The sequence below is a fragment of the Corvus hawaiiensis genome, chromosome 6 (assembly GCF_020740725.1).
Source record: "Corvus hawaiiensis isolate bCorHaw1 chromosome 6, bCorHaw1.pri.cur, whole genome shotgun sequence".
NCBI classification, from domain to species: Eukaryota; Metazoa; Chordata; class Aves; order Passeriformes; family Corvidae; genus Corvus; species Corvus hawaiiensis.
In genome coordinates, this window is record NC_063218.1 from 44,963,280 (window position 1) to 45,069,009 (window position 105,730).

The 105,730-nt window shown below is 41.7% G+C and overlaps 1 protein-coding gene across 2 annotated transcripts; it reads left to right on the forward strand.

The window, feature by feature from the left end:
• The first annotated feature begins 3,882 nt into the window (after window positions 1-3,882).
• Window positions 3,883-93,820, forward strand: SLC1A2 (solute carrier family 1 member 2). Of its 2 annotated transcripts, XM_048308025.1 has the most exons (12): window positions 3,883-4,357; window positions 57,452-57,591; window positions 58,756-58,908; window positions 59,522-59,772; window positions 63,232-63,391; window positions 66,407-66,533; window positions 68,995-69,228; window positions 71,526-71,720; window positions 75,339-75,473; window positions 81,023-81,254; window positions 83,734-83,795; window positions 84,706-84,770. In XM_048308025.1, the coding sequence occupies exons 1-11, from the start codon at window positions 4,341-4,343 to the stop codon at window positions 83,758-83,760; spliced, it is 1,671 nt and encodes a 556-aa protein (XP_048163982.1). In that variant the 5' UTR covers window positions 3,883-4,340; the 3' UTR covers window positions 83,761-83,795; window positions 84,706-84,770. The 2 variants fall into 2 exon arrangements, with proteins under 2 accessions (XP_048163982.1, XP_048163981.1); XM_048308024.1 differs by lacking the exon at window positions 83,734-83,795 and having other exon boundaries at window positions 3,886-4,357; window positions 84,706-93,820.
• The last annotated feature ends 11,910 nt before the right edge of the window (window positions 93,821-105,730 follow it).

The window sequence follows — 105,730 nt, forward strand, 5'->3', positions numbered from 1 at the left end:
CACCTTGTATTCTAAAGAGATGAAAACACAAACCAGATTTTAAGTACACTTTTTCCAAGTGGGTTATTTCAAAGAATGACTAAAATCTCAGGAAAACTTTCAGTTTCCATTAGTTCCCATACATTTGTGGTAAAACTACTCCTCTGTAGCTCTTCAGGGTGAAGAATAATGTCCAGGTCTCACACTTAGCAGGTGCTTTTTTTGAACTGAGGCTGAACTGTTTGACATCAAAGGGTAATGTTGTCCAGGGAGACACCGGGGTGTCCTCATGGTCCTTAGTCACTGCTCTTTCACTAAACCATTCTCTCTTCTCTATTCAGTCATGGCTAAAAATTAGGGATTCATCCTATAAAAGTTGGGGAGGAGAGACAGTAATGACTGTCTTCCATCAAAAATGATTTCTTGATAAGTCATATATGACACCCTGGAATTTTTAGGACCTTCAAATTACTGCAGTGCCCAAACAAGCTTACAGCAGTAGTTAGATGTGAAGGCTGGGAATCTGATGAAAAGATTTAGTGCTCTTACAAAGAAGCACTCAGAACCTGCAGTTGTGTTTCTCCTATTGCATGGCTATGGGAACTCTAAGTTAGCAAGTCTGATTTCAGCTCTGATTCTCTGATGCTGTAAAATCTCATTAAGAGTTTCTACCCACTCTTGAATCTAAAAACTGCTGCTAAAAGGACTATTAGTATTGGACATCATTCCATGTAATTTATTTTTTATTTCCTTGGCAGAAATACTTATTGTGTTTTGCTTTTGCACTTTTCTTGTTTTCACTGGCGATAGGACCACATGATGTTGCTTAAATCAAAAAGTTTAAGGGCTACAATCAAAGTATATTGCTTCTCTTTATCTTTTTTGTCTGTCTTCTCCTGCCAGGAGATTATGCTTGGCCGAAAAACTGCATGGCAACAACAGCAACAAAAATCCTGAATTAAATGTGAAAAACATTATGTGTTTCATTCCTCTGCCGGCAGGAACACATGCCAATGAATGTGTGGTACTCCCCTGCTGACAGAATGGGTTAGAGGAAATTAGGTGTCAGTTTTGGAGAAGCACAAACTTGCAGAAAGTCAGCATGTGTTTCTTCCTAACACTAATGACAAAGAACGAAATGAGAAAGCCCTTTCATGATTACATTAAATGAGAGTTTCTACACTCTAAATAATTATTGTATTATTTAATGGTAAACAGAAATCATAAAGACCTGTGAGCTGGTTGTCTTCTCAGTTATGACACCATGACTGCATTGCTTTCCATAGCATTATTGCTCTCCACTGTTACAACCGAGAGAGACAAGGTCCTAAAAGCTTTTCTCCCTTTAGGATTTGCCCAGTCCAAACAGATCTGCAAAAGTCTGTTTTAATTCCAGCTTTAGACTTCACTCTTCTCCTTTTACTAAAGATCAACCATATTTTAGTATTTACTGATCCTCTAACTGCTCCTCAGTGTTGATTCCCATCCCCATTTGGCTTCAAATCACTCACAGACCTGGCAATGAATAGCTGAAAGTTTCTGGGCTTGGACAGCAACAATATAGCTGTTCACTGGCTGTATATCACACAAAAGTACATTCTTGAACAGAAACTTGTAGGAATTCATGGAATTAAAATCTCAGGAGGTTGCTATAGCTGTGTATGCACAGCACTATTCAACTCCTTCATTCTACAGTCATGACGCTCTTCAAAGAAAGCAGAAGCAAGAAAATAGCCAGACACCTCTCAACCCCAGGACTCAGATTTTAGCACATTCCTTTACAGAAGGAGGATGAGGTTGCAGCATTTACTTCTATTTCTGGACCTCAATCATGTTTGAATCCTTGATTCAAATCTGGCTATCTCTAAATGCCGACATAGTGTTTTATTTCTCAGGTTGTATGACGTACCTATTCACATGTATAAGTGAGCAGTCCTATCAATATATTCAAGCACCTGTACCACATCTAGTATTCCCAGGAATTAAAAGCCAGCTTGTCCATCCTTTCTGTCAGGCTTATCCACAGCAGTTTCATGTTCACAGATGGAGCAGAACTATGCAGGAGTTAGCATCTAATGCCAATAACAAGGAAAAAATAGGGATAAATCTTTGAAAAAAAGCAACCTGTGACCTGGAATTGCTAATCCCTTAGATAGCTTGGCTCTATTTTTAAGATGTAGAACTATTTCAAACATGTCTTTCTAAACAGGTGAGGATCTGTGCCATCTGTTGGAGAAAGGGTGTGAAATAGCACAAGATGGATAGCAGCTCATTTTCCCTCCAAGGAAAAAGAGCTGTGCATTCTGGAAAGGCCATAAGGATATTGCTATGGAAAGAGGAGAGCAAAACACTCTGCATTCTTATTCACTCCAATGAGTGTATGTTTTTCCTTTGTATGTCTTTGGGGCTGCACCATACTTCCAAAAGCCAGGGTGCTTAGCTGAAAAATAGCACTGAAAGGAAATTGACATATTGAAATAGAAGCTCTTTTTAGGCACCCTCAGTGACTCTCACAGAATTGCCCTTGTAAATGGTTTCCATTGAAAATCTACGTCCATGGTAAGAGTAAAAAAAAAAAAAAAAAAAAAAAAAAAAAAAAAAAAAAAAAAAAAAAAAAAAAAAGTGTGCATTTGATTAGGACTGGGGATTGCGTGATAGGCTGCATCCTGCCATTTTTTAAGGGCAAGTAACTGGAATTATCTTGGTCGCAGGAAAAGCATCCCGGGGGAGTGGGAGTGGTGCGGAGGGTCAGACAGGCTTGCTCAGCTGTGCAACCCCTGCAGCCTCCCAGCTCCTTATCGTGTTAGGGGGCTTCCGCATGGCTGCTGGCTTTCTGTGCCACCTCCTCGGTGCAGAGGGAACGAGCTGTGGCAGAAATGTTTGTTCCCTGTGAAACAGGACATCAGGTTGGTCAGACTTGGATGGAAAGACAGCACTGAGGTTGGCGGGCAGAGCCTCAGCCGAGGGAAACGGGAGCGAAGGTGTGTGGCAGTGTCTGGGCGTGACACGCGTGTTCTGTGCCCCCGCACCTGAGTGCGCGTACTGAACAGGACAAAAGCTTCCTGCCCTACGCTGCAAAAATGTCCCGGGCAGCCCCCGGGCCCGGGTCCGCCGGGCCGCGGCCACGCACGGCGCCCACGCCGTGGTGGGGCGGGGCGGCGCTGCGGGGCGAGGCGGCGGCGGGCGGCGCAGGTAGGGGCGCGGGGCGGGCGCGGGCGAGGCGTGGGGAGAGGCTGCGGCCACGGGCGGGACGGCGGCGGCTTCCCGGGGCCGCGGCGGTGCGGGGCCGGGCCGGGCCGGGCCTGCGGGGCGGCCGGCGGCAGGTGGGGCCCGGGCGCGGCGCCGCGCGCACCTCCCGGCAGGGGGCAGCACCGCCCCGCGCCGCACCCTGCGCGTCCCTGCGGGCGGGGGCTCCGCTCGCCGCGGCCCCTCGGTCCCGCTGCGGCCGTCAGCGAGCCCCGGCCGTCCCGGTGGGACAGCGCGGCGCGAACAAGGGCTGAGCGGGCCGGGCCTCCCGGGAGCCCGCTGCCGCCTCGGCGCGGCGAGGCAGGTGCCGCGGCTGCGGCGGCACAGCCCCTCGGCAGGGCTGCGGCACTCCGCTGCCGCCCGAGCGCCGGCCCGCTCGCCGGGGCACGTGCGGGTGTGAGGCGGCAGCCGGACACGAGCGGGGCTGTGTGTGTATGTGTGTGTGTGTCTGTGGGATCGCGCCTTCCCGCGGCTCCCGGCCGGCTCCCCCGAGTCCCGAGCCTGCCCCGGGAGGCGGTGGCGGCCGCGGCGAACGGGGCAGGTCGCGGTCGGCGGCGCCCGGCCCTCCCCCTGCGAGGGGCTCGCCGCCCCCCCCGCTGCTGCCAAGGAGCTGTTGGGGGGGATTTATAGGAGTAACAACGGCTCGTGATGTCAGCCCGTGCCTAAAATAGAGAGGGATTGACTGCAAATCCACGGCTCGAGGGCTAAACCTTCCAATCCAGCCTCAGCCAGCGCCGCGCCGATGTGAAGTCGCCCCCCAGCTCTCGCACACAGCCGCGCAGACACGCACACGCTCCCCGCGGCGAGGGGAGGGCGCCGGGGATCGCAGCCCAGGTGCCAGCGCCTCCTCGCCCCGCCGGCCACTGCTGGGCGGCCGCGGCGCAGCAGCGCCGGTTCCCGGAGCACCGAGAGCCTGCTCTGGGACGGCGGGGTGGGGGAGAGCCGAGGAGCGGAGCTGCCGGATCCTCGCCCTGCGGAGCCCCCAGGATTACAAGGAATTGCGTGCTCCTTCCCAGACGTGAGCGAGGGTTATACCAAAGAGCCAACCTCCTTCGCGCCCTGCTGTCCAAATTAATCCCTTGGACCTTTGAGAAGACAGGGGGTTTTTCGGAACCATGGCATCGACAGAAGGGTGAGGGGGACCATCTCTTGGGTGGGAGGAACGGGAGGATGGGGGAGATGCCCGGCATTGTTCTTTTGGTAACAGAGTTTCCTGTCATCTGCTTCATTGTTGATCCTTGCCCCTCGCCATTCCCTAACAGAATAATTAGGGAGCGAGAGGAAACGAGAACCAGACGATCCACATATAGAAAAGAGCGAGGGAAAAAATTTCAAATATGAACCACTGAAAAGGTCTTGGTTTTCCTCCCATCACTTCTTTATTTAACCCCTGGGGGGCAGATCAAGCTTAAACCACCTGCCTGAAAGAAGAGTACAAATGAATGGCTCACTCAAAAAGGAGGGTGAAGCTTCTTCCTAAATATAATAGTAGTAATAATAATAATAATAATTAATATTATAATTTCAAAAATAATCAAAAACTTGTCCCCCCCAGCCATCCCTTCAAAAGGCAACAAACAAATCCAACTTCTTGAGGAGTTGTGCAATTTTGCAGTTCTGTGCCAAATGCGTTAAAGTTCTAGCAAGAGAAATGCTGGGAAGGGCAAAGGGTTCTACAGGAGGCTTTAAAGAAAAGCAAACACAGTACAGCTCTGGTAGCGTCCCTTGGAAGAAAACCGTTGTCCCTACAACAGTTGTCCCTACAACTCCTGCCAGGACTGCAGGAGTCGCCCACTTCATCGCTCTGAAGAGGCAGAGGGCTTGTTCAGTTTACAGACTTGCAGGTAGTAGGAAAGAAAAGAAAAGAATTCCTTGATCTCTGCTTGCCCTCTTGTAACACTACCTAGTATTAGACTGCGTTTAGTGTGAGCCTCCCCTTTATCCCTGGATGTTGTCATGTTGTATCAGCATGATCTGCTCAGGATAGGACTCTCTAAGGACAGAGTGCAAAAGGAAGCTCTGTTTATATTGCCTTTGTGTCTCTCAGGCTAAAAGACTTGCTGAGCTGATTTAAATAACCCAACACATGTCTGGGAGGATGTGCACACAAGTGTCCCATTACCTGGTCAGAAGAAGAAACTGGCTGGCTGTGCAGTGGCCCCCAGCAGTTGGCTTGGGAGGAATGGAAAGTTAGAAAGTATTGGTTTGGGTTGCTTTGGAAAAAGGACAATCCCCCAGTTGATCAGAGGACAAATCTGTGAGGCTCTTCTGGCTTTTCTCAGGACTGTGACAGAAGTCATTAATTTATCATTTGGTATTGCCTTGCCTTTTCAGGGGCTTTCTGCACTGAATTTGTACATTTTTGTTTTGGTGGCAGCCCAACAGTTTAATCTGCCCTATGTAGCATTTCCTCTGACAATGAAATCACTTAACTAGATACTGTCAACAAATGATCAGAGCCATGAGGAAGAAGCTCAGAGATGGAAGAACCAGCCTAGGGTTGCAGCTCTGTCCCTTCTGTATCCTTGGATTATCCCCACTATCACTCTCTTCTGGATGGTGCGGTCATCTACTGTTTGTATTCCCACCTGAGGTGGCTGTGCTTGTTTTGGACCAGTGGTGGAAGGTGGAATCAGTTGTACAAGAGTTTAATAAGGGGTGGCTGTGTTAGAGAGATCTGTCAACTTCAGAAGAAAGGAGGTTTTAAATGTGTGTATAACGAGAAGTGCTTTTAGAAGAATTTGACTGAATAGGCAGGCTATGAAAGATCAGAGTGCCAAAACCAGAAAGGCTTCAGTAGATGCATGCTTTTGTTTTCCTTATGGAACAGAGCTAAATTGTCAGGGTGAGAAAAGAAACGAGTTTAGGCCTTGTTTTCAAACCTTGTAGGAAATTGGAAATTTACCTAGACTAAGACAAACTGAAACAGTTGTTTGATATGATTCAGTTAGTGGTCTGTGACAGCTGAAGGAGGTGTGGAAAAAGAAGTTGAGTGGGAAGGATTTCAATTGTCAATCCGTATTTACCAGTAAGAACCTCTTCCAAAGCTGAATTCTCATCTTTCTCTCCCCTCAAGTGAAAAGCTGAGTGTAGAGATTAGCTTTCACTCTGGCATAAAGGTCAGCAAACTGAGGCACCAAAAGGATCATCATGGAAAGTGAATATTGACTGGACCTTGTTCAAGAAATGCTTTCCACCAGCACTGGCACAATGTGAGAATGGTAGCAGAAACACTGCTCTGCTTGCGGCAATGGGCACTATCTCAGGCACACACAGGTACATGGAGAAGGACCTACTGGTGGTGGGAACAGAGGGATACACTCCAGATCAATATCTAGTTGCTCGTGGGATGTTCAGCTAAATATGTTAGTTGAGACCAGGAGTATATAAAGATTTTATTTTGTGGTGACAAAACTGCTCCAACTACAGTCATTTTTGTAGTGACATATTACTCTTCTAACAGGAAAGCTTATGTAAAATCTCCAAAGTGAGGATGTCAGGTGTGTGACAAGGTATTTAATGAACAAAAGGCCCTGAGATATACACACAGAGGAAGGTAAATCTGTGTTCCATTGTTAAGAAGTAGTGGTCACTTACAGCCAGGATTTGCTATGGCAGATTTCCTTGCCTGTGCCTTTCCAGTCATTATTTTCCTTTTCTTTCAATGTCTTATTTGGTTAAGCTTATCCACGTATGGAAATTTGCTGAACAAATCTTTCTGTTCCAAGAGGATGGTCAACAATGGGGAACTTTGGTTGGAAGAAAATGAGAAAGGAAGTGTTTAACAACACGGCAAAATCAGACCCATGTGTCCTCTGGGTCTACCTTACTGTAGTACCATTTAGGGGGATTTTGGTTTACGCTGTCTGTAGCTTGAAGTTTTAGTCTTTCTTTCACAAAATCCCCTGATACATCTCAATACTAAGATGCATTTTTGGTGTTTAGCTGGTGCTGAAAATGGAAAATAGCCTGTTCAAGGAGGAAGGGCTAGCACCAAGTATGGATACAGTGCAAGGTTTCTTGTTTTCATGTTCCGTTTAAACATCCTCAGCTGACCATGACTGCAGGTGGGATGCTCCTGGGAGACCTGACCTTCTCATCTGTGCTGGCATCGCCTTTCATGAGTCCTTAGTGGGGTTCAAAGATCCCAGGACATGAGTTCATACCCACAGACTATGGTGTCTGGTGTAGGGCTCAGTACGTGGTGGGTTGATCTATGGAGATTTACCAAAGCAGAGCATTTCAGCATTTCCTTTGCTTTTACAGGGTCTTGATAGGACCTAAAGGTTACATAAGATTGACTGATCAGTTGATACCCATGCTTGCCTTCAGACCTTTGACCACAAAGTCCTTGCTTCACATGGTGTTATTATTGCTCTTATCTTTCTCTTTAGTCTTACTAAAGGAAAAGAATAGAGTACCTTGATACTGTTCTGTTTTGTTGTTCTTGTAGTTAAAAAAAAAAAAAAACAACCTTCCAGAGTGCTGATTTAGATACTCTAAAAATCTGGAGATGTGTTAGTATTTTGTATGCCTCTAAAGAGTGGGAGTTTCAGGTGTGAAGTTTGGATTAGGGTCTGCTCCTTCAGGAATATAGCCACTAGGAGACACTATCACTGCATCTATAGAAGCAACTTAACCAGAGGTAGAGCAGGTGTGTGAGCTGGGAGCTCAGCCCTCTGGCAGGTCAGCCTCAGAGCAGCCCCGTGCCTTTGGCTGGGCAGCCCTCTCTCAGTCCAGGGGGATGGTTAGGGAGTCAGCGTGGGCCAGTGGCCATTCCCAGTGGGCAGTTTGTTGTGATCACCATATTTTGCAGAGGTTCTTAATACTGATGTGGGCTCTTCTACTTCCGTTGGTCTCAGTTCTGAAGAGCCGTCCCAGGGAAGGTTTATGAAAAGCACAGAGATGTCACCCGTTCAAATTTGTGAACAGTTAACAGCCACTTTTGTGTGTCTGTGTGTGTGTGTGTGTGTGTGTATGCACCCTGCTACAAAATAAATCAGTGAAGTGGAAGAGCATGAAACATTACTGTGTTTGAATAGACAGAAGTCTGGGTGATTGCTTAGCGTCGTGGTTTGATTAGTGAAATAGTGCTTCTCAGTTCTGTGTGCACTTAATATAAATGGTGTTTGTGTAATATGAAATGGCACAAATGCAGTGCTCATATTCTGTTCAGCGTAGCAGATAAACTGCATGGTCAGTACGGAGATCCCTGCCTTGGTATTTGACTTTACCAATATCTCACTTAGAAGGAAAGAAACAAACAAAAAAACTTCATCCGAGGTCCATTCCTCCTCTCCAAACTTGGTTGTTTTTACATTCTTCTATAGATACTCTTATGTTCATCTCAAGTTGCTCAAGTTGTTTCTGGAACGGCAGTTCCATCATCAGGAGTACTGTTTGCCTGTGCGAGGAGATCACCAAACAATAAAAGTTTTGTCCAGACTAGAGAGCATATGATTTGATTTCTCCAAAATTAGCCATAGCTGTGGAACTCCCATAGGTTTTATACTAGCTGTAGACAGATGCTTATTAGTCAACATAAGTTGACACAAGAGGCACAAATAATAAATACCTTACTGACATAAAGCTCTGTGAATACAAGTTAACCTGTCAACATTTTTTGAACAAATTTGAACATTAAGAATTAATTTACTACACAGGATTATTTTTTTAAGTCATGCAGCCGTGATGGTTTTGGATCTTGAAGCAGGAGTCATAAGCCATTTGCTGCATTGTCAAGACAAAGCCTGAAAGGGAGATTGCCAGCATGTATTATTCACCTAGCCTGGAGACAACATGACACACCTAGGTGAGTCAGGAACACTAACTTGGCGTTTCATCGTAGGGTTCAGGCACCTACATAGGCGAGTGGGTTTTCAGGATCTGCCACAATATGTACAACAAGCACACCCACGCATTTCTTGTCATCTGAGTTCTTATTCTGTAATTTACCCACAAAATTCCTCTACATGGAAACTTGAGGAATTATTCTGGCACAAATATTTAGATACTTCAGAGGATGAAATTTCCCAAGCGCTCTCACTGTTATTTTTATGCAGGATTTGATGAGCACCAGCATAGGATGGAGATGTTTTACCCTATGCTCTTTCTTAGACATTTTGTGGGACAGATGGAATGAATGTAGCTTGGTAATTAGTCATATCAGCTGTGGCTCTGACCTCATTTCACTGTTGTCAATTGCAAATCTCTCATCAATTTCAGTAAAAGACACTTAGGCTTTGCAGAAGATAACTCATGATCCTGAAATGACACGATAGTTCTCATGGCCCCAACCTTCAGTCTGGCCTTGAGATACGCTTTCAAAAAGAAGTTTTTGCCTAGACAGTAACTCCATTTTTAGCCATATTCAGATCATTTTATAGACAGACAGGGATTAATATGTTTCCTATAAAGTCTACAGGTACTTATTTATTCTGAACTTTTTGGAAATAGCAGATTAGAGTATTGGCTTAGATATATGAAGCCTGAAGAGAGATTGTGCTTCCTTAAAAAATGACTAAAGTCTTCAAAAACCATGTCTTACCATAGGTTTCTGTGAGATAAATACATATGTACAGCCTTCTCTGTTGACATACATGTAGATGTTTGTGTATAATGCACTAAGAAGTCAGCATACAAAGCAGTACTGTATTGCTGTACTAGCAAATTATTGCATTTAATTTTCTCTTCATTTTCCTGTTTCCCCTTGATCTACAGGCTGTCCCAATGAAGACTGCTAATAACTGTAAATTTGTGAGCAGTGGGTCACAGTTTTTCAGCTTAAAAAGACTGACATTAAAACTCTGTCCTCTTTCACCTGTGTGGCAGTATGGTTGGCATGTGGGTTCCTTCTTGGTGTAGGTGACAGTGGGAATGCTGGGACTCTGTGTGGAAGGACATGGATCCCACACTAACTTGAGCCTGCAGCACTGGGCTGTCTGTGCAGAGTTGTCTCCATACCGAAGCAGTCTGTGCATGTGAGGGGTGTGGGGCGAAGGCGCAGTGCTAACAAGTGGCCCTTCATCTTCAGTGCTTTTTCATGTAATACCTTTCCATTTTCTGTGTGATTTAATTCTCTTCTCCAGCAGAATGTGTTACAATGCCTGCTATTTTGAGCAATTAATTGTATGGTTTCTTGAAAACACTGGCTGGATCTGTCAAATCCATCATCTCTGTAATCGTCCATCCACTAATAAAACTCCTCTCTTGCCAACTCAGTACGTTTCACCCAATTTTAGCCTCCAGCTTGTTACTTTAAAATGCTATTACCAGAGGCATACAAGCAATAAAAATAAGTGTGCTTTTATAGGTTTAATCCTACTTCTGTATTAATTTAAAGGCTCTCAGTGTGCCTAAAGTTTTAAGACAATTAACCACAATACATGTTTCGGTGCTTAGGAAAGAAAACAGACTAAGTTCAAAGCTCATAATATTTTCTAACTTTTATCGTCAACATATTTGATCCTGCATAAGCAATTCCAAATTGGGGATCCTTACAAGGAAGAACAAAAAGAGAACCAAAGCATAAAAGAATGAAGGAATACGCCTGCTAATTACAGGCATCTTTAGGAAAGCAGTGTGGAATTCAAGAAAATGCAGTATTTCAGGTTCACTGCTGTGTCTGAGAAATCAGATTAATTGAAGTGTTTTAAAGAAAAGAAGATAGAATGAGATTTTAAAAACAAAAAACATTTAGTTTTTACTTTTCAAAAATAAATTCTTAGTTTCAGCTTCAATTTAGAAGACTAAAATGGTGGGACCTCCAATACAAAGGAAAAGATTTCACTCTGTTTTAAGGAAACATTTCAAGTAGACTAAGACAATATTTGTCTTTTTTCGTGTTTTGCAAGGTGCCAGCAATCTGCTCTTAGAGAGTTGTAGAGAGCTATAAAGTCCCCCATCAGCCTCCTGTTCTCCAGGCTGCATAAAAAGGCACATCTGATTCTGTCTTCAGCTGGTTCAGTGGTGTTGTTTCCAAAATTTCCAGGAAGTTTTGAGCCTTTTTTATTCTGTCAATATCACATCCTGCTAGTATATTTTGCAGTGTTGATTTTCATAACTCCAGTTTTGCAGTGTTGGTCTTTAATACTGGTAACCAGAGTGAGGCATAGGGGCTGCCTGCCTGCCTGATTGCTCAGTGAGCAGGATACCTCTGCCACTACCAAAGTCAAGGTCCTTGAGCCCCATCCATGAATTGAGCTTTTTCTTATTCTCTGATAGCTCACTATCAACTGCATCCCCTATAAGAGGATAATGGATAGCACCTCTAAAGTAGGTATTTTGGGGCAAGCTTAAATTTAGGCTCCATCTCTTTGGCATATTGAGAATAATCAGAGATGTATCCAAGTGTAAAATCTGCGTGCGTGAGAAGGTGGAAAGTTTGGTACTAGAACACTTGCGAAGATTAAAAGTAAAATGTGCATTCAAACTGATACTTGTCAAAGGAGTAAATGCATTAATTTATCCCAGGGAAGACAGGTAAATGGATCTAAGGGGAGTTACATCACCTGCTAGTTCCCCTTTCTGGGTGAATCAAGTTAGTCTCAGCCCTACTGCCAAATTTGTGCTTCACATCTGGGAACGACTGCACTTCTGATTGACTTGTGGCCTCCTCAAGCCATACCATGTGGTTTCCAGATGGTGGACTTCATCTCCCTTGAGGCAGGAACCCCTGGTGTTTTGCTTTCCAACTGTTCATTTTACTTTCTGTACTGTCATTTACCCAGTCGCTGAATTAAGTTTGGATCTGGGAGATTTGCTCTCTCGCAGGGACAATGACAGAGATCACTGCTAAACAAGTCACATGCACTACTGAGCTTCTGACACTGCACATCATTCACAAAGGCTGTCTCGCAGGTGCAGAGAACAAACCTGCTTGTTCCTACTCCTTTGGACAAGTGTGTCTGATGCAGCACCCTCTTAGAGGGATTGACAAACACTTCTGGTACATGTTTCCAATCTGGAGAGCAACGTGATCAGAGACCAGTTTAGATCCTGAAGGTGGTGCAACTGTATTAGTCCAGTATTGTGTCCAAGCTAATGACAACCTCTTAGTCCAGCTAATTATCTTGAGTGCAGGAGAGCACACAGGCAGACACAGGTACCCTTTAGGGCCAGCATTTGTGGATTTAACAAACCACCAACCGTCTGGGACCACGGTTTCCTTAGTTGAAAAACTGGCTACACATACATAACATGTAGCTGGGGATACGAGAGTGAACTAGAGGCTCTTCAGGGGGCCCTTCCAACTTTAACTGTTCTGAGATTCAGTGCATGACAAGTACACAGTAAACAGCCATCTCCATGTAGTCTCTTCATATCCCAGTTCTTGGATGTGGCTGTGATGCCCTGTACTGCTGGCACACCATCCTGTAATGTACTCATCCACGTTACTGATTTTTCATGAGATTGGCTTCAAGCTATGTATACATGAATAATAATCCAGCCCAGTCGAGGTAGCCGGACCTGCTAAGTCCACACTGTGTTGGTTACTATCTGAAGAGCCTTAAGTGTGCTTCTACAGTGCATTTCCTGGTGTGGCTTAATCCAAATGTAATTCAGCTCTGCAGCATGAACCAGAGCACAGCAGGTCGGCATGTTCAGGAAGTTCACTCCAGAAGTTCACTTTGGACTAAACTGCTAATACAAGTTTACACTCAGTTGATCACTGATATGCCTCAGGTAAGTGTTCCCCGCTGGGCAGGTTCCTGGCAGGCTCTCATCATCTTCTGGCTGCTGATGTGCCTGCTGGCAGCACTGCTCCCTCTGTGGCCATGAGCTGAGGTCCTGCCATGGCCTTCAAGTCACTTGGCTGTTTAAGTCACTAATGAGCAGTACTTGGCATGCTCGCCACAAGCAGCACGGACTCCTGAGAGGCAAACGTGGCTGGAGGTAAACCGTGGTCTCCAATCACACGGAATGTGGAGCTTCTGTTGCAAATTCATGCCAAGTGTGCGGAGGGGTCTGGGCTCCATACAATGGCACAGGCAGCATCTCAAGTATACATGGTTTAGTATACTTCCTTTGAGGCAGAAAGCTCTCTCATTAATTAAGCATCTGGTCTTTATCTGTGTAAGACCTACTTTTGCTGCGGTAACTGAGAAAAGATTTGTCCCAAAAAACGCACGTGTATATAAACACGTCATCCACATACATGCATGCATATGGGAATCCATTAACACCTGGTTGCTATTTATATCACAGAATTTAGGTCAGGTAGTGAAAAACAGATCAGAATCCCTCATCCGACATTTTAGGAGGACTTAGAACAGGCATATTGCAGTGTCCCATGCTGGAAACTGCCAGGAAATATTATTTCTATTGACATAAAAAGTGCCAGAGGAACCTTCACAGCTACATAGGGCAAAAACATACAAAACCTTTCTGTAATACCAGAGCACCTTAGTAGGAAGCCTTCTGCTGCTTCCAGGATTAGCTGTTGCTTTTGTTCCTGCTTTCGTTCCAGTCCCATTTGCAGGCTTATGTTCCCTGGTGGTCTGCTGAAGGGGATTCCCAATAACCCTTTCCTGGGGGAACCTGGGGAGGATCTTCTGAAAGATACTGTAATGGGCTTAAAGTTAAGGGCAGAAGGGCCTCACAGCAGTCACCATCTCTTCAAGTGAGTTGCTGGAGTGCCTTGAGGAGGACATTCCTGTCACCTTTTCTGGTAACGGGTTTGTGTCACACGGTGGCACCCTTGCAAACCAAATAACGCTTGAACTCCCACTGCAGCCTCTCTCAGGGAGGCCTAGAGGGTCTTCACTCTCACTTGGTAACTGAGGCTTCAGTGTCTTTTGGATGTTGATCCCCTAATTGTGTCTGGCTTGAAATCAGTCAATAGGTGGAAGGACTGCGCAGCAGAAAACAGATAAAACCCACAGGGACTGTGGTTGTGTAAGCTCCATTTTTTTTTGGTAGTCTGGCAGTAGACACAAGATCATAGTACAAAGGGGAAAATCCCAATACGTTGGTTGGTAATTATCATGATTATTTTTGTCAAGACACTTCTTTTTTTCCTCAATAATATTTAAGAATGATAATGTTACTATCAGTTGCAATTAAAGATTTTGTGAAACATAAAACAAGAATATATGTAGCTAAATTCACACTGAAGGAATCCTGTTCTGGCCACCTGGATTCTTAACAGCGTCCTGGCTTTGATGGAGGTATTGTGTTACCAAGTGCTCTTAAATACTTATGTTATTTTGCTTTTCCACAAAGGATGTACACTGTTGATTCTAGGTATTTCAGTTTTGCAGTTGTCCTCTGCATCTTAGGAGATCAATCCACTTGAGATCTTCCCTTTTGTCCTTGTACTGACAGTGTCCAAAAGCCAGGGCTGGGGGTCAGAGCCCAGCTGTGTGTTGTGTTATGTACATTTACAGTAGAAACACAGGTATCTGTCTGCTCTGGACAACTTCCGCTCTCTTACAGAGCTCTAGAAAGCTGCTGCAGTGAAGGTATGGCAGTGTTTATTGCCAGAACCTCTTTGTGTGATGCATTCTTATGGCTAAAAAAGGACACCTTCAGTTGTTATGGCTCTTTGATGTAGGGGCCATGGTGATGGCATGAGTAAGGTGGAATCCAAAACCAACTCAATTTGTAGGTGTTATTTATTCACTAACTGACAGATAAATGTTTCTAATTCAAAATATCAGTGGTTAGTTAATTTGTATGTATTGTCCAAATCAGGAGAAAAGAATGCATTTTTATGTCTTGAGGGAGTAGTAAAGATGTAATCTTAGAAAATCTCGAATGCCCATGTCTTTATTTCTGTCCATTTTAAACTTGCTCCCAAAATATCCTGTGAAGCCAGCATATGTGGCCCCTAACAATAAAACCACAAAGATGAATAATATTTAATTTGTGAAGTTTTCCCATGCGTCTGATCACTCAGTCTGGGTTTGCCCTTTGTTTTGATAAGTACAAATGATTTTCTGCTGTATGTCATGCTATTCAACCTGCATATGACACTTGTTCATTGCTTAGACTCTTGACAAATTGATGGAATGAAAGTGTAGGATTGATACAATGAACTTGAAAAAGTGTTAAGTGACAGTTTAATTCCACTGGGTGGTAACAGTTCATAATATTTTCTATTCAGGTTCTGCATTGAAAGTACAAAATCACTGTGATGTCTGAATCAGTGTAAGAGCCATCATATCCTTCCTCCTTGTGCAAATACAGGAGGATTTAAGCAGTCAGCACATGTCTGAGATTGCTAGGCTGCTCGTGACAGCCATAGCCTGCTGAGTGCTGGAGATGATGAGAAGAAACAGCTAGAGCTCTCACATCAAAGCCACTGGCTTTACTTCTGCAAAGGGGAAACTAAACACCGTCATTTGGAAGCTGGTCAGTGCTGATGAAAGGACCCTGGCAGAATGGGGCATGGGTTGGACAGGCACATCAAACATCAAACTGAAGCTGCAGAAACAGCACTTGGTACCTGGAGGTCAGATGTGGCTGCAAGGCTGAGAACTGAAAAGAGGGGCACAAATTAATTACCATCTTGTACCTGTGTGTTAATGTCTGTTAATTGCCCTGGGTTACTCACTGACCATACATCATCTTGTAAGTGTTTTCATACTTTTGGACACCATAAGGACATCACAATAACTGCCATACACTGTTTCTTCCGTATTTCCAAGGAGGAGAGAAAGGAAAGAGAAGGAGGATTTTAACTTCTAGCCAGTTACCCTCTATTTATACTCTCTCTGCCATCAAGAAAGATGACAGTTTCGACAGCCTCCCTTCTCATCTGTGTGGTTACATCAAGTGTGGTTTCATAGAGGTGTTATTTCTCCAGCCTATTTATTAGTAATGCTGTGATACCAGTGTGCCTAAGATGTGTCTCTCTGTGGCTAAATGACATGTACAGGAAGAACAATATCTCCTAATTTATCTTCCTGTGTTAACAAAGAAATCAGAGACACCTTAGGAGATGTACTCTCATCTTTACAGATTGAGAGTTAAGGTGTGAAGTTTGCTCCCTGTCACACCAGAATCTGCAGCTGTGGATAGGAAAATTGTCCTGTTTCCATGGCCAGTCAGGCAATGCAAAACTATCTTTCCCCTATTTTTCATCCCAGGTGATGCTGGTTATACCTTTGCTGCATGACTAGAGCAGCAGGAGACCAGATGAGGGGCTCAGCCTACTTCTTTGTGTGGACCTTCAGTGGTTTGCCTCCTCTTATGAAAATACCATGTTGTCTTCACATTTTTTGAATTGTTTGGGAAAGCTTAGATTCTCCTCTTGCTTTCTCTCAGTTTTTTTTTTTTTTTTCCCAAGCTGAAGCTTAAATTATCTGTTAACCTGACAATCATGATTCATTTTTAGAGGCCTTTCTCAGAACTGCTGTTTTTAAGCACTGTTGTGAACTGATGGGTTTATTAACAGTGTCTGATTTCTAAATCTAGGCTTTTATACATCAAGATCACATACCTGAAAGATAGCTAGGACATTTCCCAGTGATGGGAACACTAGTGCCAAATGTACATCAAAAGCTGGAATGGAAAGGTCTCTATTGGCAGGTGATCAGGTTATTGCATTTTGCTAATCTTCCATCGCTGTTTGTTTTGCGGACTATTACAAGAGAGTACTCAGGAACAGGAAAGTCAAAACCTATCTGAAGCTGGTTGTTCCTTTAACAGTTTCCTGGAATAATGTGTCATGTTTCAACATAGTTTCTTTAATAACTTATGCCCATGACATAATTTAAGATTTTGTCTAGCAGGACAGAGTAGCAGGAGACAGAAAAGTTATTATATCAGTTGAGTAAGCAAGATCACACCCTAGAAAAATATTTTTACATGACAAAGTGTAAAAGAACAGAATAGTGTGTTTTCTTGAAATTGGCCATAAACAATTATTGTGAATAGTCTTTATTGTTCAAAGAAGATGCCCTCACTTCTACTGAGACATGGAAGATGTTTCACAGACAGACACATATTAAAAGAAACACATTCAAACATGCAGTCACTATTATGTCCCAAGTGGTAATCTGCCACTAAAATGTCAGGTTGTAAATTGTCCCATTTGATATACTGCAAAATTTACATTAAAGTGAAGAGGGTATAGCTATCATTTGGGTTGTGTGTCTGGGTATTATGACCTCAAAACACCTTTCTTAAAGTTTTATTGTGTAATTCTCTTCACCATCTCCCAAGTTCAGTGTAAAAAAGAGTATCTGGGCACTGTGGAAGTAATCTTCATAGTCCCATCCCAGTATAAATTAAAATATTCCAGCAAGTGCTTTAATTTTCAAAACTTTGAGATCATTCATAACGGTTAATGAGTGTATTAGACATCCTTACCTTGTATTTCCTCCTCAACATTTCCTTTGTCCAGAGTTTGGAGAAGGAGGTATAGGAGTGGCTGAGTTGTATCTTTATCTTTCTGTGCCTTCTCAGATGAGTATCCTTGTGTTGAAGAATTACATTCGTAATTCCTTTTGAAATACTCAAATTATGTATGTGGAACAGAAAAGCCTCCAGATTTTAGCCTTAAATCCAGTACTCTTATGAAATCACTCATTCACATACTAAGTGGGAGTTTCCTACAGCTTGTTTAGTGCCTGTATGGACAGAGCTTCTTTCAAAGACCTTCCCTGGCACTGCACACCTTGATGGTTCTTGGCAGACTCATAAACAGACTCTCTCGTGTGAGTGTGTGATCTCAGTGACTGTGAGTGCAAATATCCACGCTCACATGGACATCACTCTGCACATGCAGTGTCCCACAAGTTTGCCCCGACATTTTAGCATGCCTCAGACCTGAACATTTTTTGTCTCAATTTTTTGAACTGATCAGGTAGTGACCCCTGACAAAAACTACAGTAGGATTTAACAGTGCTGGCTACCTGCTCTCTTCTGTTTACACTATAAGGCTCTACGCAATATTTTTCCTTCAGACTATTGGCAGTAGTTGGTCACCTGAACTAGAAGCAGACTTGATAGTTGCTAGAAGTAATTCATTATACAAGTGTCAGGTTTTAATTGAAAAGGAAGTGAGGAAAAAGGTGCATTTTAGGATTTTCACAGTGCTAAACAAATACTGCTTTTAGTAGGTGCAAAGTAGGTGTTCTGCCTGTTGGTTACTTTTTAGATCTTTACTCTTTGCAAGAGCAAATAAAAATTAATTGCAAAGGAATGTGACAAAGGTGGTGCACATTTAATTGCAGCTCTCTTGGCCAGCTTTGCATCGTTTCTTTGGGTTTGCCAGTACAGATTGCTTTGGCTATTTGCCCATGTTCTTGCAATCATTTCTCATCAGTTGTAATAGTGGAAAATTTCATTTCAGGCTTACTCTTCCTTCAGTGAGACTATTGCCAGTGTGGCTGGCAGCAAAAAAGCAGTTTCTGTGGAACATGCTGGTTGTTTTGCCCAAGCCCAGGCTTTCATAGAATACATGATATGTGTCACATGTAAATTCTAATGCTTTGCTGGATTACCTACTCTCTGAAAGTCTTTCTTCAGAAGTCCTTCACTCTACCTGGAAACACGTAGAAGTTTGCCTACTGTGAAGCAAGTTATTTGCTAATGGACTGTGCATGAGCTACTCTGCAGTAATTCCTCACACAGATACGATTACCCCAATGCAAGGGGAAAGTGACTGACTATACCTTGAAAGTGTAGGAGACCCAGCATGCTGCCTTTGCCTGCACCACAATGGATTACCAGTGTAGGCAGGCTTTTAGAGTTGGAAAGGCTTTGCTGCCTCCCTCAAAAAATCACATCTTCTTTCAGTGCACTGTGAGTTTCAGCAGCTTTGTTTTCCTCGGCTTCGTTCTAAACAGGACTGCCCAGATGAGGCCAGGAGATGGGGTTGAAGAACTGATTTTGACTCTGCTCGTTTCTGACTACCAGCTAGCAGTACATGAGACACTCTGCAAGTTTGAGCCTGGCAGCTAATAAAACCACTGGATGTTGTGCACAAAATGAATTTGACTCATACTTGTCTTAGAAATACAGTGTCAGAGCCACAGGCCTTTGCATGTTTCAGATTTTGCCTCGTTCCCTCTGTGGCACAGTTCCCTCATGCTGTGGGTGTAAAAGGAGCAGGACACTTAAGAAAAAAATACTGCATGATTGCTTGTGATTCACTGGAGAAAAAAACCCAGGTAAAAAAACCAACCAACCAAAAACCAACAGGTAAAGCTCAGTAACATTTATGTGCTATTTCCCAGTTTTCCCTTCACAGGGAATTTTGTTAACAGTAAATGCTGCCATACAGTAATACATAACCACAAGGACTCAAAGGGAGGGTGTAATTAACACTGAAAAAAGATGACTTGAGAAAACCAAAACAAGCCAAACAGATGCTTCCTTAGTGAGGCTGTGAGGAAAGTGCTCACATATGGTAAGTGGACTTTTTTTGTGATGAAATACCATAAACAGGCTAATGAAACTCCATTTAGGAATACACTGACAATACGACTTCCAAGTCGCAGTTGTGGAGTGACATCTTTTCTTGTCTTATGAAAATACAAACCTGGAATTCAATTCTGCTAGCAGATGGAGAGCAAAGATTCACTGTATTAAAAAGACAGAATTCATAATACTCAGATCTGCTTTATAATAGAAAATATGACATAGTTTGGACTTTATATCTGTGAATTTTTTTGTTTGCTACCCAGAGCAGAATGGAAAGGTGGTTCATATCATCAGACTCAGCTAATCACATTTTTTTAAGAAGTCGAGAAAGACCAGTCTCTGTTCCTCCCTGTTTGCTTAATGCTGCTGGTTTTAGGGTAAAATGCTGGTAAAATGCAGATTGGGATGTGTAGGTGGATGTTTGAGGTACTGAAAGAGGTGGGCTTGGTCAGAAATGGATTTAGAGAGCTGAAACATAGCTATTTCATCTTCATACAATTATGGCTCAAGATGCAGATCTTTCAATCCCTTGCTGTGCTGAGATTACTCTGCCTCTGCTCTGGGCTGCAGGGATGTAGGGCAAATCCAGTCAGGAGAGTTGTGCTGTTGCATTAGCCCAGTGTCTTTTCTGTCAAATTAGCCTGTGTGTGGTGTCGTGGTAGCCATTCTGGTCAGCCTGACAGGGGCAGTCTGTTTCTGCTTGTGTTACCCTGTTGAGCCCTGGGAGTCAGCATCGTGGTGCAGCAGCCCTTCTGTAGGCTGACCCCAGAGCACCGTGTCTGGTGGGGCAGGAAGGACGTGGTTGTGCTGACCTGAGATTTGATCTCTGTCAGCTCTTCAGACTAGAACCTGAATCCAAAGGCCAACCTGCCAAACGCAAATCCTGTCTAGACAATTAGATACCATCCATGGTGCACTTAATAATTTTAATGAGGATAGTCATATTCTAGTGCAACGTAAGAGATTATGAATTAATTTCTCCTACCTGTTGCTCTCTTCTTCCTACTACCTTATTCACAGCTCATCAGAAAGATGTGCAAGCCGAGCTTCTCCTTGCTCTTCATTTGCCTTTTAGAACTTAGTCATATGTGGTTTCTCTAAGTTTTGTGTCTCTCATAGCCTTAGATTTTAAACTGAACCATAGTTACCTGATGGCTTTACTTTGTGTTAGCATGCTTGTTGTCTCCTCTAGGTCAGTGTGAATTTCAGTGCTCATGAAGGATGCTAAATGAGCAACCCAGAAGAATAGATTTGGGTTGGTATTTCTACATGAGTAGGAAGGTCTCAGTGCTGCTTCAGTATAGTCTTTTAAAGAGGCCTCCAAATGTACAAGCATCTGATTTGCGTATGCTTGAAAAATCTCATCCTGCTATTGCAGGGGTTGAATCCAGTCCCAGCAGACATTTATCCTTTGGCTTCTCCCTGCTGTGTCTGCCACAAGTAATGTTTTCGTGGTTTGTGGGACTGCTTCCTAGGAACCGAAATCACTCCTTTCACATATATCACAAAACTGCCATTCGTGGTTGTGCATTTTGGTCACAGCCGAGTCAGGCTGGACTGAGTCCAAGAATGATCCCAGTTCCCCTCCCTTAGGCATCCAGTTCCAGTCAGTTGCAACACCAACTCCCTCCACTATGTAAAGTTAACTCTGCCTCTCCCAAAATAAAAGGCCTTGTGATAGTATACCATGCTGTTGCTCCATCCGTCATAGAGGAGTGGTCCTGTTAGAGAATCAAGGCTGACGACATGTGCGCAGCTCATGCAGCACTGAGTTATGTGTCGTTATAAATAATAATTACTTCAAACTGGTAAAAACAGCCTAAGCTACAAGACACTCCTAAAATCATGGTCAGCACCACGAAACAAACCATGTATCCTTCACCATTCCTTCTGACTTGCTTTTATGCTCCAGGGAGCTGAAGGAGCTGTGCAAAAATGTGACACAGACTTTTCTGGCCAAAGGACACAGACTGAAGCTGTTCTTACTCAACGCTGGGGGTGTTTGTGTGTGTGCATTTGTGTCCATATACAACTGGTGCTTCACTAGGAGAAACAGATCCCAATGTGAACATGAAACCAAACAATGCTTTTCCAGGAAGTACAGTGAGACAGAAAATGGAAGCAAAGAGTATTTCTTGTTACTTTCTCTTTGCCAGATGACTTTGCAGACAGTGAGATATATTTTTCTGCTTGTGTCCACTGATCATCACTCTACTGACTTCAGTACAGTTCTGTCAGCTTGTGTCAGCAGACATGCGACCTTCTGCTTGCCTGCAATTTATAAGGACAATACATATCATTCAGGTAGTTGCAGGCAGTGTGTTTTATGGGGCAATCTCAGCTTCAGTGTACACACATCTACCCACCCTTTGTCAAGACATACACTCTTCAAATTATTAGTGGTTTTCAGCAGCACAAAGTGCAAAATTCTGTTCCTGATCACTGTGGTGTCACGTGTTTTAATGAGAAAAAATGCAAGAGTTTGGTAGCACTGAGATTTCATAGTACATTATGTAAGCTATAAGATATTTTTTCTTTATATATTTTATCCTGGAGCTTTTTCTTCTACTCTCTAGCTTTAAACAGCTCTAATAGTTTTTCTAACCATTAAGAGACAGAATGGGTTATGTTTAAAAGGGAATTTCTTCCTCTGAACGTCAAAATTCCAATGCAAAATGCATTTGGTTTAATTTTTTAATACAAGACACCTCCTGACATTTAAAAAATTACTATTTTAAATTAAATTTAGGTGGTAACTATGAAAAACAAAATTTAGGGGAATATTTAGATGCCTGCTAGTTTTTGATACAGCTTTTCTATGCAGAATTCTCATGGTTGCAAAAGCATTGCAGAAGATTTTAAGGGGTTTTTTGTACATTCAGTAATCCACAAACTATTTTTTGACCAATACATATGTAAGGAAAGATTGTAGTGTTCTAATTTTATAAGAAAACGAAAACTATATTGTTGAGCTCTGAAATTCTGGGTTTGCGCTATTTTTTAAGAGTTTTCATAGTGGATTTTACTTTCACAGATCTGCCCTCTGCTAAACATACTTCAAACATTTCCTTTTATAATATTTCCTGGAAATTGATTTTAGGGCTTAGTATGAAAATCATCATGAAGGTAAGAGGACAGTTCACTTGGAAATGAAACATGCCAGTGGAGTGATTTGAGGACAGTTTTTTCCATCTTTAATAGCAAGATCAAGGTGTACTTCTGTATTCTGGGATTGGCACGGACAGCAGCTGTTCTCCACAGGGCCAGACAACTACTTTAAGCTTACAGGATTTGTTGACAAAATGCTTACTTTTTCAAAAGGCTCTGAATAACTGCTGTTATGGGTCTTCTTTAAAACCATTTATTGGTGTGATCCTACTTAATCAATTTTTCGCATGTATGTACAATCAGGTTTATTTGGCTATTCAGATTTGTCTTTAGTTTTTACTCACTGAGGGGTTTGATTGGTGACTCTAGATAAGAGACCTTTCTTTCCCACGTGTAGCTGAAGTAGGGTGCTGTTCGTCACCCTTATGCCTTGTGAACAGGAACTTGTGTCTTTGGGTCAAATTCAGAGCTTGCTGTAGGGCTATGAAACTTAATCCAAGTCTTACTCCAACCCCAATTTTCACATTGTGATGTCTGGTATACTCAAGACATCACTGTAGGCTGATAATCATTGTTGTGATCTTTATTAGTGCAGATTTTTCCACAGCTCTTCTTGTCCTTTCTTGACTCCCCATCTAGGCTTTGATATGCAGGAATGAGACCCAAGACAGATTTTACATGCAGGGTTTGAAATCCAAAGCTGATGGTCTGGAACAGATACTATAACCTCATCAGCCAAACAGACAAGAACTGTATCTGCCTGTCTGTCCATCATGAGCCCTTAGTGAGTCCTTTGGAAAAAAGATAAAACCAAAGAATCAGTGGTGTGGGATGCCTCACTTTGCTGAGACACCTGGCAGATGGCATTGATCATTTCTAGGAAAAGCAATAAACTGAAGAGTAGGCAATTTTCTTGCCAACTGGTCAAGTCAGATCATGCTTCACTGCAGCTTTATAGAGGTAAATGTGTAATCCCATTTCAGAGGGAATAGGGGAACTCATCTGTTCAGCAAAGCTGCGAGCAGATCAGGCCAATCAGCTGACCTCAAATGAGTGGCAGCACAGCAGGCTTCTTGGGAAAACCTGTAGTTCAAAGCACAGACTCTTGCTCTTTGTCAGGTTTTTGTTAGAAATAAATTTTCTATACTAGGCTGCAAAATTAGAGGGAGTAGCAGAACTAGCTTTTGCCGTTACTGCCATGGGAAGAAGAAATAGTGATATTAATGTTTTTAGTAAGTTGCTTGTGCTTATCTGAGGACATTCTTTTATTTCTAGGAAAAGCAATAAACTGAAGAGTAGGCAATTTTCTTGCCAACTGTTCAAGTCAGATCATGCTTCACTGCAACTTTGTAGAGGTAAATGTAGGATCCCGTTTCAGAGGGAATGGGCGACCTCAGCTGTTCAGCAAAGCTGTGAGCAGAGCAGGCCGACCAGCTGACCTCAAATAAGTGGCAGCACAGCAGGCTTCTCAGGAAAACCTGTAGTTCAAAGCACAGATTCCTGCTCTTTGTCAGATTTTTGTTAGAAGTCAGTTTTCTGTGCTAGGCTACAGAATTAGAGGGAGAAGAGCTAGTCTTTACTGTTGCTGCCATGGGAAGGAGAAATGGCTACTTTAATGTTTTAAGTAAGTTGCCTGTGCTTATTTGAGAACATTCTTTTGCTGGGCTCTGAGCTGATGATGCAACAATGCTGCAGGTTGAGACAAGTATTTGTACTGTGAAGAAAGGAAAGAAATTAATTTGCTTGGTCTTTGTGAGATATAACTCAGAATATTCAGATGGAGAAAAGCAAGGGAAAACTGAACTTGAATTTACTGAAAAAAATCCAAATGTTTGCATGTATTTATGTATTAATAACAAGATTTATTAGACAGTTCTGGACATTCTCAGAAGCAGTGGAAGATAAATTCCTTAAAACTTTCATGAGCAGGCTGGACAAGTGACTCTGACATCACAAGGCATAACACCTGAATTGCTCAGGAGTTGCCCAGATAACCTACTAGATATCTGGTTTAGAGCTGTATTTGAGAGAAGAAAGGTCAAATTAAAAAATATCCAACCCTCCTTTCCTTCTACAGTGGGATCCTGTTGTCCGTAGGGTTTTGAGACCTTCGACCACACTTGACATCTTCAGTGCGCACAATAGAGAGGGGAGCACTTGCTTATCTTCAGTTTCTTCATCACTGCATAATCTGCACCACTGCCCAAAAGCCATCTCTTAGTAGGAGAGAAACGATTCCTTCTCCATGTGGGGTGCAGTCCATGGCTGGAAATTATCTCTTTACTAAGGCCGAGGAGTGATCCTGAAATGCAATCCACTGAAAACTGGATAGCGGGGAGGGAAGGAGGTGGCCTGTGGGGAATGTGTGGGGCCATAACATTAGCAGTGGGGTTGTCCTTAGCAGATATTTTAGCTATTCAGTACACCCAGATAAAATCGTGATTCAGGAATATTCAAGGCAACTCCCTCTTGCTTGTGACTTGAAATGGAAACATTATAAATCAGGTTGAAAAAAGCAAAGAAAAGAAGAAAAAAAAGAAAGAAAAGGGAAGAAAAGGATAAACAGAAGAAATAAAAATAAAAATCAGTAAACCTTCATGAAAATCCACAAGGTTTGGGGACGATATGTATTTTTTGCTTGCTCTGTGTTCATTACCACTCAGCCCACAGGGGCTTGCTGTAATAAACACGTACTGGTCTGGACGTAGTCATTGCTTCATGACTGAGTTAAAAATAGAAAATTACAAGAAACCCCAAAAGTTCTGATTGTAACAAGAGCAATGCTGCTCTTTGCTAGTCTCCACCTATCCCTAACACTTGTGTATTTTCCTCCATCCTGCAGCCAGTTTAGCCATCCCTTGCAGACAGCTGATGGCCACCAGGCTCTCTGAAGGTTACCGTGTGTTAAGCCCTACCCCACTCAGCTGATTTCCCTGCAGAAGCATTAGGGGGATTGGCCAGGGGATTTAAGAGCCAAAATTCATGTCCCAAGAAAGGCAAAATGCTACAGCTAGAGTCTGGTTTATAAGGTTTAGTCAAATATTTATAGAGATGTTTACTTGCACCTTCAAGGCATTTCACTGCCTCGAGTTCAGTAAACATCTCAAACTGAATAGTACCTCTAGGTGTCATTTCACCAAAAACTGAATTATCCAATGTTTTCTTGTACTTGTATCTTAGTTCCCTCTGTGAAATGGAAATTACTTAAGCGTGGGGCAGAAGAGTTCAAGCCTGGTTTTGCAATGCCTACTCTTACAAGCAGTCCCTGTGAGATTACTTGGAAGAATAAAGGCTGCATTCTTCCTGTCTGCAGAGCACATCAGGAAGCTAAAGCCAAGGATTTTTTCTTACTGAAGAAAATCAGACTACGGTCTGTGCCCTGAGACATGGTGAAATGGGGAGGTGCCTGCCAGAGCTCCCCTGTTTTCCACATGACCATTACTCCAGCACAGGTTAGGAAAACATATTTGGTTCTTTACCTCTACCCAGCTGGGAGTAATCTCAGGTCTAGGTTGTCACTTCCAGGACAGATGGAGTCAACTATTTGTCCTTCTCATAACTCTTTAGTGTGTGAAATAGTTTTTCGTGTACCCATATGTCTGCTGTGCATGCATGTGTATTTCTGGGACCTCTCTCACACCAGAGAAATCCCTCCTAACTTTTATTGCATGATGTCCAAGTGACCCTTACCTTTATGCCACCTGCAGTAATCATACCATCAGGTTTCCCAGTACAGGGGAAGGAGGCGCTCAGAATTAGCAGCTACAAGGCTGTGAACACCAAAGAGGTCTCTTTGTGTGTCTGTCAATCTCTGTCTCACAGGTTCAGGCTGCATCATTGCCAGTCACAGACTCCAGGAGAAAGATTCCTAAGACTGTTGGTGGCTTTGGTACTGTTTTTGTTATATAATAAAACTCAACAATGGTATGTATCTAAAAATGCACCATTCTGTTAATTGAACTTGTTTCTCCCTCAGCTGGTTTTTTCCAATGTCCTATTTAGAGAGGCAAAGATAAAAGTAAGAAAATCTGAGCAAGCAAATCTGATTCATGTTTTCCTCTCTCTCTTTGAGATGCAGTGAGTAATTGCAGACAGAGCTAACAAAATCATGCATTGTAGAGCTGCTGAAAAGATTGTGGTAAGAAAGAGAAGGTGACTAAATGCATGTGGCTCCCCCATCTCTTCCAGGCTGCACTAGGATCCCAGGAAAGCGTTGCATGCCATGTGGTTCCTTCTGTGTCTTCCTTACCCTCTTCTAAAGGTAGATATAAAAGAGGATTAACTGAAAAAGCACTTGGTGTTGTCTTGCTCAGCCACCAATCTAAGATAAGATTTATCAAGAGATCAGCCCAGTCTGTGATGCAGCAAAGATTAGTCAGGCTTTAAAATAAAACTATTTGTGAAAAAAGTTAACTAAAAATAAACCATCGTGCTTTTATCCATGAATAGGTACAAGGACCAGAAATAGACACCAGTGCTTGAAACAACATGGAATCACAATCACAGAGTGAAGAAACAACTGTGTTGTTTTGAGATATGATAAATAGGAATTTTAATACCTCTGCACTAGATGGGGTGTGGTATTTTGAAGAAATCAGAAATCCTGCATTATTTTAAATGACTAAATGGCATCATGTTATTAAAGGAGCACGTGTACAGACTTGTCAGCTGGAATCTTCCTGCTAATGAACATCACCGAAACTCTTGGTGCTTAAAAATGCCTTGTTATTTGAAAAGTGACAGGGTGCTTTAGATCCCAAGCAACCCAGACACCACTGTTAGGGACTTAGCACATCAAACCTGGTTCACAGAGAGCAGCATGACTCCTCTTCCCAGCACCAACTGTAAAACTTCACTGCCTGAGGCAGACTGATAATTAGTAAGAGATTAAATGCAATCAAGAAGTCAAGGCCCTTTGATCACAGAAGCAGAGTGGTTTGGGTTGGAAGGGACCTTAAAAATCATCTTGTTCCAATCCCCCTGACATGGACAAGGAAGCCATTTGCTAGACCAGGTTGCTCAAGGCTCCACCCAACTTGGCCTTGAGCACTTCCAGGGATAGGGAATCCACAACTCCTCTGGGCAACCTGTTGCAGTACCTCCCCACCCTCACAGTAAGTTTCTTCCTAACATCTAATCTAAATCTCTCTTCTGCTAGTTTAAAACCATTCCCCCTTTTCCTGTCACTATCTGTAGTAAGTCCCTCTCTATCTCTGACTGGTTTTTGTTTAACTAGAGGGTTAGCAAAGAGCACCCCCAGCCTCCACAGTTTACTTCTGAGTAGAAGAGTTTTCATAATACCTAACCTTAGCCTCCTCACTAAACATTAAGGTTTTTTCCTTCAATCTACTACAGGCACAGATGAAAAACAGTTTCTGTCCCATAGAGCAACCTATTTCATAATGGACTGCTTTTCTGATCCCCACTTGGTGTTATATCTTAATTTAAATAACTTTTTATGGGAAGAGCTATGTTTGTTATATTAAAGCTTACAAGAGATGCGGTACAACCACAGAATAAAACTGATTTTTGTTCCAATCATAATAAAGCTATCAGACACTTGGGTTTATAATATGGTATTTTCATGATGGTTTGCTATATTCAGCATAACCTCTTTCCATTTCACCAGCAGGTTAGACTTAGGGCCTCTCTTGTGGGACATTTCAAAAAGAGCACTTGTTTGGTGAGAACTCTACCTTTTAACATCTCTTCAGAGAGCCTACTTTAACTCCCAGCTCCCAACTGGAAGTTACTTTGCTTCTTACTGAAAGATGTCAAGATGTCTTTAGTGACTGGCCTCATTGAGCTCTGTTACAGTGTTTATGGGTCTGGTGCTTTGGACCAAATGAGGTTACAGTCAGTATTTTGCTCTTCACTGTATGCTTTCAAAATCACTGACTGGTCTCTGGGGAGAGAAAAATGAAAAGTGAAGAACTTTGCCAGATGGGATCAATCACACTGTTCAGTGGGTCAGGAAGCATTCTGCATGCTCACCTAAGGGAGTGTTGTCATTAGGACAGTAAGGCAAATGATGTTGTCTTTCTAGAAAAATCTTACTTTGTCTTTCTGCGTTATAATAATATGGCTGCATTTGAGAAGAGTCTTCAGTTGAAACACTATTTTCATTGTGAATGGGGGTGGCAGAGTCTTACTTCATTTAAGCTTTTGCAAATTTAGGTGGCATGTTCTGATTTTCTAAGATGTTTCATTTTTGCTATTCTGCTTAACCACAAATGGGATTTAATTTGCTAGACTATTGTAGTTTCCTCTTTGTTTTCCCTCTGTGAAGACACCGTCTGGGAAGTGTAATTAGAATTAAATAAGAGTTTAGTACATTGTCTGGATTAAAGCACCCTGGTTTTTGATGAAAATTGTCTAGAATCCTACAATAGAAGGACAGTGGTTTATTAGTTTGTGGTAAAGCATGAGAGGAGAATGTTAGGTGATTATCCTTGGCAGCTAAGTGGTCTAATTGAGCAAATGGCAAAATGCTGCATTGTTGATCACTTTAGTTTTATGCAGTTTTAACTCTTTTAAGCTGAGAGGTGTAACGGAATTTAAATAGTAGGAATAAAGCCTGTGGTAACTCTGGCCTAAGAGTGCTTTAATTTTCATTTAATGTGCATTGTTACATCCTGGGAGTGAATCCAGTGAACTGATTGTCTGGGTTCCCACCATAGATCTCATTTGACTCCAGTATGAATCTCTGATGCCAGCCTAAGGAGAATTAGGTTTAGCAAAATAAGACTTAGCTCTAACACTGGTGTAAGAAACCTGAGGATCAGGTAATTTTTCTAAGGTCAATATTTTTAAACATTTTAAAACGTATGAGAAAAATTTAGATGTCTTTTTATGGCAAATGCCTATGTATTATTATCCTTGTAACATAGTTCCTGCAAATAATTTCTGATTTTTGTTGGGGTGGCTTGGATCAAGCAGCTTGAAACAGAAGATGCTGGATGGGTTGATATGGAATAAAGTTAAGTAAGTACATCAAGGTTTGCACTAGCTTCTCAGTATTGTGTCTGAGACTGTGCTTTGGAAGAGAGCACCTAGAGTAGGCCACATCTACACAATTCTGCAAAGTAAGGGTCTTTTGACACTCACACACTCACTCACCTTGTGCAACCTTCCCATGTTGATGAGCTTTGAGATACAAGGAATGTGAGTCCTAATACTAACTTTGTAAAATTAATGTTACCTAGAACTGATGCCTATGTCAATTCCAACACTGCAGGTTGAGACAGAAGAAGGTGAAAAACGGAAAATTATTCCTAAGAAACATCAGAAATTCTCCCCAGCATATATTGATAAAGCATTTTCTGTACAAGCCTTTAATATCTGTATCTAAATTACCAGTTTTCCCTCTCAAGGTAAAATGTGGTAGCATTAACGAATTTGGATACAAATTCGTGGAGATCATATTTTTGCTTGAAATGAGTGAGATGTACTACAAGCTGATTTGCTTTCTAGAAGACTGCTGGGAGGAAGAGGAGGGTAAAAGAAAAAAACACACTGGCTTTTAGTTTGTACAGCTAGAATCATGAATGGATGCTATGCAAGGATCTTTAATGTTGTAGTGATCAGTAATTGGCAAAGAGTCTTGGGAGGGCTCTGGGCTAGGTGAGGACTACTGAAACACGTAACTTGTCTACGACCACCAGCCTAGCCCAAGATAAAGACTGTGCTGCTATGCTTTCTCCTGGGTTTCTGTTCTGAGGCTGTTATTTGTGTCATTTTCAGGCTCAGGAGCTTGTCTATGAGAAGAAAGTGGCAGAAACCTTGAGGCTCTGCTGTGAGTCTTGTCAGCATTTGGTGTGGCACTGGCCAGTTTGAGTCACTGCATTGTTGGCGTCTGGCACTGTTCCCCAGCGTGTGCTGCTGGCCTCCTCTGCCACGGAGTGACTTCTCCTGCACCCTTTCAATCAGCTTTCCACATTGAAGCTAAAGAAAAACAGCAATGGAATCGCTGTAATTCTGTAGTGGCCTCAAACATGTTTTAGCATCTTAACAATGCTGTTGTGGGAAGCATTCCTTTCATTTACTGTGCTGGCAGGTGAATGAAGATACAGGGAAGTTTGGCAAATCACCAGAATAACAGTGAACCCATGACAGAGTCAAGGACAAGTCTAAAGGAGTTACTATTCTTTAAAATGATAGTGAACTAATTAATCATTAACTGGCTTATCTCCACTATTGCCAAGAAAGCTGAGATGGCTTATTCCATTTAACTTTTTCCATAGAAATGCCAAATTGTCCTAATAGTTGCCAATAGCATTTATATCCTGATTTAAATTCACAGTAGAGGAAAAACACTGATAAAAGAACTGTAGTGTATATCTGTATTTATTAGCAGCTGTCTTGTCTCCTGTAAGGCAGTTGGTGATGCCTACAATGAACTGGCTTCAGTTAGGCCTTTGAAAGAGTTGCCAGGTATCATAAAATTCCTGCCTATGTTTCTAGTCCAAGATCAGCCTTCCTATCAAGTCTGCCACACAATCTCTTTCTGGATAATTGACATTTTTTTGCAGGGTTCATCAGTTGTGAGCTTTGCTGTGGTTTGTTTTTCCTTTGGCTAGATTTAAAGAGGCCGGGCTGGTGGGCAGAGCTGCCACTAACTTTAAAGGGAAAAGGATAAGATCAGGAATGCAAATCCTCTGCTTTTTTCCTATAGCTGTTGTAGTTGTGCCTTTAAAGCATGTCTGTGTAGAACATGGAACTTAGCTTTTATAATGGACTGGTTGTTTTTATGTGTTTTTCAAACTTACAACTATATATATATATTTCAGTAAGTCTTTTTCAGATTCTCATGGATTTTGTATTTTTTAATGAAAAAGAAACAAACAAGTGCAGAAATCCTGTTTGTTTTTCAAACACAGACTGGGAAATCCAGAAAGAAAGAACACAGCAGCAAAAAGATATGGTGGAAAATATTTCTAAAGGCAAATGTTTTGAATAACTTGCGCACTACATGTGTAACAGCTAAATAGGATCTTCTCAGTGTTTGTGGCCTCCTCTTGTTCTGTTTGCCAGAATGCTCCCTGAAACGAGGGGACTGATGGTTCTTCTGAGTTTATTTCAGCTCATGTTAATATTGCATGCTTTGAAATTAAATCTGCTTCTTCATTTGATGTTAAGCTATACATTCCCAAAAAGCCAGAAAGTATTTAACTTAAGGAAATAATTAGTTATTTTTTTGACAGTATTGTATTGAACCTTTTTTCCCTAAGACGTTGAACACTATTTTCAGTATCCCCAAAAGGGATTTGTATAGCCAATTATTTCCATGCTCCAGTAACAAAACTTTGGAGATGGAAATATTCTTTGATGGCATTGTAGACCCTAATTGCTGGGGTAAAATAAAAGGTTTCAAGCTCCCCTGTATAGTATATCAATACAAAATTATTCTCTTTTATTATTTCTTAAAATCTTCATACCTGAGCTAGAGAAAACTGAGCTGGGGAGTGCAGTGTCAGTCTTTGGAAGATGTGTCACAGGGAGGAAAATATGGATTAGTATCTGCGAGATTGTAGGGAATAACTTGTATACTAGGCAGAAATAGAATTGCTGCTCCTGCCAGTTTAGTTAGTTTATCTTTTTGGACAGACATGTAATGAAGCTAAGAACATGTGAAAGGGATGAAGAAAACGGATTTTTTTACACATTCATTCTTATATGTAAGGCACAGATGCACACTGGATGCAATCATTATACAATATTTAAGATGAGTGCAAGAAATGAGGTGGAGGCTTTTCTGTTCCATGCACCCTCATCTTTCAGTGTTGTGGTTTTCATTACAAATGTCAGGATACTGTAGTTGCTGCCCTGTGTCCCTTACTGAGAAAGAACCCAGTTGCTGACTGTGACAAAATGTGCTGTGGGGTACAGCCAAAGCTCTGAGCAGTCTTCACATCATCACTGGCAGAGACAATGGCATTCTCTCCAGACGTGCTTGTATCTGTTTTCTTTTGTTGTTTTTTTTCCTACAAGATAAAACTCAAAGTCTATTGCCAGCTTGAACAACTGTTCTGCTTGAACAACTGAGGAGACACTGTGCATAAATCCAGCAATGAGTGAATGAGATTTACATCTACAAAAGCAGGAATGGGATAGCTCCTTCTTCTACTCAGGTAAATCTTTCCTGGCTCGTGGCTCAGTATTTTCAGAGCCAGGAGCCCACATCCTCCTATCAGGCAGCCCTGAGGTTTGAGTGCTTTCTCTGAAAATTGTTAAAGAAATAGGAATCCCCCACTAACTTTAGTATGGTTTGGCTCACGTTCAAAAGTATGGAGTCTTAGAAGAACAGTGGAGATCTGGGTTCTGTCTCAACTTGCCTAACCTTGAGCAAACCTCTCATGTTAGAGCCCTGCAGCTCTAGGTGATTGTGCAGTTCTGGAAAACTGTATCCAAGGGAAACATGCTCTGTTCGCACCTGTAGGAGGGTGCATGCTGAGCTGCCTTCTGTACCTGGTCATCTCATTTGGCTGGCAGAATAATGGGGGCCTTCATTCAAGTTCCTTTCTGCTTCCTTTGAAGAAGCTACTGCTTGAAAAAAAGAGACCTTGTGTAACTATAGCTTTAGATTTTTCATTAAAATATAATATGATGATTGTCATGCAGCTGGCTCAGAAGGGAAATCAACCCCTGTCTGGGTAATGCAGTGCCATGATGGGCCTTGAAGGGGCCTAGCCCATCCTAGCCAAGGATGGCATAATCTGAATCTCTTACAGTCCTGTAATATTTTAAAATATATCAAATGCTCTAAATCTCAAACAGTTTTCATGACAATCATCAATTCTGAATATTGTGGGATTCAGTTATTTTTCCTGTCTGTACCCTTTTTATTGGCTGTGGAAAAGGGCTCCGGAGGCATCTGCTAGAAAGGGATGCATCCATTGATAGTTGAATGACCTTTAAGGCAGTTTGGGTCAGGCTGAGTAACCAGATAGGCTCCTTTTTTAAAACCTTTAACATTATCATCTCAGACAAGCACACAAGATCATGAAACTGTGTCTTATGCAGTAGGAAGCTGCACACAGCTCACAGCCCAAGAACTTGAGTCTCCAGTTCCGTCTGTAATGGCTGAATGGAAGGAAGATCTTTCAGGTTCTTTTCCTTTGAAACCAGAGGTGAAACTGTGCTATGGGCATGAGCAGAAAGTGTTTAAAATAGATTACAGAGCAAAAGCATCCTTGTAAAAAACATCTATCTTGTAATCTCTCCTTTGAATGAACCTACAGAAGTCTGTAAGAGCAAAATATGACAGTGCTAGATCTCACCCCGTCAGGACTAGGGCAGACTCAGACTTGAAATAGTTTGCATCAACTCAGAGGTTTCAGAGGCTCTAGCAAATTATTTTGAGACAGCAGTTGTTTTTCCCCTCATGTTTGTTTTTTTCTGTTGTTAGTTTTGAAGAGTGAATCAAGGTTGTACCTATTTCTCCATGAGTAACCAAACAGGAGAAGAATCTGCAAAAAACAGCAGCCAGGCACAGAGAGTGACCACAGTGAAGGCATGTTGTTTACTGTCTGCTAACCTTTATCCTGAGTGCCAGTCACAGATGCACCTCCTGAAACATTATTAAAACGGGAGCTAAACCAAAGCTACTCCATCAGAGAGAACATTTTGTGCTCTCCAGCACTTTTAATTGCACAATAGTGCGTGCTTTGTGCCCCTCAAAGATTTGAGGTTTGAGTGTACCCAGGGAAGTTTGCTTTGGGGGAGTTTTTTTTCCCCTTGTATATTAAAGTTATGTAAGAGATGGTGTCTTTCTTTATGAGGTCTTGTCCTTATCTTTAGAAGTTAACAGCTCTCATTAAAATTTCCCTCTTTCTGTTTTCCTTGTGTACACTCCTTTTATGTCAGAATGCAAAGTTATGAAACTGGAGTTAGGACATTCACATCCATTTTACAAAGAACAAAGGTGGTATTCATTCAAGTTGTTTGTGGTGTTTGCTTTCTTTCTTCTATATTTCTTTATTAATAGTCCCTCATTTTGAGTCTTTATTCCACATTTCATACTTCACTTTGGTTACAGGTTGTTTGGCATGGGTACAGCAGATTCAGCTGTTTATAAAAATAATTTGCCACCACCACCACCTTTTTATGACTGATTGCAGTAGAGTAAGAGTGTTAATTCAGACCTTAGCGACATTAAGGTGGAAAATCCCAAAGAAGGAGCAGGAAGAATTAAATATATGAGCACTGTGAGACGCACAGGCAATGTAGGATCAGAAGGATCAGAACAAATACTGAAGCCCTTGCTAGCCAGACGTTACTTTTCCTGCTTGGAAAAGTGGCTTAAATACCACCTAATATGTTAAACCTCCTCAGGTGAATGTGTCTCACGTATCATTAGGCATAGTTTCAGGATCATACCTCAGTAAAAAGTTTAGTTTTAAAAGCCCCTTTGTGCCTGCTTTTAGGTGAGTGGAAAGGGAAGAGAAGGCACAATTGAGCTGCCGCTGCTCCTCGTGCCGCTGCTCTCTTGTCTAGCACAGTGGGTGTCTCACAACCCATCCCAGAAGAGACGAAAGGGAGGAAAACGGGCTGCGGAAGAAACAGACTTTGCATGACTCCAGGGCAATACGGCTGGAGTGCTTCTGTAAGACCTTTCTCATCACTGCAGTGCCCTACATCCTCCTCTGGCAAAGGATTTTAGGAATAAGCTCTCCTGCCCCAATAGCACCACACGCAGGCTAATGTGAAAAGGCTGAATATTTGCTTGTTGAAAATGTCAGCAAACAAGAAATGTCTGGTTATTAATTCTCCTTCCTTCACATACATGTTTTCTTCATACCAATGGCCAGAGCCATGCTGAATTCATCAGCAACTGGCAAAAGACAGAAACAGGGACAGTTGATGGTTCTGGCCAAATTCCATTCCAAGCTTTATGCTAAGGTTTACTTTCACACTATTCACACTATGTTGAGAAGTGTGAATGTTTCTATTGTCAAGATTCCTCTTTAGAAGTTTTTTTCCCATTCTAAACTGAAGGGAAGTAAGAAGCATTTCATATTCAAAAGAGCCAAACCACAGCCTATAGGTTGGGCTGCTGGACCTATGAAGCAAACAGTGAATAGAAATATTGAATACTGGTTTTTTAAACTCTGTTTGTTTACATCTGACACAATCTTCTATATGAATTTCAAGTTGCTGGACTTACATGAGGTTTAACATGGTAGATTTATAAATATGTATTTAATTTTTAAATTCTAATTGCTATTGGCATTTTTTATTTGGTTTTAAGTTCCTAACTAGTCTATGGGTTAAATCTAGTAAACACAGAATGGATGAAGTATTTAATAGAAGAAAACATACAATCCAGCATAGTGACCATGAAATAGAATGGGTAAATTGGGTTCTTCTGTTGCCTTTCTGGCAAGTAGTGCTGGGCCAGGAGAAAGCAAAGTTTTGGTTTTTGTTGAATCCCATTTGCTCTTTTCTCCACAACTGCCGCCTGGAGAAAGACTTGAAGGACCCAGGTTACCATTATGTAACCCAGTAGCATGCTTTCAGTGTTCTTTCCTTCAGTTACATATGGAATATTTATTTTGCTTCACCTTTGTGTAAGAGATATGTGTGAAAGGAACTGCCTGCAAAAAGTCAGGGTCAAGTACAAATTGTAGGGGAGGTGGGGAAGTTTGACCATCTGATTGTAGTTTTGTGTTCAATAATTTTCTTGCAAATCAGTTTTCACCTTTCCTGTCCACAGTCCAATGCTACTTGAATACAGCTCTATTACATGGTGCTTTCTAGCTCATGCTTCTCTGAAAATTCCTATGACACTTTACTCTGCAAATGCAGAGTTTCAAAAGCTCTTGGAGAAATTGAAAATGCATTTCTGTATTAAAGAATCTTTTCTAACCTGTATGCCTAATATTTCTCTGCAATTAAAGATTTGGATAGGGAAAAAAAATTCCAAGTTGTGGACGTGTGACATTGTTTATTGTATTACATATAATTTGAGTTCTTCTATTTGTCTGTTACAGGTGACAAACATCCTTATTAGTACACCTTTGACATACTAACATTCATTTTTCTGTCTCTTCCTGAATTAACCTGGTTTAACAACTTCTAATACTATCTTTTTTTACATAACCGTTTTTGTGTTAAGGCTGATAAAACTCTTCTACTGTTACTTTACTTTTTTTTTCTAGTAAGTTTTGCTTTTGAGAGGAAAAAATTATTAGATTTTATGTGCAATCATCATATGTATGGTTGTTAATAATATGTATCTATAATATATATGTATTAGCAAGAATAAGCAAAATCAGCAGCTGTAATTTTCTTTTTTTGCTTTAGTACAAAGATTCACACTTCAACCTTTGTAATAATTCATGTGAGCCCTAGTCAAGAATCTGAGAGTAGAAATTGTAAATCTACTGCTAGTTTAACTCCTCTGAGGGTATACACTGAGGAGTGGTGTTATGCATATGTATCTTGGCAAGCAGTGATGACCTGTTTGTTTTGGTATTGCATGTTTGCATCTGATTGACGTCCTGGGATTTTTCTTGCTTATATTTTATTCAAAGAACACATGAAGACCACATATATATTGCTTTATTTGTGTTGAACAACTGAGGGGTTTATTATTCAAAAAGAAAAGTGTTGAATTGCATTAATGATGCTGTCATAAACTAAAACATAGGGTTTCCAGAATTCTATGATACTTCATTTATTTGTCATATAAATATGGCCCAGGGATGAAGGAAGTTTAAGAAAATTGAGATAATTTTGTGAATGTGATTTTACTGCAGATATTTAAACTCCCTGGAGAACTTGTGTGAGAAAGGAATGTGTAGACAGACATCTTGGGGCATGCTTTCTTTTCCTTGTACAGAAATCAATCACTTCAAGCTAAACTCAGATCAGAACTCCCCTGGCTGGATTATCAAACTGTCACAATGTGGTATTGCTGCTGTCTTGCTGAAGTAGTTGTAATCTGGGTACCCAGATGGTTTCCCATTCTTCTTAATAGCCTGGGCTAAAGGTCACATTATTTCTGATGATGGGAGAAGTGAATCATGCTAATGTCCCTTATGCAGATAAAAATATGTGTGGACCTTAGGTAACCACAGACCTTCATTTTAGCATATCTAAAATGGGAATATGTTCCAAACTTTTGCAGAATTTCTCTCAAGCCCTGAATTTTGACTAAGCCCTGAATTAGGAGTAAATAGGCATTCAATTGAGAGACATGGTAATGTTCCATATGATAAATTCCTTTGTACCTGGGGAAAGATATTGCTGAGCTTTATGTACTCTTGATTTTGGTCACTCATAGAGGCAGGTCTTTTCTTCCCATATGCACCTGTACAACCAAGAGAAAGAAGAAATCTTTCTTCCTTTGTAGAAGTGACAGAAAAAAAAAGAAAAGAACCTGAGACAGTTCCTAAGTGGGCTGAGGCCTTAAAAAACATTGTATAAGTCTGTATCTGTCAATGTGTGAGAGGTAGCAGCTCAGAAAATAAATGAAACATAAGGAGATTAAAGGGGCAGGCAAGTGAGAGACAAAAAAAGAGATGTGCTGACCTTGCTTAACTTGGAAAAGCTAATTAATAAAGAGGAAAAACACGGTTCAGGATTCAGCATGAAGGTGAGCTTTCTTTTAGGTGATGCTTATTAACAATCTGGTACATTATTATACAGAATAATTGTCTGAAGAGCTAATATTTCTAGAAGAAGTGAGTCTAGACTGTAACATGCTAGTTTAGTAACTTTATAGAAAACCTGTGAATTATTTTGTTCTTAGACTCTTTTAAGCAGAAAAGCTTCTCACTGGGAGGTGTAGAGGACCAACCTTTTATGTCTAAGGTCAGAGTAAAGGGAGTTGAAATGTGATCATTGGCACATGAATAAAATAAGGGACATTCCCTTTCGATTAGATGGTGTCCATCTTGTACAGTTGTAATGACAATAGCACTTCTTTCATATAAAACTGGAAGTGAGAAGAGATACAAAACAAGTAGATGTTACCGGGGATATTGAAATGAGTGGCAGAAGACTTACTTATGGAGTAATGGTTTCGTGTTCCACTGCGGGGAACTGCGGAGGGTTCTTTTAAAAATGGATGGGCAGGAACGAAATTAAGTCAAATGAGGCAAACTTTTTATGTGAGAACCGTTTATTGGTAAGGAAAACGAGAAGGAAAAGGAGTTTCCCCAACGAAAGAGGGCTAGAAGAGACAGAAAAGAAGAAATGAAAGTGGAAAAGGAATGGGAGAGAGGAGAGAGAGAGCGGACAGAGAGAAGAGGAGGGCGCTACCCGCAGCGAGGCAGGGCAGTGCTGGCGGTGTCCAGGCGGTGCTCGCTGCCCGCGGCCGGGCCGGCTCTGACGGCCCCGGGCACACGGTGACAGGGGGCTGGGACGGGGCGAGCAGGACCCCGGACAGGTCGCGGCGAGGGGCTGGATCGGGGCGGCAGGGTTGGATGCAGGCAGCCCAGGCAAGCACGCGGGGCAAAGTGGCAAGGCGGCGGTCAGGGACACAGGAAGGCAGGACAGGTGCAAGGGCGAGCCAGCGAGCGCACGAGAGCCAGAGGACAGACTGATACGCTGGGAGGGAAAGGAACAAACGCCGGCAAGCAGCACCGCAGTCGGTGTTTATACCCCCCGGCCCCTCCCGAAGTCCGCCCCCTGACAGGAGACCACTGGTCCAGTCCAACCTTTCTTTTGTTCCACAGTGTCTCCCACTGCCTGCCTCATGGGAGGTGTTGCCAGCTGACGTCCTCCCTGAGACAAGGCTTCTTCGAGCTGCCTCCTGCGCGTGGCACATGTGCACCCCTCTTCCATTCCACATGCCTCTGACAACCATTGTTGAGGCGTAACAAAACTGAATTGGCTCCTCACAAATGGATACCAAGCGTGTTATTTTACTGTTAAAGACTGTAGTAGCATTCTGTTGAATTTTCCAACCCTCACCTTCTTTTATGCTACATGCAGATAGGCCCTATTTGAAGGTAAAAACAATACTGGATTTAACATGTTTCAAAAAAATGTGCCCATACTATAAAAATACTGTGTTAATAAAGCAAATCAACTTTCCATTTAATGACTTTAAAATTAGATTTGCTGCTAATGCAGATGTGCATTTCATCGTACCAGGCAATCTGTAACACACTTCTGCACGTGCAATAATATAGGCCAAGTTGTTTTTAACCCAAGTCATGTGAGAGAGGAAGGAGAGCAATCAGAATAGTGAGTTTCTTCTTCATATCAACAACACAGGAAACTGTAACAGGTTCTGGCATCCTGTGGCCTGTGACTTTGATATTATTAGTGCTAAGCAATGCTAGTAGAGTGGATAGTCAAGTTCCATGTTTCCAGAGGTGAATAACTAAAAGAAGGAGATGCTAAGATTTTTCTTTGATAAAAGTATATGGTTAAAATGCACAGGTTCTATATTTTCACTCAAAGGAGGGATTTCATATGTGAATACAACAGGTTAAGGCCCTGTTTTCTAGCTTTGCTCTGTTGTATATTTTCACACTTATCTGCCTATACCATATTTGTTCACCCTTAATGTTCATGTTTCATGTTTATTTTTAACCATAGGTGAAGAATGTATTTTCTCATCTAACACCTATGCTTCCTGTTATAAATAGTCCCTTGCAAAACACCTGTGAGCAATTATTTCTGCTACTAAAGAATTAGCAAGCAAGGCCATATTGAAATGCATGGCAAAAGTTAAGTGTGTAAAAATCTTTTGCATTAGTCTTTGCCATGGAAGTGATCAAATTACTGAAACTGAGAGCCAGAGGCAAACATGCAGAGGTCATTAATTGTGGTTCTCACCAGCTGCCTGGCTTGTGAAGGCAAGGCCTGGTAGGTAACTTGGACTCATGGCACCAGTGAGTGTGGTGGTGTGAGCTGCTGCTCTGCCGAAGCCTCTGTTGCCTTCTGCAAGTCTGTGCCAGCTCTCAAACCTCTGTGGGGAGTCAAGAAAGCTGTGAGGAGGGTACCTCCAGCATAAGTTATATTTTCTAGCTCCTGTCACTTTAAAAGTGGGTATGTCAGATTACCTGGGTCATTTCAGATGAGTGTCTTCCTTCTGAAATGGAGCCATTGTGCTATTCAGGTTGCTAAAAAGAATCATGACCTCCTGTATCAGTTGAAGAATTTTTTTTCCCATTAAGTATTTTAAGCTTCAGTTGCTGAAGAGTTTAAAGCAGAATAATGAAGAAGGAGGCAGAATAGGAATAAATCCAAGGTTAAAATAAAGTGAAATGTATTATAAAGTTATGTCATTGCTGCTTGTCAATTAAAGGCCAGAATTAAAAAATTATAGAGGAAGTCATGAATGTCCCCAAATTTACATTAGTCTGGGCCAAAATTTGAGCTCCATGAAGTTCTTAGGAAACTGGATTTTGCTTTAGCCTAGTTTTCCTTCTGACACTATATATCAATACATAAAGTGCTTGTTTTAGGAAAACGCACCATTCGTTGCCAGTAAGAGGTGTGCCCATTCATCTCCAGTAGACTTCTGCTGTGTAACAAGAGGGAGAAGAGATCTTTCTCTTTGTAGGTGGTGCCAGGCAAAATCCTTCTGAAATCTGCTAGAAGTAAAACTTCATAATGTGTTAGGAAAGCTGAAGACAGTATTGGTTCCAATGGAATTTTTCCTTACTGCAGCTGGTAGGGAGAGTTTGCTGCAAGCAATTGAAACAAACTGTGCTTTTAGCCCCTGAAGGTTCAAGTGAACCTGTCAAGAAATATAATAAATATAGTAATTATGACAAGAGGAGTGATGCATTGCTTCTGGCTTGAAATTTTTCAAAATGTCACTCTCATACACTTCTAGAAGGTGACTTTTACCTGAGTTCTGGGAAGCCTGCCTGTGTGTGCAGCATGGCACAGCTGGAGTTTCTCTGCAGGCAGGTGGTGGGGGACAGCAAGGAATGGGGAATGGCCACCTCGTGCTGTGGAGGAGAGGAGTGGGGACAGATGAAGGAGATGAGACAGGGAGAGAAATTGGTCAGAGAAAATGCTGAGGGCACCTCTTCAAGAAGTTAATCCTTTGATATTTTCTCTAGAGAAAATACTTTGATTTTGATGAATCTTCTGGTTTCCATCAGCTGAAGGGGCTTGCTCATCATTTTTGAGAATGGTCACAGTGCTTGTGTAAATGTCCTCAGGGACACTTGTGTATTTTGAAACATCCTCTGACCAGTGCCATTTGAAGGATGCAGTGGCCGAAAGGTCACAGGAGATGTTTGCTTTGGCCACTCACTGAGCAATGGGGTGATATTTGGGCTGCACCAACAGCTTACAGAAGCATTAGCAGCAGAGGAAACTGAGTTAAATGATTCAAGAACTGCAAGACTGCCCTGTTTAATTGTGTTACTGTAAATGCAACTGTGAAAACCTGTAGTCTTAAGTAATTAGAAAGCAGCAAGGTTATGTATGAGACTTCAGCTGGGCAGTGAAAGAGAGGGAAAGAGAACTGAACAAAAATATGAGGTAAGTTCAAGTCAGTGACTCCGGGATGCCTCAGGAAAGAAACATGAATGCATGGTCACAGATTTTTCATTCCCAGAGCTCTTCAGCTATTTCAGTGGTACGAACTTTGTGCTTTGATTGGTGTCACCTGTTAACTAATCTGGCAGAAAAGTACCAGAGATTAAACAGATATGTTACTGTAGGATACGTGGGCAGGGCAGCAGTTTTAAAGAGCATTTGAAGAGAATACTTCTTCAATTAGGTTTGTTGCACAAAACAAAGTTTAAAATTTGCCACTTAAATCTGTATACTAAATATGTAGCCAAAGACAAGCAATTAAAGTAGTACATACTGTATTGTTTGCAGGGATGCAAAGCTAGGTCATGTGCCCTGTGGATTTTTGGTTGTTTTCTTCACTAACCTGAAAGCAACAGACAAGTGCTATAAAACTTTGCATCATAACTTCAGCACTGGATCAAATGAACACAACCACAGCATTACTAGTCTGTCATATTTTTAATGTGTTCATTGTGGCTGCTTCTCCCCCTTGTTCTCTTTGAGGGAATAGTCTGCTGATGAGGAAGAAGCTGTTAATGTAAATGATCAAGACATGCACTGGCTTGTACTGAGGACCCCTGTGGTCACTGTACTGATGACCAGAGCTTGAGTGAGAGTGCCAGGAATGAGAAACAGTATGTCCAGCTGGGATGCCAGCTCACTGCTGGCTACAAACAGCAAGACAATGGCAATGAATCATTGTTTCAAGTGTCCTTTGCTATTAAAGTTTTCAAGCAACTAAATACAAATGCAGTAAATAAAAGCAACATAAACAAAAGCCTCCCATAGTTAGAATTTTCTAGATGATCTGTAAGTAATAAAAATAACCATTAGGCCTTTCAAAGTTGTATAGCTTCAACATCCATAAGTACTTAGAAACCTAGTATTTGGTCATCATTAAAAAGATAAGCTAGGATATGTACAGCCATTAGTTATAATTTGATATTTAAGCATCAGTTGTTTTCAGTTTAAAATTCTGTTTTAAATTGGGGGTTTTTTATGAGAAGTTACCTAGTAAATTCTACGGCTGTATCTTCCTGTGGTTCAGTGGTTAGGGACCAGTTCAATCAACCAGATAAACATGTACTTAACTTTAAGGACATGTGTAAGAGCTGCCAAGTTAACACACAGCTGTGTCCCAGGAGATCCCTGTTCATTAGATTAAAAGACCAGAGGATCATGTTTGGGTGTGACGTGTTGTAAAGTGAACCTCCAGTTGTGTGCATTTCCTCTAATGTTGGCCCAGGGGCACGCCAGTCGACAGCTGAGGAGTGTTTTGCTTCACACAGTTTTACTATCCCATTTCAAACTCATGGGGAGACATCCATTGCTTAGACCTTCAGTGGTGTGGGCTTTTTTTATATCTTGGCAATAATTTCCTCAAAAAGTGAATGAGATTTTCCATAGCTCCAACTTAGGTAAACATTCAAGTGACTTTAGTAGAAATGTCAGTAAAAACACAGTAAAAGCCTTAGGATTTACCTTATGGGAGTTCATTATAGGGCATAGGCTTTCTATTCCTTGGACTAAAGCACCCTGCCAAACATCACCATTTTGCTGGACATGTTTACATAATATGCTTTGGAATTCACCATGGAAAACATAGACATAGTGCATGTGGTTTGGATTAAGATCATTCTGTAATTTATGATTGGAGATGTAGATGAGGATAATTTAAGCTAAAACTTTGCAAGCTTTCTACTTGTACAGCGTGTTCTACAGAGGTTCCGAAAGCCATTTTAGGCTTGGTGTCTTCTTAAAAAATCTGGATTATAAATCCCACAAGGAAGAATGGGAAAAATTGCTTGTGGTGTGTCCTTCTGCTTCCTTTTTCTAACTTTGTATTGAAGGAGTCTTACAACTTACATCTGGATAACACTTGAAATCCTCAACCCACAGACCAATAAATGCCAGGACAGTACTTTGGGAAATACTGTGCTACCTGCTTGTCTTATAGTCATGTCCTGGATAGCTACAGCTGCTCACTGTCAGAGATTTCTAACCTAGATAAATGACCTCTCTAGTTTTATCTGCTTAATATTAAAACACAATGGAATAATTGGTAAATGAACCAATTAGGTTAGGTTTCCATTAACTGAAAAATTCAAGTTTCCATGGTTGAGTTTGGCCAAGGTTAGAAAATCTGTCCTAGTTTCACAGAAGCTCTTGGATCCTGATGCAGTGACAGTAGTTGTATCATCAGAAAACCAACTTCTGCAGCTCAGAGTAATGCAACCTGCTGTTGAGCCTCACAAGCTTGGGTATAGAGCTTTGTCTTCAACACTTACACAGTAACCATGCTGCTCTATGTTGAAGTGAAGCACCTCTCTAAGAAGACACCACCAGACTCAACTGCAGTATTTCAGCCGAGGCTACTCCAAGTGGTGCTACAGTCCAGTGGACAATATTAAATAAGCAGGAAAAATAAAGTGTTCAAGAAAATGCCTTGTTAGGATAGAGACGTATGGAATGCCAAAAATAATCTTGTTCCTGCTGTTGATGAAATTCTCTCAACTCTTCTGCATCTATAAAATGAGTGTAAGCAGACCTGGGGGCGACGGGCAGATCTTTCGATGGAGTGGTGCATTCCCTGAGAGCACCACATGTATAAGGTAGAAAGCAACCTAATCACCTATCTTCAGGCCCATAATCCTAAATATACTCTGCTTTCTGAAAGCTATTTTGTATTTATGAGCTCCCACCTTAATACTATTGGTTTTCTGAGTGTAGTTTCCTAACAGACATCTCTGATATGTTGGTAAGGAGGGAACAGTAGAAGCAGATCACCTGAGCAACCTATTTATCTGAATGTCCATTCCATTTCATGCAGCTACTAGAATAAATTACTAGTCCATGTGAATAGGAAACTTTTTCTTCCTTTCACCAGATTGTGGTCAAAGCATGTTTACTACTGGTTTTCATTTATTTTAAAGACACAGTATGAAAAAAAGGCTCCAAACCCTAATTACAAAGGCACATGAGACAAAGAAGAAGATGCTTTACACTGGGTGAAGGTTACTGCTGCTTTTTAGGACTTCCTCTGTAAGAAGTCTTTTTGATTCCAGTAGATGGCATGCACTCTTCAAAGCTTGCTGTGTGCAATCACAAATACTGCTCCAAGGAGCACTCTGAGCTTTCTTTTTAAACTGTATCCCAAGTGATTCTGTTACGCTACACGTGATCTCTATAATCTCTTTAATTTACTACAGGAAGTTAGTATGTCTTCAAAACTAAGTTTTTTCACGTTTTCAGGGCCCAGCCCAGGTAATTTTTGTTGAGGTGTTTTTCAAGGAACATGAGCAATTTAGCTGAAGCAATTTTGTTGGAGTGGTAGTTGTGATGAAAGCAATCTGAATGTCTGTGTAGTGGCATTAAAAGAGAAGCAGGCATTCTAGGTAAAAAAAACCCAAACCAATAAAAGAAATAAGAGAAAAGAATGACAAGGAGTTTCTTGAATGGGATGCATTTTAAGCTAAACATGCCATAAGGTGAGAGAAAAAGCTTAAAATGTCTTTTTTTTTTTTACTTTTTGCCCTGTGAGATAACATTTTACGGGTCAACAAATACAATCTGTTTAAAATGTTATGCTATGAGACTTCTGCACTTTCATAGAGGTTTCTGGCACTCAGAGATTGCAGTAGTAAATTTCTAGTTTTATAGCTGTAAGTCAGATTTTGGAGAACAGCTGAGAAACACCATTATCTGTACTCAGAGGAGAATACATGTCTGTTAGGGTACATAGAGCAAATTGGGACTTCGCGTTTTCATACACTAATTCAAATTCTGACATTTTCTGCTTAGAAGTTCAACTGTTTTCATGTAGGCTCCTAGGAGTTGCTCTGTGCAGTTCCTGACTCTATCCACAACAGTTTCTGGAAGAGAGATTTTCCCCACAGGAAACACTGAGGAATGTTTTCTAACAGAATTAGTGCTGGATGCACTGTTATGTGCTGGCTCCTTGACAAACATCTCATGGAGATGAATGCATTCTTTTAGTTCATTTTTGGTTGCTTTTTATTATCTGAAGTCTTGTCAAACTTGTATCTACATGTGCGCTTTGCAGGGTTTAGAGGAAAATACTGAAAATGTGGAAGGGCCGCCATCTCAGACCTTTGCCACTGGATGTCAGAGAGCAGCTCAGATGGTTGGGTTTTTTAATCTTAATTTTTCTAGTCTTCTGATTAAGTGTGCATAGTAAACCTAGCACTATTCAGTCACTTCTCAAAAATCAGAAAGTAAAGGGCTTTTAGTACTTCGAGAAGCAACTTGTTGGATATGTGTCTTCTAAAGCATATTGGAAAAGAAATACAAAGTTTTGGTATGAGAGGGAACTTGTGTTTGCAGGTTAAAGCAGTAACATCTGTGGTCACTGTTCTTAGCTGGAAAATACTTTGCAACTGTCTTGAAATCACTTGGAATTTTACAGCCCAGCATTAGTCAGACTCCTGAGGCATTAGATGGGTACTTCCATGCTGCTGTGAAAACTCTAGGGAATTTTCAAAGTAGACACCAAGAACAACAGTCATGATAGGATAGGCAAGGAGGGTTTTCCTAAGTTTTTGTATTTTTTCTGCTCATTAATACATATCATACTTTAAAAATAAATAGTTACCACCCATATTTGGTGAGAAAAACTAAGCAATTGAGATTGCATCTTTTTATTCCTAATGGTGTCTAGATGAATGCTAATAACTGTGTTCAGATTTAGTTAAGACTTGCTTAGTAGTAGACTTCTGATGCACTAATTCAGCCGTGGCGGGGGGGAGTTACCTGGCCACTAGAAACTTGTTCTGTGTGAGTGATGTGGTCACAAATCACAGGTGTAGCCACCTGCAGTTACAAACCCGTGACAATTTACTGCAGGAAAAAAAGTGTTTTGAGAGCCATTACTCAAGAAATAAATTCATAGGAGAAACTGCATTTTATTTCCCCTTGTCATGAAAAATTAATTCTTACTGTCTATCTCAATCAGAGATGGTTGATCAGTCTCTCTCTGGACTATTCTGTATTATACAAAACCCCCCACTCTTCTACTCCTTTTTGTCCCTAGCCAGCTTGTCTAGGAGCTGCTACATTTCTGGTCTTCTCACATTCTCACTGGCTTAACCTTTGCTCAGTGCCCTTGAAAACTATGCTAATACCCAGTAATTTCATAGCCTTTTTCTTTGTGCTGCCTGGCACACCCCGAGTAAAAGCAAATGCAAGGTCATGATTTTACTTGTCTCAGAGTTTCTGAGGATGTGAAGAAATAGTTTTTTTCACAAAGTACACTGTTATTGTATAATTTGCCATGATAATAATAATAATAATAATAATATGATTCATCCTTAATTCTTCATCTCAGCCTCAGTACATAATTCTGGGGTAATGAAGCATGCACGGTCCCAGGTTGTTACACCACTATAAAGCCCTATCAGCAAATTGACAGATATTCCACATGTGCATTATTACATAAATAAATTATCATCTTTATGACAGGTATTATACTGTATGGTCTAAACCACACTTTCTTGCTTTAGATTCTGAATGATGCATGGAATAGAATCCCTGAGATAGAAATGCACCTCGTTTAGTCCAAACAAGAAACAAACTGGTGGCCCTTCTTGCATATAGAACTGATAGCCCTCTTAAGTCTGAAATACAGAGTAAATCTGAGTCTTGCCAAGGACCGTGGAAGCCTACAAGGACACTTGTCTTGTGTGAGGTCTGAATAACTACCTTAGCTTTGTTCTTAGAAACTGTAGCTTAATCTCTTTTTGTCAGGCTTTGTCATGACTTTTAAATCAGAAAGTTAGTTGAGTCAGACACTCCAATACACAGTCTCTTTGAGATGTTCAAGTCAGGTTTTCATAAGATTAGGTAGGAGATGCCTGAAGGCAATGCTCTACAGGGTCCCAAAGGCACCGCATGGCTTCCAGGTGGAAGGACATCTGTAAAGCTTCCCATGGCTCCGTTCCATCAGACCCACCATGCAGTGGGTACAGAGGTGGTGTTACACATCTCCTCTTTTGCAACTTACTGCAAAAATTTCACTCTCTCATTGTTTCAAACACCTGGCTGTTATCCTGGTTGCTATGTCCCTATCTACCTGACATTTCCAAAGAGTTTCTAGGTATGGAGGTACATACATGTCTGTATAAAATACAATTATCTTCTTTCTAACAAAATCTCTGTGATTCAATGTGATCTGTTGTCTTCATGTGGTTTATAGTGCAGGGTTCCATGAAAAATGAACTCTAGTTCATGATCTCCCCATAGAGACTAATTCTCTTTTCCACACAACACACTATAAAATGCTTTATGAAATCTAAGCTGCAAGTCAATAAACAAAATTGAACATAGGAAAAGGCATTATCCATGCACTGCACTCTGTCTAAAGAGATTATTGAAAGCCATGTATGTGGCCATACACAGGATGTGTGATTATGAATAGAAAAGAATTCCTGCCTGGCAGATCCATCATCTTTACCTCTCTTTCTTATTGTTTAGATGTATTGCTGCAGCCCAGTTAATAAATAAGTCAATACATTAGTCAGTCAGACATTAAAAAAAGCCCAGGGGAAAAAAAAGTCTCTCTTCCACATGATATATTTGTGAAAAGACCTGGATAGATATGGAAAAAAGGATAATGCACTTGTTAAAAAATTGTGTCATGTTATACTTCGTTTTCCTTTGTTCCTGCTATCAAATGGCCTATAGACTACCCTCTCTCTACAGGACAATTAAGCTTCCTGAGCCAGATTTAAAAGCTGGAGAGAGTGTTTAAGGAAGCGTTTAATGAGTAGAAATCTCATGACAATTCTAATAGGGTTTTAAAAACGCAAACAAATGTAGCATAAATTTAAAGATTGCACACTCAGGTAGATCATGAAGAGTTGTTTTCTTAAATGATCTCATGGAACAATACTTTAAAAAAATCAGAAGAAAGAGACAGATGTAACTGGTAACTGATTCAGAATAAGAAGTCAGGTCATGCAGAACATTGTTCTTCTCAGGTTCAGTAAGGATGCTGCTGATCAGCTATTTAAATATGTAATTGTAGCATCATAGAACTATTTTGGTTGGAAAAGGCCTTTAAGATCATTGAGTCCAACTGTTAAACCTGCACTGCCAAATCCTCCGCCAAACCTTGTCCCTAAGTACCATATCTACACTAATTAACTCCAGGGGTGGTAACTCAACCACTTCCCATGGCAGCCAGTGCTTTTTGGTGAAGAAATTTTTCCAAATATCTAATCTAAACCTGCCTTGGTGCAACTTGAGACCATTTCTCTTGTTTTATCCATAGTTGCTTGAGAGAAGACACCAACCCCCACCTGGCTACAGCCTTCTTTCAGGCAGTTCTGGGGGGGGGTGGTAGGGTCACCCCTGAGCCTCCTTTTCTGCAGCCTTGACACTCCCAGCTCCCTCAGCCTCTCCTCAAAGGACTTGTGCTCTAAACCCTGTACCAGCTCAATTGCCCTTCCCTGGACATATTCCAGCACCTCAATGTCTTTCTTGTAGTGAGAGGCCTGAAACTGAACACAGTATTCAAGGCATGGCCTCATCAGTGCCAAGTACAGGAGGATAATCACTGCCCTGGTCCTTTGGCCACACTGTTCCTGATACAGGCCAGGATGCCATTGGCCTTCTTGGCCACCTGCGCACTGCTGGCTCATGTTCAGCTGCTGTTCACCAGAGCTCCCAGGTCCTTTTCAGCTGAGCATCTTTCCGGGTGCTTTCCCCCCAGCTTGTAGTGCTGTCTGAGGTTGTGATCCAAGGGCAGGAGCCAGCACTTTGTCTTGTTGAACCTCATACCATTGGCTTGGCCCATTGATCTGGCCTGTCCGGATTCCTCTGCAGAGCCTTCTGGCCAGCAGATCAGCTGACACCCGGCCTGGTGTCATTTGTGAGCTGACTGAGGGAGCACTCATCCACATCATTGATAAAGATGGCCCTCAGCTGGATTTAACTCCAGTCACCACCCTCTCTGGGCCCGGCATCCAGCCGGTTTTTAACCCAGTGAACAGTGCACCCATTTAAGCCATGAGAACTCAGCTTCTCCAGGAGGCTGCTGTGTCAAAGATTTTACTAAAGTGCATGTAGACGACATCCACAGCCTTTCCTTCATCCACTAAGTGGGTCACCTGGTCATAGAAGGATATCAGGTTGGTCAAGCAGGACCTGCCTTTCATAAGCCCATGCTGGCTGGGCCTGACCCCCTGGTTGTTCCGATATGCTTGTGATTAAACTCATTTATATGGTTATGTTAAACTCACAGAAGGTACAGTAAATGATAACTCAGAGGAAACAACACGGCTGTAAATTGTGCCAGAGATAAAAGTTCTTTTTCCTGCTGCGAAAAGGCCAGTTATGCTTCAAGGTGTTGCTTGTAATACCAGTCCCTAGGCCAAATCAGGCTCCATAGTAAATCTCCACTCAGAATTCATTAATTTCTTACAAATAAGAAAAAAACCTACATAATGCAGTAGAAGGGCTTAGTAGCAAGAAGCAGCTTAAAACCCTTATTAATGCAGACTGAGGCTTATGTTTCCCTTGCAGACTGAAGCTTATGTTACTCTTGTTTGTAGGAGTTTTGTGGGTTTGGTTTTGCACTTTTTTTATTTTTGTGCAGAAGCTGAGACTTGACCAGATTATTTTACTGATGTATAATGCAACATTTAACAACTGAACATCACATAGCAGGAGTGATGCCAAAGCTAGTGTATGGTTTGAACAATAAAAATATTTTAGCTGTTTACCCTGCATGGCCTGTCATATTTTGGCTGTATATGATGAGCTTTACCAGCTCCAGTGGGGTCTGAAAAATAAATCTAATCTAAGAAATGAAACCCCCAAACTATAGCACATGGCATGGCATGGCATAGAGGAACGATACAGTCCCCTAAATTGAGCTATATTGTCTTCCTAAAGAAGTTTAGCATCTGTTGCCATGATATAATTAATTTAAGCAGCAGACAACACTATTGGAGTTCAAACTAGAAGTTTCTTGATGAACTCATGCTTGAGCCCTAATTTCACAAGAGTTGTGACAAACAGTTTGGACTCCTTACATCCAGCCAGTGAAATCCCTTTTGTCCTGGTGATGTTCCATAAGTTTTCCTAGTCACTCGTGTTTTATTTAGCAACCAGAGTGCACCCTTTCCCACACATGAGACAGGAGTAAGCTGATCATGTGGGGTGGAGCAGGTCCATACTCCCTCTCCCTGCCATGAACACAGCATGTAATCCTTAATAATCAGTGTTGTACCGTCTCTCCAGGGAAAGGAGAAGAGATACAACCCAGATCCAAGATTTGCTGCAAGCCAGTATTCTTCAGGGCATATTAAGCTCTCATTTACTCCCATGTAATCCCACTGATTGCTAGGAGGAGCTCTGTCAGTGAGGAATCACGAAGGTTACTGTCCACCAAACGTCATCATACCATTTTTGCCACGGCTTTACAGCTCCAACTACGTTTGAACCACTTGTCTGAGTACTAGGAAATTGGTACTAGACAAGATTTGCAGCCCATTCACTTTTTATTCTGAGGTCAGAAAAGCTGATTGAGCTTTCTATCCCTCCTCTTTTTTTCTTCTTTCATTAAGAACAGTCCTTCTAGGAACAATTGGACTTCTATAGCTGCTGTTTACTCATTGCTTCAGAAGAGACCAGTGCTTGGTTTGACAACAAACATATAGCTCAAGAGATGTTCTTAGACCCTGATCTTAAGCCTGTCTGTCCTAGGTTGTTTTCTCAAGAATGGCTCTTGATAGCTAGGTTGAAGTAATTGCTACAAAACAAAGCAGACTTTTATACTGAGAATACCTGCTTGGTTAATTGACAGAGCTGAAATACCTTGAACAGAATAAGCATGGTCTCTGTTAATTTACCTTGTCCCCAGCATCTGTTTTCACTAGCCTTGTTATGGTCTTTGCCTACATTTTTCATTGAAATGAAAATTTTTTTCCCCTCTAGTCTGTAATCTAGATTTATGCCAAGCTGGGGGAGTATTTGGGAGATGGAGCGTTCTTTCCCTGTAACTGACTGAAAAGGGCATTGTCACTCAAGCACTGTGTAAATCATTAATGCTTAATTTTTGTGAGGAAAGGAGCTATATTTGGTAGCCAAGGAAAAGCAAGCAGTTCCCCCCAGCCTTTTAGTCCTACAAGCTTCAGTGTGAATACAAGAAAGAAGCATATATATATATATATGAAGAGGTATAGAGAGCAGACTATCCCAGAGAGAGCTGAGAGAAAACCTAAGGAAAATGTTTGGAGGAAATAGGAACAAAAAGTAGCAGGGACCTTGGTGCTTTAATAAATGATTTTCCTGCATTTTGACACATTATGTGTAGTAACCAGCAAGAGAAACAGACTACAGCCTAAAAAGTGCAGATAAATAGATTATCTCATAGAGCACTGTATATCTGACATGCAAAACTACCTGTAAATATTTAGATAATGTAAATTCAAATGTTTATGGACAGATTTTTTTTCCTGTACCTTGTGCATACTGTGAAGATGAGGGACAGTAGCTAACCTTTTGGTTATTCAGGCAAGAGATTGTTTCTTTGCTTAAAAGGGAGTAAAGTTGAAGTTTAATTCTGATACTAAGTTCTGTTAATGCACTTACGTATCACCCTGCCAGGGTAAAGCATATTTGAAATCGGTGAAAATATAGACTTGGTTCACTTTGGGACAGTTTTATACCCTACTAAGGTGAATACAAATCAAATCTCCTGGGCTCAAAGGAGTTTCTCTCTTTTCTAGGGAAAAGTGCTGCCTCAAAAGGGAGAAGGGTAGGTGACACTGAGCTAAGCAGAACATTCTACTAAATGATTCAAAAGCTCTTCGTATGTGCTGCTTGTTATGATCTGCTGTTTCATGTGACTACTTGGCTACTTATTTTCCAATATTTGGTTCATTTTTCATAAATCCTGTCAATGTTTTTAAGCATCTGTAGTTAGCAGTAAATATTATCATCTTTGAAGGTCTCGGTGCATATGAGTTCTCCGTGGACCTGTCTTGTAGCTTAGGTGTTTGGCTGCTTGTCACGATGACATAAGAAAATAATGAACAGAATTAATTTAATGTCTGTATGTTCTGGCCTCAGTGGAGTTAGACTATATGTTTTGGTCGGATGGGTTTCAGATAAGCATTCAGAATGGGCTCTTTGTTTGAATAGCCATAGAAGCTCAGCACAATGGAACAATGATTTATTTAACTAAGGTAATAATTTGCATGTTTGAGAGATCACAGCTGCTAAAAGGCATTCTTCACTGTTTTGTGATACTTACCTGTGTACAGAGGTACCATTAACATTGAGATTAAATTAGTGGTGTTCAGTTGTGCAGCAGGGCCTCTGGTTGTTGGTACTCTTCTGGCTTTGTACTTGAGTACAGCACTGCCTGTGAACTGGGGTGTAGTCAAGCTCCACTCTGTCATGCATTCATTTTTTTCCATCAGCATGAAAATCTGAAGCAGAAGAAAGCCTTATTCGTGTTTAAGTCCCTTCCCTGCATGCTTTAATATGGCACTGTGGCCTTCAGGGTGTGGAGAAAGCTGTGCATGCGAGCATGCAGTATCAGAGGGAGATGGCAGAGGAGTAGGACAGATTCATGGGGATCTGGTTTGTAGGACCCATACTCTGCCCTGACTTACATCTGTGCATCTCCATGGGCTTCAATAGGCACTTCTTGCAGTCGTGTCATTATGTGACTGCAGGTTTCAGGTGCAAAAATTCTGCATTCTCCTGGAGCTGAATATCATTTACAAGATGCAAATAGAGGCACAGAACCAGTGCAAGGAAGATGTCACAGTCCATAAGACAAGAATTAATTTCCATGACTCTGAGATAAACAGATTTTCCTCTTCTAGTAATTGGATAGAAAATTTCTGTTGCAAAGTTTGGATTTTGTCATGTGCTACACAAGAAGCTTCTCTTATCCTTCACAGAAAGTTCATATTTCACTATTTTTTCTCCTCCTCTCCTCCCATAACATAGTCAAAAGCCCAGAATAATACTTCCTCTCTGGTCCAGTGATAAATATTTTGTTGCTGAGAGCAGTGCTAATTCCTTTATGGTACCATTTTTTGTGTTCTGATATTCATCTGTCATCCCTTTTTGTAACATGAGTGCACAGTTAGTATATTTTCCTACTGTGTCTTTTTCTTTAAAAACCCCATACTCATCAGAATTTCAGCCTATGCTGAAGGATCACTTACAATCTTGAAGTGATGGAGAGTGTAAAACTTCGAAAAGTGGAAAAGGTTCCAGGAAACCAAACACAAAGTAGCCCAAAGTAAAATCATCAAGTACTTCGGTTTACAGATCCATTGCAGTTCCGCCCAATTATTTACCAGTGAACAAGACTCCAAGGTTCTCTTTTGAATTAGTTTCAGCTGTCCATATTTCAAAGTTTCTGAGCAATATATAATTAATGTGTAGTGAACAATAGGTCAAAACAAGTTCTATATTCATGTTTGGAATGCAAGTGAAACTAGTTGTAATCCCCAGTTGCAAAGTTTGGATCCCAAGTTCCTTGGGTTTTTGGCGCACTTCCGCCGGTGATTTCATGGCTTAGGCGCCCATGTGCATGAAAACTGCAGACACTGTCTCATCTTTCTTGTAATTCCTCAAGTCACTCACATTATCCCCTGGCTAATCCTTATGTATCTCTGATACTTGCATTGGTAAGTCTTCAAGAAGTAGGCAAGCCTCACATTTGAGCTGTCAGAATGTGCACTGGTATTCTTTGTTATTTCACCACCAGCAGCACATTTTGTTGTGACCACTGCTGCGAAATAGTTTTTAAATTGCAGAATAAAAATTGCAACACTTGGAGGGGTTTTCCCCTTAAAAGAAGAAAGAATATTCTCTAATGCATTTTCAAATGGTGCTATTTTTTTAACCATGAAGTGTATTAGAAAGAAATGCAATTTTAATTTGAAAGGGAAAATTGTAGAAATATTTGCATCAAAATGACTGGATTCTTATTACAAGTCTAATAACTGTTTGTTGAGAAACTTTGCAAAGACACAAGCTGTACATTATTAAAAAAAAGTTTTGATTCATTGGAAATGGCTCAGTACTGAGAACACTGAAACTTTATATATCTTTTCAAACCTGTTTGAGGTCTGTAAACCTCAGTCTTCTGTTGTAGAGGAAAATTTTCTAAAATCTTGTCCTAATCTGGCATAAGACCAGATCTCAAAAAGTATAGTTTCCTTGATAATTAAAATTTTGTTCTTTACCTATTTCTCATATTTAAATAGACAGCCTTAACTTTTAGGGGAAATGTCTGATTCATAGTAGTATTTTTGGTATTTTTTTCCAATACATTTTAATATTTTGCATATAAAAAGGGAGTCTATTGCTACCAATTTCTCAGGTGTTGAGAAAGTTAGAGGCATGACTTTTGCAGTCCTGCACTCATGTATGTATCACTTTGTATTGGGTTTGCATGGCCTGCTTTTGGTAGCAGGGGAGCCATAGGGGTGGCTCCTGTGAGAAGCTGCCAGAAGCTTTGACCGTGACCAGAAGCTTCTCCTGTGAGAACCTGCCAGAAGCTTTGACCGTGTCCAGCAGAGCCAATCCCTGGCAGCTCCAAAGATGGATGTGCCGCTGGCCAAGGCTGGGACAATCAGGAATGGTGGTGATGCCTCTGTGATAACAGATTTAAGAAAGAAGAAAAAAAACTTACTGCTCAGATGTAATTATGGCCAGAGAAGAGTGGTGTGAGAACATGTGAGAAGAACAGCTCTGCTGACACCAAGGTCAGTGGAAAAGGAGGGGAGGAGGTGCTCCAGCCACTGGAGCCGAGGTTCCTCTGCAGGCTGTGGTGCAGACCATGGTGAAGCCGCTGTGCCCCTGCAGCCATGGGGATCCACGGGGATGCAGAGATCCACCTGCAGCCCATGGAGGAGCCCCATGCCAGAGCAGGTGGATGCTTGAGAGGAGGCTGTGAGCCCATGGGAGACCTGTGGAGAGAGGGGCTGTGTACCCATTTTGAGGCAGTCTGTCCTTGAAGGACTGCACACCATGGAAGAGTGACCCACACTGCAGCAGTTTGAGGAGGACTGTGGGAGTGACTCATGCTGCAGCAGCTCTGGCTAGACTACAGCTCATGGCATGGAGCCACGCTGGACAAGTTCGCGGAGAACTGTCTGCCGTGGGAGGGACCCCATGGTGCAGCAGGGGAAGGACTCTTCTCCCTGGGCAGCGGGAGAAACTTCGGCTGACAAACTGAGCATAACCCTCATTTCCTGTCTCCTTGCATCACTGGGGTAGGAGGGAGGGGTGGCGGGAAAGTGTTCTTAAGGACTTACTTTTACTTCTCGTTATCCTGTTCTGATTTTGTTAGTAATAAATTTAATTCATATCCCCAAGCTGAGCTTGTTTTGCCCATGTTGGTATTTGATGAACGATCTCTCCCGGTCCGTATCTCAACCCATGAGCCCTTTGTTAAATTTTCTCTCCCTTGTCCAGCTGCAGAGGGGAGTGAGTGAGCAGCTTTGGTGGGTACCTGGCATCCAGCCAGCATCAACCCACTACACACTTCCTCAAATATAAACCAGAGTTAGTAAAAAAACTTTTTCCTCTAACCACGGCCAATTCAATGAAACCAAAGGTTTTCTTGGGAAATGCATAGTTTTCTGACCAATTTTCAGTGGCGGTTGTTCAAGTCTCATTACAGCCAAGTTAAAAGTATTCTCTTGACTTCAACATTCTGATTATATTACAATAAAATGTTAATGTTGAAATTAACGTTTTCAAAAGATTAAGCAAAATGTTCTTGAATGCTTTGTTTTGCAAATAAATCCTAATTTTTAAACTATTATCCTCAGTTGGAATTAAATAAGATAATAAAATCTACATTTTTCTGCTAATAGAAACTTTGTTCTTCAGCTGTCTCTCCTGCTTAAGTAAACAGCCATGGTCTTTAGAGAAACTGAGTTTTCTATCTCCACACCAGTACCTTAGTCCATGAAACATCTGGGATTATATGTCCAGTGAATTAATTCTGATTGTATATCTACCATTTGAGAAATAACCACAAAAAATACTGCGAGGGCTACACCTTCAGAAGGACACACCATTGCCATTTCAGAGACTTCTTTGGAGCAGTAAATATGCAGTGTTTATGAAATGTGGGAGGTGGTGGAATATGCGTCAGATTCCCCAGTTATATATGATGGAAGTAATCCAGACTTTCCCTTTTGGCATCTTGTGCTATAACTTCTACTTGATTTTTCACTTTTTATTCTAGTGCCAACAATATGCCTAAGCAAGTAGAAGTCCGGATGCATGAAAGTCATTTAAATCCAGTGGAGCACAGATCCAGGAACATATGTGTGCAGTTCTGCCAGTCCCTCCACAGGAATCTGCTCCTGACTCTTACTGTCTTTGGTAAGCTACATCTGCTGCTCTGGACGCTCCGTGTGTATCTGCATTTGCTCCTGTGGCACCACAGCCTCTGTGGTCTTCAGCTGTTCCAGCTGAACAGCCAGAGAGTAAATAGGATGCCCATGGGCACTGCTTGTGTAGTTCAGGTGAGAAAGGTTCTCCTGACACAACACAGAGCAAATCCATACCACTGAGGCACATTCTGTGTCTGGTTTGGAAGGGAGTGTGATTTAAACCCCTAGGCCAGTCAGGTCAGTGTCATTCAGGAGAACTGAATGTGCTACACCTTTTTCTCTCACTGATTTGGGGGAAAAAAAAAAACAACAAACTTCTCGAATTTTCCTTTTATCTCTCAGTTTACACTTCACTGGTTTTAAGGTTTCTCTTCCCTCTCTGTAGCTGTAAGCCAACGCTCCATGATCTCATCCTGAATATTGCCTCTGGCTTTAGCAACTTCCAAATACGGAACAGTTTGACATTTTATTGTGGTTCACGGGCTCTTTGCCTGTTTCTTTTTCACTGAAAGCCCAACAGCCATATGCAGCAAATTTGTAGACATACTCTTGTTACTGTTTGAAAAACCGGCTGCAACTGGTCTTGAGCTGCAAATTTCATGTCCATATTTTCAGCCTGCAAAACCCCATACTGCTGCAGTGTTTGCCTTGAATCGTCTTTTAAAGGTGTACCTGATGCTGTCCAAAGAAAAAGTTTTAAATACACATACATTTTTCATTGTATAAAAGAGATACTTCATAGTCAGAGATGCTGCAGATCACAACACAAGCTTTACTATCAGGTTTTATTACACTTGGGACTTGGGCTTCTGATCAGGAAAAAAAAGGCATCCTGGATGTAAAATAAAATAACCTGTCCAAAAAGATCATGTTATGAAAGTAGACATGGCCTTTTTTTCCCCTAATCTGTGCTTTAACAGCCTCAATCCTGAGAGGGAGGTTTAAGTTTTATCACTTTAGAAATCCACATAAATGATGAAGGGTTTGGTTGTGATTTGAGAACATCAGCACAAGGAGAAGAATGCAGAGCATCAAAAAAAGGAATAATACATGAGCCGTAAGAATCAAGTTTTCTTCAAAGATAGGTGGAGTATTTCACATCTGGCAGTTTCTCCCAATACCCACCTGCTCCTTTTTTTTGTTCTTCTTCCAGGTGTTATCCTGGGTGCAGTGTGTGGGGGTCTTCTTCGGCTAGCAACACCTATTGACCCTGACATCATCATGTTAATAGCCTTCCCGGGAGATATACTTATGCGGATGCTAAAAATGCTGATCCTCCCTTTAATTATCTCCAGTTTAATCACAGGTAAGATCCATTAGCCATAAATACTTTAAGATGCTTTCTACAGATATCACCTGGTTTGCATTTTGTTATGTAGGAAGAATAATGGTGTGATCCTGTCAGCATTTTGCAGTTGCAGTGTGTATTTCAGAGTTAATTCCTGAATGACTTGGTTGGCTTTATTATGTATATTGTCCAGTGAATTTATTTGCAAACACATGTGCACATACTACTGTCAGAAATTTCTTAATGTGCTGTTTGATCTAATTTCTGGATGGGACCTTACAAATAAAATGGCATGACATTAGTGAGTCTAGCCTTCTTGAAGGTGTGGTGTCAGCTAGACCATGACCAGTGTGCAGAAGTCAAGGGCAAAAGATGGTAGAGATCTTCTCTATTTTTCAGTGTTTCAATTAGATGGAGTTTTAAATGCTTCTCTTTAAATTATTAGCAGTAGACACTGCACACAACTGGAGGGAGAAGCATCAGTAACCTGTCCAATGGTGAGAACATCCGAGGGATGAAAGTAGGCACCCACAGGAAGTCATTAAACTTTGAAAATTACAAAGGATTTTATTTTATAATTATTGAATTGGGTATTGAGTGTCAATGTTTGCTTTTTCTTAAACACCTGCAGGACTGTCTGGATTAGATGCTAAAGCAAGTGGCCGCCTGGGGACAAGAGCCATGGTCTACTACATGTCCACCACTATTATTGCTGCTGTGCTGGGTGTGATTCTGGTTCTGGCCATCCATCCGGGGAATCCGAAACTCAAGAAACAGCTTGGTCAAGGGAAGAAGAATGATGAAGTATCTAGTCTGGATGCCTTCTTGGATTTGATCCGAAACTTGTTCCCTGAAAATCTGGTTCAAGCATGCTTTCAGCAGGTAAGTCCTTCTGCTCCTTGGTAATATTCTTTACATCTTTTACTTGCCAGGGTTGTCTGCAGAGTTAATGTCATTATTTAGGTTAATCAGAGAAATGATATAAAGAGGAATACAGGTCTAAAGTCTTGAGCAAGTAAATGAAAGAACATTATTTATAGCTGCCTTGGTTTATCCTGTAGTTATTATTTAAATTATTTTTTTTAAAAAAGTTTATTCTGTTATGAAGTAAACTTTAATTTTCTCCATGCTTTTCATACATTATCTATGGTCATGAATGCTGGCTTGGTCTTTCACCCAGGTTGAATTTTAACTTGGCTGTTAGTTACAGAGATGATGGTTCTGCAATGCCCTGTTTGGAATATATGGATGATCTTCATTCCAGCTCGTTGCCAAAAATGTAGCCCAAACCCCAACCTCTCATAACCTCTATTGCTGTGTTAGAGTCCGGATGAAAATAGAAAATAGATGAAAATTTCCAGTGGGGAAAATAGATCCAAAGGGCTGACCCACCTACAGGTGGCTCCATTTCACCAGTTTTGGAGCATGCTGGGAAGGAAGGATGCTTGCACAATGTGCTGCTTGCTCTGTAGGGAGATAATTTTGTCTGAAAACTTTTCACCAGTGCTTAATCAAAATACCTTGACTTTAAGAGGTAAAATAAATGAAAAACATACATTTCCTAATTTTTACTTAAGCAGATTTCTAAGCTGCTTTTTCCTCCAACTGAATTGTTTGAAAGTAATGCAAATAGGTTTTTTTGGGGTTGGGGTTGTTTTTTGATATAACAGGATTTGTTGCCAAACTTGTTCTTAAGTGTTCCTGTGTGAAATGGTATGATAGCTTGTGCTGTGGTTATGGCCAAAGAATAAAGTAAAGAGAAGAGGGGGAAGGGAGTAGAGGCCATGGGAGAGTGGAAGAATGGAGGGTAACTTAAACTGCCAAAAGCCCTTGGATTGCTTCACTTCTTACATGGACTTCCACATAAAAACACATAATCCTTTGGGATTTAGAAAGAGAACAGTCTCAATATTTCCAAATCATCATGGGAATGTCAGTCGTGGTCAAACTGTTGGTGGCTAAACATCACATGTAATGCAAAATGTATTTTTGCAAAACTGAGTGAAGGAAAGCAGGGTGCTTATGTTTCTTCATCCTCTCCCTCATTTGAATTGTGGAAGAGAGGAAAATTCAATTTCTGGTCAATTGAAAATGGTCAATTATTTTGACAAAGGGGCAAAAAACAGAAAAAATAAGAATTAAGCTACCTGTGTCAGATAGTTTTTTTTATAACATTAATCTTATTTTTTCAGTGTTACTGAAATGTTCAGGTTTCTTCACTAGTTATGGATCACCAATTTCACCAATTGTTTTGAAATGTAGTTAAAAAAAAAAAAATCTGAGCTTTTTGGATTCAGTGTTTGACTTCAGCAGATTCCAGACTAATTTCTAGTGAAAACCTTTGCCATAAAGCCACATTTCATTTGTGAAGTGTGACTAGATGGAACTTGTGCTTCTGTTAGCCCTTAACTCCTCTGTAAGGAGCTGGGCTTTACTTTTCTCTCTCTTTAGAAGGAAAATTACCTTCTTTAATGGTGTCAGCATATATTTTCTTTCCTACATTCATACAGTCTCTCTCCATAGACACTCAGAGTTTCCAGGTAGCCTTAGGAGGAAGAAACGTTTTGCAGTAATGCTGCAAAGAGTGGTTCTGAAAGGTGCACAGCAATGGTGCTGTACTGTGTGAGGGGAGTTCTCTGTGCCTTCCATTGCCACCAGGCAAAACACAGTGAGGAGATTCATGAGCAGCTTTGGAACTGTTCATTTGCAAACTGGACTGTGAGCCATCATGAGATTTCAGTCTTTCCTGAAGTTTAGCATGGTCCACAAGAAAGTTTAAATTTATAATGAAAATTGCTATTCCCGCAGACAGAAGATTTTATGTGCCATGAAAAACCATGGGACTATCTGTAAATATGACTATACCATTTAAACAGCTTTCTAGTCTCAGATGTGTCAGAATATAAGCTTTATGTCATACTCAGCATTTTTAGAGACTGTGGCCTTGTGCAAAGGACTTCTGAGGATCTTTGAATTAAGTGATTGTAGTGGAATTTGTGAGTGAAGAGTCTCATGTTTTAAGTTTAATTTCCATTACTCAATGCTTACATTCTGAATACCTCACATAAAAAACTGTGTTGATAACATCCCTCAGATAAAATTTAACTCTGAAAAAAAGTAGGCATGCAAGAATGTTAGATGGTTTCAGGACAACTGAAGAGTTTCTCATGCAAAGTTACGTAGGTTTTCTGTCTATATCCTCCTCTCCAGATTTAGGCAGCAGGTTTTAGAAAGAGAGATGTAAGGTATTTTAAAACCATAAGGCTTTAAACCATATGGATCAAATATGGATCATCATCTATAGTACTACAATGTCCATGTCAACAGGAAAGAGCTGCAAATGCTCTTTGAAAAGCTAATGCACATTTTCTGTTACCTTGCTAAAAGGTGTTTGTAGGAGCAAGGGAAGTAGGGAGCAGGTGGGAAAACATGTCAGGCCAGTCATAGCTTCCAAACTGTTTTACCTGTCCCAGGACCATGAAGAGGTGGAAAAAGGGTCAAGGTGTGAAGTGGGAGGAAAACATCCCTTCTAAAAGCTGTTGCTTTTAGGGAGATCACAGATCTCTTTTTCCAGTCCCTCCTCCCTTTTTTCCTAGCTGTAAACTCAAGCTCACTTCTCCTCCTACCACTCCTTCCCAGCTTTCCCTTTACCCTGCCTTTCATGTGCCAGGAGGGGTCCAAATGCATTCAAAAGCATATACCTTCTTTTTTTGAGGTGGTCAGATTTGTATCTGGCAGCATTGGTAATTTTTCTGTTATCTATCACTCAAAATCTTTTAATTAGAGACCTCAGGGGACTGTGTACATTCCATTTTGAGCTATTGCAGTCAAGAGCTCAAAAGGTGTAAGAGAAGTGTTGGAAATGTCCTAAATTTTTGATTCAAGTTAACCATCAAACTGGGATGACTTGAGCTGGACAGACTGTCCTGAATTACAAGCCTTACTGCAGAGTTGCTGCCATAACTGATCTTAGAGGCACTTGCCTTTTGGTGCTAAACAAATGGTATCAACCTGTAACACACAGTCTGGGAAGCATCCTTTGTGAACTGCCTGGCCAAAAGAGCTATCTGTAAAATGTTTCATTGTAGTGATAAAAAACATGCATTTACCATACTTTTCACACTAGAGTAATGAGGAAGACCCCCAGGACTTTGTAGCACTTAGAACTGTTGAAAAATAAACGAAGAAGGGTAAGAGGCTGTGGAATGCATGTCCAATCCTTCAAAAATATAGCTCCCTGGAATTTCAAGTGAAGACTGTTTTTATTATTATTTCCTTATCTACCATATGGATTGCATTCAGTCTGTTTCCATTCTCATGCTCCCTTCTTATTGCCTTCAGATACAAACTGTCACCAAGAAAGTGCTGGTGCCACTACCTGTTGAAGAGCCACCTAATGTCACTGATTCTGCTATTGCTATGGTGAATGAGACAGCACCACCTGAAGCCCAGATGGTCATTAAGAAAGGACTTGAATTTAAGGATGGCATGAATGTCCTGGGTAAGAAAATTTTCTGCCTGTCAAATATGTACCTCATATGTATGTCACAGCTTTTTGCTGTGGCTAGGTGTAGTCAGTGTTGTCCAATCTGCTCTTCAGTGCACATTTAGTCTCTCCAGATAATCGCCAAATGTTATCACCTACTAGGTGTCCTGTCCATTGGTCTCTGAGATACCATAGAAACCAGCAAGTGAATTGTTCTGGATTGGCAGCTTTGTGGTTATGAATTGGAGTACAGTGGCAAAGCATGTAGGAGGTACCAAAAATATCCTTTCATCCTAGAAGAAGCTGACCTAGGCTAATACTAATGTGTATTGGCAAAACAGTATGGGGGAGAGCTTCAAGAGGCAGTGCTTCACACACCCCCTGATGGAGCTGAGCTAAGTTGTTTCCAGTGGTGTCTCGGGTGTGCTGAACTAATTTGGCTTGAGGCAGAGCTTGAAGTGAGAGGTGGAGTGTGAACCACACCACCCAAGAAAAATCCCAGAAAGACTTGACACATTTCTGAGTCACAGCTCCCTCCTCCTTTCATCTTGGCTGCTGACCTTTACCAGCTGCAAATGCCATCATGCCATCTTGTCTGGACAAGCCAGCAAGTGGAGGTGGTAGGAAAACTTTGCCTATCTCCCACCCTTTCCTGAAGCAACTATTCAGTCTGGGGTGGGGGCACATGAGAAACAAACATCTTCCACACCACTTCTATTTTCTCTTCTGTGTCTAGAATCCCTGTTTTGTCAGCCCAGAGAGGAGTGCTCCTCCTTCAACTCCTTGTTTTCTGCATGTGGGTGAAGTCAGTCACAGATTAGCTCTCAATTTGTAGCCTCACACCTACGCTCAAAGATGCTCTGTGACAGCATGTCCACAAGGCTGAGGCTGACACCTCTCTGTCTATCGGTGTTGTCCTCAAAGTGGGACAGTATGTTGGGCTACCTAATCCCCTGCTTTCTCTCACCACTGGGCCATAACCTTTGAAGGGCAAATGGCCTCTTACCGGTGCTGAACAGCTCCTGCTGACACAGTGGCTGCTGTGTCTGCAGACCTTCTTGAGGTGTTGGTGAGTTGGGTGGCTGCTTTGCTTAGATATAGCGGAGAAGATAGCATCTATAAGCTGATCTTGTTTTTCTGTGAAGCAGCCTGCTCTACAAGAGCCTTGTATCCTGCCTGCCTTCATGGCTCTCATTCCATTCAACATCTGTGGGCAGAGAAGCCACTTTCAGAGTTGCAAGTTGGCATTTTGCACCATGAATGAGGCAGCAGCTCAGTGCCAGTGCTGTTACCCTCACCTGCTTTTTTCTCTCCTGGAATTCTGCTTATGCATTAAAATGAAACAGTTGTTCTGATGTGAGAGATGCATTACATTTAATGCTGGGCTTGTTTTGTGCAGGCTCTGTCATGGATAAGAAAAGATCTAGAAGCCTGAATACAATTCCTGCAGAAAAGAAATATGCTGGGAAATTTGGTGTGGTGTTTTGACCAATGACTCTCAAATGTAGAGTTTTTTGGGTTGGTTTGGTATGGTTTGATTTGGAATGAAGAAGTGAAGATGTTGTGGGAATTTCCATCCAGTTTGAAAAAGCTGTACAAGCCAGGCAAATTCCTGCAAATAGGAACCAATCTGACTCTCATGAGTAACATAACAGCTCATTTGGAATTAATGAACAAAACTACCTATTAACATTTTCTAATGCAGATTCTGAATTCCAGGAAGTAACTCGGTCTTTGAAAAGCTTTTCATCATTTCTCTACGCTCTGCAGCACACAAACATATGCTTCACTTCCCTATTCAACTGACTCAACAAAGATAGCTTGGTCCTAAAGAATGACTTTGTATCCAGGAAATTAGATTAAAAAAAAAGAAGAAAAATCTGGTTGCTAAACCCAGTGTGAAGATACGGGACAGCCTGTCTTTTCCCAGGGTACTGGCAGCTCAGATTCCCTTATCTTTGAATGCTTTTGTGTCCCAGTAAGTTTTTCCATAGGAATTTCCCAGATGAGTTTACACATTTGTTAAATACTGGACTCATATCATGACTGAAAATTTAGCCTCGAAGGATCACTGAAGATTCAAACCATCTGTCAGTATCAGTTAATAATCCAACTCTGGACACTGAAAATTGCTGGATGGAAAAGGTTAGCATTGAAGAAATAGCTCCAAAGTAATCCATGACAGATGCATCAGTTGTTTTTTCACACTGATAGCCCAATACTCCAGATAATCACACCTCAGCATTTACATTTAGGAGCCAAGTGTTACCCAGATTGAATGCTACGATTTTGTATCCACTGATAGCCTTTTCAGTGAGGTTAATCTGCTTATTGGCAGTTCTGTGATCAAGTGAAAAACCCACCTTCTCCTCCCACCTTCTTCATTTACTTCTGCCTTCTGCATTTAAGAGGAATACTCCTCGCCTGCAAAAGTTCTAGGCTACTTTTGCCTTTCCCTGCACTCCAGGACTGATTGGTCTGTAGGCTGAATCTGTCAAGGCACTTTTGTAAAGCCTGAGAAAATTCCTCTTGGTTCCTAGCAACTGTTTTAACAAGAGAGTTATGGTGCAGCACTGTGTTCCCTTTCCCATTTACCAGAGCTCATGAGGTTTCTAGTAGCTGCATGGCACTGAGAAGATTATTGTATATGTACTTTTTTGATGATCAGATCAATTCAGGGAAAAAAACCAACAAAACCATAGTTGGGCTGTGAAACTGGAATTTAGTAAAACATTGAAGAATCAAAGTTGTTCTGAATTTGATCATGGTAGTTCAGCATTAGTACATATTAAAAAGACCCAAGACATTTGTAATACCCTATAGTTCTGAAATCCTGTGCCATGTGCTCTAGGATGGCCGTGCTTGAGCAGGGAGGTTGGACAAGATGACCCACTGTGGTCCCTTCCAAATTTACCTAAACTGTGATTCTGTGCTTCTGTGAAATCTGGATTAGCAGATAGTATCAAGACATTGACTAGGTGCAAAAACTTCCTAAAAGCCTTCTTTTTGTCTTGCAATTTTTCCCAATAGGTTTGATAGGATTCTTTATTGCTTTTGGCATTGCTATGGGGAAAATGGGAGAACAGGCCAAGATGATGGTGGATTTCTTCAACATCCTGAATGAGATTGTAATGAAGTTAGTAACTATGATCATGTGGTAAGTTTGTAGTTCTGACTTACAGCACAAAAAGATTATTTTTAAAAGCCCTCTTAAAACCTTAATATAATGATGCCAGTTTGTTGTTAAAGAGTGTAATTAAATAGTTGACTGTTTAAAGCCTTGAAAGGTATATTAGAACCACAGCAGCATTATTTCTATTTGGTCAGGATTACTTAGGACCCAGTTTGAAACATTTCTGAAGATTCTGTTCTTTGTGTACTGAAATACAACACATGCATGTACCAGCAAAGGCCTTCAAAAGCCACATTGATTATGGAAGTTCATAGGAGGACACCTAAGCAAGCAAGAATGTCCCACATAAGAACATCCCAGTCTTCCTGGGAGGTTAGCATAATCCCAGGGTATTACCTAGGAGGTATAATTACAAAAAAAGCCTTGAGACACACTTTATTCACTGTCTTCTTTAGTAAAAATACTTTACCATCTAGTAAAATTACAGTAGTTTTCAGTGATGTGTAATCCCTTCACCCATAGTTTCTGCAGAAGGTGTCTTACAACCTTGCTGCAATGGGGTCACTGGAAGATACCTGCCCTGTTTTTGAAGTATATCCATTTGTAATAATGGGGCCTGACGTGCCTTCAAGGAAGTCACTTTACCCAGTTAAGTCTGAGCTCTTGTTTACACTTCTGAGAGGGGATTATCATTTTGGTTCTTTTTGGTTGGTTTTTTTTTTTAAGTGTTTCTTCTGAGTGCTTCCCCAGAGCTATTTGTATGCAGTGCCAAGCATGGCCATCTCACATAGAACCAGTTTTTCAGAACATAAAAATGCATTGCTATGTTTGGCATAGTACTACTGTGTTTCCTAGGTCTTTGAGAGCAGAAATAGCCACTCCAACACAACACACGTATCACGGCTCATTGCTACCTGGGATTGCATGGTGTCCCTGGGAGTGACTTCTTGAGTTACAAGGCTGCCCTCTTCTCTAGAGCTCAATGGACACAGTGTATAGGAAAGGGAGCAGGGTGTCTGAGGTGCAGATTGTCAGCACCACCAGTGTTTCAGAGGGACATTGTTAGGCAAGAGTGATGCAGACAGTAAGAAGAGTGTGGAAATGTGCAGAATAACAGAAAGAACTTGAAGCGATGACTTTGCATTCCTGTTACACTTCTGCTTTTCTGTAGATGATCTTGCTGCATAAAACCACAGTTGTTTTTATTCACAAAACTTTCAATATTTACTCAATCTCCACTCTATAGAGAGATGGTGACTATACTCCCACAACCCTCCAGGAGCTAGAATTTACTCTTACTTCACTTAGCACCATTTGGTCGACCCAAGACATAATACCCTGCCTACAATATAAACACTCTCTAGTAGTCAGTGTTGCAATGGCAGGAAATCATTCAAGTTTCAAGAAATTCACTGTAAATATTTATTTTTATTGATGTGCCTTTTCTTTTTCTTCTCATGAAAAAAAAAGGAAATTGATGTTGGGAATTCCTTTTGTTCATCTCTGTTTAGAATTTTTAAAGACTTGTTGAGGCCAGAAGCAAGGGGGTTTTAGTGTGTGTTTATTAAGAAAAATGCACATCCTTATGCAGAGTTTTTATTTTGTTTTGCTTGGTTTATGATTTCTCAGCACAGACAGCTGTAACTCCCATGGCACCTACAGACTCTCAGGAGCATGGCACTGCTACACAAGCATAAAACAAATCAGACATCTGGCTCTGACACCATGTAACTCTCTATAAGAACTGTATTTTGTCAAGTTCATTGAAACATGGCATTTTATGATAACTGGTATAACAGCTGGCCTTGCATTTGAAGTGATTGAAGTCTTTCCAGGCCTTGGGCACATTGCTTGAGAAACCATGAGATATTCAAACAAAAACCAGGAAGCACTTTTATCCTTAAAGTCAGTTTCCTTTGTATTGTTTTAATGACTGAGGAGACAAAAACCCTACTCTAAGTAACAAAAGCTTATAATTAATGAGGAATCCATAAATTAAAAAATATTTGTCTGAATTACTGAAAGAACATTGTGGAAACATTTTCAGCCTTCAAGATATAAATAGTTCATTTCAACAAATAGTTGAACTGAATTAAATAACGCAATCCCATGAAACCCAGATAAACAATGGGTTGTCAAAGTTATGTATTACAAACAAATCTACATGACTCTTTATAATGATGCAAGCCTGTGTGACATTATCATATCCTTGTACAATGTTGTTTCAGGATCAAAAACTATTCAGGAAAAGCATATTCCATTTGATAGGATGGAAAATGAAGTAGATGGGGAATTTGCTGGAGATGGCCATTATTTTTTAAATAGATGTGAAAACTATCCCTTGAATGTCCATCAGTTCTTGATGTGCACCTCAGTGTTGAGCCTGAGAGCTCCCTACTCATCTCCAGTCTATATTTTGTTCAGCACAGTTTTTATGAGTACACTGCCAAGACGAGTTCTGCCTATGCTTGTTTTCTTTCTCCAGGTATTCCCCGTTGGGTATTGCTTGCCTCATCTGTGGAAAAATCATTGCCATCAAGGACTTAGAAGTAGTTGCTAGACAACTTGGCATGTACATGGTCACTGTGATTGTGGGTCTTGTCATCCATGGAGGGATCTTCCTGCCTCTGCTCTACTTTGTGATAACAAGGAAAAGCCCATTTTCATTCCTTGCTGGGATTTTCCAGGCGTGGATTACAGCACTAGGCACAGCTTCCAGGTACACCCGAGAAATACCAGTGTACTTTATTTTGTAGCAGATTATTAGCTGCTGTTTAGGCATAGTACATCTGCTGTTCTGACCTTCTCTGCAAAATCATTTTATACCACTGAATTAAAACTATTTTTAATACAGCCATGTTTATATAAATCAAAATACCACATTCCTTCAGGATTTTCTAGAGAGGTTGTATAGCCACCTGCAGAGATTTGGGATTTGCCGTTTGCCAAATCACTCATGCAAATTGTGTTAATTCTGTGTTCGTTTCCTCAACTAGGAAAAAGTGATAATTATTTATTTTGAAAGCATGTTAAGACCAGTCCCATTGCATTCAAGAAAAAAAAAAAAAACCCAAACAAACATTGCTAGGTTTCACAAAAGAAAGGAAAAAACCTCTCAGTTTGTACTTTAATCCATTTTGGCAAAATAATGGGACTTCAGTGAAAAGGTGAGCATTTTAGACTTGTTGCTAATGCACAGAACAGACACAGCAAAGTCTGTAAGTAACACAGCTCTCAGCAATAAATTCAATAAAATCAGAAAGCGGTGTTTTGCAGTGGGGCAGTCAGTAGATCTTGTGTTGAAAGTGTTTTTCAGTTAAATACCATATTTTAAAGTGTTTTCCTTCAATATTTGTTTTATTTCTGAAGAAAATTTAATCTTCCATTTTAATTAAAAAGGGGAAAACAAAAAAGCCTAGTTCAAAACTGACCACCAGAAAAGTGAGCATTCTTGATTTGAAGAATGCTTTGAAAGAACTGTAATTCATCTGTCTCTGTGGCTCAGCCCAAACCATTCTGCTGAACAGCTTCTCGCCTGAGGAACGAGAGTCTCTGGGGGACCTTACTGGTCTGCACAAATATCTGGTGGGACAGTGCCAAGAAGATGAAGCAATGCCCATCTTCAGTGGTGCCCAGTGACAGGAAGAGAGGGAGTGGGCACAAACTGAAACACAGGAAGTACCATCTCAACACAATAAAACTCTTTTTGCTGTGATTTACTGTGACAGTGCATGAATGCTGGCACAGGTCACCCAGAGGAGTTGTGGAGTCTCCAGCCCTGGAGATCCACTACACCTGTCTGGGCACTGTCCTGGGAAATGTGGGAAACCTGCCCTAGCTGCCCATGCCTTGGGCAAGGTGGTCAGGATGGGTGACCTCCAGAGATGCATTCCAACCTCAGTAATTTTGTGGCTCTGTGATAAACAATGTTGGATTATAGGAGATCTGGTCTCCCAAGAATTTTAATAACTGACCATTTACCTAAGGCTTTTGTTCATTGAAGCGTTTGAGTTTCCACTTCAGCAGTATTTTTGGATGAAGGTGTTTTATTTTGAGCAAGTGAATGCAATGACCTCAAATATTCCCACAAAAGCAAGGCATTGTGTGTCTGTGCAAAGAGCTGTTATCTTCCAGCCATATTTTACATCTTTTCCTATCCTCCTACTGTATTTCACATCCTTTCTTCCTGTCCTCCAGTGTCTAGGAACAACATGGGTTGTATTTTTTTGTCTGGCTTTTTCAGTCCTTAACACCATACCAATTTCTCCATTTAGAGCAAATTCACAATCAAAGAAATTTAAAATTTGTCTCTACACTCACAGGTCTGTGTATCAGTGTTACGGTCTGGTTCGTAAAATTACTAGAAATGTCTCTGCCCAAATTAAGGTGTAAACAAGACTATATGCCAAAGTCAATAGTATGGATTTTACTTAACAGTAAATATGAGAGAGAGAGACAAGGGAAGGAAGAGAGAGAAATAGAAAAGAGGTGAGAGGACAGAAAGAGAGATGAGAGTGACAGATTAAAGAAAATATCACCACTCTCTGGATCCCACCAGCATCCCATTGATGCTGTCCATCAGGTCACCTTGGTGGTGAGGGTCCCCCGAAAAACATAGAATCCAATGGATTACTACACGTTCAGGCCAGGTAGGAATGCCCAGGTACTTCCCCCGGGGAGGGGGGCAGTTTGACAGTCTCTTGCAGCAGACTCTGGGTCTCTTGCATCATGTGCAATGCTGTGGTGCAAGGCCTCAGCAATGAGTCTGAAAAATTCATTCAGGCACTCTCAAGCTTTCATCCTACATCAAGTCATGTTCATGTCTTGGCCTCAGTCTCACTTCCAGCCAAATGTAGGCCTAATTTAAAAATCGTCTAAAAACGGCTTGAATCACAGCAGGAAGTGGAAGTAGAAAATGGAAACTGGTATTAGAATTTCTGATTTTGCTCCCTTATATGTATATGTTGTATTGATTTTAATTATGTCTTCTTTATGTTTTTTGCTTTCTCTCCCTAGTGCTGGAACATTGCCTGTAACATTCCGGTGTCTTGAAGAAAATCTTGGCATTGATAAGCGTGTAACAAGGTTTGTTCTTCCTGTTGGAGCAACTATTAACATGGATGGAACTGCCCTTTATGAAGCTGTGGCTGCCATCTTCATAGCACAGATGAATGGGATTGACCTGGATGGAGGCCAGATAGTTACTGTGAGGTCAGTTCAAAAGACTCCTTTGTTTCTACAGACTGTAAAATGTGAATGCTTGGGGTTGGATGTCTTCTCAGTAGCTGAGTTGTCTCAGTTGGATTCACTATGAAATCCGTGGATTTCTAATAATGCTATACAAATGAACATTTTATATATAGGTCCTGGTTCTCTGGTGATGTGTTTTCTATCATTTGCAGCCTTAGTGCATGCTGGTGGTGTTTTACACTTCTGCAGTTGACAACTGTCATGGTTTAACCTCATGCGGACACCAAACCCCAGACCCAAACAGCCACTCGCTCACTCCCCCACCAGCAGGATCAGGGAGAGAATCACAAGAATAAAAGAAAACTCACAGATTGAGATAGCAGTAGTTCAACAGGGAAAGCAGAAACAGTGCACACAAGGAAAGCAAAACGAGTTAATTCACTGCCTCCCACGGGGTGCGCAGCCATCCCCAGGAGAGCAGGTCCCCGCCGTGCGTGACGGTCACTTGGGAAGACAAACGACATCACTCCAACTCCCCTTTTCTCCTTCTTCCTCCCACTTTATACACTGATGGCATACGATGTCATGTGGTCTGGCATATCCCTTTGGTCAGTTGGGGTCACTTGTCCCAGCTGCATCTCTCCCAACCTCCTGTGCACCCCCAGCCCCCTCACCACTGGGGCTGTACAAGAAGCAGAAAAGGCCTTGGCTCTGTGTGAGCCCTGCTCAGCAATAACAAAAACATCTCTGTATTATCAACCCTGTGTTCAGCACAGATCCAAAACACAGCCCCATACCAGTCACAGTGAAGGAAATTAACTCTACTCCAGCCAAAACCAGCACAGAAAACAATGTCAATTGTAATATACAGCATTCTCTGTCCAGTGAAATGTTTTGGGTTTTTTTTACTTTAGGGGTATGCTACAAGTCATATATGGGGCATTAACTTTCTAGAATATATCTGTTTATATACACTAGAAGAAAAAAGTATGCCTAAAAAACCTGTCTATGTGTTTATGTTTGCCTGTACTTTTTCTTTGACTTTGGTGAACAGGAAAAACGTAATGAACTGAGGGTGAGATTGTCTGTAGCATGGTCTGGATACTCCCAGACCTTTTATCTCTAACCCAGCAAATATTAACTGTAGTCTTTTAATATCAAATTGTCTTACCCAGAACAAAGCTGAGCATCTGTAAGGACAAAAGAAAGTACCCATTAAAAAAGGATAAGAGTGATTGAAGACTGTTTACTGTAAGGGAGCTTTAACTTGATGTAGACAGCAGGTCTAACATTTTGAATAGTTAAAATGGAAACCACACGTGAAGACTGCCAAGTTTGTCTTCTTCCTGTAGTTTTCACCCACACAGTTTTCTTTTATTAAACCTTTTTAACACTAAAGAAACTCCTGCAAAGGGATGTCTAATTCTATGTTTCTTGCCCAGCTATACTAGTTCCACATTTTCCATTCATTTACTTCCTGTCCTGACTCCTGAAATAGTAAAGCCAAGTTTGTAAATGGTTCAGGGCTGCTTCTAATGAAGGTGGATGCTAGACCTGCATGATGCATATCTGTTCCTAAAACTGAAAACAGTCATTTCAGACATGCCACATATTAAACTAAATTGAGACCAGGGAAATTCAAATCAGGAATCTGCTGTTGTCCAGGAGATTTGTTAGGCTTGAACCTGAGTTATTCATCTTCTCTTCCTCTGAGGGATTGACCAATTGGCTCTTCCTGATCTCACCATTTCAAGGCTGGCGTATGCAGCTTTGTGACTGACATTTACAAAGCAGGGAGCAACTTTGGTCTGTTTGTAAAACCACTGGTTTTCCTCTTCATGCATTTTTGCTACAGCAATATGACAAGAACTATCCCTTGAGGTGACAATACAAATGAAGGAAAGATTATTAGGTTTTGTCTGGTACATGCACTTTGTGATACTGAGAATATTCAAATGACCCAGACATAACATCATAAAGACTAATTAGCTTTTGACCAGTCCTAGTTATTTCATACTGGTCATGTAGTTCCTCTGATTTCCTGTATTCTTTGGGAAAGGATGATCTTGGAAATGGTAGCTGAGCCAGGTTCTGTTTAGTTCTGAACAGTGCTAGCTTCATTCCCCTCCAGGTCTGTAAGTTCTGCTGTGGGAAGGTAGGCAGGAGCATTTCCTCACAGAGCTTGGAAGGAATGCCTTACCAGTTTAGGCTGGAAGTGCCTGAGGATCTGGCATCACGTGCAAAGCCTGACAGCAGAGCAGAGCATCCTGCCTGCACACCTGCTGGAACTATCTGGGTGTTTAGTAAGCAAGGTTGCACTGTAACCCAGACACCTGACAAACACACTGCAGCCTGGGTCAGACCCAGCCAGCCAGCATCTGGCAGCTCTAAATCGGGCTAACATCCTCATAGATGACTTCTGGGGCTAATGGGCAAGTATTTCCTGCATAGTTTGTTTCTCCCTACTTCTGTATTGGAAGCACTTTCAGGTTTGTTGGGTACGAGTTGTGGGGTGAGCCCCTGCTCCCTCCAAGAAACCCAAAGAAAATGGCACCGGCTGTGGCGTAGTTCACTGCTTTTATCTGCTAAGGCTCTCCCACAGCCCGATTTCCTGGGCATTTTTTTCCAGACAGCCCAGTCATGGAAGTTTTCTCTGTGTCAAGTGAAGTCTCCCCAGAGACAGAACCTCCCTCCATTTTCTGCCTCCCTAACACGTGGCATGTGTTAGGGCTTTCAGCATGTGTGCAGCCCCTACAGTAATTTTTCACTTCATGTATAACATATGTTGAGGCATAAATAAAAGTCAGATTGGTCCCTCTCACCCACTTTACTTTTTATTTACCCTCCTCCTCTCCCTCTTCTTCCGCTTCTCCTTCTCCTCCTTCTCTTCCCTGTTTTTCTCCTCTTGACTTGCTCTCTGACAAATTTATTTTCCATTCTTTATAGGACTGCCCAGTGATGTTGATATTTGTTATGGTCTGTGTTGTATTTTTACAAACCTTTGAAGCTCAGACATTCATTCTACTGATCTTTATCAAAATATAAGAGGCAAAAACAAACACAGGTTTGGATTTATTAAACAATCAGATCAATTTTGCTTTTTCATCTAGGGTGATTTGTATCCAGGCTTGGTGCACCACTGGCTTGTATTTTGTGAGTTTTAGATACCAAGACTTTTATTTTTCTGTATTTAATAATAACTGCTTTCTCTCAGCCTTTAATGTACAGTTCAGTCTTTAGGTAATGTAAATAAACAGAAATGAATCGCCCTGAAAATTCAACCTGTAGTCACCAAACTTTAGCATGTCTGGATGGTCAAAACTCAGGATTCAAAACCCTGGATGTGTCGTCTGTGGAGTTCAGAGAACACAACGACACAGATTTGAATGTCATAACTAGCTTACAGAGAGCCCTCTTCCAACTCTTGGAACAAACCCATAGATCTGGCCTACCCCAGTAAATATTTTTAGAGAAACACGAGTGAAAAATATGACCTGAGCTTACCTTGATTTGTCCTATTGTTGTTAGTTTTATGGGAAAAACACACTAAAAATGTGACCTTCCTAATGATCACATGAGTATGCAAGGAAAGTGTATGTTCCGCTTCTTGCTACTGCCATTTGATTTTTGTTTTTGCAGTTTGACTGCCACCCTTGCAAGTGTTGGAGCTGCCAGCATTCCCAGCGCGGGACTCGTCACTATGCTGCTGATCCTGACTGCAGTGGGTCTCCCTACCCAGGACATCAGTTTGCTTGTTGCTGTTGATTGGCTTTTGTAAGTTGAGCTGACTCTGCTGCTTGGTGCAGAAAAAGTAGTGAAGTAATGTTTGTCCACAGTGCTTTCCAGCCATTGGTCTTAAAGAACTTTGAGTCTCTCCTCCACAGATAAATCAAAGGAGGAAATGGGCTGTTACCCCCTTAGTGAAGTAGGAGACACTGAAAGCAGCTTCTCAGCTGTTACGGTTACAGAGCTACTGAAGTCAGTTTCTATGAGCAAAGGGTCTTCTTGGCACAACTTGCGAGCGCACACTTTTGTATTATCTTCTTCTTAATGATGCCTTTCCATCATTCAAGAGCAGTTTTCTAATCTTTGCTTTCATGTTTCTGTTTATTATAGTTCTGGTCTAAAATGAAGGATGAACGCTGAAAATGCAAGTTCCATCAGGATGTTGCCAGCAAGTTATAGGGTGATTTGGGATTTGTAGCATCAAATGTTTTATACTAGTAGGGGGGGAAAGTCAGTTTCTTTTCGTACATAAGGAAGTAAAATACCTTTAAAAAGAGTCTGTTCTAGGGCAGGACAAAGACCAAAGACAAATAAGAATGAAAACTGAAATAAAGACGGTAATTCCCTAGTTTTCATTTTACTGACAGCTCACTCAAACTGGAAAGAATGGCTTTCATTTCCAAGGACTTGTGATCAAAGTCCTCCATTGTGATCAATGACCTCCAGGCCACTGCAGGTCCTCCAGCAAGAAACAGCTAACCCACAGATTGTTTTCTGAGGCATTTGGTCTTCAGTACTTGAATACAGAAGCTGTAAATACAGACAGAGGGTATGCCAAGCCACATCCTTTCTTTTGCTGTTATTTGACAGCTTGGATATCTTTCTGTCATCTGTGCACAGCTGAAAGAGACTCAGTAGCCCTTAAGTTGTACTGGCCCCTAGAGAGACTTTCACATTGTCCTGTACTGCTGCAGCACAGTACGTTCTGATGTATTCTGGTCAACAGCCAGCTCTCTCTCCCCTAGTATTCTTTTAAGTAGTAAAGATGTTTGGTTTTGTTTTTCCAGCTGTGGTGCCCAGAAAGGGAGACATAAATATAACTGTACTATTTATGTGTTTTCTAGCAGCCTAGGCTGCCTGCTTCTGGTACCTTTCAGTCCCAGATACACAACCAAAATTATGCAAGAAGAAATAGCAGAGTTGAGAATGTGCATGTGCAGATAAAATAGAAGTTTAATTTTCTGTCATTATCTTTTGGCTTATTGAGAAGAGGTCAAGAACTTAATCAATCCTGACATATATTTTGGGTCTACTGGCGTTCTCTATCTGTCACTAAGAATTTTAAAGGCTAACATGCAGCTCTGATTTCTGCTTCAGGCAAAAATGAAAGAGGAATTTACAGCTTGAGGAGGCAAAGGGAAAACTTGACTTATATAATGTTCTATATAACTGAATTTCATGATATGATGCAGAATGGTTAAATGAGAGGGTACAGCAGGCAAAGTACAGCTGGCATAGGGAATGATGTGATATTCAGTGGGTTTATTATATTTACAATGTCATAGCTGAAAGCAGGAAAGTGATATAGGAATCTGCAGCTGGAAGAAGGAGAGAAAAAAATGTAAAAATATATTTTAAGTATCTGTTTCTCTTGGCTCTCAACGTAAGGCAAATAGGTAGGTTTCTGCAGCTGGTAGGAGGATGTGCAAAAGGAGCCTGTGGTTTGTTTGGTTTTTTTAGGGAAATGTATTTTTAAAATATTGCTGTGGACTGAGCAGCTCTTCCCACACCAGCAAGCCTCAGAGCTGTAAGTTTATCAGCGGTTCTGATGCACTAGTGGGTGTTGTATTTCATTCTCAGCTTCAGCAGCATTGTTCCCACTGGCTAACCCAACCTTGCTTAGGAAAACTTCTGTACTGCGGAGCTGTAGCAGTGATGAATATATGTAGAGGAAGGATAGCAATTCTGAAAGAAGTATTTCAAGGTGTCTTTCCAAAATAAATGGAGGGCAAGAGAACTTGCAGCCCAAACGGTTGGGTTTGGATCCTCCTGGCCTACAATTAGCAGTGCAACTGCAACTGTGATTCAGAACTGAAAAAGGGAAAAAGATGAGAAAAGAGGTGAAAAGCTCTGTGTCGTGCCACTGGTGCTGCAAAGTCAAGACACTGTCTGTTGGTGAAAGTGTTGTACTTATTAATCTGTGTTCAACAACTAATAGCTTCATTTTCCATCTGCTGGTGGTTGTGTTACGGTAGCCACAATGATCTAATCAGCTATGAAAAATGATGCTGCTGACATTATTATGTTAAGAAAAGGCACACAAGCCAACTTTTGAGCAAGCTTTTGCACACACAAACCAGACCTGAAGAATTTCTGAAATGAAATGTCATAAAAACATATTTTCTTTACTTACAAACACTGCCTTCTCCCAATTCTTCAGATCATTAAATAATGTTAAAGCAATATTTCTAACAGAATGTAGAAGAGAAAGTTAATAAAATATTTAAGACCCAATTCCAGCCACTTTTCTGGAACCCATGGGTAAATGCAACCAACCGTGTAGACATACTTGGAACAGCCCTTCAATAACATTTAAATTTGAGATAAAAAATGGTTTTAAAAAATGTCTTACTCTGAGTTTTTCAATATTTTTGATGAAAGCAATTATCAGAACATCAGTTCATTTTACAGTACTACCACCACCTGAGACTGTGGTCTTACCCAAACCACTTTTGCATGATTTGGTCATTGTGTAACACAAAGATGACTTTATGTCAAATCCTTAAACTTGGCACTCTCTCCTTCAGACTGGAGCTGAAAGGTTTCCTTATCAATTTTTTCTCAAGCCTCTCCAGTATCTGTTGGGTTGTTAAATCTTTCTACCTCCCATGCATACATACCCAGTGTAAGCTCTTTCACCAGGCAAGTTTCCCAGGATTTCACAACTCTTACAGTTTCTCAGTTTAAAACCAAGGACAACACAGCAGTGACATTTAATGGGACAGTAATTATATGCCAACAGATGGAATAAAATGAGCTTATTTTGCTTGAGCCACAAACTGAGTACTCTCCAGATGTGAGCTGGCAAGCTTAGTAAATATCAGTGGTACGAGATTAGTGGTATTTTGCAGCAAAGAGAGAGGAATTAGGGAAAATGAGCTTGGACAGCTGATCCGGTACTTAAACCTTCATTCAGTAACTCAGAAATAGATTGCTTCAGTTCTGACTCTGTGCCTTGGCTCAGATCTAGATTCAGAATATTCAGACCTAGTTGAAGTCTGGATGTTATGAACAGGCTCTAGACTGCAACTTTCCTACATTTATGTTGTTTACGTTGTCCCACTTGCCTGGAATTAATTGGTTGGTTGATTTGAACAAAAGAGTAAGTACAATTGTCTTTGTTCTTCATAGGGTGTTTTTCATAGGGTGTTCTTCATAGGGTATTTTTTGCCCCAAAAGAGGTCAGTGGCACTTTGCTGTTGATTCCTGACAGCTGAGACTTCGCCCTTTCTGTTGTGAGGAACTTCCTGGCTTCCTTTGGTTTGCACAGTGTACCATGTTGTGCATCAGTGTGCAGTTTGTACTGCTGAATCTCTCAGCTAGTAGTACGTGTGCATGAGCTGGAGCATCTCCTCAAATGACCCTTTCAGAATTTGAATTCTGCCTCAATTATATTTATGTATTCTCTCTACCTTGTTTTTTTGGCATCCTATACTATCTCTCTGTCATCTGGCATCAGTGAATCCTTTCAAAATTTACTACCAGTCATGCAAAAAAATTAAGTATGTGTTCTTTTTGTAGAGTTGTATTGCCAGGTTCAGTGTATTTAATGGTCTTAATTAAAAATCACTCCAGAAAGTCTTATTTTCCTATTCTACCACTCTGACCAGGTTTAAAATAGTCTTCGCAGGCATTGGATGAGAAATGTATAAAGCATTTAATTTGTGTGAAGCAGAACTGGAAGGATGTTTCCCTCCTATAGGTTGTTGGTTTGTTTCTCGGGGGAATTACTGTAGAGGTTTTTTTCCCTTCTGGGTATTCCTTTGAAGCCAAAAAGAGAAAATTAACTGCTTCAGCAAAGATATTACACTACAAAGTCTTTAAATATGTAAGCCTGATAATGCTGAGAGGGAGAGGAGAAACTTGAATGGGACTCTAATTCCACAGCTGAGAAAGGCAGATTTACCAATGTGTAGAGCAAAGATGTTAAAAAGGACTCAAAAATTTATATGGTCATGAATAAGCATGAATAATGAATGTTTATCAGTTGACATTTTATATATTTAGATGTTTTCTTCTTGGTGTTCTACAGGAAAAGGAGATGTCACGCAAATCTAGTACTAGAAATACTAGAAAGGTTGTTTTGAAATTAATCACTGTCTTGGGAAATGAGGTCTTACATGCTAGCTTTTGTCACTTGGCAAATGTCCACACTATTAAACCTGGCCATTTTGTTTAAATGAATTTTCATGAATATACTTCTGAGAATTAATCAGTGTAATCATTTCTCTGACCTATTTGGCAAAGCTAGACTCAATTGCTTTAAGTCAGTTTAATTTGCAACCCTTGGTCAGAAGGTTTTTAGGAGTTTTATATTTAGTGCAGATATGAAGAGGCAAATGAGACTGTAAATGATTTCAACATGTGTGCTGCAGCAGGGAAGATAGCAGGACTCAGCTCCCATTTTTGCAGAATTTTGGTCAGATGTGGGGCAGAATTCTGAATTCAGGGAAAATCCACAACTGTGACTTCGCTGTTGACAGATAGAGCCACACTAAAGACAAGACAGGAGAAAAGTGGCATGTCTGTTTAACGGCATCCTGTCCAGAAAGTGCCAACAAACATATTTTTTTATAATGAAGCATGTTAGCCTCTCTTGGCACCCTCCTACAGTGAGGGGCACTCGTTAGTGAAATGCTGTCACAGGCTCATAATTTTGTAGGCCATGACCTATATTTGGATTGCTCATATGCCAAGCTCTGGCACACGTAGTGTGAGTGGGCATGCTGCCACACCAACAGATGGCCATCTGTAAAGATGGTGCCAGAAGAAGAGCTTCAATGGCCTAAGCATTATGGAGATATTTCAGGCATTTTTGTTCCCCATAGTTTGCTCACTAAGAGTAAAGGGAGAGGTCTTCTGTTAATTCATACTAGAAATGAGAACAGCTCATTAGATCCAAAATCCTTTTCTCTGGCTGCATTAAGTTCAGTGCTCCAATAAATTCAGATGAAACAAAGGGCAGTGGTGTGAGCTGGGCACCCTGATACTGAAACCTCCAGCTCCAGAAGCCGGCACTGGGGGATGTCAGTCAAGCACAGCTCTGCAGTTTGGCTGGGATCTAGCATACGTTCTTTGCCAAACTCCACGAGAATAAGCAGCTGGGACACGGCAGTTTGAACATCCTCCCTGTCTGAACAAGTCCCTTGGGAAAGCCACCTTCTCCCATTTCCCTTGAAAGCTCCCATCTCTCTGTTCAAAAGATACCTTAAGCTTCCTGAAATGAGTGCAGTTAACTGTACCAGAAACAGGGCTGCCATGCCCTACTTTTTCTTCCTCTCAAACCATTCAGCCTCTGCATTTTCCTTCTTTTGTAGGGACCGGATGAGAACATCAGTCAATGTAGTGGGGGATTCTTTTGGTGCTGGCATTGTCTACCACCTTTCCAAGGCAGAACTTGACACCATTGATTCCCATCACAAAGGGCATGAAGACATTGAAATGACCAAGACTCAGTCAATCTATGACGACATGAAAAATCATAGGGAAAACAACTCAAACCAATGTGTTTTTGCAGCTCACAACTCAGTCATGGTAGATGAGTGCAAGGTACCTTTCACATTTATGGATATTGAGACATGTATATAGCACTGCATGCTTTATTTTATCTTATTTTATAACTTGCATGTATTTTTCAAATCATTCTGCAAATAACAATGTGACAACAAGGTCCATGAACCCCAGACATTTTGAATGTGTTTGAGCAGTTCAAAAGATGGTTTTTTGCACTCTTCTTAAAACTTGTCATTTGATGGGAAAAAATCATGTACTTTGTTTACATATCAAAAGGCAAGATGCAGCGTATTATGGAATATGCCAAGACACAGAGAATATGGCATCACCTTCTATGGACATTTACTTAATTTTCTGTGGCAACAGAGAACTTAATTGCCAACCCAAATGAAGGATGGCTGCAGTTCAGATGCAGGTGTTGTCACTTGCTGACTGCCTTCATGATATGCTGTTCAGAGGTCGACGCGTTGAATGCGCTTTAGCATGAGAATGCTCCTGCACTCACACAGCATGCTTCTGCTTCGCTTCCATCAGCGTTCCTTCCCCAGGCACTAAGGCACAATCACTGTAACCCTTGCTGTAACTAACATGCAATATTAATACGAATAATAACGTCTAGATCAGAGTGAAGTGAGCTTGAGCAACCCCACCAGCTGAATGAGAAGACAGTTCAGGAGATTAGTGGTTAAAAGTTCGTTAAGAACCCACCAATGGGATGGGGCAGTTTAAAATCCAGAGAGAGATTTTGAAAAGGAGGAGAAAAGAGAGTGAAACAAGGTGGAACTTCTAATTTCATAGTCCTTTTTTTGTATTTATTAATGCTCCAGTCTGATGCTGTACACTGTCTTTGAGACAGTGGGGTTTGCCAATCAGCTTACCTTAGCCATTTATCCAGACAGATTCTCTTATATCTTCCAGCTGCCACAACTGAGCCAGTATCTAGCTGTGAATGACTGCACTAAGTCCAATAGCAGATCACCATTTATATTGGAAATATAAGTCCTATATTACGATTTTCACTTGTCTCTAGCCTGGCTGGAAATATTCTTTAGAATTATTTTTTTTCCTAATGCTTACTTCTTGAGAATGCAGGCCAAACCTGGATTTTCAGGGGAAAATGTAATACTGAATTCAGAAAAAAAAAACCAAACAGCTTTCATCCTATCTTCAATTTTTCCCTGAATGTTCCCAGGTTTCAGTAAAGTGATTTTTTTTTTTAAATCATGCATTTTTTCTGACATGGCTCTCTCATTTCTCTTCAGACCCACTCTTTTTCCATGAGAAAAATTTAAAAACTAAGATCTGAAATGGAAAGAGAATATATGCTTACATAAAACTGAAAATTGTCATTAATTTATATTTCTCAAAAAAGGGAAAGACACAAGACATTAAAATTTGAAGAAAAAAAGAAACTGTCTGGAAAGAAAGATAGAAAGCATGTGCACACACACTTTTTGGATAACTTCTTTTGGAATTTTTTGAACACTGTTTTTAAGTTAAATAGACAATGCTGATTTCAGTAGGTTTAAGAGTCTGTTTGTGGAACTGAATACTGATGATTTTATCTGCTCCCCGTCTCTGAGATTTGCACAGAGATCCAAGCCAAGTTAGAAAGTAGTAGCCTGTTGGTGCAATCAATACTTGCTGCACTTCCTTTTCTCTTCCGTTTCTCATATAATTTCCCTCAGCTGAGGCAATAGCTTGCCTCAAAAACATGGATTAATGGTGCTGTATGTCATCCTAAGCATACCCTTTAATTCAAGTTTGGGACCAGTGATTTATGAGCTAGAAATGTTTGTCCTTTTAAATTGTTTTAGGTTTGGTCTGCTCACAGTCTCAGTTTGCTCTTTGAAACTCATGAAAAGAGCCAGGCTTTACTGGATTGAGCACAAGACTGACTTTGAGCAGCCCACTTCTCTTTTCTGTCTGCAAGCTGCCAAAAGGATGTGTTGTTGGGACCTAACTGATGAGCTATGAATATATGCTGACACTTGCAAAGCATTTGGATCATGTTGAAGTGGTCTACAACTCCCAAGTGTTAGACTTGCAAAGGCAACAGAGTGTAGGATCTGGGGCTTCAAAACAGCTGCTAAATTTAAAAAGACATCTCTTCATCCTGTCCAATGCACTGGTGGGTTGAAAAGCTTACTGCAACTCTGGTCAGGATATGGAAAAGCTGATCTACTAGAATGCCCTTTCTATTTACTTTCTGTAATATATTCCATGTATAACACTAGTAGTTTATAATTTTGCATGGTCATTGTACATAATTAATAAGTAGTTTACCTTTATATGGGGTTAGAGTGGTTGTTATTGCATGATATTTTTGTATTTTTTTTATTATCGTATTTCACATGACTCTGTGTGATTTTCATTTCTGAATAAGCTGTTCATTCCTGTACTTGCATGTTTTCCCCTTCCAATTATCTAAGAAAAAGCTTGACTTTGTTTCAAAGATCAGTGCATTTTGTCATGTTTCCATGTCCCAATGCTTCCATGCATCCTGTTTATCCAGCATGGGGAATTTCAGCTCTGTCTTTAAGTTTTCAATTGAAGCTGAAGATGTTAACTTACAAGGTAAGTTAGGAAAAAGTAAGCCATCCATTTAGAATTAAATGAAAGATACTCTCACATTATCAAGATCTACAATACTTTTGTAAAGTTAAATTGACATTTTACCTTTTTTGATTTTTGATTATTTAAAGTAATTTGGCTGGAGATACCTTTCTTGAAACTCGGGTTCATTTATACTGATCTCTGGAATGGAACATACGACACGCTGTTCACTGTGAGTTGGTAGATCTCTACAGGTCTTCTACCATACTTAAAACCTAAAAATTCCAGCATGTATCTTTACAGGAAAGAGTGAGGTTTTGCTGTACATCATGTGCGACCAGTTTAGCATTACTGTGAATTTTTAATTGGACTACAGTCAAAATATTTCACTACATTGTTACAGTGGTATGATGAACAATGCGTTCACAACATGTCTTTTCTCCCATTTCTTTAAAGGTGGTGTAATTGTAGGTGAGTTTGTGTAGAGACACACCTCTGATTATTCTGGCCTTGCATATTTTTCATGTTGTTGCATCAGTTACGCAGCTTTGCTAAGGAATTCCACTGAAAAAATATGATTTTCTACACTAAAAAAATAAATAGTCTGTTTTTGAAATAATCCAGAGAAATCTACAAGGGATAGAAAGGAGTAGAATCTGACATATTTATTTAAAAAAACCTGCAGTGAAGGTTAAGAAAATGTGGAACATTTTTCTACTACTGATGTTTTCTAGTCATTTTAATAAATAAATGAACAGGAGTGTCACTATTTGGGAGTGTTGTGAATTCTGAATAAATATATTTTACTTATATAATAAGTGACAGTGTATGTAATTCCTGCAAGTATCATAACCTTTCATATAAAACTCACTACTTTTCTTGTCAAAGTGCCTTGGCCTTTAAGTCGTTTGTTGATGATAATTACTTGCAGGTAACACTGGCAACCAATGGCAAATCTGCAGACTTCAATGTTGTTGAAGAAGAGCCTTGGAAACGTGAAAAATAAGTGAAGAGATTCCTAGCTGCATCCTTAATAAGTCCTGAAGCTATCTTCTGGCAGAAGATACCATGATTAAAGAAGATTTCTCCTTTTTTTTTTTTCTATTTAACATCTACCATTTCTGCTTAATTTTGTAACTGAAACTTAGCAAAGATCTCATCAAGTCATTGTAGTGTCTTTGCCAAGCAATGATCCACAGCCATCTGTCTCCCCTGTGTTACAGTTTGGATGATGCACCTGGAGAATCCTCCATGCAGTGCAATGTGCTCTCACCCACTTCCCCTTTCATTCAAGACACAGAGAATGTAAATGCTGCAAAATGGGAAGATCAAAGTGCCAGTACAGTTCACTACAGGGACTCAGGGTCACAGATACAAGAGAACATAACACCACGTAAGCCTTCAAGTGTTTTGGTGACTCTTGTGGCATACCCGATCTGTTTATCACTGTATGGCTAAAATACCTTTTGAAAACATCCATAAAGATTTCTATTTGTTTTGATAATAGCAAGCACTGTACTTTTGTGCCTAGTTGTACTTTAAACTGACCTTAGATCCAGGGGCAAGATTAATGCATAGAAGTCAATAAATTATCCCAGACATTTTGTTAGATCAGTACAACTAATGCTTAGCATCAAGAGAAGACCTTAGATTTGTATGTGCATGGGGTGTGTTTTTATCAGATGTCCCAGGGCAGGTGCAGCCTTTGTTTTATGCTGGGGCTGTGCTGCTTCGTGACCACAATGCACCATACAATGCAAGGCAGTATAACTACAGAGGTGGTAGTTCCTTCACTAAATCTATGTCTGATGCGCAAAATACAGAAAACCATGGACTCAGTTGTGCCGTTTTTAATCAAAGTAGGTAGTACCTTACTTTTTACCCTTCTCCACTGATGTCAGAGGGATTTCTCACGTGGATGGGATACTCAAGTAAGGTACTACTGAGATTGATTATGGATGTCCTGATTGGGTATTTGATAATGAACTGCAAACAAATTCTGAATCTATTACTCTTACAGAATTTTTGAATGTGATCATCAGTAGCATTTGCTATGAAGTGAAAGCCATCTTTCAAGTATGTCATGTTTCAGAGAGTGGCTAAATCCTGAATTCATTGCTAAACCAAATTCCATATAAGGTTAAGAGAATTTGTCCAGGGTTAGGACTGAATGAAAATGAAACCAGAATTTCAGGATTTAGGCCAGTACGTTGAATTTACATCTCTCTCTCTCTTTTGCAGAGTAATAAGTATATAACTCCCTAATGTCAAAGAAATGTTTCTTTGAGCACATGGCATCTGAATTAATGAGATGGTGTTTTGTCAACATGCTATATCTGACTAAACCTGTCGGAAGAAATTGCAGTGAGAATAATCACCTTGTGAAATTTTTTAAAGGTTCTTGTTAATACTTAGCAATTTTAAGATACTGGTGAATACCATTATACCGTTACCACGTTCCATAGCAAAGCTGAGCCACATGGCCTTGGAAGGTTCTACTCACAGAACAAGCTTTGTGCAATTTTGAGGGGAATTCTCAGAAGTTTTCAGAATGAATCAGAATATGAGCATATGTTGAAGTTAAAAATGGCAAGAAACAGAGTTCAAACATTTATGGAAATAGGCCATTCAGTGTCTGTGCTCAGACCTGTCATGGGTTTAAACAGGAACAATGTGTTTAACTGTAGAGTGTTATTTGGCTCTGTAGAAGCTGTTAAAGTAAAAATATAATCTGCTTTTGTTCATCTGCATTCATATAAATATCTCTGAAACTGCACACGGACCTGAGCCAGCCAAGGCTACTTGCATGATCAATGATGTGCAAGATCAAGTCCATTGTCAGAGTATCCCTCATTTAAGCATTTATTATGGAATATTTTTCTTACCACTGTATTTTTGTCATCACTTGAATGCTATGGCCAAGCAAACCCTAAGCAAAATGGCCTATATAATTTAACAAATATTGAACCACTGTGAATTCTGTAGGCCTGTAACATTAGAGGGGGAGGCCTCTTCCAAAGGCCTCCTGAAGTATCTTCAGGATTTTATTTTACTTTTTTTGTGAAGGATGGAATTGTAGGTTATTCAGAGAAGTGGCAGACAGGTTGTATTCTCTTTTCTTCAGTCATTGCTATTAGCATATCCAGAGTTAACCTCTATCTAGCTATTGCTTCCCAAGTAGCATTCACTGGGTTATGTGCCAGAAATGTGCCTGGGATGGTGTGTAGGTACTGTAAAATGTTCCTTACTCTGAGGGTGCTGGCTCTCATCAAGTGAAATTCACTCTCACTCAAGTGGTAGTTATATCCAAGAATAATACACAGCATTTACCCCAATTTATATCCAGCGTTCTTGAGCTGTTTCGTGGCACAACTCATCCAATAATAGATGATTTTTCATCCTCTTCACCATAGCAGTTTCTTGGGAGCAGGCACACTGATTGCTTGTGTTGAAAGTAGCTTTAGAAAACTGGTCCATATACTCTTAACTGTCATTTGAAACTGTTTAGCAGTTGGAAACAAACAGGAATGTCAGCAACATGTGACTAGGCAGCTCCACAAAATTACATATTGAGAAATACTTAGAATATGCTTACAGTTATCCACTTGGGATGTAATGTCCTTTGAAGAGTGCTTCTTTGGATGGAGACTAGGGAAGGAAGGAATGCAGTGCTAGAGAAACCCCACCCACATATGGGAGAATAAATTTGGATCTTTTGATAGGATTAGAATAGCAGACTGTGATTTTAAAGTGGTAATTCTGTAGATACAGTAACTCAGGGATTTTTCAAAATATAATTATGATGGTATTTCTCTATTTAAATGTGGATGTGGGAGAAGGAGAAATGTTGGGTTTCATGTATTCCTCTGCTTGTAGCCTGACTGAATATTTAATATAGTGTTACTCCAGAGCAGCACTGTATTAAATCATCAAAAAGCTTTCCATTTCTGTGGGAAAATATAACTCACTCTTGGCTTTCATTTCTCTATTTGCTCATTCCACATGAGGCCGTGTTGCTACTTAACTAAATAAACAGAAAATAACCGAGGGACCATCCACTTCAGCTAAGCCAAGGTTCACGTTTCAGCAGGCAGTTCTGGTTACTGGCCAGCCTCCTTTTACTTTCACTAGGAGTGTCAATGCATTAATATGCATCTGGCAAATTTTTTGTATCTGCTCGAAGTGCTGGGGTGGTAAAGTTAAAGGAATAGCTCAGTGAAAAGTCATTTGGTTTCTGTGTAGTCCATACTGTCATTGTTTTCTGCATCATCTCATTTACTGCTCTGTCAGTTCCCCCAACCTTTGTGCAACTGTGATACCCTTTGGCCTTTGGGTTGCTGGCAGCACACTGGCACATGGAGAAGTCTAGACCAGGCAAAGACTCAGTTCATTGCATACTAAATGACACACATGCTTACGCATTTGCTTTATGCATTTGCTGCTGAAGCTGGGTCAGCATTCTCGTAGTATCTGTTCACTGAAAGTAAAGGACACTCTATGATAGAACTGCAGGAGAGATGGAGGACTTTGCCACTTAAATTGTTTCTCCCTTGCTTCTCTTGGAAGACAATGGCTGCACCAGCCTTTTAAGAAATGTGTGTGGGTCTTACACACAAAGATTCTTCAAATAGGTAGGGCAGAAGCCACTTGGTCACTATTACAAGATGTGCTCTTTCCATTTGAATTGATGAGAAACTCAGCATGTCTTTGAAAAACTGTTTGCAATAGTAAAAACTGTGCCTGCAATGCTTTGATGACATGAAAGTCCCACTGGAATCTGTGAGAGTCACAATCTTCCAGGAAAAGTCAAGTCCCTTCCTGTCTCTGTTAAGTTATAAGACATTTCACAATCTCATCCTAGGCAATAGTCTTTGCTATTTATAATGAAGTTGATTCTCACATCCAAAAGATTTCTGCCAAGATACTTCTCTTACACCTAATTGTTTCAGTGCTGCAAGTCCAGCACTGAATTTAAAACTCAGCACAAAAATAAGGATCGCTCTCATTACAGATTTTTCTCACGTTTTCTGAGATACAGCTGAGCTCCATATCCTTCTCAAAGCACATGGAATTCCAGACCTTATGCCACTTTTAAAAGTAGGAGTAATATAGATTTCTAATCTGTTTTCCATCACTCCTAGGGTAATTAGTTTTTCAGTGGTAGACACACAGACGAGTAGACTGTTAATCTGAGAAACTGAAGCATCAGCATGTGAACAAATTTTCTCTGGTGACTGCCTGGATTTCCTTTGCTTCCTTGCCTTCACTTGTGTTATTTCAGCCTTGTTGTAGCAACACAGCAGCAGTCGCACAAATCCCCGTAACTATAGGTAATGTTAAACCTCCCCTCTAACATTCACTTCTCTTTTTATCTTTAAAAAGACTCTGAGCTTTAGCACCGGGCTCAGAAGAATCTTTTTGTGGAGATGTACAGGAATAACTGTTTCTCATCTCTTTAATTTCCATTCAGCTCTTTTTATTGCTGCATTTGAATTAATTTACAGAAGGATAAATAAGGGCACTTTATAAAAATGTACTGTAATATTACTCTGTTATGAGCCTGAAGACTATTATGATTTTATTACTCTGACTTTTAAGGCCACAATGAAGATATTTTTCATATTAGCCATTATGATAGGTGTATAGTCCATTGGGACAGCACCTCAGCTATAATTCACCATATAACACTATGTAGAAGCTCCTGTTCCCAGCAGAAAGCATTCTTGGAAAGATTAGTTATTTTCTTCACTCCAGCAATATTGGTGACTTTGAAGGGAAAATATTTACCCAGTTTCCTTTGTCTAAAGAATGATTCAGAGAGTGTAGTTTCAAGCACTAAAAAGAACAAAGGATTTAAAATAGTGAAGTGTCAAAGAAGGCAGTCAATCTGTTAATGAATTGTTCAGCTTTGCCATGGTGTTTTTGAAAATGTTGTGTTCTTGCTCATGATTTTCCTGAAACAATGTATTTGGTGCATATTCCTTCCAAAGCCATCAATCTTTCTTCCCTCATGGGCACCAAGGCTGTATCTCCCCCCAGACAATGCACAGACTTGAGGCAGGACTCCTGGTAAAGCCCCCAGGAGCAGTGCCTGGGTACAGGCTCTACAATGGGTGCCTCCCTCATTTTTTCTTCCTGGTCATACTTTATGTTCAATGGAAATCTGCTGCTATGAATGAGTCAAACTGCTGCTGATGCCCAGGTGCTGGTAATTCTTTTACTTCTCTTTTGAGTGGCCTCCCTGGCACAAGGCTCCGAGGAACTGTCCCTCACAGGTGCCCACCATCCCAGAGACATCTTCCCCTGTTTAGGGGAAACCCAGTGACTCCCCACTAACGGGTTGATACAAATCTAACAGATAAGGTGGTTGTGCAGTTGCAACAATGAGTCTTATAAAAAAAGCCAGGCTCCAAACATTAGAAAAGCCTACAGCACGTGGCTGAGCCACTGAGTAGCTCTCTACTAGTCCAGGATGGAAATAGCCAACAGGCTAATGCAAGGTTTGGGGAGACAAGAAGACTTGTGAGGTTTCTCACTTCACCCACCCTTTGATCCCCTCTCATTTCTAACTCCATCCTGCTGCAGAGCCAGTGCTGATCAATGCTAGAGCATTCAATCCTTCTGCTATTTTACACAACATTCAGGAGCCCTGCAACTGTTTTTAATGATGCTCTGTGGCACACACCATTGCACGAAGGGAAGCTGTCATAGGCAGCATCACACAATCTGGATTGTCTCGTTCCTGTATATTGCTTTGTACATAAATAGTGTTGTCTGCTGGAATTTTTGTATCATTCTTTTCCATTCTGTTTTCTACAGTTTTTTAAAGACTGTATGCAAAGTGTGCTTGCATATTGATTTTGCAGTCAGTACTGTAGATTATATCATTTCCATTTTGGTGTTTTGTATGGACTTGTGAGTTCTTGTGTACTACAGGTTGTCCTTCCTACTTAAAGACAATTGCATACACTTCCATCCAATATATCCTGCTCCTTTCTTAAATATATCTTATTTCCTATGATCTGGTATGAACTCTTGCTTGTAGAATACATCAGAAAAAGCTGAACATGTATTTATATTGTTAAATATTGTGTGCTCAACACTGATTTAGTTAAGAATAATACAGGTTTTAGGGGTTTGTACTTGTTCTCTGGAAACTACAGTGTAGACTGAATTAAATTACCTAGTATCTGTAATTTACAGACACACAAATATTTTCTTAGAATGTTTTCTATGTGATCATGTAAGGTAGGGAAATAATCCTTTAAAGGTGACCTATACCTTAGAACAAAACCAGTTTTCTTATGACATTTAGGATCAATGAAATATTTTTGTGTTATGTTTGGTAATGAATTATAGACAAAGCACAAAATGCAAGAAGCAAATAGGAATTTCAAGATGTCCTTAAATGCTGCAGTTCATCATGGAACAATAATAATCTGAGCAATCTTCTAGATTGACTGTCTTGGGCAATCGTCCCTCACTTTTATAATTTTTCCTGATGTTACCTTTGCCAAATCCTGCAGTTCTTCCTTAGGACCTGTTAATGTATAATAGACTGGCTCAGAATGCAGTTTACAGAAAACATATCTGGGTAGGCAAAAAACGTGTAGTCAGGTACCCCATCCATCTTGCTACAATACAGTGTGTGTGAGTTCAGCCTGTGGAAAAAGTTCAGGATTTTGCCACCTAATTTTGCCTTCTTGAAAAAGGACCAACAGAACCACCATGGGACCAATGTAATTGGGTAGCATCCATACAAATACCTCCTGTTTTCTTATGTGTTTTAAAGAGAATAACCACTATATTTTTGGACCCAAATGACAGTTACTTCTCATTTTGGTCATCTCTTCCCATTAGGCAAATACCTGTTGGCATTAAGGCCATGGCTATAATAATTTCAGCTTAATTAATAAGGAACTGTTTTTAGAGGAATAAAAGTAAATTAATATAAATATTCATAACAACTATATAACAAACAGAAAAAATCTTCTGTGGCCTACTAGCTCTTTGACTGTAATTCAAAACAAAGAAAACATTGAATAGGAAGGACTCCTGTCCCAGTGTGACTGATACTGGGTATCTCTTCAACTATTCAGAAATCTGTGGGGCCATGTTATTCTGCTGAGGTTTTGGAGCCTAAGTTTCTAGTAGATATATATGTAGGAAGTGTGTTGATATACCCTTGTATTTTAATCTATATTGTATTTTAAATCAGATGTAACAGGTATTAACTTAATAGGAATCACAGGTAGAATAGTGCTGAGTTACTAATAGCTGTAAAACCTTATTGATACCAGTTTTGACATTTTGTTGAAGCATGATGTCCAGTGCCTCTCTGCACTTAGTGTAGATAATGTAGCTATCAACACGTAATTTCAGTGAAATGGTGTATACAGTATGTGTAGCTGTGCTTTAAATTAATTTAATTGGTTTCTGTGTGTTGAGCCATAGTAGAAAATTAGACTGTGTTTTAAAATTTTGTTCTCCTTTCTGGTTTTCATTTGTATCTGGGTTTCTTTCTTTTTGACCGTTCAACTGGTTGGGTTCCACAGCTTACTAACTACTTTATCTGTCTCTTATGGAGTACCCAGTTTTAATAACATTCAGAGTCCTGTATGCAGCCAGCTCATTGTAAATATGTTAATTTTAGTTTTCAACTATCTAACCAGTATGTTGTGTGTTAGAAGCTGCATGTGTGTAGTTCCCTGGCAGTGAGTGAAAGTGATCCCAGCATAGATTTGCTGCCTGGTGAGTACACTTGTTATGACATAAAGAATTAATGTTCACCTGGAGTGATAAGTTTCTGTTTTATTTTCTTCTTGTTTGCTTGAAATGTTTGGACTCTTTATCACCAGAAGCTTAGTAATTCACGGTTTAAATTGGCACAATGAACGAGGGGAAATCCATCTACATGCATTCCTGTTGGATGCCCTGGCTGCTCTTGGCTCTGTGCATCATTCAGCCCTTAGTCACATGCCACTGTATCACAGGATCCCTCTGAGTCACTTCCAGTTACTCCTTGACCACAGATGCCAGGAAAGCAGTGCAGTCCCGTGGCTGTGACTGGGCAAGCCTGCAGGCAGCAAGGGGCTGCCAGATCTCTCCAGAGTGCCTGAGAAGTCCGAGTAGGAACCTCTGCTTCATCCCCTTAGCAGGAACAGTCTCGGAGAAAGATGGGCAAAGGGGCAGTGTTTCTTTCATTGTTAAAAAGGGATACGATCATTTATTGGAAAAGAAATGCCAAGCAAGGCTTTTAAAGCTACTGTGGTTGCTGTACAGGCCTGTTACTTAAAAAAGTATGTCTGAGCATGAAAAACACATATGAACTACATAGTCAGTGGCAAAAATCTTCTGAAATCAGAGCTACAGTTCAGATCTGTGAGAAAGTAAAACCTTGCAGCAAGAGGAAGCTGACTCATTCCTAGATACTCTGGACCTGGATCTTATAAATATAATCATCTCCTCTAGGCAGAAAGAAATAAAAATCAGGCCCCAATGCACAGAAACTATCTGGCTTGATGAGTCCCATTATGATGCTTCAGGATGAATTGCACACTGGAGTACTGTGTGCTGCCTGCTCATCATCCCTTGCCCCTTCTTTAAGGTGACCAGGCATGAGCTGAATGGTTTGCGATGTTCTGTTGTAAAAAGGATAAAAAGGAAGAGGGATAAGGTTGGTCTTCACACTCAGAAAGTTCTGCAGATTTTGAAATGACATACTGTACAGTATCTATAGCACAGTTTGTTTAGAAATTAATAAATGCAGATGATAAAATTTCTCCCAACTCTGGGCTCTGTTCTTGTATATTGTAGTTGGAATGCCTTGTAGACTGATTCTATTTTTGTAGTTCAGATCCTTCCTCTTTACAAGGGTTGTTAGTCATTTGCTTTTAATGCTTTCTTACAGAGTGAACTGATTTCTCTAATGTATAAAACAAACTAGACATTCTTTCTATGCTGGAAATAGTCATGAATATAATATTTCACTAAGTGTTGTACCTCTTATGTACATATCATCAATAAATGTTGATTCATAATTTTCATGGCTTACATCTCTGGGTTTTAATTTCAGCCTGGGCTCAATATGGGAATGCTTTGTGTAGGAGTTTAGATAAAGCAGTCTGATGTGAGAGGCTGCCTGTTCTGAAAACTACATGCAGGGTGGAAGATGGACCTGACTTTGCCAAAGAGTCAGAAATCTCACCCCTCACTTTATCCTCCAAATATTCCAGGATGCCGGCTGCAAATGAGCTCATTTCCCACAAAGGCCAGGATTCACTAACTCCAGTTCTTGGCAATGAAGCCTAGAGAAGTGAAAAGAGATGTTAGAAGAGTAGGAGGATACAGATCAATGGTTGCAGTTGCTTTAGAAACCTACTTCCCTCCCCTGGCTGCTAAAAAATAAATCTTTTATTCATAGCCTTTCTAAAAAAAATAATAAACAAAGCCTGTAGCAGAACTTCTGGAGTTCTTTGTAAAGAAATAAACAGTATTTAACACATAAATTAAGAGATCTCATGGAGTGAACTATGGCCCAGGGGAGTGGCAGCTGCCAAGTATGGAGAGAAAGCTCCAACGTTTCTGCATGCTCGGAATAGCAGGCGCTACGGAAATAGCAGAGCTACCGGTGTGTGATAAAGGCACAACCGAAACCGCGGCTGTAAGGACTCACAGTGTGCACAACCCTGGCCTTATTTCTTCTTAATCATCCACTTGATAGATTTCCACAGAAATCCAGGCATGGCAGGAAGTGGCTTTGGCAGTGCCTCAGCTGGCAGTCTGCCCTCTGAGTCAGTAACGAACTAAGTCCTGATGTGGTGCTAGGAGGATCTTTGGGCAAAAAGTAAATGTGAGGCCTCAGCTATCTGCTGCCATTTTGATACCAGGGCAAAAATGTCCTAATCTGGTCTCATCAACAAGTGTCATTAATAAATGCATTCTGCTAATTGTAAAATTCCTGGCTGGGGTTTGTCCAGGATGCCTGTCACTCACATACTTCATGTGCACTGTGTACGTTCAAATTCCTTCCGTAAAAGGTGTCTGTTCTTCTGTTACACAGCACGATAAAAGTTTAAAATTAAAGACTTGACACTGACCTATGTTTGTTGCTTTCTCAAAGCAATGTTTCTGCAAAATGACCTAAAATAACCAACCCATGCAGGAACCAGTACTGCAATTATATGAAGCTGACCCTTCTGAAAATACACACCCCAAAGATTGATTCTCTAAGCCCTTGCAAGCCACTTGTACCCCTTTTCTCCATGTCTGTAGCCTTAGAGAAAAAGATAATTTCAGGAGTGTGTTTGTGTCTGGAATGCGTCCCTCTCTATGGGAAAGAATCTGCTAAAGAGGCTATAAAATCTGGTGAGTCATGAATCATGGACCCACATTAAGAGATATTTCTGTATCTCCTCTCAGGCATGAAAGAAAAACTGAGATAATACTTCAGGGTTGTTAGATCTGAAATAATCTTCTCCTTTGTATTAGATAGTACATATAAACAGGACAAGGTTATGAAAGAAACAGGTGGCCCCAACGTACGGTGCTTTAGGAGGAAAACAGCATTAAAAATTACACTCAGTTGGGCAGGAAGGAGTTATTTGCAGCAAGCACTTGCACTGCAAGAATGTACAGATACCCTAGCAAGGCTTGGTGCCATTTTGCTTCCAAAGCTGTGCAGAGCCCTGTGCAGGCATCCAAAGCTGAGGCAGCTTCCCAAGCTGGGCAGGTGTCTGCTGCTGTCTCACTTGTACAGCACACAGTGAAGGCAGGAAGGAAAATATTGCATGCAAGATAAGGTCTTGTGGTCATGGTGGTTCTGGCAGGCAGAACCATGTGGCCATAAACAAGATGTGTCTGTGTAGACAGATAAATGACAAAACTGACTGCTTCCCACCGAAACTACAGGGACAAGGTCTGGAGAACCAAGGCCTCACACTCTTGGTGGGCCTTCTCTCCTACAGGGATGAGTATTTAGAAAAGCAACACACAAGGGTCTGTTTTACACAGTGTTGTGCTCTGCATTCTCACTCGTGACTGAACTAAAAATGTTTGCTTTTCCTGTAGTCATTTGTAAGACTGATCTATCTCCATTTGGCTGTTCTCTTACTGGGGTGCCTGAAGATGCTGCATGGATCACTCTTCTGTGATCCCTGGACACCACTTGAGACATGCTGCCGTGGAGATGTGCAAGCGAGAAAAGGCAGCTGACTCCCAGTGCAGTGAAGGGACAAGAAGAGGGACCAAGCTAGGAAATACACTCAAAATTCATTCCATTGTTTCATCCAGGTGTTATCTAAATCATATCAGCTTTGTTTCTGAACCTGGCTTCTCTCATTTTTGACCAGCCTGTAAACAATAGGCAGGCTTTATACCTGTCCTCTTCATCGGCAGGGGAGAAATCAACCTTCGTGAACAAAGGGTAAGGTTGTTAATTTTTAAGTCACTGGCTCAACAAACAAGCATCCCTACCTTGAGTTTATTTCAGACTTTCACTTGATTAATGAAAGAAAGATTAACTAGGAAGTGAACCACACAGAACTGCAGGGAATTGCCCAAGAACTATAAAGCTGGTGAATCTGAAGACCCACTGCTGCAAAACAAAACATGCTGAATTGAGTGGATGATTGTGAAACAGTTTTACAGGAGGACAAACCCCATGTACTTGCACACTAGGATACAGATAGACAGGTAATGCTTGAACAAAGCCAAAACACAGGATAATTTGTGAATCTGAAAAATAAAAAGAGCCCAACATTTTCGCTGAGGTTTGTATCAGTGATGGCTGTAGTCCACAGCATGTGCAGGAAGACTCTTCTCTCCCTTGGTGTGCTGTTGTCAGCTGACATCACTGTGTCTTGTGGATGGGGCTCAGCTGTGATAGACTCACCTTAGATAAGCTGCAGAAAACTCTCTCCCTGAGCTGGCTCCAGTAACATGCTGCTAGCAATCTGCAGCAGCAGCCCTGAACAGGATGCTTGCTTTTAAAATAAATAGGTTAATAAAAATAAAAAGTGGTGAATATAAACTCAGGCTTTAACTCCCATCATGGGGCAGAACAGTTTATTACTGTTTGTTACATGAAAAATGGAAGCATGGGGTCTCAATTCATGCAAAGGAAAATGTGGTCACTGAAAGTGATATAAGGGGTTTTCTTTAGATTAACCCAGGGAAAAAAAAGCCTTCTGTCATGCCAGAAGCTAGATTATGTACACCAATGACTACAAATAAATTTACAATTAAAGCTAAAACTCACCTGTACCAAAGCCATTTGGTACCAAAATTGCCACTTCCACATGGGACTGGCAATATGGATGTTAAAACTGACTCCATCCTAAGTGCCCAAGGCAAGGCTTTCAGATGCCAGGTACAAAACTTAGAGCCTCCAGAGAAGTGGAAAATGCCTTATTGCATCCTCCTCTGCCCTGGGTTGCTCTGGTAGTTACAAGGACTTCAGGACAAACTCAGCAGTCTAAAAGTTTCTGGATGTACAGAGCCTCCACTGCCTATGAGCCAAATGCTGATTTACCACTGCCAGCCTATGTACCCCTAACCTCAGCTGGGCCTCAGCTTCAGCACCGCAGAAAGCTGCTGTTGACCTAAATTCTAGGTTAAGTGGGTGTTTGAGACTTTTCCTTACTTTTCTAAAAAATGCTGGAGATTTTGCTGATAAGTGCTGTTGGGGTTTTAGTTTAGTCTTAGGTTTTCCTGTTAAAGGAATTTTCTCCCATATGCATGTTGCTAGGGGACAAATAGCTGTACTTAAGAAAGACAAAAAGGGGAGTGGGGCGGGCCTGGCTACTCCTTTGTCTACACCTGGGTGTGGGGACAGTTCGCTCTGAGCGTCCGGAGAGAGAAGCTGCAGAGAAAGGAGCTGCTGCTGCTTTCTTTTTGGCCGTTCTTTCTTCCTGCTGGAAGCAACGCCGGGACCCCAAAAGCCGCTTTTCCCTGCCCTGCTGGAGACCGAGCTGTGGCTGTCCTGCTCCGCTGCTGCTTCGAGCTTTCGCTACGCTGTAGCCCTGCTCACCCTGCCTGCCTGGGCCTCCGTGGTTTTTTCCCATCTGGATACATCTCGTCTGCCACCCGGGATTTGCGTTCGTCCCTGCCATTCCAGCCTGCTGTTCCTGAGAGCCCGGGATCGGCTGCCCAGGGGTTTGTGAAGCCTTTGTTCCATCCCTTCCCGGGATCCCAGGGCACCAGAGCCGCGGGTTTCCCGAGCTCGCTCCGGAGCGCCCCCTGCAGCCGCGGGGGAACCATCGCACCTGCCCTGCTCACCGGGAGCCGCCAGCGCCCCTGCCGGCTGCGAGCGGAACTGCACCCGAGGGGAAAGGGCCTGACAGCCGAGAAGGCTGGGACTGGGTTTGTGATTGCTGTTACTGCCATAGTTGTTGTTGTTTTGTTTGACTGGTTATATACATATATATATATAGTAAAGAACTGTTATTCCTATTTCCCACATCTTCGCCTAAAGGCTCTTGATTTCAAAATATAATAACTTGGAGGGAAAAGGGGTTATATCTGCCACTTCAAGGGGGGCCTCTGCCTTCCTTAGCAGACACCTGTCTTTCAAAACCGAGACAGATCTTGGCGCCCAACGTGGGGCCTGAGGGCATTAAGAGATAGAGGTGAAAAAGGAATAACAGTTCCTCGATAACTTTATTTTGTGTGCTGGATATTGGAACCTTGTTAGGCAGCACTATGTGGTCTAGTTTACCCTGGTTCGGGTGGCATGTAGCCGTGGCTATATTCTTCCCCTTTGCAGCTCCTTACTTGAATATGGGTCCTCTGACTAAGGCTACCATTGCTGTTATCCAGCTTGCGTTATGGGTCGAGAAGGTGAGGAATTCATGGGTTTTTAACTTCCTCCGGAATGTGGGCACATGGATAAACAGCTATCACACACTGAGCACATGTTTTTGGGGTTATGTTAACAATGGTACCTTCTGTGAGGAAATGACACCAGGGGAAGTTTTCTCCCAACCCCTCAACCAGTTCTTTGGGCCCACCCCATCAATTTTCGAAGGGTTTAAATTCCCTCTGAATACTAACCACCTGCTGCTGATAGGCCTACTCTATTTAGCATTCAAGGATAAGTTGAGATTGGCTTGGATATCTACCCGGACACCAGCCCCAGAGACTAGAGATCCTGCCTCAGAACCTGACATGGCCCCAGAGAGTAGAGTTCCTACCCCAGAGCCTGATCCTGCTCCAGAGCCTGACACGGCCCCAGACACTAGAGATCCTACCCCAGAACCTGACACGGCCCCAGACACTAGAGATCCTACCCCAGAGCCAGAGCCTGCCACAGCCCCAGACACTAGAGATCCCGCCCCACAGACTGATACTGCCCAACAGTCCACCTCAGAAATGGACTACCCAAACTGGGTGGGGGTACTGGCAAAAGGGATGCAGGAGATGTGCCAAGAGATGGGTCAGGTGCGCCAGGGGATATGCCAGGAGATGGGTCAGGTGCGCCAGGGGATATGCCAGGAGATGGGTCAGGTGCGCCAGGAGATATGCCAGGAGATGGGCCAGGTGCGCAAGGAGATGTGCCAGGAGATGGGCCAGGTGCGCCAGGAGATATGCCAATTGCTAAGGGAATACACCTCCTCAGCTAGTGAAAAACCCTCTCCCTGCCCCAAAGAGGGTGAGTCCGATGGTGCAGCAGTGGAACCCACGGATGTTACAACCGTCCAGGCTTCAGCTGAACCACAAGGACAACCACAGCCAGCAGCAGTCGCCCCTGTGCAAAGGAGGAAGTATAAGACCAAATCAGTACGACCAGTTAATGATGATGGGCAACCAGGGCCCTCACAACCAGCAGGAGAGCCAGAGCCAGAAATCATCACTGAGTCCCTGTCGCACGACAGTCTCCGTGCTATGCGAAACGACATTGTGCGAAGGGGGCGTGAGCCTTATACCACCTGGCTGCTTCGGGTTTGGGACCTTATGGGCACAAGTGTGCAACTGGATAGTGGTGAGGCAAGGTATCTGGGATCGTTGACCCAGGACCCAGGTGTGGACCAGATATTTGTGAGGGAGCCAGGGCCTCTCTCTCTCTGGGAGCGGCTCTTAATGAGTGTGAGAGAAAGGTTCATTCACAAAGAAAGAATGCAGGAGTATCATCATAGAATGCAGTGGAAGACACTCGAGCAAGGGATCCAACAGCTAAGAGAGGTGGCAATATTAGAGGTACTCTTTGGGAAGGATGGACAGCATGATAATGACCCCGATAAGGTCAGGTGCACAGGACAGATGATGTGGAACCTGGCAAGGCTAGGGCCATCGCAATACACCACCTTCATTGCAACGATTGATGCTGACAATACCCGAGAAACAGTGGGCTCTGTTGCCAACAGGCTCAGGCATTATGACAGCATGATCAATGGCCCGCTGAAAGCTCATGTCTCTGCTGTGGTCCAGGACCTCAAAGAGGAGATGAAGGAGAAGATGGAGGAGATGAGGGAGGAGATGAGGAGGGTCAGTGTGGCACCAGTGCGAGTCACAGGCCCCCAAGTCAGAGCCCGTCGTCCCCCTGCTAGAGAGAGAGGGTACACCCCACGAGCTGAGCTGTGGTTTTTCCTGTGTGAGCATGGGGAAGACATGAGAAGGTGGGATGGGAAACCCACCTCTGCCCTGGCAGCGCGGGTGCGTGAACTCAAGGAGGGAGGCACTAACCGGGGGGGTTCCGCTAAGGTGAAGGTAGCCTCAGCCTCCCGTGATCGAGCTGCCAGGCATTACAGAAGGGAGGATGATATGTCGGATCCCCTTGAAGGTACCTCGAGCATGTACGCCCAGGGAAAGAATGATAACCAGGGCTAGAGGGGCCCTGCCTCTAGCCAGGAAGAGGCACGGGAGAACCGAGTTTTCTGGACGGTGTGGATCCGATGGCCTGGCACATCAGAGCCACAAAAATATGATGCATTGGTTGATACTGGGGCACAGTGTACTTTAATGCCATCGGGACATGTGGGGGCAGAACCTGTATCCATCGCTGGGGTGACCGGGGGATCACAGCAGTTGACCCTTTTGGAAGCTGAGGTGAGCCTGACTGGGAAGGAGTGGCAAAAGCATCCGATTGTGACCGGCCCAGAGGCCCCGTGTATTCTGGGCATAGACTTCCTCCGGAATGGCTACTACAAAGACCCAAAAGGACTCAGGTGGGCATTTGGGATTGCTGCTGTGGAGGCAGAGGGCATTAGGCAATTGAACACCCTGCCTGGACTATCTGAGAATCCTTCTGCAGTTGGGCTCCTGAAAGTGGAAGAGCAACGAGTGCCAATTGCCACCTCGACAGTGCACCACCGGCAGTATCGGACAAATCGAGATGCTGTGATCCCCATCCACAAGATGATCCGCGAGCTGGAGAGTCAAGGGGTGGTCAACAAGACCCACTCACCCTTCAACAGCCCCATCTGGCCTGTGCGCAAGTCTGACGGGGAATGGAGATTGACTGTGGACTATCGTGCCCTGAATGAAGTGACTCCACCGCTGAGCGCTGCCGTGCCAGACATGTTGGAGCTCCAGTACGAGCTGGAGTCCAAAGCAGCAAAGTGGTACGCCACTATTGACATTGCCAATGCATTCTTCTCCATTCCTCTGGCAGCAGAGTGCAGGCCTCAGTTTGCCTTCACCTGGAGGGGCGTGCAGTACACCTGGAACCGACTGCCCCAGGGGTGGAAGCACAGTCCCACCATCTGTCATGGACTGATCCAGACTGCACTAGAAAAGAGTGAGGCTCCAGAACATCTGCAGTACATTGATGACATCATTGTGTGGGGGAACACTGCAACCGAAGTGTTTGAGAAAGGAGAGAGAATAATTCAAATTCTCCTGCAAGCTGGTTTTGCCATCAAGAAGAGCAAGGTCAAGGGACCTGCCCGAGAGATCCAGTTCCTGGGAGTAAAGTGGCAAGATGGACGACGTCAGATTCCCACTGAGGTCATCAATAAGATCACAGCAATGTCTCCGCCGACCAACAAGAAGGAAACACAAGCTTTCCTAGGTGCTATAGGTTTCTGGAGGATGCACATTCCCGAGTACAGCCAGATCGTGAGTCCTCTCTACCTGGTTACCCGCAAGAAGAATGATTTCCACTGGGGCCCTGAACAGCAGCAAGCCTTCGCCCAGATCAAACAGGAAATTGCTCACGCCGTAGCCCTTGGCCCAGTCAGGACAGGACCAGAGGTGAAGAACGTGCTCTACTCTGCAGCCGGGAACAATGGTCTGTCCTGGAGCCTCTGGCAGAAGGTGCCTGGTGAGACTCGGGGCCGACCACTGGGATTCTGGAGCCGAAGCTACAGAGGATCTGAAGCCAACTACACTCCCACCGAGAAGGAAATCCTGGCAGCTTATGAAGGAGTCCAGGCTGCCTCAGAAGTAATCGGCACAGAGGCACAACTCCTCCTGGCACCCCGACTACCGGTGCTGGGGTGGATGTTCAGAGGAAAGGTTCCCTCCACGCATCACGCCACCGACGCTACTTGGAGCAAATGGATTGCCCTCATCACGCAGCGCGCCCGAATTGGAAACCCAAGTCGCCCTGGGATCTTGGAAATAATTACAAACTGGCCAGAAGGTGAGACTTTTGGGTTATCTTCTGAAGAAGAAGAGGAGCAGGTGACACATGCCGAAGAAGCCCCACCATATAACGAGCTACCAGAGAGTGAAAGACAATACGCCCTCTTCACTGATGGTTCCTGCCGAATTGTAGGCGCTAGCCGGAAATGGAAAGCCGCTGTATGGAGCCCCACACGACAAGTTGCACAGGCCACTGAAGGAGAAGGTGGATCGAGCCAATTTGCTGAGCTCAAAGCTGTCCAATTAGCTCTGGACATAGCTGAAAGAGAGAAGTGGCCAAAGCTCTACCTCTACACCGATTCATGGATGGTAGCCAATGCTCTGTGGGGTTGGCTGGAAAGGTGGAAGGCGGCAAACTGGCAGCGCAGAGGAAAACCAATCTGGGCTGCTGAAGAGTGGAAAGACATCGCCACTCGGGTAGAGAAGCTATCCGTGAAGGTCCGTCATGTAGATGCTCACATCCCCAAAAGCCGGGCTAATGAAGAACATCGTAACAACAAACAGGTAGATCAGGCTGCGAAAATAGAGGTGTCCCAGATAGACTTGGATTGGCAACATAAAGGAGAACTGTTCCTAGCTCGATGGGCCCATGATGCCTCAGGTCATCAGGGCAGAGATGCCACCTATAAGTGGGCACGAGACCGAGGGGTGGATCTAACCATGGACAGTATCTCCCAGGTTATCCATGACTGTGAGACATGCGCTGTGATCAAGCAGGCCAAGCGGGTGAAGCCTCTGTGGTATGGCGGGCGATGGTCCAAATACAAGTATGGGGAGGCCTGGCAGATTGATTACATCACACTGCCTCAAACCCGCCAAGGCAAGCGCTATGTGCTCACAATGGTAGAAGCCACCACTGGGTGGCTGGAGACCTACCCTGTGCCTCATGCTACTGCCCGGAACACCATCCTGGGCCTGGAAAAGCAAGTCCTTTGGAGGCATGGCACCCCTGAGAGAATCGAGTCTGACAATGGGACTCATTTCAAGAACAGCCTTATAAACACCTGGGCTAGAGAACATGGCATAGAGTGGGTGTACCACATCCCTTACCATGCACCAGCAGCTGGGAAGGTTGAGCGGTGTAATGGACTGCTTAAAACCACCTTGAAGGCACTGGGTGGGGGGACTTTCAAAAACTGGGAGATGCATTTAGCAAGAGCCACCTGGTTAGTTAACACTCGAGGTTCCACCAGCCGAGCAGGCCCTGCCCAATCCGAACCCCTACAAACAACAGATGGAGATAAGGTTCCAGTGGTGCACATGAGAGGTATGCTTGGAAAAACTGTTTGGGTAAAGTCTGCCTTGAGCAAAGACAAACCCATCCGTGGGGTTGTTTTTGCTCAGGGACCAGGTTGCACCTGGTGGGTGATGCAAAAGGATGGAGAGACCCGATGCTTACCTCAAGAGGACCTTGTTTTAGGGTGAACTACCCATGGCTCTGCACTTGTATCAATATCAGCATGTATATTTGTATATAATTTGGGTAATGCATAGATTTATATGGTTAAAAAAAAGTTAAGTTTCATGTAACATGTTAGTATGGGAAAAAATTCGGGGTGGATAATGTTGGGGTTTTAGTTTAGTCTTAGGTTTTCCTGTTAAAGGAATTTTCTCCCATATGCATGTTGCTAGGGGACAAATAGCTGTACTTAAGAAAGACAAAAAGGGGAGTGGGGCGGGCCTGGCTACTCCTTTGTCTACACCTGGGTGTGGGGACAGTTCGCTCTGAGCGTCTGGAGAGAGAAGCTGCAGAGAAAGGAGCTGCTGCTGCTTTCTTTTTGGCCGTTCTTTCTTCCTGCTGGAAGCAACGCCGGGACCCCAAAAGCCGCTTTTCCCTGCCCTGCTGGAGACCGAGCTGTGGCTGTCCTGCTCCGCTGCTGCTTCGAGCTTTCGCTACGCTGTAGCCCTGCTCACCCTGCCTGCCTGGGCCTCCGTGGTTTTTTCCCATCTGGATACATCTCGTCTGCCACCCGGGATTTGCGTTCGTCCCTGCCATTCCAGCCTGCTGTTCCTGAGAGCCCGGGATCAGCTGCCCAGCGGTTTGTGAAGCCTTTGTTCCATCCTTCCCGGGATCCCAGGGCACCAGAGCCGCGGGTTTCCCGAGCTCGCTCCGGAGCGCCCCCTGCAGCCGCGGGGGAACCATCGCACCTGCCCTGCTCACCGGGAGCCGCCAGCGCCCCTGCCGGCTGCGAGCGGAACTGCACCCGAGGGGAAAGGGCCTGACAGCCGAGAAGGCTGGCACTGGGTTTGTGATTGCTGTTACTGCCATAGTTGTTGTTGTTTTGTTTGACTGGTTATACACATATATATATATAGTAAAGAACTGTTATTCCTATTTCCCACATCTTCGCCTAAAGGCTCTTGATTTCAAAATATAATAACTTGGAGGGAAAAGGGGTTATATCTGCCACTTCAAGGGGGGCCTCTGCCTTCCTTAGCAGACACCTGTCTTTCAAAACCGAGACAAGTGCACTTAAATTTGTGATACCTTAGACTTGAACAATCCTATTTTGTTGTAAATTTGCACATACTTTTTTTTTTTTCCCCAGTGGGAAATAAATTACTTGTAAGAATTTCATTTTAGTACAAAGGGAAAGCTACACTATGTATTAGACATGGAGAATCCCCCCTCCCCAAAAAAAAAGTAATTTTGTACAGCTATCTGGAGTATTAAAACTAGCTGAACTGAGAAAAAAAGTCATCTTTTTTGACAGTCTTTGTGGACTTGTTTTGATCTAAAATTTCATAATTTAAAATTTTTTTTTTAAAGAAAAACTGAAGACATTCACATCAGTGTTCAATGCACAGCTTTTTGTGGCAGAGAATGTATAAAGATAGGTTTCATCCCAAAACTTGCTCATCCAAAACCTGTTTGCCTGTAGAGTAAGAAGTTTTAATAAAAGTCTGAGGCTCCTTGAAGGTGTCACTCAGACAAAACCTTTCTATTGTTTGCTGGAACCACCCAGACAAAACTGAAAGCAGGCTGGCTTTAAAGCTTATGTAAAGCTTTCACTGCCTCTGCTTCACTTGCACTTTAACAATCATCAACTGTCTTGAGGTCAGAAGAGCTGCTTTGATGGTGGATTAGCTTCTACACTTTTTAACTTTCAAAAAACCCCTATGCAGCAGCTCATTTGACCGATGTGAAGATCTGTATCAGTCCTGCACTTTCAAAACAGGAAGACAAGCAAGAAGCGAAGTCGTCCCGTCCCGTCCCGTCCCGTCCTGCTGTAAGAGGAGTCGGGGTGGATTCATTTCGATAGATTTCTTGGATGAAAATAATGCACAAAAGCAGCGAATATTGTACCTGAGAACTGTCTATTGATAAAGAGAGGATGTGGCTCCGACCGGAGTGGGATGGAAAAGAGAGCAGG

Bases quoted from the DNA above. Each gene is read 5' to 3' on its own strand.
- SLC1A2 (XM_048308024.1), top strand. The intron at 58,909-59,521 runs GTAAGATCCATT...AAACACCTGCAG, and splicing joins TATCTCCAGTTTAATCACAG to GACTGTCTGGATTAGATGCT. The intron at 59,773-63,231 runs GTAAGTCCTTCT...TATTGCCTTCAG, and splicing joins TTCAAGCATGCTTTCAGCAG to ATACAAACTGTCACCAAGAA.